The following is a 119,147-nucleotide window of genomic DNA, read 5'->3' as shown; positions in this document are numbered from 1 at the left end:
AAAAAAATGAACCGTTACACTTTCACTTTGAAAACATCAGATCTCAATATAGATCTCAATATCTATGAACGAAAGGATGCCACATCGTTTGATGTAAATGAAAATGAAACCTTCAGGGGCCTGAATTCAAAGACACCCTGATAATCAAAGTGAAAAAATCATGTGTCAGTTTAGTCCATTTTGCTGAAATTTCATTGAAGAAACTCAAAAATTGCATTCAGTAGTTTGGTACCCAAATGCTTGTATGCATGCCTTACAATGAAGAGGTATTTTCCTAATGAGACGACGGATGGCATCATAGGATATCTCCTCCCAGATCACGACCAGGGCATTAACTCCATGGCAGTCTGAGGTGCAACCTGGAGCTGTCAGATAGACTAAAACATAATGTCCCTGAGGTATTTTATTGGATTTAGATCAGGTGAGCACAGGGCCCAGTCAATGGTATAAATTCCTTCATCCTCCAGGAACTGCCCGCATACTCTTACTCTGATGCCGGGAGGAGGAACCCAGGACCTATTGCACCAGCATAAGGTCTGACAATGAGTCCAAGAATTTCATCCATTCAGTGTGTCTTTGTCTAGCCTGTAGAGCTCTGAGCATCCCTCATTGTATATGCCTCCCTAGACTATCACTGACCAACCACTAAACCGGTCATGGGTCTCAGTTAGCTTCTATAGCTCTTCATACTTGGATGTGGAGTTTGTGATGTTTGCTGGATACTGTTTAGGAAGTTTACTGTGGTCTGCTCTTAGGTTCACTTGCCTCTGAGCATTGTCAATTTGTGATGCCTCCTTCTCCCATCCTCTCTTCTAGTATTGCTCCATTTCCAGCTTTGGTTGGTCTGCTCTCTGTTACACTGTCACTGGGAGTACACGTTGGATGGATTGGTGGAAAACATCCTGTTGATTCTCCTAGCTTCTATATCTCTTGTGTGCCTTTTCAAGAAGTTAGCCAATGCTGTGAGTCTTTGCGTGTGGTATGGACATCTTGTTGTACTTCTTATGTACCCCTTTTTTCATCACACCTGCAGTTCTGGAAGCTTGCTGACTTCCCTTCATGCTGCCTTGATCTTGACCTTTAACCTTTTTCTCTATGGCAGATACTGCTTCTTATGGCTGTTGTTCATGTTGTTTATTTTATAGCCAAGCATCTCAAGGGTTGCTGTATATTAGATAATTGGTTTCAGTAATGTCATAAGATCATGGACAGTAATGTCCATGATCTTATCTCTGAGGTCAGCTGTTCTTGTATTTATTTACAAGGGCTTGTTGTTCTTGGAGCTTGTTACCCAATCTCAGAGTGTGAGGATGATTATTTCCCCCCCCCCCCCCCCCCCCCCCCCCCATCTGCAAGATGCAGCTGTTATCACAACTAGAGAGATTGACAAAGTACAACATAAATACTACAGCAAGGGCAACAGGTCAGAAGGGAGTTATCGTTATTCTTACACTCCAAGATTGGGTAAGAAGCCCCAAAAACAACAAGATCTTGTGAGCTAAAGCGACAAGCATATGTATACCAACGTGTATGAAATTAATGGCAACCTTCCCTTAAAGAAAGAAAAATCCACAAAGGTCACTAAAATAACTTGAAAGTGACAAAAGAAATAATATGTCAAATTTACTAAAAATTAACTAATGAAAATCAGACATTGCTTTTGAGTTGTGGTTCAACAGTTTTTTAAAAAACAAACTAATGAAATTGACCTGGACAAAAATGATGGTACCCTTAACTTGATATTTTGTTGCACAACCTTTTGGGACAATCACTGTAAACAAGCGATTACTGTGACTTTCAATGAGACTTCTGCATCTGTCGACAGGTATTTTGGCCTACTCCTCACGAGCAAACTGTGCCAGATCTTTTATATCTTTATTGAGAACAACCATGAAAACCTCATAGTGCTATTGGAAAACGTATGCCAGCAGCTGCTTCCAGTAGTTGAGGATCAGACCTGCACATTGTTCAAGGTGGATTCAAGCACGTTTTTCCTGGCAGAACTCTGTAATATTCTTTGGACATCTCGCGTGTGGCTCTCTTAAAGTCATTCCATAGCATCTCTGTTGGTTTGAGGTCTGGGCTCTGACTTGACCACTCCAAAAAGTAGATTTTGTTTTTCTGAAGCCATTCTGTTGTGGACTTTCTTTGTTTTTTTTGACTCATTGTCCTGTTGCATCACCCAACCTCTTCAGAGTTTCAGACATTCTCACATTATCTTGAAGAAGAAACACATAGGAAGTCATTTTCCCCTCAATCACTGCAAGCTGGCCAAGCCCTGATGCAGCAAAGCAGGCCCAAATCATGATGTTTCATAAGATGATGATATGCAGTGACCTCATTACATCAAATTAAGTACTGTGTGTTCTTTCCAAATAGTTAATTTTTAGTTTCATCAATCCACAAAACATTTTGCCAATACTGCTGTGGGGTATCAATGTACTCTTTTGCAAACTTCAGATGTTCAGGAATGTTCTTTTTAGTAAGCAGTGGCTTCCTTTGCGGTGTCCTGCCATAGACACCCTGTAGACTCATGAGCGCGGATGTGCCAATTCCAATGATGCCTTTGAATCTTAGACTGTCCCTTTGGGTTTCTTTACCTCACTGATGACTGTTTGTTGTGCTCTTGGGATCATTTTAACTGATCTCCCACTTCTTGGTTGTGTAGCAACAGTGCCAAACTGTACACTTTTCAAAATTGATACTCATAATGCTACACACAATCCCTTCTCAAAATTCTTGCTGTTTTTTTTTTTTTTTTTTTTTTTTAAGATGATAACTTGCAGTGTAGCTGGTAGGACTATGTGTTTTATGTTTTGGATTAGCCAGGGTTTGATAATCTTAATATCAATATCATTTAGTGTAACAGAAATGTTTTTTCTTCCTGCTTGCTGAGTGCTTGACTGTATATCATTACATGTTGGCATTTCATATCAATAAGATTAATGGGGATTTGTGATGGGGAGTATAAAGAGTAATATAAGAGAGGAATATAAACCTAATGTTATTGTGGTTAATACTACTGTAACACAGTTTACTCTTACACTGAGTATTAAAGATGGCTTTTAAAAAAAGTCTATATATATAATGTAGTTTTAGAGATGTATTTCTGGTAATATTATTGTGAATCACAGAGTTTAAATATAGCAGACAGGAAGTCTTTAGGGCATCTTCAGTCAGGTGCATATGCGAAACTGAAACTACCAGTGTGTATGTCACATGTGGTTTCATACAGTTGTTATATCTTTCTCAGTGTCAGTCTGCTACCTATTGATTAAGCTTGAGACTGTACAAGCAACTACAGTATTTACTGTTGTGCGTGTGCGTGTGCGTGTGTGTGTGTGTGTGCGTGTGTGTGTGTGTGTGTGTGTGTGTGTGTGTGTGTGTGGATACTCACATACTGTGTGCAGTAGAAATCATTTGTCATGATTTTATATAACACTGGAACCAGTCACAAACTCATTTAATTCATTTAGACAGTAGCAAGAAATAATATTTAAACCTTTTGGAATTTCATGGTTTTCTGCATTAATCTGTCATAAAATGTGATCTGATCTTCATCTAAGTCAAGAGTATAAACAAATATCATGTACCTAAAGTAATAACACAAAAATAATTCTGATCTTTAATGTCTTTATTGAAAACTTTGTGTCTTCTCTCTCCTGTAGTTGTGTTTCCCCCTCTCTGTCTCCCTCTCTCTGTACTTTTCTGCAGGTATCCTCGGCCTGGAGCTGTACATCTCCAGAATCCAGTTCATCTGCCCAGTGTTCTTGATGCTTGTTGTTGTCTTTATTGCCTGCTGTTCTTTTCTCTCTTCTCTTTCCACTCACCCCAACCGGTCGAGGCAGATGGCCGCCCACTATGAGCCTGGTTCTGCTGGAGGTTTCTTCCTCTAAAAGGGAGTTTTTCCTCTCCACTGTTGCCTAAAGCTTGTTAAAATGGGATTGTTGGGTTTTCTCTATAATTTTTTGTATAAATATATTCTGTTAGGTCTTAAACCTTACACTGTAAAGTGCCTTGAGATAACTTCTGTTGTAAATTGGCGCTATACAAATAAAATTGAATTGAATTGAACAATCATAAAACTAACTGTATTAGGGCCTGGTCAGCTTGCAGTGATTTGGGGGGAAGATTAATTCCCAAGTATATAAAAAAAAAATTATTCAGCATAATGTGAGAAAGTCTGTATGTCAGCTAAAACTCTGTAAAAGTTAGGGAATGCAACAGGACAATGACAAAACTAAAGAAAAATCTGGAAAAACTTGGAAAAACAAAATCTGCCTTTTGGAGTGGCCAAGTCAGAGGCATCCACACCACAGGAAGCACCTGGTTGAGGTTATTGCTGCCAAGGGGAGGTTAACCAGTGATTAATGCCAAGGGTTTATATACTTTCATTCATACTTTTCCCACTATCACTATGAGGTTTTATGGTTGATCTCAATAAAGACATGAAAGATGAGAATTACTGTTATTTTTTAGGCACATTATATCTGTTAAAACGCTTGACTTAGATCACAGATCACGTATTATGACAAATTATTGCAGAGAACCATGAAATTACAAAAGGTTTACATACTTTTATGCCATTGTATACTTTTTCATATTTCTTTGTATTTACAAATATTTAGAAATTAAATGTGTGCCTTGTTGTTGCCAGGGTTGGATCAAATGTGATAGCTCTGTTTTTCCACAAGGTGGAGCCACATGGACGCAAGTTTATAGTTGTGTAATTTTCGATCAGTTTTTATTAGTAAAATTGTGATGATATAATGACTTGTTCTGGAATATCAAAAAGGCATATAACATATTCTTTTAGCAAAATTGCAGAGAGGGTTTTAAGAAATGGAAAATTTACTGAGAGAAACCTCAGCATCATCAAGTCCAATCTAAAATCCAAGTATTTATATTAGCTGTAGTTGATGGTCTGAATGAATAACCATAACACTCAACATGGTTTAAGAAAAAAGTGGACCTATAAGCCTTTGAGCACTACATTGCAAGTGAGATAAAAACAGCTAAGGAAGTGAAGACAGTTCACTTCCTTCAGTGGGAAGACGTGAGCATTTTGACATAGTTACAATAAGGTGACAGTACAACGACCACAAAGTGTAAAGTACACATTATATGATTCTTCAGACTTTCCATTCTTCAGTGCATCAACTCCAAACAAACCTGAACTAGCTCACCTTGAAGATGAGCTAAAATTTGCATGTAGCCTATTTGAAATGTCACAGTGTTGCATAATGTCTTTCATGCTGTGTTACAGACAGCCTGGCTCTTCTCCTTCAGTCTTACCAAAGCAAGAATGTCAAAACACTAATATGTAAACTGTTGCAGCATGATGAAGAAATATCAATTATTTGTATGCATTAATTTATGTTGTTTTTTAATTATTTGTTTTTATTGCATAAAATGTCATATTAATGAGACTAAACATGGAGGTGGACTTAGTAAATATCAGGAAAGGTACATTATTTATGTGAATCAGAGTCCTTTTGCTTTGTGTCATTACGAGCTTATTATGGAGTTTGTAGTGAAGGCTACAGTAGCCTATATACAATATCCACTAGGATCAGGGTTGTTGTTTTTATAACGTATTTACTTTACAGTTATCAACAAAAAAGAGAAACATTTACATTTCTTAATTTGATATACAATCATTCAAAATAAACAATCTTTGTAATTCTCATGTTCAATATTTGCACTCTCTTATGATTTTGCCAAATTAATATAATTTTAGTTCAAGTACAGTTTTCAAGGTCAGCAATGATCTTTGTTTCTCAATACAATATATTTTGAAAACATATAATTTATATTTAAATTGGTGCAATTGCTAAAGTCATCAAGGCTAAAGTTATGCTTTAGCGTTAATGCTGCCACATCATTTCCTGCATGCACCACATGTGCTGGTCAGTGTTTAGATAAAAAAAAGGAAGTAGAAAAATTAAATTGTCAAGGAAGTTGTTGAAATGAGGAAGTTTCGGTGCTCCTACACCTCACAGTGTGTCAATGTACAGACTGACGGTTAACCTGCTCTAGTCTGGATCAACTGTAAGTTATTGACTTGTTTTATGTAAGTTGTAGCTGCACATTTTGAGTTTGTGAAGAGCTGGTTTGATTCAAGATGACCTGTTCACATGTTGTTCTGACTTCTGAAGGACTCAAAGAAACAAAGTAGAAGAGGGTCAAACTCTGGAAGGACTTCAACACACGATACAGAGTAAGTGCAGTATTAATGTTTTAATTATTACTGCTGGTGTTAAAGTAGTTCAACTTTTTGTACAAATTTGAAAGGTCACAGTTCCTTTTTTGCTGGGTTTTATGTCTTACCAAGTATTTTTTTCTTTCACTCTGATGACTTGTTTTTAACCAAACAAGCAAAAATAGCCAAAAGTGGTGAGATCATTCCCTTTGTTTCTGGTGAAGTTAATCATATTTCAGGAGTAATTCTTATGTAAAAATGAATGAACTAGACAACAGCATAGAATGTTTCCAAGATATATTAACTGCTCTATTTGATTTATTTACCTCATCTACTGCTTAGAGTTTGTTAATAAAACTAATACTAGATAGTATTTAGTTTAGCACCTTTCTTCTACCTAATACTCTGTACTTTTACTGTACTTTTTACTCCAACATTTAATGAAAACTTCAGATATTTTGCAGATTAAAATGTAACATTAAAAAACATAGGACAGGTATATAAAATTATATGAAGATATACAATGCATTTCTCCTTTTAATGTTCCAGATAATTTCATTTAAACAATAAAACAAGTATAGTATTTCACAAAAATATAAGAAAAAAAAAACTATTTAGAATGTTGCTTCCTTGCAACCACATTAAATATCTCATTACTCTCAAGACTCTTGTTGCGAGCTTTAAAACTGGACCACGTTGAAAACCATTGAATTATAATCTACCTAACTACATGTAGTTCAAATTGCCTCCACTTCAAGCAGCTACAGCGACAGTATGTACATGTGATGTATAACAATATATCAGCAGGACAGCTTTCTGCACAGCTACTTTAACTTTGATACTTGAGGAATGTTTAGCTGTGTACTATACTTATGCTGTTTTTACTTTTGTTTCATCCTTCTAATGGTTTGTATTACCAGTATTGAAACTAATTATAAATTGCTACTTAGGCACTGTAACTGTATTTGTGTGTCAAGATGGGCGGAGACAACCAGTACTGTATTGGTGGAGTCAGGTTAATGTGTTTTTTAAGTATGTCTTCTTTACCACAACCAGACACACAGCCACTTTATAATCTTGATAAACTGGAGACTTTGACAAAGAGAAAAGCAGAGATGAACTCTTTCTGTAGAGCTATCTCTCTCTCTGTAGAGCTTTCAATAACATCAAATAATCTTCTTCAGCAGATGAAGTTATGAGTGTTAATTGTTTGCACTTTTTGTTTAACATCTAACTATTATTTCAGCTATAACAATATGTGGTACCTCTATCATCATCAAAGCTCAAAAATGTAAATACAAAAAAACTAATCAATCTTAGGGGAAAAAGGAGATCACTTAAATGGATGGACGAAGTGAAATGTTCAATATCACCTTTTTAGAGCATGTTATGCAGTCACTGAGTCATGAAGTACGGTAAACACAAGGGGAACAGTTCTGCATCATCAAGCATTTGACAGGAACTTCTTGGTTATTTGGAGGTATACAAAATGAAAGCAGTATCGTCCAATATGATGAAACTGAATTTGGTGTTCAAAATGAGTTAACACCATAAAAAAGAGGAACTGCCTCAACTCTATTTTTTTCTGGTCAACAAGCTATAATGGAGTTCATCCACATATTTCTCACATTGTGAAAGCACTTTAAATTTAATTCAAAGTTTAATATAGGTATTTTAGTCATATTTGCAAAAATACCAGAACAAAAAGGAAATAATACAATTCATTTGTAAGTGTGTCTTGACCTTTTAATTTTACAAGAGCGACCCTTAAATTTAGGAAAACTATGTTTCACAAGTACAAAGCCCCCTTTTGAACTTAAAAAGATAATAATAATATTACAGCATTCAAAACCACACCACTGTGTGTCATTCAACATACTAACTCTGTGTTTTGGATTTTTCACATACAGTTCAAAAAGCATATTGTTGGCAGCAGAGGCAGCCAGATTAACTTACAACCAAGCCATGAAACAAGATGGATGTTTCTCTTGTTTGCAAAACAAATACCTTTCTGAGATTCATACATCCAATATCTTAACTTCTTGTCCTCCTAAGGACGGGACCTATCCCAGCTGTTATTGGGCGAGAGGCAGGGTACACCATGGACAATCTATTATGGGGTCTATATACAGAGACAGACAACTATTCACACTCACATTCATACCCAAATTAGAGTGACCAATTAACAAGTATGTCTTTGGATGGTGGGAGGAAGCAGGAGTATCTGGCAGAAACCTAAGCAGACACAGGGCAGGCTGTGAGGCATAAGTGCTAACAACAGAGCTGGCCATTTTCTGAGATAGTGTATTTATGTTAGTATTGTGTTTGCTGAAACAATCATATGAAGATGACATCATAGCAACATTATAAAATACAATTCATGGAAATCAATGACATGTCAATGTTAGTGCACTGACTCAGTATTTTCCATGTCATAATGTGGCTTTGATTACAACGTGATTGTTATGTTAATTCAACAACACCAAGACTCCAAAATGTCTGGAAGTTGGGTCGTGGCAACTGAACTTTGTTCTTGTTAGGTTTAAATGTTTCACTGCTCATCTATCAGTGATGACCTGGTTATCACAGATGAAGCTACTTGGATCAGTATCTTGTTGTTGTTTTTTTGTTGCCTGCTGTTCTTTTATCTCTCCTCTTTCCACTCACCCCAACCGGTCGAGGCAGATGGCTGCCCACCATGAGCGAGGTTCTGCTGGAGGTCCCTTCCTCTAAAGGGAGTTCTTCCTCTCCACTGTTGCCTAAAGTTTGCTCAAATGGGATTGTTGAGTTTACTATAGATTTTTTTTATACAATCATACTCTGTAAGGCCCTAAACCTTACACTGTAAAGTGCCTTAAGATAACTTCTGTTGTGATTTGGCACAATACAAATAAAATTGAATTGAATTGAGTAGCTTTATCCAGGAAGTCTAGTTTATGTGACTCAACTTCCAGATCACTTCACCTGAATGACTGAGAATCTTCATAGACATAAGACTTCAGAATACATAGATTAGGGTTTAAACAATTAATAGACATAAATAGGAAATTAATGAAGAGAGCCACTGCTATATTTCAGTTTTTCAACTTCAGTAACTACATGCAACATTAGCAGACTCTGGACTGGCTCTGTTAACCCTTTATAGGACTCTGGACCGGCTCTGTTACTGTGAAATAGGATTACTCTGTGTATGACTCTGGACTGGCTTTGTTAACCCTGTGTATGACTCTGGACTGGCTCTGTTTACCATGAGTATGACGCTGGAAGGGCTCTGTTACTCTGTAATATTAGATTGTGGACTTCTGGAATATTGACGGCTCACCACGATTATTGCTCCAAGAGACCTTCATTCCTAACTGCTCAATCTCACCTCTACTAAGCTATCATCTCATTCAGTGCTTGTGTTACGGTTCTCCTGCCGTATGCATTACTGAAAGCACATGTTCCAGTGCATGGGGGCTGCCATCTTGGGGAAGTGACATCACTCACCTCTGACCTTCTTGTTGTTTGTTCCACGGTCATCTTTGTAGTCCAGGTGTCACTCTGCTTATCCTCCACCTATCTGTGAGTACAAGTATTGCTAACCTGAACCCTGAATCGTTCCCCTACTTCTAGCCCACTCACAGAAATCAAACTCCATCTTCAGGACAAGATCATCACCATCCCTGCCTTTATTGATTCTGGAGAAGATGCAGTTGCATTGATTTTCACCTAGCAGATAATCTCCGTTGCCATTTCATGCCGTGCCTGAGTCCGTACAGATTAGAGCACTTGACGACCATATTATTCCCCATTCATTACAGCATTGGGGACCATGAGCTCCTGTCAGTGGCAAGATTCCATTGGTTGAAGGGGGTGAGCAACCCTTTCTAATTTAGACTTACCACAAGAATCTGAAATACCTTAAGACAGCTAAGAGGTTGAAATCTCGCCAAGCCAGGTGGGCCCTGTTTTTTATATGGTTCAATTTCTTTGTCTTACCAGCTTGGTTCTTTGGAATCAGAAGAATAACCAGATTTCATTCTGCCTCCTGCTGTTCATCTTTAGGTCACCCTTTTGAACAATGAGAAGGAGGTACTGAAAGCTCATGCTCACTCTCCTTTATCCTGCCCACCATACAAGTTGTACATTCCAGATCATCTCCAGTCCAAGGTGCTGGATTGGTACTACTCCTCTTGTCTTTTGTGCTATCCTGCATGAAATCAACCCGCGATGTGGCATTTTTGGTGGCCTTTCTCTCCACTGACACAACATTTGTGTCTGCCTGTCCTGTTTGTGTCTGGCCAAAACCTCCCACAGGGCTCCAGCTGGTTTCCTTCAACCTCTCCCTGTTCCCTGTCATCCTTGGTCATACATCTTCTTGGATTTTGTCACTGGTCTCCTACCGTCCAACTGCCACACTACTGTACTCACAGTTGTGGACAGTCATTCCAAGATGGCACATTTCATCTCTTTATCCTACCTTCAGCCAAGGAGACCCCAATTTATGGCTCATTTCTGGATCGAGATCTGTCTCGTGCTTGGTATCGTGGGGGCCTCATCTGGTTTACACTCCTAATACAACAACCAGACAAAGTACTTAATCGGGAACTGGAAACTGGCTTCTGTGCTCCTGTGCTCCTGGGACCCATCATCTTAGTCTAGGAATATGGTTTAAGACGAGTATGCTCACAACTCCCTGCCTTTTTCCACCACGGGGTCGACTTCTTTTCAGGTGGTGTATAGCTGCCAACTGCCGCTGTTTCGAGCTCTGGAACAGGACTCATCAGTTCCGTCAGCGTGAGCCTCCGTTTGCAGGTGTCATCTGGCTTGGAGAACCACAAGTTGGCTCCTTGCTTTATCGTAACCTTTCCTATCGCCAAGGTTGTCAATCCTGTAGCTGTCCGCCTGTGTTCAGAGATCGTGGCTTTGTTAACCCTGTGTAGGACTCTGGACTAGCTCTTTTACTAGCACCTGCACTAGCACACTGGCTGAGCGTGCATGTCACAAACCTAGAATCCGACTCCATTGCCGAGGAGACAGAGTTAGATCGAGTCTGGCTGGATCTTGGGTAATGTTATATAGGAGTACTCACTTAAGTCTTGGTGAGCGGTGGCCGGGAGGAGCGAACCAGATAGGAGACCGAGGAGTTGTAGACTATTGAGTGGTGAACTGTAAGTGGTGGTGGCTTGTAGCGGTACCGGTGGATAAGGTGGAGCTTCCAAGATGGCTGACAGCAGAATGAAGCACATGTAAACTGGACGCAGAGGAGGAATGATATGGTCTGGAGAATAAGCTATGTTGCATAAGCACAATGGGTTAGTGAAAACACACAGTAACAGTTGACAGTTCTCCAGAAATCCCAGGGGCAGAATGAGAAACAATTCCAGGGTCATACACAGCAGTCCAAGCACTTGTGTCCGTAAAGCTGAAGTAGAGGTCTAAACAACAATCCAGGTCAACACAGATAGGCTATACTGAGAACAGAAATCCAAAAGGCTGATAGCAATGTCAGGAGACGGTCCAGGTCATACACAGGGAAATCCAACTCAGGGACAGAACAGGGAAGGAGGCAGAGGGGAGCAGGAACAGGTCAGGCAGAAAACACTTGTGGTACCGAAGGGATGAGCAAAGGCAGGTTCAGATCAGGCAGGTTCAATATCAAGAAGTCAGTCCGAAAGAATGCTGGATAGTATGTCTTCTCAGATTGACGTGAGACAATCTGAGAGGCAAATGGAGCTGCTTAAATAGGAGAGACACAGGTGTGGATAATGAGTAATCAGAATAGTGAGGCAGGGAGGGGAAAAACCAGGAACAGACAGGCAGGAGAAAGCTGGAATCATGACAGTAGAGTAGAGCAGCCATCTACAAAAGCAAGGTTAAATATCAAAGATCATATTTAAATGATCATGCCAACTTGTAAAATGCTTTTGTCAATTCAAAGCACTATGTAAGCTTACCAATTTTACATTACACTTAAATGATATCAAGGTCTAGAGGACTTGGCTCTAAGTAGAACATCATGTTTCTCATGTACATCGCAATTTGTATCTCAAAACATTTATAAGAAACTATTCAACACTGCATATCTTGACATCTTCCTCATTTATTTTGCTTACCCAGTTCCAGGGGAATTTTCTCTTAAATTATAAAACTAAATCTTTTTACTCAAAAGCAGAATGGGGTTTCATTCACAGAAGAGAAAGGAAAGGTAATTGTGAGGTGTTTTTCTCAGATGAATACATTAATACATGTGATGTTAAGTGAGTAATTCAGTAAAATTAAGAACTGGCTAGTAGAAAATATGCTGTCTAAATAGCCAAAACAAACACTATTAAATATTTGGATCAAACCCTAGACTAAACAAGTTACAAGTTTGAGCAGTGCCTAAACCATCTTGTCAGATTACACAAAGAATGATATTGCTCATTGTAAGTGGTTAGAGTTGTTAATTGTTTGCTGAACAGTTGCATTGTGTCACACAAGGCTTTTGTTTCCAGTGGGTCACAGTAAATGAGTGACACTGGTGTCAGAAAAGTCTAGGAAAGTGTTCTAGAAAAGTCTTTACATCAGTTTATGGTATCAGAAAAAAACCTTTAGGTGGGAGAAATGGACCTCAGATTATGAGATGCCAACGTGTGACTAGACCTGCTTTCTAAAAATGCAGTGCTGATTTGTGCAGTGGTTGTGCCTTGAGTTAGCCCTGTGAGTGGGTCTGCTTAGTGATCAGAACAGACCAGCTTACTGTACAGTTGAAGTGAGAGCTTCCAACAAAAAAAAAATTCATTACTCACACAAGTAGCTTCTTCAGTCTATTCAGGCTAAAACACCTTCAAATGCTTGGATTTGAGACAGCAAGCTAATAATGGTTCACAGTGACAGACCTGTCTTGGGGTGTCTTTGGGCCAGAGTGAAAAAATGTTAGTCTCCTGCAGTTAGTCTCATGTCAGTAAGACGTTCACTTGGATTGTGGGTTCTCTGGGTAGTGAGGACTGGCAGCACAGGACACCATGCCAAATAACAGCACAGTGCACAGCAAAGTTAAATTTTTAGTTTTTAGGCTTTTTTGCAAGGCAATATACAGTAATAGTGTATTTTAATGCAGTACAATATAAAACTGTAAAAGAAGTCACATATAGGTATGCACAATTATTTAAGGATTTTTTAAATACACTTAGGTCTATAAATATTTTGAAAATTACACAATTTTCATCAAATTGGTTCTGTTTTATGTGATATTCAATGTGCATAAATTGCACATCTATAAATTCAAAATACTGGACAGCATTGTTTCCTCCCCACACTCAAAGTTGCCAGGCAGATGACGCAGCATCTACAGGAGCTAACGTGAGACAAGTGAAACATTGAACTTTGACAACGACAACGTCCTACACCATACAGTGGCAAGAAAAAGTATGTGAAGATTTTGGAATTTCATGGTTTTATTAAAATATGAATAATGACACAAAAAAATTCTGATCTTTGATGTCTTTAAAAAAAAACAACCAGAAAAACCCCACACTGTCAGTGAAAAAAGTATGTGAACCCTTTAACACTCTGCACAAGAACCCTAACCCCTAACCCCTAACCCTAACCCTAACCCTGTTGGCATAAGTTAAGAAAATTAGTTTGAGGTGTGGACTACAGCTACTTCAACTTACAAAAACACTCTGCACAAAAAAAATATGCTTATGAGAGAGATGCTTCATCAAAAAGAGCTTTCAGAGCATCTATAATCAAGAATTGTTCTTCTACATAAAGCTGGAAAGGGTTACAAAGTTATGTCAAAGACTATAGAAATTCAACCAGTCTAAAGTTAGGCAAACAATCTCCACATAGATACACATTGGGACTGTGGCTTCTCTACCAAGAAGTGGGCGGCCAGTCAAAGTGACCCCCCACAACAAACACTCATTAATGAGGTAATGAAGCAACCCTGAGTGACAGCAAAAGACTTGAAGGCATCATTGGAACTGGCTAACATATGTGTTCATGAGTCTACTGTAGGTAAAACATTGAACAAGCAGGGTAAGCAGCGGCTGCTTACTAAAAAGGTTGCTTTGTTGCAACCGGGATCTGGCCAGCTTGTTGTGATTAGGGGGAAAATGAATTCCCATTCCCAAATGAATTTGTTTTGTAGAAATCAGTCCTGGAATGGTCTATTCAAAGCTTAAAATGACAGATTGTTGAATCTCAGTGACCCAATCCTTGTTCATAGTTTTTCCTTGCTACAGCAGAGTCACAGCAAAACAGTAGCAGCAGAGTGCAAAGCACGGACAGTGCTCACTTGTTGGATGTATGGATGAACACAGATGTCTCTCTTCTTCCTCCCATCCTCTCAGGACCTGAACACAAGGTGAATTTATTTGTTTTTCCCAGAGTGGTCCTCAGATGAGCAAGGAAACCAGTGTATGTGTCTGTGTACATGCAAAGTTTCGACCGTTTGTGGCTAATTGTTTTGTTTGTTTTAGCTAGAGTTTTTTTCTACTTTAGCGGTAAAACAAATATAAGTGTGTGCACTCGCATGTGTGTAAAACTCTGACTGTTTGGATGTCTGGATTAATTTCAGCACTGAAGCTCAGTGATGGATTGATTCTCACCCGAGTATGATACTTGGGCAAAGTTTGAATCTGTAAGTGTTATAGACACTGAGTGTTTTGTCTTGTTTATTTACTGGGTTAGCTCATTACATGTAGCTCCATTGGCAGCACAGTAATGCTAATGGGGCTAACTTGAACTTCTCTCACACTCCAGAGCAGGATAATTTAACCGATTATAACCATGTCTGATGCTACCACATAATATCCTGCTGTGTCTTTGTAAGTCGTAGCACCTCTGCGTTTTTCCAACTTTGTTCACAAATGTCACAGACACATCAACAAAGAGGGGGTTGAGGTGGCAGCACCTTAAAACTGGTTGTTTTTGAGAGGGTCTGTTTGCACACATTTTCAAATTTGCCGCTTACTATGATCCACACGGCTTCCAGCATGAAAATGGACAGGCATAATTTGGGGTCCTCAGGGACCAGTTTTTTGGGCTCAAAAAAACTATATAATATAAAAACAACCATAATATAGTCGACCCACAATGTGCCGGCCCCTTATGCTCCTGTAGGCAGGTGGGTCCACGTTGCTCTTTCGGGTAAGCCCTGCCAGGTCCCTTGAGCGAGGCCTGATTACTCCAGGTGACATAACATAACACCCGTTTAATTGGGAACCACTCTGGCAAATACAAAGTCAATCCAGCAGCCATGAAGGGTTAAAACTTTGCATGCAGACACGCACATATACTGGTTTGCTTGCTTGTCTGAGGACCACTCCCGAAAAAACTATAATAATAATAAATAAAAGTTTGTTCGGATCTTTAAAGGGATTAGAGAAAGAAGAGAGACTTTTGTGTTTATCGATACAGCCAACAAGTGAACACTGTCCATGCTTTTCACACTTCTGTTTGCAGACTGAGTCTGCTGTAGACAAGTGTTGTCAACAAGTGACAAAAAACAATGACAGTGAATTTTCAGTCAAGGTTGTCTTAAGCTGTGTTTGGACCGAGCCTGAGCAGGGACTGGGTCCCTGAGAGTCGACAATTTGTCATTTCAAGTGCAAAGATTAAATGGACCATTCAGGGACTGGTTTCTGCAAAACCAGAAAATATAAAAAAAGGATGGAGTGCACTTCTAGCATACCTAGTGAGTGTCTACATGCACCAGAGAGTAACATATGTTTGCAAATATTAACAGTGGATTTTGCACAATGTGGGCACTTTATCAGTCTAAACAATTCTAATTTGCTTTTACTTGTGTTTTTAGGTCAGATTCCATCCTGCTGGCTGAACTTTGTGAGGGAGCCATTGACCAAAAAGCAACATGGCTGACACAGTTAATACCCTACCATTCTTCTATGGAAACATTGCCAGAGAGGAGGCAGAGGATTACCTGCGGCAGGCAGGCTTGGGCAACGGCTTGTATCTGCTAAGGCAAAGTCGAAATTACCTGGGGGGCTTTGCACTGTCTGTGTCGCATTCAAACCGTTGTTACCACTACACCATTGAAAGACAAGTCAATGAAACATATGCTATTGCTGGTGGTAAGAGCCACAGGAGCCCTGTGGATGTGATTGACTACCACTCTCAGGAGATGGATGGCCTTGTGTGTCTTCTGAAGAAACCCTGTAACAGGCCCAAAAACATGCAACCGAAGGTGGGCCCATTTGAGGACTTAAAGGAAAAACTGATTCGAGAGTATGTAAAACAGACCTGGAACCTGCAGGTAAGTTTCAACTCTATCGTCTAAGTAATAGAATATTTGCTAGTGTCTTCCTGTAAAATAGTTTATATGTCATTTGTGCCAACATGATATGACCAAAAGTAATGTACTGTAGCGAGGTTGGGGGGATAGTTGTGTCATAAAAGCCATGATTTCCCACAGAAGACTGAGGTTGAGTCCTGTGTGAAGTGACTGGTGACTGTTTGCCTCAACATAACCAAACTGTCCTGGTTTAAATTATTGTAACTACGTGTTTACTATTACTGCTTCTGTTATGAGAAAAGAATGGTAGAACTGCCACCATTATGATGCCATTTTAAGAGATACCTGCGGTCATTTGACGAGATTCTCCTTATGGGTTGTATGTGAGGGTAAGGACAGATGACCATTATGGGCATTTAGCTCAGAGGACTGCAACTTGTTTCACACTGATGAATACTTCCTGTATGAGAAAATGCACAATCATGCAGTTTAATAATTAGCAAAATCTAAGCCTCCAAAAATCTCATACATTGCAATTATCGACTAAAATACCTCATTGTAAACTGGCAAAGGTCATGATGATAATATGGTAAACAGAATATTGTGTACTGTGAATATATTTCATTAAACTGATTTAAAATAAATTTGGTATCATATTTAAAGAATATAAAAATATCATAAACACTAGAATTATTAGGTCATAAAAGTGTGTTTTCTCCTGTGACCAAAGGCAGTATCTCTGTTCATGACTTGCATGACATTTCTGGAACTGAATTTAATTTGTACTTGCTGTAAGATAATATTAACTAAACCACATACATGAACCTTAAGATCTATTTCACTGGTCCCTACATCAAAAGTCTGTTTAATAGTCCTTGTTATTCTGTGTCCTGTGAGTTTCCAGTGTTTCATTAAACACCCAACATGTAGCTACTGGTTAATGAGTTTTTACTGAAAGTCCAAAGGCAAAACTACTTTGTGAGTGAGTTCAAAGATATATGTGTAATTGTTCACAAGCATCAGTCACCCCCTCCACTTTTGTGGTTTGTTCAGTATATGCTGCTCTTCTTCACACAGTCCCCACAGTTTGTGTGCTCAGTTGCATGCCCTATATGTAGTTACACATAGTGCATGCAGTATAATTAAATAATCACATATCTGACTTGGCCTATATATTTTAAGTGTGAGCTCATAGATCATGCATGTGTGCAGGGGGCGGCTCTAGAACAGGCCATCATCAGCCAGAGGCCTCAGCTGGAGAAGCTTATTGCCACCACTGCACATGAAAGGATGCCCTGGTTCCATGGACCAATTACGCGAGAAGACTCTGAGCCCAGGCTTCAAAATGGGGCCCGTGTAAATGGGAAATTCCTGTAAGTATTTCTATGTTGGCTGTGTTTACAGTGTGGTGTAAAATTAATTATCAAATTTTGCAAGAATCCTGTAAATTTCTCAAGAGCCCAGATTATCCAGAACATGGCAAAATACCTCCATTTTCCTTATTTAATATAGATTGTCTTTTATGACCCAGGTTGGAAAAAATCCAACATCCAATCCAAAATTCTGTCTTTATATCTAAAACAAGCTCCCAAAAACCTACCTTAAAGGTTCATTTTTAGGCAATCTTCTTGCTTTCAAAGTCATATTCTCAGGCAGGTTCTCCCTCTCCCATCAAATTTTACCAATTCAAATAGTAGGGACTTTTTACCTTAGCTGAACCAACATGAACTATTCCACTTCCCATCCAGAGGGTTGCATGGCTGCTGGAACTGGAGCAGGGAACACTGTGATCCTAGACATGTTAAAATTATGCTAAACAAAATGTATCTGCACCCTGCCAATAGTCTCACAATCCTTGTTATTCTGGCTTCAGTCATAGTGACATTATATGTCCACAGTAATGTACTGTACCAAATTGCTGCCAAGTCTCCAGAACAGCAACTGCTAATGTCAAGGAATTAATAAATTCTATCTTGTCAATGCTGTTAAAAATTAAGAATATACAGTATTTCGCCAGCTATCTATGATCTCACGTTGCCCCTTTATAGTGCAGAAACTTAACATGCACTTGAACCTTCTCATAACTAAACTGAACTTTGAAGAACCTATTGGGGCTTTGATACAGACTCTTCCTGAATTCTTACTGTATAGTACAAACCAAGATATTCAAGATCATTCAAAATTACAAACTCACATTTAGGTCCAAAAATTAATGTAGGAAACAGTCAAAGCAAATTCCACAAAAATGGATGTTAGAATAAGAAACAGCTTTGAGCAAGCATTTGCCTAAAGCTTGCTCAAATGGGATTGTTGGGTTTTCTCTATAATTTTTTGTATAAATATTTTCTGTAAGGTCTTAAACCTTACACTGTAAAGTGCCTTGAGATAACTTCTGTTGTAAATTGGCGCTATACAAATAAAAAAAAACTGAAGGAAAAATTGTACTAGTTTGCTCTTGCTAAGGGGTAGCTGATAGGTTCTCTGCAGTCACACGGTATCACATTATTAATGATACAGTGATTTACTCTAGTGACTCACAGGTGTTTAGACACTGAAGAGGACACTTAGAATTTACATGTGGGCAACATGTGTTTTTGTCTCTCTTGTGAAGTACTTTGTAACATATGTTTAGAAAAGTGCTCTATAAATAAATTATTATTATTATTAATTCAATACAATTTAATTATATTTGTATAGCGCCAAAAACAAAAGTAATCTCAAGGCACTTTACAGTGTAAGGTTTGAGACCTTGACTAGTATAATTGAATAAAAATATTTTTTAAATTTTTTATTACATTTCTATTTTATTTAAGAATTAAAACTATTTCATGTATATTCCCTCTGTGCTTTTTGATTTCATAATTGTGTGGCACAAACGTCATGTGCATCTGCACTGTGATAGTTTGATGTAAAATAATATTAGTACGAATTGAAATGGTATAGTAGAGTCCAACAGAACTACAGCAGTACAGAATTGTTATTATGAGTATATTAAATAAACTTAAATATTAAATATTTAAAAAGATCTTTAGCTTTGTTACACTTAAACGAAGTTAGCGTTAGAGTTAGAGTATTTATAGAAGCTGAGCAACACAAGCACACACACATGCACACAGTGGTTTCCGCTCTGGCAGTTTGCAAAGGACTTCCTGAAGTAGCCAAACAAGAGGAAGAAAGACAGCGGGGCAAAATGTGACTGTTATGTCCCTTTTCTCATGAAATGTCTTGAAGGAACCATTTTTCCACTGAAACAGACTGATGTTAACTTTATAACTTTAAATGACTTTAAACTCATTTTTATGAGAGTATTTTGTTTGGCTTTTTTATGTTTTATGAATATAACCAGGATCAGAGAAAAATAAATAAAAAATTAACACACATGACCAGTTACAGTTCAGTTCCTGTAACTGAGCTTGTCTTTATTACTGCAAAATTATTGCAGACTTGTCCTCATAAGCAAATGTTGGTTATAACGTTAATGTTATAATAGTTTTAGGACCTACAAGTAACAGGTAAAACCCTATGTGGTAATAAATTGCTTTTATATGAGTATGTTAAAAATTTATTATTTTAAGGGCTATAGCCAGAATGAATATGTAGCCAGAAAAGGCAGTCCAAATTTCTCCAGTACAACCCAAACCACAAAAACTAGCAAGAAGCCTTGAGCTTATGTGTATGATTTACATGAATAAATTCACTCCCGCTAAATGAAAAATAACATCACATTTTGATGTTAAATTACTGAGGAGTAATACAAAAACAAAACAGAAAGTCAAGAAAACCAGAAGACAATCACAGAACTAACCAGGAACTGTTACAGTGTATGTATTATTATATGTAATTGTGATTATAAAAAGGGACATTTATTTTCATTTGAGAAAGCTTCTATATAAGTATTTCATTAAAACATAACACAAGAAAAAACTTTTTGAACTAAAGGTACCACTTAAAAGGCTCAAGTATTATTATAAAAGGTGCATCCAACACAAAGGAGTGAACCCATAAACCATGAACATTGATAAGCAATATGTAGACAGTGAAGTAACAAAGACGAGAGAGATATATAATGTTCTTCGAAGAAACACTCCAGACACTTCAAGATAAGTTCAGCTTGTCTTGTAACATCAGTGTATTTCCTGTATGGTTTATTCTTGAACTTTGTAGTAATGAGGGATGTGTTCTTTTATGAAATGTTGTTTACTATATGATATTTGTGTAGCATTTGTTGATGGGATCATGGGGAGATTAAAAAGTATTTAATACCATCTGATGCTGTTGGCAAACAGTTGGTAAACATACTCAAACATATTCAGGAAGTACTTACCTAAAATGTTCCCTACTACAAGTAGAAGTACTACGTCAACTTCTTTTAATCAGTTGAAGAGCTAAGTGCATGATCAAAAATTTGTGGCACTCCTTCAAGAAAGGGGTTTCTCTAAGCATCAATCTGACTGAATTACTATATAACTGTCACGACAGGAAGGGTATGCACTGTATTTTTCCATATCATGTCACTGGTACTACAAATCAGTAGTGAAAAAAAGTACTCAGACCTTCTGGATAGAGTCTTGCTTGTACTTAACTCTAGTGATGTATGAATGTGTAAACACCACTATTTATGCAACTAGTGGAGCTATTTGAACTACTTAATATACAGCCCAGAGGTTAATCTATACATCAACATTTATGAGTCGCATGTACTGGTATTTGTATTAAGAATCTACATTGGCAATGTAATAACTAAAGTTGTCAAGTCAATGTAAATGAATGGAAAGTACAATATTTCACTCTAAAAAGTAAAAGTAATATAAAGTGAAAATACTCAAGCTGAGTTCAGGTACTTCAAAATTGTACCTGAATCCAATACTTGACTGCACGTACTTAGTTACTTTCCATCACTGGTGGAAACTGAAACTGTAAGAGTTGTTCAATGAAAAACATTACTCTTGACAATGATGTTTTACCAGCTTTGCTCCCACAGTTAGGTGTGTATAACTACACTAGATCACCACCCAGGGGCTTTATGTGGTAATGCAATCTTGTATCAAAGAAAACTCTTGGGAGAGCTCCTATCTTAGCCTAAGATGTCCTATCTTGGAGTTTTAGCCTAGGAGTGAAGAGCCTAATTGCCTAAAAGAATCTAAGGGGAAACTTCTAGTGGCACGTCTGAGCTGGGGAAGGGACAAAAACATTGACATTGTTGCTGTGGATGACACATTGTTTTACCAGATGGCCAGATGCTTTTCTGTGTGGAGATTACATGTTCTTCCTATGTCTGTGTGGGTTTTCTTACAGTACTACGGCTCCCTCCCACAGTCCAAAGACATGCAGTTAGGTTAAATGGTGAATGGTTGTCTGTCTTTATATGTCAGTTCTGTGTTAGACTGGAGACGTGCACAGAGTGTACTTGCCTCTTTCCCAGAGTCAGCTGGGATAGGCATTAGTCCTTAAGAGGACAAGAAGTTAGGATAATGGATAGATGGATTAAAATACCATCAGTTACAATGTGGTCAGTAACATTATTATCGGCAAATAACACAGCATGATATGTTGCTGATGGGGATATCAAATAGATTTTTTAATTTAAAGGTCTTTTTATGGTATGATCTGTATCTGCAGTGGAGGAAACACTGAGCCAAGCAAATTCCACTATCTTCTATGTTCCTTCCTCCACTCTACTGACTGACTTTTGTCCCATTTTCTTCTTCTTGTGTGTACAGGATTCGACAGAGAGATATGAGTGGATCCTATGCTTTGTGTTTACTACATGAAGGACAAGTCATGCATTACCGCATTGACAGGGACAGGAATGAAAAGCTCTCTATTCCAGATGGCAAGAAGTTTGACACCCTGTGGCAGGTTAACATAGATTTTCTAATTTCCTCTTGCTTTTTTTTATGTTGCACTTTAACTATGACTCTTTGAAGGTTTTTAATTTTCCTTTAAAGTCATTATATTCTTTTAAAAATAAAATGATTATGTATTTCATGGTTGTTTTAATTATATATACTCTATATCCATCATGGACACTGTCTTTAGTTGTGCTGAGTACTGCATGAATGCGCTCTTTAGGCTGTAACCAGACATTCATAAATACTGAGGTTACGTTCATGTTCTGCCAGACAATCCATTCTAAGTTGGGTTTAACTAGCCACCGTAAAAATCATGCTCTCTTGTCTTAAATCTTTTTTCAAATCTTACTTCTTCACTGCAGGTTTTTTATTTGTATTTTATATATTTATGTTCATTATCCTACATTAGGGTCTAAATGCTGTTTCAAAACTGATGATTAAAATGATTTATTTGTTATTGTTTTAATTATTAGTTACATATTGTTCACTATAGAATAAGCACTGTCAACTTAAAACAAAACATATTTGTATAAGGTGGTTATGGTGCAGAAAACCAAACCAGTGTTTGGTGTCTGCACAGGACCCTGTAACCTCCCTGTGATGACTTGGGGAAGCTGCACACAGTCACTGCACCCAGCTGTTTTTCAGTAACCAAGTGTCCCTAAAACCACAAACTGTAATTTTTACATTTCTGTTTGTGTACAGAATAAAGAAAAGTGAACAAACATGTCTTTAGAGCAGCAGAGGTGGTAATAACTTTGGACAGAAACAGGCTAGCCACGATATTTCCCACTGCACTATTTACTCTAAGCTAGGCTTTCCACAACCTGATTTTAGATATACACTTCACACAGCACTGTGATATGGAAATGAATCTGTGAATAAGAATATATGGACACTGTTAATATACAGATCTGTTAATAATTTCTTATGTTGTATGGAAAGAAATATTAAGACTAAGTTCTGATTTATTTTAGATACTTAATTTAGTTTGTTGTGCTTATCATTAGCAATCAGAAAAGACATAGACATAGATAAGACATTCCTTTTTATATTAACTATTGCAGAAGATTATTTGGAAACAAATTAGCAGTTGCATATTTCCCAAAATGTTGAACAATTTCTTTAAAATCTCCACATTCCCAGAATAAAATTGATGACATAACTTCTATTTATAGCCAACAATAACAATAACATCATCAGAGCCCTTTCCTTTACCCTCAGGAAACACTTAAAACAGCCCTAGATACTCTTGTGTAGATACTGATGCAGGCACCTTAATGATGAGTGTTTATATGTGAACTTTCTCCACAGCTTGTGGCGCACTATTCATACAAACCAGATGGCCTGCTGCGAGTGCTAACTGAGCCCTGTCCAAGACCTGATGGAGAAATTGGTAAAAATATATACATTTACGTTACATTTAATCATTTGGAAGATGCTTTTATCCAAAGCAACTTACAAGTGAGGTACAAGGCATGCAAAATATCTAATCTAAGCTCTAGAAATGCTCTAGATAGAACTGTTTCCGTTTCATGATATGAAAGTGCAAGATTTTTTAAGATTTATATTCAGAGAAACTAGTTGTGTAAGAGTTCTGTTTTCAGCAGGTTTTTGAAAATTGGGAATGAAGCTGTAGAGTATGTTGAGGTGAGGGGACCACAAGATATTGTTTGCTGGCAGAGTGCAGTGGATGTGAGGGATTGTATGCCTGGAGTACAGGTGCTGTTAGTTGATGACTTTGGAAGCAAGGTTCAAGGCTTTGAATCTAATGCAGACAGCCACTGGAAGCCAGTGAAGGGATCTGAAGCGTGGTGTTATGTGGGAACTTTTGTCTGATCCAAAATGAGACAAGCTGCTACATTTTGGATCCTCTGGTGGTGTTTGATAGTAAAGGCTTGTATCCCCGTCAATAAGATCAGTAAGACATTGCAGTAGTCAAGATGAAATCTGACAAGAGCCTGTACAATGTGTTGGCCTGCATAGTCAGAGAGGCAGGGTCTGATCTTCCGATCAAAAGGGCAAATCTGCATGTCTTCAAGACAGACCACAGTAGATGTGGTTTGTAAAGCTCAGTTGATTGATCATTATTGACCACCTACAGGTTTCTGGCAGAAAACATAACTAACTGAAATGTGTCTATGCCAAGTCTGTTATTTAAACAAATGTCCGCTGCATGTTAGTAAAGTGTGGTGATATCTTCAAAACAGTTTTGTCACATGCTGTGTTCATAGGACCAATAGGACGCCCACCGCTCCCACGGGACCATCCTGGATTTAGCTCTGCTTTTGTAAGTTCTATATATGGGTATTGTAATTCTTGCATTGATTTGAATATTTTTAAGGTACACTGGCTATATGTAAAATCAAGAAGTCAGGGTATGCATTCCTTTACATGTCTCATATGTTTGATGAAATAAAATGAGAATTCTTCCTGAATAACTGTATAATAATAACACTGACTCATAAATCCTTTATAAATTGATCTTTTATTTTGAAATATTTGGTAATCCTAACTTTGTTTCTGAAATTGATTTGAATGATAAATTTGAAAAGTTGAAACATTAAACTTAAAGGATTGGTCTACCAAGTTACAAAATCTGAAAAACAAAATGTAATTAAAAACATATCTTTTTCTTTACCTTTAGAATTATTTATTTATGCAAATAGTTTTTCATTGTATTTGTCCATTTTGATCTGTTTCTGAAATACGGACTTTAACCTCAACGTAAATTCATAAATCTATGCCCAAAACAAAACTGCACTCAATCCAGCAGTTAATTTAGAGTCTCCTACCATGGCTTAAATAACAATGAAATGGTATTGTCACAACTGTAAAACTGTATAAAACAGCATTGAAGCTGCAAACTTAATGAATGAATCTCTACATGCACACATGTGCACATCCCCAATAGTACTGGGGATACAGACACATCATGGACACAGTAACAGGCTAACCAGGCAGTTTAACACCCCTTCCCACTCATTGACCCTAATGACACACATAATTAATAATTTTAATTTAATAATAATTTTGTATTTAATTCCTAACAAGCACAATATACAGTACAATGAACATAGAAATGTTATATAAGTTTTATAAGTATAGCTCCACTTCCTGTAGTTTGCAGTTGAATGAGTCAGTAAAACGAACCAATGTATGTGCCAAGAGATAAACCTGAGATACATTTTTCCCTGAATCTATTTCTACAGTGATAATCACATGCATGATCATAACTTTACCAGGTCACAAACTGATAACCTCTCTGACATTTTTGGTTTCTAGCAAAGTGCAGCAGGTGGAATTATCTCCAAAATCAAAACTGTTCCCATACCTGGCATAAAAAAGGTGCACTAACACACATACCGCCTTCTCATAGATGTGTTGATGCTTCAGTGTGGATTGCAACTTACTAACTTAACTCAGTCTTCCTTTTGCTCTTGATCCTTTGCTTTATCTCATTACTCCTCCATCCCAGATCACAGTGTCTAGTATCACAGTAGAGCTGACTGCACACACAAGCCTGTTCAATTAACAGTTTGTGTAACATCAAGATAGTAGGCCTACTCGTGATGACAATCATCAACAAACACCATCCAGAGGTTACTCAATGGAGTTACAATCTGAATCACAACTAGCAATTTGTCCTGTTCAGTAGCTGCCTCTTTCTGTCAAGAAATTCATGAAGAATTGGGTCAACATGCTGTGTTCTATTCCACAGACTCATCGTGAAAATATTTTTTGGAATTAACATGCATATTGGGAACAAATTATAGGAAGAATTAAAACTATAGATACAAAGAAAGCTGTTCACACCCATGCATTTATTTGGGGTTTTTGCTATGCTAGTGATGTGAGTTTAACAGTGAGAATCTCAGTCTGTCAGGGTTAGGGTTAGCCCTAACCCTAACCCAGCCTTGTCAGCCTATTATGACCTATTCAGTCAGAAATATGAAATTGTGGTCTGTGGTCTTTGAAGGAGGCAGCTCCTGAAACAAATTCTTCCTTACATCTTTGACCTTTTATTACTTTGTTACCTTGTTTTTCTATCTTTGAAGCTGTTGCATCCCATACCATCCTTTGTTTGTTAAGTTCAACATTTGCAACTTTTAGAAATGCAATTGCTTGAATAATTTTTCAGCGACACAGTCACAGATGGGTTTTGGGTTTGAACAAATTCAGAGCAGACATAATGTCTGGGTCAAAGTTACTGTAACAGCTCATTGCCTTCAAGCTAAGAATTTCAGCAATAAATTAGTTACTATATTCATTCCATAGCCCTTTTTAGGAATGCATGTGACCAAAGATGAGATCTTACTATTGCATGTATACTCACTGGCCACTTCATTAGGTACTGATGAAGCTCTGCCAGCTCTGCACAAGCTGAGCCGTCAGAACTGCTTTTTGCCAACTGCAGACTTTCTCTCATACTTTGACTCAGAAATTATGTCACTTAACTGCAATACATGCTACTGCACATATTATTGCCTGAGTATTGGATAATTGGATTCAGTGAAACCTCTAAAATATGCTTTACATGTTTTCACTCTGTAAGTTTTCTCACATATTGTCTTCTCTGATAAACTGATAACAGAGACAAGGATCTAGACAAACCACAACACATAAACCCAATGTCTATGGAATCACTGTGCCAAGTAATCAAATAGCCGGCAAAGGTAAGGGTCATAGATGTGTAATCATGTTTTGTATTGTATTGTATGAAAGTTGGGTTTTATGTTGTTCTGTATAGCTTTTACTAATTTGATTCTTTACTTTTCTTTCTTATATCAAATAAATATGTTGCATAACTGAAACAGACTTTATAGGTAGTAACAACTAAACGGAGAATCACAGCTTTTGTGGCGGATAACTAAAATATTAGAAGCTGGAGCTAAAATTCTTCTTCTTTCGGCTTTTCCCATCAGGGGTCGCCACAGCGAATCATCCTTTTCCACCTCACTCTATCATGAGCATCTTCTACCCTAACACTAGCCAACCTCATGTCCTCTGTTAATACATCCATATATCTCCTCTTTGGCCGTCCTCTTGCCCTCCTGCCTGGCAGCTCCATCTCCAACATCCTTCTACCAATATAATCAATATCCCTCCATGTCCAAACCATGTCCAAAACCATCTCAGTCTGGCCTCTCTGACTTTGTCGCTAACTCAGACAACGTGAGCCGTCCTTCTGATGTACTCGTTCCTTATTCTGTCCAACCTGATCACTCCTAAGGAGAACCTCAACATCTTCATCTCAGTCTCTTTCTCACTGCTACCGTCTCAAACCCATAGAGCAGAGCTGGTCTCACCACTGTCTTGTACACTTTTCCTTTGAGTCTTGCTGACGCTCTTCTGTCACACACTCCTGACACTTTCCTCCACCCGCTCCAACCTGCCTGCACTTGCCTCTTCACCTCTTTTCCACACTCCACCTCACACTGAACTGTTGACCCTAAGTACTTAAACTCCTGCACCTTCTTCACCTCAGCCCCCTGTAACCTAACGCTTCTACCTTGATCCCTCTCATTCAGACACATGTATTCTGTCTTACTACGACTGACCTTCATGCCTCTTCTTTCCAGAGCAAACCTCCACCTCTCTAGCTGTTCCTCTACCTGCTCTCTGCTCTCACTGCAAATCACAATGTCATCTGCAAACATCATTGTCCAGGGAGATTCCTGTTTGACCTCATCTGTCAGCCTGTCCATCAGCATAGCAAACAAGAAGGACAAGAAGCACATCTCACCACCGTCATACTTCTCTCATAAATGTCCTGAACTACTCTGACGTACTTCTCTGCCACTCCTAACCCTAACCCTAACCCTAACCCAACCTCATACAGTACCACAGCTCCTCCCTCGGCACCCTGTCATACGCCTTCTCTAAATCTACAAAGACACAATGCAGCTCCTTCTGACCATCTCTGTACTTTTCCATCAACATTCTCAAAGCAAAAATGGCATCAGTGGTGCTCTTACGGGGCATTAATCCGTACTGCTGCTCACAAATCTCCACCTTCTTCCTAAGCCTGGCTTCCACTACTCTTTCCCACAGCTTCATTGTGTGGCTCATCAACTTTATTCCTCTGTAGTTGCTGCAGTTCTGCGTGTCACCCCTTGTTCTTAAAGATCGGAACCAGAACACTTCTCCTCCATTCCTCAGGCATCTTCGCACTTTCTAGAATCCTATTGAACAAACTGGTTAGAAACTCCACTGCTGTCTCTCCTAAGCACTTCCACACCTCCACAGGTACGTCATCCGGACCAACAGCCTTTCCACTCTTCATCCTTTTCAGAGCCTTCCTCACCTCATCCTTTCCAATCTCTACTATTTCCTGCTCCACAACATCCACATCTTCCTCCCTTCTTTCCCTGTCATTTTCCTCATTCATCAGATCCTCAAAATACTCCTTCAATCTTTTCTGCACACTCTCCTGGGTTGTTAGCACCTTTCCATCTCTGTCCTTAATCACCCTTACCTGTTGCACATCCTTCCCATCTCTATCTCTTTGTCTGGCTAGCCTGTACAAGTCCTTCTCTCCTTCTTTTGTGTCTAACCTGTCATACATCTCATCGTAAGCTTTCTGTTTGTCCTTTGCCACCTCCCTCTTCACTCTACGCTGCACTTCCTTGTACTCCTGTCTACTTTCCTCAGTCCTTTCTACATCCCACTTCCTTCTAGCCAACCTCTTCCTCTGGACGCATTCCTGTACTTCCTCATTCCACCACCGAGTGTCTTTACCTTCTTTTCTTTTCGTTTCCAAGTCATCTGGAAGCTCATCCTGACCACCCAGAACCTGTCTCAACTTCTGCCTGAATTGCCTGAAGTTTCTTCATTCTTTAGCTTCCACCACTTGGTCTTCTTTTCTGTCTTCCCTCTCTTCTTCTTCCTTACCTCCAGAGTCATCACCTCTGTTGCCCTCACCAACATGCCCATTAAAGTCTGCTCCAACAACAACTCTCTCTCCTCTGGGGATACTCTCTATGACCTCATCAAACTCACTCCAGAATCACTCCTTCTCTTGTCACTCACAGCCAACTTGTGGAGCTTACCCACTGACTACATTCACCATCACCCCTTCAATTTCTAGCTTTAGGCTCATCACCCTGTCCGAGACTCTTTTCACCTCTAGGACATTGTTCACAAACTCCCCCTTCAGGATCACTCCTACCCCGTTTCTCTTCCTATCCACACCATGGTAAAACAGTTTGTATCCTCCTCCAATGCTACGTGCCTTGCTGCCCTTCCACCTTGTCTCCTGCACACACAGGACATCTACCTTCCTTCTCTCTATCATGTCTGCCAGCTCTTTGCCTTTCCCTGTCATTGTGCCAACGTTAAGAGTCCCTATTCTCAAACGTATGCTCCTGCCTTTTCCCTTCTCTCTCTGACCACGAACCCTTCTGCCTCCCCTCTTTCTTCAACCAACAGTAGTCAAATTTCCACCGGCACCCTGTAGGTTAACAGCATCGGTGGTGGTCATTGTTAACCCGGGCCTCGACCGTTCCGGTATGAAACTCTTATTGATGATTCGCATGGTTATTTTGGCAATTTTTACGCCGGATGCCCCTCCTGAAGCAAACCTCTCTATTTATCCGGGCTTGGGACCGGCACAGAAGTCACTGGCTTGCAACCCCTGTGGCTAGATTAAGCTGGAGCTAAAACTAAAATGTAAAAACTGAGGCCACATTAAAGTGCAGAAGAGCAGTCATTACATTTTTTATTTGTAAAGTGCTGATACACTGCATGTCCAAAAAAAAAGAAAAAAAGTCACCACCTGGATTTAACTAAGCAAGTAAGTAAGAGCCTCAAACTGGATAATTACTCCATGTATTAATATGTTTCAGCTTCCAACAAGTTGTTTAACTCCATTTGATGCAGTGAGTAGCAACAACCATGTCAAGGTCATGGAAAAGATGTTAAAAACTGTCCTGTGGAAGAACGTCATGTACTTAATCTTGTATAACTGTTGCTGTGGAAACAAGTCTCTTCTTTTTTGACCTATTCTAGTATGTTGTATTCAGCATAAGAGGCTGCCCTATGAGTTCAAACCACAAGTAGACTTTATATTTAGGCAATAGTAATAAAATCTCAATTTATGCTCTACTTTGACGCCTGCCTACCTGTATACCATATAAAAGTGCTGTTCTTTACGCATCGGTCTCATGCCACACCGCTCTTCAAATCTTTGCATTGGCTTCCTGTGGCTGCAAGGATCAAGTTCAAAGCTCTGTCTCTTGCCTACAGAGTGGTTAACTCCACAGCTCCATCTTATCTTAGTTCAATCATTCCGGTCTACATCCCCTCCCGTCCACTGCGCTCAACCAGGGAACGTCGTCTGGTGGTAACAGCACCACACAGTCGACACCAAGGAAAACTGTTCAGCTCAGTTAATCCACGATGGTGGAATGAGCTGCTAAACTCTGCACACTCAGCCACCTCACTTTAATATTTAAAAAACTGCTGAAAACAGAACTCTTCTGCAACTTCCCTTACCCTTTGCAAAAACTTTTCTACGCTTTTGTTCTCGCATCTCTTGAAACAGAAACACTTTTTTATAGCACTTTGCTTTGATGTTTTTTCTCCTTGACTTAGATTTTGTTTTGTTTCTAATGTACCTTGTTCATTTCTACATCAGAGGCCATGCCAATGGACACAGAGGTATATGAGAGTCCATACGCAGACCCAGATGAACTGAGGAGTTCTAAAGTGGATCGCTCACAACTCTTTCTGGAGGATGGGGAACTGGGCTCTGGAAACTTTGGTACAGTCATGAAGGGAATCTACAAAATGAGAAAGTACGTTAATTAACGTCACACCAACATACATACAGCAATCCTAGCAACCTAATTTCCTACCTAATATATATATATATATATATATATATATATATATATATATATATATATATATATATATATATATATATATATATATATATTTGTTCAGCATCATCCTCTCCATCAGAGAAGGATGCTTCATTTATCTCTACCTTTGTTTAGTTTGTTGTTGACCCTGGATCTGATTGCTGATGCCCTAATAAACAGCACCAAAGAAGATTTGCTGGCTGCAACAGACTGGTATAAGATTAAAAGATTACAAGCAACATCTTGCTGCAGACATTAAAGAACCCAAGCTTCCTCAAGGAGTACAGTCTGCTCTGTCCCTTCTTGTAAACAGTCTTTGTGTTACATTTCCAGTCCAGTCGGTTGTTCAGGTGCACTTCGGGTATTTTCTACCTCTCCAGTGTTTAAACTGTCTCCAAAACGTACACGATCCGTGAGGTGAGGAAGACTGGTCTGTAATCATTTAGAACAGTTGGAGAACATTTCGGCAGTGGCACGAGACATGATGTCTTTCAAAGCTTCGGCTCATGTTCCTATCTCAGGCAGAGGTTGAAGAGGTGCTGTAGGATCCCACAGGGCTGATCAGCACAGGCCTTCAGGACTCTGGGACTGGCTCCATCAGGTCCTGCAGCCTTATTTTGATTCAGCCTCTCTAGCTGCTTTTTCACCTGGGTGCTAGAAACAGCCAGATGGCCAGTCTTGTACATTCATTGCTGGAGGGGTGTGAGGAGGTGGCTGTTGCCATAGCTTCCCAGTACAACAAATGTTAGAAAAGGAAAAACCTTTAGAGTAATTCACTGCCTATTCTGGTTAGCAAGAATGTGTAAACTAGACAGAAAAGAGTAGAAAGAGCAACAAAAATACAACTAAAACTACAAAAAAATTGATATAACTGGAGCTGCTCCAACCCGAGGCAGCGCCAACTTGCAATCAAAATGGTGAAATGTTGCAAGTAGTTGCTAAAATGTAAGCTGCACGTGAATAACAGCCATAACAACAGCAACGTTGTTTGTGTAACAGCCAAAATATCCAATTTGTTTATTTTTACTGCCTGTAACTTAGTGAGATAGCAGGAAATTTTTACTTGCTCTCAGGTGTAAAGAACTAAAGAATTCTGATGTGATATGAATCTGATTTAAGTACCCCTAAGAAGGTGACCCAGATTTGAGTTGAAAAATGTTTAGTTTGTTGTTTGTTCACATATATGTAAAAAAATCTGATCAGTGTGACATGGTGGAAGACTGGTTTGGGCCAATTCAGGTAATGTGAAAAAGTCACTGCTATAATGGAAATTCAAATCCATGCCTAAATCCATTTCATAGTATTCATGTATTATAGACTCAGTTTGGTACTTTGGTACAACGCAGATTCTTTTTAAGCCCAGTCTTGTGTTCTAATTGTATGTTGGTAACCCTTCATCTTATTAACAATACCCTCCCTGCGTGTTAGGACAGAGAAACCAGTTGCAGTCAAAATTCTCAAGAATGACGATAACAACGCATCAGTTCGTGATGAAATGCTGCGAGAAGCCAATGTCATGCAACAACTGGACAATCCTTACATTGTTCGGATGATCGGCATCTGTGAGGCAGAGAACCTCATGTTGGTCATGGAGCTGGCTGAGCTGGGCCCACTCAACAAGTTCCTACAGAAAAATAAGTATGTAGTCCAACAGCATTCATTATTAATCATTATTAAATAACTAATTCACATAAATATACTGCAGGGACATACTGACACATAAAGCCATACACATTAAACTTTGTGTTTGTAATTATAGCTAAGGTGGTTTGATATTTAAAAAACAGTAACATGTTTGAGAGAGATATAGCTTTTTGAGGCTAAGCTCAGATTGTATATGGTTCTGCATGTTTCTGTTGTTTTGTTGGTCACCATATTTAGGTCATTTAGCTCATAGTAACAAGAACAGAGGTGAGTGTTACAGGTTTCTTCCATTTCAGAAAGCTAATCTTTATGAAACTTTATCTGAGAAGACTTTGCTTGCTTTGATACTTAGAGTAGTTTAATCATCTGCAGGCAAACGACTATAAAGAACCTCACAGAGCTGGTCCACCAGGTGTCAATGGGGATGAAGTACCTGGAGGAGCACAACTTTGTCCACAGGGACCTTGCTGCCAGGAATGTGCTGCTGGTCACGCAGCACTATGCCAAAATCAGTGACTTTGGCCTCTCCAAAGCTGTCGCTGAAGATCAAAACTACTATAAGGTAACTGCTAACGGCAGCTCATCAAACTTTGATGCACACAGGTTTTGTTGTAGAACAATTATGAAACCCAGCCCAGGCCCAAGATACACAGGTACATATTCCATGGCTCACTTCCTGCTCATTACAGAAAAATGTAATGAGCAGTGTGGGGCAAGATGGCTAAAATATTCCAATATTTATACTGACAAAATGTATTTGTGGCACTGCAATATACTGTGTGAAGAGTACTGAAATAAAGCAACATAATGTAAACACTTATGCAGTTTTCACAAAGATTCTGCCATTCTCCAGTATCTGTTACTTAGGATTTGTTCTTAGAACAAAATTTACACACACCGAAGAGCACACACTGAGTGCTGACATGGTTGTGCAAAAATACTGGTCATTGTGTTTTCTTAATTTCTATATTTGGGAATTATATTTTTTAATAATTAGTTCCATGATTTTACTAGTTGTAAAATCAATTTCACTTTTACTCTGTAAATCTATCTTGTTACTTTATATCCATTACTGATGCTAGTAAACATCACTGCTACCTGCTTAATAAGAATAACTATAATCTGAGGCTGCAAGATGGCCAGTATAACACTAAGTTACACTTGTTTTTGTCTCTTCCTTTAGGCCAAGGGTCATGGCAAGTGGCCAGTGAAATGGTATGCTCCTGAGTGCATCAACTACTTTAAATTCTCATCCAAAAGTGATGTGTGGAGTTTTGGGGTGCTGATGTGGGAAGCCTATTCCTATGGCCAGAAACCGTACAAGGTATTAAATCTCACTAACCAACCTGAGACATGATGACACTTATTTCACTTATTTCGCTCACGCACTCTCTTACTATGATATATCGAGTGGTATGGGCTACGGGTTGGTAATCTGTTTGGTCAGTGTCAGACCACCTATGCAGAGTAATGGGAGTAGTAGTTTAGACCTGCAGTTTAAAGAAGCAATAGTTTGTTCTTCTTTTTTTTTTTTGTAGTTGACTGCATTTCTCGAGGAGTGTAAATAAAAACAATGTCACTACTTACATGAAAAAATATATTTTGTTTTATTTCTACCGTTACCATTAGCTTTTGTATTTCACCATTGAACTGAATGTTTTGCTGTTTACAGGGAATGAAAGGAAATGATGTCATGCAAATGCTTGAAAGTGGAAAGCGAATGGATGCCCCAGTAAGCTGTCCACCAGAGATGTATGACCTCATGAGGACCTGCTGGACATACAAGTAGGTGACGAATTGTCAAAATCCCTTAACACTTGGTTTAAAAATGTGACAACTGGACAGAGCTCAGTGGAAACAACTACCAAGATAAATCATGATCTGATCACTCAAACACCTTGAGAAATAGTAGTCTAACACTAGGCTAATGCTGGCGAACCCTCCTTCCCTTTCCCCTGTCCAATGGCCTGCAACCGAAGTGGCAGACTAGAAGCCAGTCTTCAGGCAGTGTCAGTGTAGGTGACAATAATAAATGGCAATAATGAAATCTGAACGAATGGTCTGTTGTACACCTTGGAGATTCATGTATATGGACAATTGTCTGTTCACTTCTGAACCATTCACCTATGATGCATTTTAAAACCAAGTGTAAAAAGGTGCAAGTCATCATCCACAGATTATTTTACACCAGACAGAGATACTAAGGGCAGTATTTGTGAGGAAACCTGTTTTTTAATAACTACTTGCTGTTTTCATGTCTTACAGGGCAGATGAAAGGCCTGGATTTAGTGTTGTTGAGCCAAGACTACGAGAGTATTATTACGACATTGCGCAGTGATTCTTAACATTGATAGGACTATGCAAGCTAATGGTAAATGAGAAAAATACATTTAATCATGTACAAATTAATTAAGATGGTCATGAATAATAATTGCATTTGCTGAATGTAAACATATAAATTGCAATAAACACATATATATCATTCTTTGAACACATTTCTATGTCATGAGTTGAGTTCAATTCAATTGAGTTTATAAATATATATAGCACCAAATCATAAATCATCTTATATCTTACAAAATACTGCTTAAAGTTAAAAGAACAATTTGAAAACAAACAGATCCCAATGGGGAAAAAAACATGGTTGATATTTGATCAATGATCACATGGGTAATGTGTTTGGAATGAAATGATGACACATTGTTTGATGGAAAGGAAAATGATCAACCTACAGAGGGCTAAATTCAAAGGAAAATTGAAGAGGCAGGTTAGTCCATTGACTAACATGGGGGTATGGCCCCCATGTCCGGGGGTATCTCCTCCCAGATGTAGACCAGGGGATCATTGAGCTCCCAGACAATCTGAGGTGCAACCTGATGACACTGAAGGGCTGTTGTGTAACCTGTAGTGGTCTGTGCTTCCCTCCATGGATATGACTCCTAAGACCATCACCGACCACCACCAAAACAATGTTATGAGCAGCATAATATTCTCCATGGCTTCTCCGGACCCTTTCATATCTGACACATGTGCTAAGGTGGACCTGCTCTCGACTGCGAGGGGGCCAGTGGTGGGCCTGCCAATTCTGGAGTTCTGTGGCAAATGCCAATCAGGCTCCTCAGTGCTGGGCTGTGAGCACAGGGCCCACCAGACGATGTTGGGACCTGTTTCTGATTGTTTGGTCAGACACATTCACACCAGTGGCCTGCTGGATTTCATTTTGTAGGACACTGGCAGTGCGTATCCTGTTCCTCCTTGCACAGGGGAGCAGATACCTCTCCATCTCTCGTGGGGTAACTGTCTGTCTCCTGGAATCTCCTTCATGCTCTTGAGACTGTGATGGAAGACAGCAATATAGCTAAATATTGATACAGACTGATACAGATAAGAAGGTTGGAGAAAGTAAAAAAGTATTCAGCTCGAAGTTTGTTCACTTTAGGAACGTTTCTTAGGGACAAACACAAACACAAAGTGTTAAAACAAACATTTCTAAAGGAGAAATGCATTTAGTCTTTTATTTGTGTGATGTTTAACCAGGGAATAGCTCTTTAACAAAGATTTATTTACAGAAAGTTTAACCCTCTGTCTTTTGTTGTCTCAGTGATCTTGATCAACTCCAGGATCTAATTGTACAATTGCTTAAAAGCATTTTTTTTACACTACTAGTAAATAAAATTTCAATCTTGAGATGACAAACAGTCCAAATGTTGGTCATTTGGATACAACCTTGTTAAGCTTATGTTTTGGTGTGTTGTAGTGAACTGCTCTACCAGCAGATGGAGGCAGAACCACAGTGACATTACTCTGGATAAAGAATAATGTCCTGCTACACGCCCCTTGGGAGTAACCCGTGCCTAATGCAAACATATAAAAGGGCAAGATAATCAAAAATCTAAAACTTTATTTAATTTACATAAGAATTCAAACCCAGTCCAAATAGTGGTGAATCCTGTTTGCTTAAATTTTTCTTGACATGAGTCTAAAACTTACCTTGACAAAAACCTGTGTATTTAGCATCACAACCAGCATGCCAGCACAAACCCTAAGCTAAGGATCCCATATGAGGATGGGGTCCCTGTTGAGTCTGGTTCCTCTCAAGGTTTCTACCTGTTGCCTTCTCAGGGAGTTTTTCCTTGCCACCGTCGCCCTTGGCTTGCTCATCAGGGACAATCTGATTTTTCAATTCAATTCAATTCAATTTTATTTGTATAGCGCCAATTTACAACAGAAGTTACCTCAAGGCACTTTACAGTGTTTAAGTTTAAGACCTTACAGAAAATATTTATACAAAAAATTATAGAGAAAACCCAACAATCCCATTTGAGCAAGCTTTAGGCAACAGTGGAGAGGAAAAACTCCCTTTAGAGGAAGAAACCTCCAGCAGAACCAGGCTCATAGTGGGCGGCCATCTGCTTCAACCGGTTGGGGTGAGTGGAAAGAGAAGAGAGAAAAGAACAGCAGGCAATAAAGACAACAACAAGCATCAAGAACATTGGGCAGATGAACTGGATTCTGGAGATGTACAGCTCCAGGCTGAGGATACCTGCAGAAAAGTACAGAGAGAGGGAGACAGAGAGGAGGAAATTTCATGATTCATACACATTCACTGTTCATGTACTGTTCTTTTGTTGTGTAAAGCTGCTTTGTGACAATGTCAATTGTAAAAAGCGCTCTACAAATAAAATTGAATAGAATTGAATTGAATCTAGGGTAAGAATATGACATGTTGTCTCTGAGGTTTTTAGGACAAAACTAAATAACCTCTGTCTTGTCTGAATTTATTAATAGAAAATTCAGGCCTTTATGTCTTTTAAGCATGCTTTAAGTTTGATTAAGGGATTAGTTTCCTCTGGTTTCATAGATAAAAATAGCTGGGTATCATCTGCATAGAAACAGAAACTTATAGCGTGTTTCCTAATAATATTGCCTAAGGGGGACATGTATAGAGTGAAAAGAATTGGTCCAAGCACAGAACCCTGTGGAACTCCATAACTAACTTTTGTGTGCGTGGAAGACTCATCATCAACATGCACAAACTGGAATCCTCAATGACGTGCCAATCTGTGTATTAAAATGTTATAAGCTATAAAACGAGTACAGAGAGAAGTCCACTGTCTGATAGCATAATAATAGAAGATTGTTAGTGACCATATAGAGTGCATCGATGCCGGATGTGGATCAAATTTATTCTCTAATAGTTTAGTTAGTAGAATTTAATTTACAGTGGCAAGAAAAAGTATGTGGACCATTTGAGGTTACGTGGAGTTTTGCATGAATTGGTCATAAAATGTGTTCCTATCTTCATCTAACTCACAACAATACAAAAACACAGTCTGCTGAAAATAGAAAATAGTACACAACATTATATGTTTTAATGTTTTTATTGAACATAACATGTAAACAGTCACAGTGCAGGGTGGAAAAAGTATGTGAACCTTTGAACTTGGAATGCTGTTAGTGAAGTTGGGAACTTTGGAATAACTGGTTTACCCTTCTTTGGCAGCAATAACCTCAACCAAACATTTCCTGTAGTTTCAGATCAGACCTGCACAACGATCTGGAGTAATTTTGGACCACTCTTCTTTACAAAACTGTTTCAGTGTAGTGATATTCTTGGGATGTCTGGTGTGAATGGCTCTCTCTTGCTTGCGGCCACACCACTGTGAGTGCACCCGATCTCGTCTGATCTCGGAAGCTTAGCACGGTCGGACCTGGTTAGTACTTATATGGGAGACCGCCTGGGAATACCAGGTGCTGTAAGCCTGGGGTGGCTGTGGCTCAACAGGTAGAGCACTTGTTTGCCAATCACAGGATTGGTGGTTTGATTCCCAGCTGCCACGTCATATGCCGAAGTGTCCTTGGGCAAGATACTGAACCCCAAGTTGCCCCCGATGAGTCAGGTCAGCTGCAGCTCTGCCATCGGTGTGTGTGTGTGAATGGGTGAATGAGACGCAGTGTAAAGTGCTTTGAGTACCAGCTAGGTAGAAAAGTGCTATATCCATTTACCAGTCTCTCTTAAGGACATGCCACTGCATTTCAATCGTGGAACATCCAGGTGCTCTTTTGCAAAATTCAAACGTGCTGCAATATTTTTTTGGATAGCAATGGCTTCCTCCGTGGTTTCCTCCCATGTACTGCATTCTTGTTTAATTTGTTGTTGAAATGTTTACCTTATTGTACACGTGTCAACCAAAATGTTAGCATGTGCCAGAGATTTCTGTAAGTCTTTAGCTGACACTCTAGGATGCTTCTTTACCTCATTCAGCATTCTGCGCTGTGCTCTTGCAGTCATCTTTACAGGACGACCACGCCAGGGAGAGTAGCAACAGTGCTGCAACAGTAAACCCAAAACTGGTGTGTGTTTTTAAAGGGCAGGGCAGCTTTCAGCAACACATCCAATATCATCACACTGATTGAACTCAAGGTTGGCTCGCTCCTGGCTCCAATTAGCTCTTGGAGATGTCATTAGGCTAGGGGTTCACATACTTTTTCCACCCTGCACTGTGAATGTTTACATGTTATGTTCAATAAAAACATGAAAACATATAATGTTTGTGTACTATTATTTTCAGCAGACTGTGTTTTTGTATTGTTGTGAGTTGGGAGCACTTTTTATGACCAATTCATGCAAAACTCCACGTAACCTCAAAGGGTTCACATACTTTTTCTTGCCACTGTTTCAGTGTTTTCAAGAGCATAGAAGCCTCCATCATTCAAGTCTATATGCTAGACAGGCAAATCTCAGGTACTCAGCAAAAGGGGCGGGGCAGATTGATCAGGATTTAGAAAAGGACAAATACAGTCAAATACAAAGACTAAAGATACAAATAAATACAGATACCAGGAATTCAAATACAGAGTTCACTTTTCAGAATCCCTCACTGAGCCCTTAAGTGACCCAAACAAATTCCAGATTTACTCCTGGTAGTTTGTGGAGACTTATAAGCCACAGCCACAACCTTCATTCCTCTGCTTTCCAAAGCACATCTCCACCTCTCTAGATTTTCATCCACCTGCTACCTGCTCTCGCAACAGATCACATCGTCACAAAATAGTCCATGGAGATTCCTGTTTAACCTAATCTGTCAGCCTGCCCATCACCATAGCAAACAAGAAGGGGCTCAGAGCCGATCCTCAATGCAGACATACCTCCACCTTGAACTCCTCTGTCACACCTACTGCACACACTACCACTGTCTTACACCTCTCATAAATGTCCTGCACAACTCTATCATACTTCTCTGCCACTCCAGGCTTCCTTATACAATATCACAGCACATTTCTGGAACCATATTGCTGTTCAAATATGCAGTACAGGTATCTTGAGGTCTTGCTCACGAATAAGGGAAGGATGGAGTGTGAGATTGATGGACAGATCGGTGCATCGCCAGCAGCAATGCAGTCAATGTATGGGTCTGTCGTAGTGAAGAAGGAGGTGAGCCGAGAGGCGAAGCTCTCGACTTACCAGTCAATGTACGGTCCTACCCTCACCAATGGTCATGAACCCTGGGTCATTACCAAACGGATGAAGTCCCAGAGACAAGCAGCCAAAATGAGTTTCCTCCGCAGGCTGGCTGGGCATTCCCTTAGAGATAAGGGAGCTTGGTCACCTGGGAGGAGCTCGGAGTAGAGTCGCTGCCCCTCCACATAGAGAGAAGTCAGCTGACGTGGCTTGGGCGTCTGTTTTGGATGCCCCCGGATGCCTCCCTTGGGAGGTGATCTGGACATGTCCCTCTGGAAGGAGGCCCCAAGGAAGAAATATTTTCACGTCATGGTGGCAAAAAACACTGCTTTAAGTAATAAAATAAATGATTGCTGCATTCCATGTTTCAATTTCAGTGACCCAGACTGCAGATGCATTGCTAATAACACCTTAGTAGTAGTAGGAGTGCTTTTTCTACTTGTGACAATGTCTGTACAGTGCAAAGCAGTGACAATGAAATGTGTGTTTTTCCTGTGTCGTGCCTGAGGACAAAGCACAACTACACTTGTGACAAAATACATTTGAATTACATGTGTAACAGTGTGCTGCAGTACAGACACTGCTGAAATAACCTTTAGTGGCATCTGAGGCCTAAGCCACCTGCTGAGAATCAGTTAAAACACAAACAGTTCCTGTGCATGACCAGAGAGGAAGAGCTACATGTCGCAGCATGGTGGCAAAGCAGTGACGGTTTGTACAGAGAAATAAACTAAAAGAGAAAAACTAAAAAATGCTGTGAAGGACATGTTAACAGACTTTTAACGTTTCCCATGAATAGCGTCTGGGGTTCAGTGTCATTCTTTACGCAACCTTGGCTTGTGGTCGGATTCCCCCCGGCTTAGTACTGGGACATCTGCCGGAAGGAGGCCAGCCACAGTGGGGATGTGCAGGCTCTGTGCACTAACAGCATGAAGCCACAGTACAGGCCTGCACTCAACCGCTGGTCAGGGCCTCAACAGTCTATACACAGGCTGACACACACCCCCTATACTTACATCCTCATATCTCTGACCCTATCATCAGAACTGCATGTCTAATTTAAAATGACACAGACCTGAATCTATCTGAGCTCTAAATCATTAAAACTGTGTGTAGAGAGTGAAGAAAAACATGGTTGTCTCGAACAGTAAGATGGAGATTAATGCCATCTTACAGCTGCACTGGACTAGGAAGTATTTAGATTTAAATAAATCATTACAAAAAACTGAAAACAGAAACTCATAAGAAAACACAAGTCTTACTCAGACACAAAACAATGAGTGAAGGGATGTTATAGAAGCACCTAAAAGCCAAAGGTTATTTCTTCCACTCCTGATATTTACAATGCCATGAAATTCAAGTGGCCATCATGGACCTCATTAGAGGTAGTCTCGATTCATTTCAACTCAATTTCAGTTCAATTCGGTTTAATTACAATATATAGCGCCAATTCATCTCAAGGCACTTTACAGTGCAAGGTTTAAAATATAACTGTACATATTTATATAGAAAAACCAACAACCCCACAATGAGCAACTAGGCGATAGTGGAGAGGATAAACTCCCTTTACTGGAAGAAACCTCCAGAATAATAAGGCTCAGGGTGGGCGGCCATCTGCATTGACTGGTTGGGCTGATAGGGCCAGTAACTGCATTCTGGAAAAACAGACATGGATGAAATTATTATTGGCACCCTTCCCTTACAGAAAGAAAAGTCCACAAAGGTCACTGATAAAAGTAATAATAAATTAAAATTTTAATTAATTAGTTTAAAAAAACAACAACAAACAAACTAATGAAACAGGCCTGGACAAAAATGATGGTACCCTTAACTTAATATTTTGTTCCACAGCCTTTTGAGGCAATCACTGCTAGCAAGTCTCACTTCTGCACCTGTCGACAGGTATTTTGGTCCACTCCTCACAAGCGAACTGCACAAGCTGTCTCAGGTTTGAAGGGTGCCTTCTCCAGACTGCATGTTTCAGCTGTTTCCACAGATGTTCAATATTGTTTAGATCAGGACTCACAGAAGACCATTTCAGATTAGTCCAATAATTTATTCTTGGGTGTTTTTAGATGTGTTTTAAGTTATTATCCTCTTGGAGGACCATGACCTATTACCAAGCTTTCTGACACTGGGCAGCACATTTTGCTCCAGAATACCTTGATTTCATTGTACAACATAGAGCTGATGTGACTTACCAAAAGAGTCCAGTTTTGTCTCATCTGTCCAAATGATGTTCTCCCAAACCTTAGTTGCTTGTCAATATGCATTTTCTCGATTTTTTAATGATTTGCTCTAAACAGTGTCTCAGTCGTCTTCCATTAAGTCCTCAAACATTGACTGACGGCGTGAACTGATGCTGATGCACCTTGAACTTACATTTTCCCTTTTAATCTTATTGGAAGTTGTTCTAGGCTCCTTCATTGCTATTTCTATTATCTGTGTCTTCAATTATTTATTGACTGTCCTCTTGCAGCCATGTCCAGGGAGGTTGGCTACAGTCACGTGGACCTTAATAACATCAAGCTGCTTGGAGATGATCTTACAGCCTTAACTTTAACGTTTGTCTTTTTTTTCTAATCTCGTGAGACAACTCTCTTTTTAGTTTTCTGCAGTCCATGTTGAGTGTGTTACCATCATTTTTGTCCAGGCCAGTTTCATTAGTTTGTTTTTTAAAAAACATCTGTTGAATCACAACTCAAGATGCCAATAAATTCGTCCACGTCTGTATACAGCTCCAAGGCTGAGATACCTGCAGAAACGTTCAGGGAGAGGGAAACAGAGAGGAGGAAGCAACTAGAGAAGAAAGGAGACACAAAAGACAGAAGACAAACATTTCTCTTTGGACCCAGAGCAGTTTACCTGACACACATCAAATGGCCAGTATCATTGACTAATGTTAAGTATTGACTGACTAGTTTTCTGTTGATTGTTGACACTGACACAGATATACCTCTTTCCTGGAGAGCTGTTCCTAATCTTGACAGCTGCTGTCAAGTGTTTTTTCTGACATAAATGACAGTTGTTTTCCATGGTCTTCCAGACTTTTGATGTCACTCCTAATAATTTAATCTCCACACAAGGCTGATTCAACAGTTTCACAAAAGCAGTTGAGGCTTGTTGAACCTTAAATACAGCTGGTAAAGACGAAAAGGTAACTTGGAGGAAATGAACTGAAATTCATCATGACTGATAATCATTTCCATCCCAAAGAATCTTTCATGTGTTTGAAGGTCACTGGCTACATTGTCAGAAGATCCCAGGTTGAAAAAGCCATAAATCACACAAGCCAATTAGGTATGGTATATGGGAAAATATACTCTTATAAATATTTAGTGTTAAAAGGACAACTAAAGACTTAAATTAAATATTATATTTAATTAAATATTTTAATTTAATTCAAAAAAGACATGTAGAAAAAAGAGATAATTTAACTGAAAGTGCACTTACCATTTTCAGGCTTTTAAACCAAATGTATTTTGACCAAGCATCAATTTCAATAGAATTCTCTAAGTATACACAGATTTTGAGAGCCAGCTGAAACACAATCCAGTGACAAAGGTCTTATATATAATGAAATGCTCTCGAACAAGCCAGTGAACACTAAATCTTTAGCCCAACTAGTTAAACACTGTACTTTTAAAGTGAGTTTACATTTCTGAAAACAGTTTGAAGCATTTGATGCCTGTTACTGATCAGTCTCACCCATCACCATTTAAGGGTGTTCACATACATAGTCCAATTAAAATTCTGTATTAGCACAAGCTTACAAAACAAGCAGACAAAACACACTTATTCACTTTATCAGTGTTTAATGACTCTTTAATTTAAAAGGATGCAGGCTTTTACATTGAACTGTTTGTGGCATCACCCTCATTTCTCGTGCTCATGTGAACAAAATCTCTGCTTGAAATACAATACTGTACAACAGTGGTTGTGATGGAGCACAGAACACACAAACTACGTTGTGTTTCCAGGTAAATGAAATCCTACCCAATTCTGATTTAATTTGTGATTGCAGTGTGTATTATGATCATACCAGCCAAGGAAACCAAAGTCATGAGAGACACATTTAAAATAAAACAAACATGCTCAGAAATAGCGTATGTGGCGATGGGCTGAAGCTGTTTGACACTTGCTCAGTAGTCCTTGAAGTCACTACATGAAGATTCCTTCGATGTCATTATACAATGTTGAAATTATTGTAATGGTATATTTATCAAAAAAGAAGACGGATCAGAAAACTCAGTTCATGTGTATTTTAGGTGGCATGTTTCAGACACCACCAGAGAAACGATCATGTCTTACAAACATTGGCAATATGTGTCAAATGAAAAAAAAACAAACAAACTCCACCCTCTGCAAACCATGCAGAGGTCATCTGATTCCTGATTCATACAGACATCTCTGGTCTTTTCTCTTTGTTGTGAACACAGTATATTTCTCATATTATTCAGATAGCATTCACAGTACCTTATGGATGTTGTTATATTAGTTTATTAGTCAACAAGGTTGCTGTTAGTGACTGTTACCGTTAGCAATTATACTGTAAACTAAACAGTACTGTACATTTTAGATTGCAGACTTGTTAAGTGTTGTGAGCAGTGGCCAGTGGTCAGTTAACTTGCTTGGTTGCTCCAAATGTTTAAGTGTTAACACACCCAGCAAGGGCTTTACTGTACACTTAACACCATTTGATTCACTGACGAAAACACCAACCAGAATCAACCTTAATGTCTTGTGGTGAAGTAGACATCCTCTGGGAACTGGTTTACATGTTTTACCAATAAACATGAGAAGCAGTGGAAATATAGGAAAACCAAGGACAGAGCTCATGATCATTTCTGGAAGATGTGCAGCCTCATTCCCCCTTGTAGTGAGGACTCCTCTTCTCCTTGAATGCAGCCAAACCCTCCAAGCGATCTTTAGTTGGTATGACCTTAGAGATAACAGAAACGTGTCAGTACAGTACGTGTCAGTACTAAAAAAAGATAAAATGATTCTCCCTTAACCACCTTAACCACTTTCCTGATGGAAAACATGCACATATGCATAGTGCATGGAAACAGCAGTAATTAGTTAAATTTATATTGACACGATAATAAAGAAAATTAACATTTTACTATCCTATATAGTATCATATTTTAATGAGAGCCGTCACAGTTAACACATTAACTACAACTTAATTAGCTTGAATGATGCTGTCTCTATGCACTTATTCTACTCCAAAGCATGGACTGTTAATAGTTGAAAGCTTGAAGTAAATTATTATTATTTTTTGGTTGTTTTGTTGTTGTTTTAGTGGTGAAAAAAGATTTTCATTAAAAAGGGTTAGGGTCAAAGGAAAGACTACAGATTGACACATAATAAGAAATGAATACCACGGATGTGTGTGTTATTTCAAATGTAATTTCTCATTTGATTATATTATTAAACTTTGCTTGCTCCAGATTCTTGCAGTTAATGTTTCAATAAAGATTGAGTTTGGCCCGCGACTTCGTCCCAGTTTTTTCTATTTTGGCCCACAGCAAATTTGAGAAGCTACTACGACTCCCCTGCTCCAGTTAATCCAAAATGCTGCAGTCAGTGTTCTGTGTGGAATTAGCAAGAGAGATCATCGTTCTCCTTCATTTCCTTCTCTACACTGGCTCTATGTAAAATCCTGAATGGATTATTTAATATACAATAGAATATTGCACCACAAATGCTGGATGAAGATGAGGGTTTAGACCTTTGAAAATCCACTACTGTCTCCTTGGTTTTAGAGGTGTTCAGTGGAGGCAGATTTTGTGACTCCAGTCACGGAAGGATTTTATCAGCCTCTGTACACCTATTCCTGTCCCTTCCTGATGCATGCAACAATTGCAGCATCATCAGAGTACTTCTGAATGTGGAAACACACAGAATTGTGCTTGAAGTTTGCTGTGCATAGTGTGTACAGGAATAGAGCCAAAACAGTCCCCTGTGGAGCCCCAGTGCTGTTTAGACCAGAAAGGCCACCATTTATCAGGCTGGTGAACTGCACCTGGTAATCAGTAGTCCAGTAAACAAATGCAGGGTCAACCTCCAATGTCACGATTCCTGACTCGTCTCCTCTTCTACCTGGTTCTATTCCGGTTACTATGCTCACCAGCCACTTCCTGCCATGCCCAAATATGGATTTACTGACTCTCCCGTTCCCTCTTCCCTAATTATTCAATCTGTTCCACTTGTGATCATCCTCTCCTTTACTAGCAACCCTCTGCTCTCAGTTCCCTGCCAGATTGCCGCATCATGTCTTGTGTCATGTTTGCACTCTCCAGCTGTTTCCCAGCCTTGTGTCTGCTCCTGCTTCCTGGCATGCTTCCCTGCCCTGTTTGTTTGCCTTTTCAAAGCCTACAAACCGGACTTTGTCCCCTGTATCATGGACTTTAATCCTCTGCTTCTGTGAGTGTTTTCACTTTATAATGGTTTGATACCAAAATGAGCATCTGTAGTTGCAGATAAACTGGGAGATACGTCGTTAACAGGCTGCGCACAGTCCTGCGGACGAGACTCGTTTTCTGGGGGGACAGTCACTTTTTTGGCCAACATGTCACTAATTCCCAATGAAAAAATAAAAATGGAATAAGAGCGCTTGTTATACGTTTTTTCCATTTTTGATTTGAGCACAAAATCTGAAAATGAACTGTTATCTGTTTTTTTTTTTTTATTTTGGTTTTGGAAACAAACATTGAGAAAAAAAAAAAAGGTTTTAAATTGAATAATTAAGACAGTTACAGGACAAATGGTTTCTGTTTCTTTTGTCGAGAAATCTCGAGGGAGTGAGAAACCACTGCGGGAGAAAATAAATGTCACCAAAAAGAAAATTATGTTGATGCGTTCATTGATGTGAAATGATTTGATGGTTTAAAAATATTGATGTGTGTAAAATACACTGCCTGTCCAAAAAAAAGTCACCACCTTGATATAACTAAGCAAATAGGATAATTACTTCATGGATGATTATTTTTAAGTTGGCAAAAGTGTATTCAACCCCAACTGATGCAGTAAGCAGCTTTCTAATTTCTTAAACATGTCGGAAGATGGATCCTGTGGTCAGAAAGATTGTTTCAGAAGAATCTAATTATTGGCATGCATCAAGCAAAGAAAACATCTAGGGAGATTGCACAAACAAACTGGCTTAAAAACTGTCCTGCACAAGGTCATGTGGTCTGATCCAGATTTACCTTATGTGAGAGGAGGATGAAGTGATGCACCTATTATGCCTGGTGCTAGTACTGTGCAACCCTGTTGAGACAGTGCTATGATTTGGTGTTGCTGCAGTTCAGCAATGTTATGTGCCCAAAGAACGAGGTCAGCTGACTTGCTGAAGATACTTGCATGATGACTCTTGTTATTACATTTTTTGACCCTTATTAATTAAAAATTAATAATTGTTTACATTTAGATTAAACCAACTTTGAATGCTCCTCATAACCTTGTTGGAAAAATGTTTCTGATTAAACATGAAAAAAAATCTAGGTCACACTGCAGGAGGATACACTGAGGCCCTGATTTACTAAAAAGTAGGCGTGCAGTAAATCATAGGCAAACTTGATAACACCTGAAAAAAAAAAAAAAAGTATGAGCTGATCTACAGAGTGCATGCTGAGTGTGTGTGCTGACTGTGTCTTTGACATGAGCAAAATGGCGCATTCCGCAGATTTTGCACTTCTGCCTTTATAAATATGCAGAGTGGGGCATTTTTGCCCAACTGAGCAAAATACAGGTAGTAGAAAATGCAAATACACACATAATGTGATTTCTCAAGACTAAAGGCAATTTGTGGTTGCTGGGATTGTGACTGAATTTAAAAACTTTGAAAGGCAGGTGCAATGTGCTTGAAAAAGAAAGAAAGAAAAAAAAACAGTCAATAAATACATCTGTCTGTCCAACGATACAATTTTGGAGTTGTTGGGTAAGTTACATGCTATGGTGTTATAGGGGCTGGGGGCATTAGTGAACAACATCTACCATATTTGGCACATATGTTACAAAACATCACCATGCCTTAACAGTTGGCAAATTCACAGCAAAGTGCAAACGCACAAACCACTACAAAACAATGTCCTAGTTGGCTCAGTAACTAACTGAAAAGGTTGAGTTGAATTCTTTTTTAGATTTTGCCTGCCTCATCTGTAAAACCTAAAAATCAGACTGAAGAAGCTACTTGGGTGAGTAGCGAAATGTTTCAACCTAACATAAGGAAGTCCAGTTGCCAGATAACTTCACCTGGACGACTGAGAATCTTCACCGACTTCTATAAAAGTTAACCATGTGTTATACTTTTCACTCAAAGCAAGAGAGGATTTCAGCATACACAAGTGGTACCCCTCTGTTAAGGAAAGAAACCCCCTCAAAAGTTACTGAAATAACTTAAAAGTGACAAAAGTAATAATAATTATAAAAATGTACTAAAAATGTATGTATAGCTTTTGAGTTGGGGTTCACCAGAAGTTTTTTTTTTTTCAAAACAAAGTAATGAAACTGGCCTGGACAAAAATAATATAAAGAGATGTTAGAAAAGATGTTAAATAATTTGACCATAGAGACACGTTAAACTAAAGTGTGTCCTGAATTAGCTTCAAACGTGTCTTCAAACTTGTAATCAGTCAGTCTGTCTATTTAAACAGTGAAAAGTGGTCACTGTGCTGTTTGGTATCATTGTGTGTACCACACTGAACATGGAAAACAGAAAACTAAGGAGAGAGTTGTCTCAGGAGATTAGAAAAAAAAAGATAAAGGCAAAGTTTATAAGTCCATCTTCAATCAACTTGATGTTCCTGTGACTACAGTTGCACATATTAATCAGACGTTTAAGGTCCATGGGACTGTAGCCAACCTCCCAGGACGTGGCCGCAAGAGGAACGTTGATGACAATTGAAGAGACAGAAAATAAAAATGGTAACTAAAGAGCTCAGAATAACTTCCAAAGAGATTAGAGGTGAAATACCATCAGCACCTGTAAATGTGATAAGTCTTACAAAACAAAACAAAAAATATTTCTAAACTGAACAGTTTAAATTCTCACCTGGGCGTAGCATGCCTCTTCAATTGCCAGACCTGTAGATAAATCCACCTGAAAGAGAATGTGGTATCTCTCACAGTACAGCTCAAAATGTTTCCTAATTAACAATAAGCAAATAAACCCTCTCCAAATGTATTGTAACAGTTAGGCCATTTCCTTTATTTTTGCTGTCAAAACATCTGGGTTTGACAAAAGATAACAATTTAAGCTTTTCCAGATGATTATGTCTGAATCAGATATACAACTTAGAAGACAGAAATGTAGACCTAATTTATTTTTCTGCTGCCATAATTGTGTTGTATCATAAATGGAGATTAATGAGCCTGTCCCCGAAAAAGCCATGCAGCCCAGGCCATGGCAATACCTCCACTGTGTTTCACAGATGAGTTAGTATGTTTTGGAATCATAAGCTGATCCTGTCTTTAGCCCTTCCATCACTTTGGCAAATTTTTGAGGCTCATTTCTGTACTTTTTGGCTAATAAAATTTGAAATGAGCCATCGAGTAGTTAGGACATCTACAGACATCTAAGACTTACCTCTATCCCCTGGTTGATTGCCAATTTTGCCATCCTTATCGCAATAGGACCCTGTAGAGCCAAAAATAAGAGGTTCATAAATTGTTGTCTGATATAACATACACTTGGGAATTGTTTTGTACATTACAAAAATGTATTTTAAGAATAAAATGGGCAAAGGTTGATTTAGTCACTGAGGTAACTAAATCACCTTTTTTCTTTTTTTAACCCTCAGTGTATAACTTGAGTAGATACGTAGGTCTTCTTGTTGTCTGTGGCATTACCTTAGGGTTGATCTCACGGGCAAGCTCCAGAGCTCGCAGGTAGGCAGCATCTCCACTGTTATTTTGCTCTACAGAGTGATTGACGAGACCCAGACGACATGCCTCTGTTCCATCCACCACACGGGAAGCAAAGATGAGTTCCTTAGCAAGAGAGATACCAATCACCCTTGGAAGACGCTGTGTACCACCTGCACAGGAGAAAACAGACACCTGGATAAAACAGGGTTTTGATCAGATTCAGACATTCAATGCCTGACTTTTTCCCCCACTCTGGGATACTTTGTTACTAAATGTTTTTTGTTAATCATCTCACTTGTCATTTTAGTGTTTGTTAACAGAAGGAGCACATGTGTGACTCAGACTTGATCGTTGTCAATCAAGTAAAGACTAACAATACTAGAAAACTGACATTTCATAAAGTTAAACCTTTACATGCATTGTACGGCAACAATCTAAAAAATGAAAAAAATTAAAATATCACACATGGTCACACAATTGCACCATGGTCCAGTTGTATTGCACAGTTTCACAGTTTTAAAAACCAGTTTACGTATATGTTTGAAAACAAACTTGAATAATACAAGGGAAAAGTATAAATCACAATGTTACCATAGCTGACTTATTATTATTGGCCTCCAGTAATACTATAATAAATCTCCAAGTTATCTTTGACCAGGGTATCTCCTTTACTTCATTCATAAAAGAAATCTCTAGAACTGCCTTTTTCCACCTGAGAAACATTGTTAAAATTAGGAGCATCCTGTCCCAAAGTGATGCTGAAAAACTAGTCCATGCATTTGTTACTTCCAGACTGGTCTACTCTAATTCATTATTAATAGTTTGTCCCAATAACTCATTAAAAAGCCTCCAGTTAATCCAAAATGCTGCAGCCAGAGCTCTGACTGGAATTAGCAAGAGAGATCATATTTCTTCTATGTTAGCTTCTCTCCATTGGCTCCCTGTAAAATCCAGAATTGAATTTAAAATTCTTCTCCTCACATATAAATCTCTTAATAATCAGGCTCCATCTTATCTTAAAGAACTCATAGTTCCATATCTTCCAAGCAGAACTCTCCGTTCTCAGACTGCAGGTTTACTTATGGTTCCTAGAGTTTCCAAATGTAGAATGGGAGGCAGAGCCTTTAGCTATCAAGCCCCTCTCCTGTGGAACCAGCTCCCAGTTCAGGTTCTGGAGGCAGACACCGTCTCTACATTTAAGACTAGACTTAAAACTTTCCTTTTTTATAAAGCTTATAGTTAGAGATGGTTCAGGTGACTCTGAACCATCTCTTAGTTCTGCTGATATAGCTTAGTCTGCTGGGGGACCTCTACTGATACACTGAGCTCCTCTGCTCTCTCCTTTCTCCTCCATCCATTCAAATGCCACCATTGCATGTCATTAACTTTGTGTCTTCTCTCTCCTGTAGTTGTGTTTCCTCCTCTCTGTCTCCCTCTCTCTGTACTTTTCTGCAGGTATCCTCGGCCTGGAGCTGTACATCTCCAGAATCCAGTTGACCTGCCCAATGTTCTTGCTGCTTGTTGTTGTTTTTGTTGCCTACTGTTCTTTTCTCTCTCCTCTTTCCACTCACCCCAACCTTGAGATGACTTCTGTTGTGAATTGGCGCTATACAGTGGCAAGAACATGTGAACAGGTCATAAGATTTTTGACACAAGCTGCAAAGGGAGAACTGCGTGTGATGTTGCTCAGAGGGTGCATAGAACATGGCAGAAAAACAAAAGGACTGCAGGTATTAAAAAAGAGAGCATTGTGCAGTGGCCACACAGAGGTTGTAAGCTTGGTCAATTTTATTTCATTCCACACTTTGTGAGGAGATGCAAGGTGATGATTCAGCTGTGCTGAGTCAGTGAGTCAAGGTGGCTCTCCCGAGGCCAGAGGAAGTCCAGTGAAAGTGTTTTCACAAGTCTTTGAGCTCAGAGCAGAGATTTGCATCTTTTTATATGAAGGCTGCAAGCAACTTTGATCATGAACAATTTCTGATGAAACTGGACGATCTCAGTGATTTATTTGGAAAGCTGATTGAAATAAATCTTCAGCTTCAAGGCAGGGACAAGCAACTACCTCACCTGGCAGACAAGATTATCAAATTTGCTTAAAAGGGCTTGTGAACCTTAAGGGAAGAGGTTTGGTCAGGATAATGTATAGAAAGTGCTGCTATTGGTTGTTTAGAAAATTTGTCTGCAAGGACTGACTTCTTCAGATGATTTAGATGCACCTTTGGCTGCAATCACAGCATGGAGTCTGTGTGGGTAGGTATCAATTAGACTTGCACATGTGAACACTGGAATTTTATGCAATTATTCTTAGTTGTCTTGCCGACTGAATAAGGTTGTCCTCCAGGATTATTCTATATTTTGCCGCATTCATCTTACCCTCTACCTTAACACGCCTTCCAGAGCTGGCTGCTGAGAAGCATCCCCACAACATGATGCTGCCACCACCGTGTTTTTTGATTTTTGTTTTTGTCAAAGTCGCCAGCTTTTATTGACCATGACTGATTTATAATCCTTTATAATTTATAAAGGATAAAACTTAAGGTGAATACTTTTTATAGCCACGTTTTGCAAAGAAAACTTGCATAAAATTCCAGTGTCCAGATGTGCAAGTAATACTTGCTCTAATACTGACCTAAAGGGGGTGAATATTAATGCAAACACTGATTTCACTGTACTTGATTAATTAATAATGTCAATAAAAGGATGAAACATCCAAAGGGGTGAAAACCTTTTATAGGCACTGAAATTATTGGCAACCTTCCCTTAAAAAAGGAAAAACCCACAAAGGTGGGTTGATGTTCCTGTGACTACAGTTGCACATATTACTCAGAAATGTATGGTCCATAGGACTGTTGTTGACTGTTGTTCAAATGGGATTGTTGGGTTTTTCTCTGTAATTTTTTGTATAAATATTTTCTGTAAGGTCTTAAACCTTACACTGTAGAGTGTAAAGCTGTAAAGTGTTGTAAATTGGCGCTATACAAATAAAACTGAATTGAATTGAATTGAATTGAATTTTTACATAATACAAAAACCTGGAAAAAAAGACAGGTTAGCTGCTGGCAAGAAGTTTTAAAAACATGAATAAATGATAGACATTTAAACATTTTAATATTTACATATCAAAAGCAGATAAATTCAACCTTACCTGCTCCAGGCATAATTGCAAGCTTAGCCTCAACTAGTCCCATTTTTGCTGTATTGGCTAGACAGACCAAAAAGCAGAATTACTATTTACATATTAATAAAATACACATCCAAACAATACAAGTACTTAATCAGGGGCCTTATTCATTTTATTCACTTTCCTTTCTGTATTAGGAGCAGGGGCAGCAATACTTGCATTACCAGCCATTTCCCTGTATTGTGCCTATAAAAAGTATTCACCCCTTTGGATGTTTCACCCTTTTATAGACATTGGTCTATAAAAGGGTGGATGAAACACTCTCAACTCTAAATCAGTCATGGTCAATAAAAGTTGGCAGCTTTCACAAACAAATGTCAGAAAAATACATTAATGTCAAAGTGAAAACAGGTTTTTACAAAGTAATGTCAATACATAAAAATATGTAAAGTGAAATCAGTGTTTGCATTAATATTCACCCCCTTTAAAATGTTTAATAAATTTGTAATAAGATATAGTAAAACTGGGGATCACCTGAGTGCAGTGAATGTGTCTTAAGTGATTGCAGTATAAACACACTTATGTCTGGAAGGTCCAGTCACTGGTTAATCAGTATTACTTGCTACTATTACACCATGAAGACAAAAGAACGCTTCCCAGCCTCAGAGAACATGTCACTAAAAAAAATAAGTCAGGGGATGGATACAAAAAAATCTCCAAGGCACTGAACCTTCCTCTGAGTTTTGTGAAATCCATCATCAAGAAATGGAAGGAGTATGGCACATGTCTAAATCTGCCTAGAACAGGCCGTCCACACAAACTGAGTGACCGTGCAAGAAGGAGACTAGTGAGAGAGGCCACTAACACACCGATGTCTACTGTGAGGGAGTTACAAGCTTCAGCAACTGAGATAGGACAGACTGTACATACAACAACTGTTGCCCGGATTCTTCACCAGTCAAAGCATTATGGGAGAGTGGTAAGGAGAAAGCTACTGTTGAAGAACACCTTTTAAATCATGACTTGAGTTTGCCAATAGGCATGTGAAAGACTCCAGAAGGGCATAAAATTCCAGTGTCCAGATGTACAAGCCTATTTGAGACCTATCGACACAGACTCCATGCTGCGATTGCAACTAAAGGTGCATCTACTAAATACTGACCTGAAGGAGAGGAATATTAATGCAAACACTTTTTTTATCTTCCATGATTGATTTATAATGTTGATAAAAAGATAAAACATCCAAGGGGATAAATACATTTTAAGGGCACAGTACAACTACAGCCACCTCTTCCAAGTCATACGGTTTCTCTTTGTGAACAGATGCAAAAACACATTCTCTTCTCATTCAAAGTTCTAATTCTTATTACTACACTGTTGTTTGTGACCTAATGCAAATTAATAAACGCAACACACTGAAAAAAAAAAAAGGGGGACAGAGGCTTGTTACTTTTTTTAATCATTTGGGACGTGGACAAGCGCATTTTGTGTCTATGAAGCCATAGTGTTGTAGCCGATGCTGAATGAAGCACTGGCATCCTGAAATATTCACCGACTTCCTGAAAATGGACATTGGCACTTATGCATCCGCACAAAGCTGCTTTTGCAGTCTTTTTCATCTTTTGCACGGAGAACCTAATGTCTGTTTTTCCTGACGAACGAATTTTCACTGTTTTTATAGTCCATCTGGCAAAAGCTCTGGTCTGGAGAACTCTGTCATTTCTGCACAAAATTGAGGTAGGGCTTCTTTTCTTGAATAACACAGTTTTCTGTTAGATTTCTGGATGAAGCAATGGACTGTGTTAATGCAATTCAATTAAATTTAATTTGTATAGCTACAAAACACAACAGAAGTAATCACAAGGCAATGTTAAGTGACAACAGTGTTCCCAAATACTCCTGAACCTACATATAACAGTAGTTTTTGCCCTTGGCCTTTACACACTGACATTTCCCTGAATAATGTTTTTACTGTAGCTCATGGAATATATGATTCCCTGTTATCAAATATCTCTATTTTGGGACAAATTGGTGAAATTCAAACTGTCTTTGCTTGCTAAGACAGAGCCCCCACTGAGGTGAATGCTCATTTTATAGCCCACCATGAGACTCTCATATGTTACTCATGAATCTGATTATTTTGAAATCACCCAGAACAGTTGCTACTTAAATATTTTTAAACCTGTGAGTCTTATTTTGCATCTGTCTCTGACTTTTTTTTATGGTGTTGCAGAATCAAAAGAAAAAAAAAGTTGTTTAGTGAAAAGACTGGAAATGTCTTTGTAATTTTATCAGATAAAAAGAAAAGTTAATTAACAAAGTTAGTTCTGTTTTTACTAAATATTCCAAAAAGGTCCAACTTTTCCTAAAATGGAGTTTGTAGGTGACAGCTGACTATATTAACTGCCTCAAGACATGACAGTCCCATACACTGTGATGCAAGTAGGGATCCACATTTTTATAATCAGGAAATCTCTTTATCATTCTGTAATATGCACAGCATGAAGTTTCATAATTTAAAAAGTGTTGAAGTTAATTATCTGTTATGATTCTACTGATTCAACCTCTGCACTACTAATAATCCTTAACAGTGTTTTATGTATAGAGCAGACAAAGGCTTATCAGAAACTAAAATATAGTCCTCTGAGTCTTACAGGCAATTCTGATGTCACATGCAAGGGCTATTTCCAAGCCTCCACCTAAGGCAACTCCATCAATCGCAGCAATAGTTGGTACTGGCAGGTTACCTGTAAAGTAACAGACAATATGCTCTAAATCAAGACAAATAAAATTTTATACATATCATAACAAATACATCTACTCAACTACAAACGATTATTTGAAAAAAGAAAAAAAGAACGCTCTGCATCCCCTCTATGCTAGTGTTTAGTTAGAAAAGCATAACCTAGAGAACAGGCTAAATCTGGCCTATCTCCTCATTTCATGTGACCAGCAAGAGCTTAGAAAATATTTTATTGTCACACAAATGTCAAACAAACTATGCTGTTATATTTTAACACTGATTCACTGTGTTTGCTCTTTCAGTAATTACTTTTTTATATACTTGCAGCCACATAATCTTTGGTCGAATAAATATTATGTAATACCTTTATTTATGTGATGTCATGAAAACTGGGGATATGAGAGAAACAATGAATAATAATCAAAATTTACTGAAAATTAACCAATGAAAATCAGACATTTGAATTGTGGCTCGACAAAATCATTACAAAAAAAACCAAACTAATTAATGAAACGGGCCTGGACATAAAGTACCCTTAACCTAATATTTTGTTGCACAACCTTTTAAAGCAATCACTGCAATCAAACAATTTCTGTAACTGTCAACGAGACATGTTTCCAAACTGTCAACAGGTATTTTGGCCCATTCTGGAGTAAACTGCTCTAGTTGTCTCAGGTTTGAAGGGTGCCTTCTCCAGATGGCATGTTTCAGCTCCTTCTTGGGTGTTTTTAGCTGTGTGGTTTGTGTCATTATCCTGTTGGAAGCCCTATGATCTGCAACTGCAAGTCTTTTTGTATGCTTAATTTTTGCATCTGTGAACATAGAGCTGATGTCAAAAAGCTCCAGTTTCGTCTCATCTGTCCAAAGGCCATTCTCCGAGAAGCTTTGTGGCCTGTCAACATGCATTGTGGCAAATTCCAGTCTCGCTTTTTTATGATTTGCTTCCAAGAGTGGTGTCCTTCGGCTCAAAAAACAACGGATGGTGTGATCTGACACTAGTGTACTTTGACTTTGGAGCTCATCTTTAATTTCTTTATAGGTTGTTCTGGGCTCTTTGGTAACCGTTCATATCATCAGTCTCTTCAATTTGTCATTAACTTTCCTCTTGTGGCCATGTGTGGGAGGTTGGCTAAAGTCTCATGGACCTTAAACTTTTAAGTAATACGTGCAACTGTAGTCACAGGAACATCAAGCTACATGGAGATGGTCTTACCTTTAACATGCTTGTTTACAATTTTCTTTATAATCTCCTGAGACAACTTTCTGTGGTCCGTGTTAGTGTGGTACACACCATGTCACCAAGCAGCACAGTGTCTACTTATGCAACCCTTTAAATAGGCAGACAGACTGATTACAAGTTCAAGACACCTGTGATGGTAATTAGAGGACAAAACTTCGTTTAATGTGTCTCTATGGTCAAACTGTTTTCCATCTTTTCTAGGGGTACCATCAATTTTGTCCAGGCCTGTTTCATTAGTTAGTTTTTTAAAATGATTCTGTTGAGCCACAATTCAAAAGCAATGTCTGAGGTCTAAGGTTTTTCTTTCATTAACAGAGGGGCACCAACATGGGGATTTGCAAAGAAATACTTAGTGTTTCATTCTTTTTCTAAAAGATCTGTTGAGATGTGAGGACACCAGAATACAGGAAGGTACAGGTGCAGCATGACGTTCCTTGGCTATTTATTTAGGTCCACATTGTGCTGCTCTAAGCATTTACCAATATGTATACGCCTGCACTGCATATAGTCTTACAGATACAATTGGCCCTTTAACAGCAACCATAGTGCTGATGTGGCCTGGAATAATTGAGTTTGACACGCCTGACCTAGAGAACTCAAAAAATTAACCAAGACCCTCTGTAACACTTGTCCGATTAGGGCTTAGCAGTATCACTCAAAATATGCCCTTCATACGAAACTACACAATGTACATTATCAATCCTGGCTAAACACGTGGGAAATAAAACGATTACCAGAAAACAGAAACTAATTACACTGTCCTAACTTATGCCAATTTTTGTTGCTAATGATTTTTTTCACCTTTTTGTGTTAACACTAAAAATCTTACAGTCATAAAGATGTGGGACATGAGTGTCTACTGTGTAAAAAGATTCATGTCAAATCTCTAATTAATAAACTGAATTAAATCATTTTTAAAGGTCTTAACCCAGCTCTGTGATGACTGCTCTTGCTTTGGACACAAATGGCCCAACTTCACTCTGGTGCATCTTGGCCCTCTCCTTCAGGTCTGCACCTGCACACACAGAAAGACACAATGAAAAGAAAGGCAGCTGTGTGCCCCTAAAATGTAAAACGGAGGGGTAAACTTTAATCTCTCACCGACCCATTAAAAACAGTGTAATTTTATTCACGAAAAGTTTTTTTCTTAAATCTCTCTTTCAATAAACCCCAGATTCCCCATGTATCCTCCAGCAGTTTTTTGAAAGTTGCATTGCGTCTTTATCTGGAGTAGTGAATCTAATCCTCAATGTGAATGGGAAAAACCTGCTGTTGCACCACTGAGAATTCAAAATGTTTTCGAACAGTAGGACTCTGTCTACATTTTCTTCTTCCTCAATCAGTATCAAGATTTATGAATGTAGATCTGAAACATTATTTGTTACATATGATGACTGGATTAGCAAAATGTGTACAGTTGAAGAAGAAGATGGAAAGAAAAAATATCCCTCAAAAAGCAATAAATAAGCAGAGCGTACCTGCACAGAAGACCCCAGGAACCAAACTGCAGAAAATGACACTGCGCACTTTGTTATTCTTCTTAATATTCTCTACAGCTTCAAACATCTGAAAAACAAAGAACAGTTTTCCCAGTAAATTGCACTTTATCAAATCTCAATGTCTTGTAATTTCAATAGTATTTTCAACAAAAAACTGCAATACATACCCCTTTGACTAAATTTTTGCTTATAGCATTTTTGGCTTTTGGGCGATTTATCCCAACAACAACAATACCTGAAAGACAGTGTTAAACAGGTTGATTAATAATGTCATACAGATAAAGTAATTAAGATACATCACAATGATTATATACTTTAAAAATCAAATCATGAAAACGGAATGGTTGTGCCCCACTTCAACAGATTCAGTACAGAAGATGTTTGTAGAATATACCAAGTATATTTACATTTACGTTTAGTCATTTAGCAGACGCTTTTATCCAAAGCGACTTACAAGCGAGGAACAAGGCAAGCGAACAAAATCTAAGTCAAGGAGAAAAAACATCAGAGCAAAGTGCTATCAAAAAAGTGTTTCTGTTTCAAGCGATGTGAGTACATCTCGAGTACAGAATTCTTTAAAAAATGAGTATATATAGAATATAGACTCTTTAAGGTAAGAGTTATTAAGCAAAATGTGACACTAAAAAGTTTTAACTCTACACAGAGCCAGTGATATCTCAAAAAAACTAAAACAAGTCAATACATGTTCATTAGGCTTGAGATGAACTGGAAAGTGGATGAAAGTCGGCAGGGGTGGCAGTGGAAAGAAAGAAAAAGCCAAACTTTCAAACAGCATTGGTGCCATTACAGTGAGAGATTTAGAAGGTCACTAGACACTAGACAAGTACTGTTATCTTTCACCAGTTATGTCAGTTATTTTTATTCATTCTAAATGTTATGGACAATGTTTTACAAGAAAATTGATCCTAAAATAAAAATTTCAAAAAAATATTTTTTTCTGTTTTTTTTACTTGGCTTTATCTCCCCAGTGACACATAACACAATAAGGGGAAGATAATAGATGGATGAATTACAGTGCTGTGAAAAAGTATTTTGGCCACCAGACATTATTCTTCAATTATGCAGGTCGTTGTGCTCTTGGAGTAATTTTGATATGCTGGCCACTCCTAGGAAGGTCCACCACTGTTCCAAGTTTCTCCATTTGTGGATAATAGCTCTTACAATGTTGTACTCCCACTGGAGTCCCAAAGCCTTACAAATGGCTTTGTAACCCTTTCCAGACTGATGCAAGTCAATTCATTTGTTGCATATGTGTTTTTTAATTTTTTTTAGATTATGGCATGAAGTGCTCCTTTTTTAGTGTGCCCCACTTTGTCAGGCAGCCTCTATTTAAGGGATTTCTTGTTTCTTTTACACTGCACCTTATTCACCCATTCACACACACACTCTGCTGCTATGCAAGATACTGAACTTAGCGTTCAGTATATTGCCCAATGCCCACTTTGGCATGTGACATGGCAGCCGGGAATTGAACCAATCAACCAATCCTATGGCAGACAACTGCTCTACCTATTGAGACACATTAGTGGGGTGGCTTGTGCTAAATAAAACTGTTTAGTCGATGCTGTGGCGGTAAAATGCATTGCTTACTCAAATATGCTTTATGGGCCAACTAAAGCAAATACAAAGAGATGGAATAATGGGGAATGGATCAACGGGACATTCCCAACTTAGTGTGGTTATTTGTCCTGTCAGTTAAGAATCAATCCACTAATGCTCAAAACATTGAGAAGAACAGTGTGTGTGATTAGTAATGTGACCTAAAACACAAGAAGAAGAATCATGGAAGACATTTGCATTTTTTGGTTTAACAACTAAATACTAATGGGATTTACTATTGAATCAAAACAGTCTACGTGGAGAGTTTTCAATATTAATTCAGTTCAGCTCAGTTTAATTATACAGCTACAACAAAAGTAACCAAGGCACTAGGGTTTAAGAAGAGAATATAACTATGTAACTATACAGTATTACAAAAACAAAAAAAACAAACAAACAAACAAAAGAAAACAAAAACAAAAAAGGAACAACACCAAAATAAACTAACAAATGCCTCTTGAGCATCACTATGTGACAGTTGAGAGAAACAAAAACAGCCTTTAAAAGTGGAAGAAAGCTCAAACATGTTTTTCAAGTAGGATTCGTTGGGTTTTCTATTTTCTGTTCTCTATTCGAATTTAACTTACACAACAATATGTGAAGCACTTTGGAACTGTCTCTATAAATAAATGTATTGCCACTATCGTTGTTACTCCGTGTTGACAGCAGACATACCTAGCCTGACGCTACCTACCGGAGTCCTCTCCGTCCAGGTACCTGACGCGCAGGTCATCTTTGGAGTCAGAGCTGTAGAGTCGGGACACTGCCGGACGGCTCAGGCGAGAACAGGCCGACACGGTACCGGAGAACACGCGCTGTCTCAAACAAGAAACTGTCGCTGCTGATTTGCAAGCGCTGTCCCATTCTGCTACCTGCACGACTTGCGACAGGGCTCTGCGTCCCAGTAGGACCGCCATGCTGAAGACCCGCAATGCTGTTCGACCTGGTTCAACTTTGAACCCAGTCACGTGCCCGCATCACGTGACTTGTCGCCTGTTTTTTTTTTTTTTTTTTTTCATCGTCTGATTTAAATGTTTTTCTTTTATATAAATTAGTTTATAATATAAAACTTTATTATGAAGCTAAAGAACAATTGAAATAGTCATTTATAATTCCACAAAAATATCATTTAACATATGACAGTGTCACCTGGTTGGGTTTGGGAGTGTCATCAAATTATTTTAGGACAAAATAGGTATTTCTGTTTAAATTACAGTATATGCTGATGTGTTGTAAATCTAAGATGTATTACAACTGTTCATTCCAAGATCAGCAAACCATCTCCATGAAGAAAAAAAATTGATCCTACCCAGAAAACCTCACAGCTAACCAAGAAAATCATTGTTGCTTTGATTTTTCTTAAGCAATGTTCTTTTTAACATCATAGGTTTTGACTGTGAACTGTAGGAAAAGCAAATGTAACCTAATACAGCAGGCCTATCAGTGTCTCAGCAGAACCAGCATACAGAATGGAGCTGGACGTTAGAGCTGAACAATTGTTTATTTCATTTTGTAGACAGTTAAAATGCCAGCCTATGATGGGGTTTCCATTCAAATTCCTCTTCCAACCTGATCCTAATCCAAAGGCATTGTGTCCACTGCATCAAACTAAAAACTCAATGGCAACTCATAAACAGCATCTTAACACTAGAGTTATTCCTCACAGTAAGAAATAGTACTTGACTGACTTTAGAATTATACTGCTAATATTAGACATTTTCCCTATTTTATTATGCTATATCAGGTTCTCTGCTCATACCATAGACTCTTAGACTATTATTTTATTTTCTAAGGACAATGAACATTAATCAACACCATTGAAAATGTACCATTACATTGAAAATGTACCAGTAAATATATATATACACATATGTCAAAACAAAAGCATGAAGCAGTAGCTTCTCCAGAACTGTTTTGCAGCTGAAAACAAGGAAATAAGTAAGTTTTACACCATTTATGTGTGTGTTCCCCACACTAAAACCAAAGGAGGCAAGTTGATAATCTGCAATTACCATTTCAGTGGTTGAAAATATATCTAAGCTTTAAACTTGATAATTTAGGTCCAATTTACACTAATGAACCTGAGACCTACATTTGTCTGCTGAGAGATTTGACTGTCTTATGACAAAACTGTCACAGTACAAACCAAAAAAGATTATTACTTCTATTTCTGCAAAAATAAATGTCTTCTCTGAGGACACAATGAACTTGCAACTTAGTTTTGATAGACATTATTTGTATTTTATAAGATCACAGCAAAAAGCAAACATGACAAACGTGACATTTACTGTAAACAAAAACAAAAACTCATAGTTACAATAAAATAAAACAAGAAAAGTGTTATGATACAGATAGCTGAACTTCAGGCTGCCGAGGAAATGGAGATATCACTGCTGTCACAAAATCCTGATACTCTCTTGTCAGGTCCACCAGATGTTAGTCACAGTTCTCCAGCAAGTGTCATAAACATGCCTGGTTAAACTAGTGTAAACTAGTAGAATTAAGCCAAAAAAACTAAACAAAAAAAAAAAAAAAGAACAAGCAAAGCAATGTCTTTTTGGCAAAACAGTGAACCAGCGAATGCAGCAGAGCCTTTTATTACAAGTTACACTAAACTTGTTTTTTTCCAACTACAGTTGAGACGTGTGGAGTCTGCAAAGATGTTTCAACTCCCTGCTGGAATGCACTGTAACATGTACAAGAATACAATACTGTTTACCTAAGTTGTGAAGATAAACATTAACCTTGTCAACCAGGACGAAAGAGAACAGAAAGGCTACATTTTATGGATCTGTAACTTGTAACATTTGTATTTTGACACCAATTATAGCAAAAACAATAATGTCCTTGGGGAAAAAAAACATTTCAACTTCAATGTAGATATTCATTATTTATTAATTAAGGAAAGTGTTGTTATGTTATCTGTTTGATTATATTTTGAGTGTAGACAAATTCCATATTTTTGCATGTTCTGCTTATGTGCTACACAATAAAGAATCTCTAGATTAAATAAGTCATTTAAATTCAATTATTTGAAAATGTACCAATTTACCATTTCTCTTTGCAAATATACCTGACAAATTACATTGATAGTACTTTCTAGGAAATATCTTAAAATGATTGGGACATTATTCAGAAATTACAAACCTGTAAAACACAGCACTATCATATCTCCAACCACTGTCAATCTGTCATTTCACCAACCTACAAATGGAGACTATTAATCTCATAACCAAATTACATGAATTCAAACATTATGGATTTCTGCTACCTCCATGTACCCACTGAAAGATCAAGCTATTGGGAATGAAATTCAGTACTTCCAGCTGATACAAAAAAAAAAGCACAAACTTAACATTATTGAAAAAAGGAGAAGGGACTAAAATTCACAAGTGAATGTAAAGAGCATTTGACTTATAGAAGGGAAACTGAAAAGCTGAGTAGTTTTTTTGACACGACTCTGTTGATATTACTGGTGCAATGAATGTACTATAGAACGTTACACAAAATTTACCATGTCAATTATGGCAGTACAGATAATTTCAGGTCTCCTCAGACGTGTTGATAGAAAATTGATAGTAATTGTAACATTATTTAACCCTGTATTAACCACATATTACAGCAAATAAAGTGGAAAACACACAGGTCTTTCAGGAGAAGATCATTTTCATAACTAATGTTGATCAATGGCAGTTTTGGTCGACTATCACAGAGCCTTGCTCTGTTGTAATCAGTCTTTTTAAAGAAGCCACTTTTGCAGACAGGGTAACAAGATCCTGTTTAACAAACAAATCCTCAGCGTCCGACTGTGCATAGAAAGGTTCTTTGACATCCACTGCCATTTTTTTCGGGATGAGACTTGGGGTTAGCCTGCTACTGTTGGAGCCAAACTGCAGTGTTTCAGTGCTGCTTTTATTCCACTGCTCAGACTGGTGGGCCCAGTCTTGAATGTTGGTGACTTGTACTGACAATGGGCACAAGGGGGACTGTGTGTACTCTAAAGATTCCTGTGTGGTGTGGTAGCATACTTCCCCTGCAACACTGACAGGAGAGGAAGACTTTCCAGAGAACTCGTATTCAGGGTCAACTGCCTCCACTTTGATTTGGAGGGTTCTAGCTTTGATCCTCAGTTTATGGGGCAAAGCTGAAGAACTGGCATCGGGCACTTTGTGTGAGGAAACAATGACACTTTTTGGGTCACCTACAGAATGTATTAACCCTTTTGGGACCTGCTGCTCATCTTCACAATCTGATGACTTGCTTACAGCACCATCATCTGAGCTCCTCGGGGAGTTACTCGATGACCTTGTGATTTGCAGAAATGAAGCAGGCTGGGCACAGGCTCCTGATAAAGGGCTGGTCATTTCGTTTTTATAAAGTTCATAAGGACTGTTCCTCTCCGGTGCATAGCTGCTATTCTCTGCTGGTTCTTGCTTGACCTCTGCAGTCCTGCAGATATTGTAGCCACCCTGAGTTGCAGGGCATGATTCTGGCATATGAGGTGAATGCTTAATGACAGATATACAGCTGCTGCGCAGATGAAGAGACTTCAGGTCCCTGCTGAAAGAACCTTGGTCAGCATTGGATGGAACAAACTCCTGGTAGATGTTGGTAGTAGATAACTTCTGGGCTTCTTGGGCATATGCTGTTGAACTCACCAGGCCAAATTTTAGTTTCAATGACAGCAACTCAGCCTTGAGGGAGGCATTTTCCTCTCCAAGAGCCATCAGCTTGTTCTCAAGCACAATGTCATTAATGCGCCTCTTCTCTCGTGACCGCTTTGCTGCCTCGTTGTTTTTGCGACGCCTCTCCCAGTAAATAGTGTCTTTCTTCTCATCTGGGATAAATTCCCTTTTCCTACGACAGGTAGTTTTAGCTTTGAATGGAATTGCAGAGATTTTGTGGCCTAGCAGATCTTGGTTAGACCCTTGTAAGGCCACAGCCAGGACCAGGGCATCTTCTCCACAGTAGGACTCATTGGAGTCCACCTCTTGCTTTATTGATTGCATATTGTCACTGTTTGCTGGTGTCAGTAAGGTCATTTAAGGTAACATGTCCTTACATGTACATCATAATGCTTGTATGCATTAATAATAGCTGCCACATTTGATGAATCCACTTGAGTCAAAGAAATCTGTAGAACAGAAAATAATGAGAGATGTTTTAGATGTCAGTGTCAAATGAAAATAAAGTTATGGAGTTAATCATGCACCACTCCTGATACAAGTGTCAGGATAACACTGTGCTCATGTATTTTGAGGCTGAGACAAAGCAGCTCCTCTTCCAGTGGTTTCTGTCCAGGATAGATTGTGTCCTCATCAGAAGGGAGGGGAGAGGCTTTAAAAATATTCATTTTTGAATAGATATACAAACTGTAATTTGGTGCAGACACATTAAATGAACATTGTTTAGTCAGGGTCATATCAACACGTATAGTAAGATGCACATAACTATTATTATTGCTTTACTTGGTGTCACTTAAAGGATGTAATGTTAATATAGGGTCACTACCTTGATCACTATATGCACTGATAATATTAATTATTTTTGGATTATGTTGGATTATCCTGTTTCAATGTCTGCACAAAACTCAGAGAGGCATGTGATTGATATGTCAATCATTGATAGAAGTGTTATATGTGATATCAGACCCAAAGTTACTTGATAATTGATCGATTGCTATGTTTTTAGACACTAACCATTCATTCTTTTGTCAAACAATTCTTCAACAACACTGAACCTCTTTACTGTGTGTACTTTGAGTAGCCTTGTATTACATTTTAAGGCAACAGTTAAGCACTGATGTAAGTAGATAAAGTATTTATAAAGTAGTAATACATTTTTACAACCCATAATGAACAAAGGACTCCAGGCAGTTGTTACTACATGGCCTGGCAGAAGCTTAAGTCCAGCTTGTAATCAGAGGCCTTCATTACACACAACATCCCTTCACACTTATCACTCCTAAACATTTCTGTGAATTTCTCCTCTGACTTTATTTCCTCACCTCTATGTTGTTTTGTAGGAAGCACAATAAACATGATATATTCATGACAAGCAGAGTAAAACAAGCCCACTTAAACAATGTGACTTCGTTTAACATGATCCCGAATGAGCCCTGTGTTATTTTCTGGCAGTATGGGCCCACTAGCAATTTGTGACTCTGTGACACCGTTTATATTTGATTGTATCGTGACTAGTCGAAGGAGAATAATCCACGATCACCGGGGAAACACGTAGAGATGCTGAGATTGGACGCACTTGATAATCGGGAGTGATCTTTCCCTTTTGTCTTCTCTAACGATGCAACATATGACATCAAGACTAAATTTGGACGGCACGTGATGAGAACAGACGATAATGTTACTGGTGGCTGGTTCAGCCTCGACTTGTCGGGTGATGTACGGAGCTCGTCCTGAAGGAGCCTGGCTGCAGCGGCCCCCTCACATCCTACTGTCCCATAATCCCTCATTGTGTCCTGATTACAGTAGAAACTCCCCGCGACCTCTGTCTGCCAGTCATTTCTATTGTGGCTGATATTATGCAACATTGGCCTGTTTTGTGATACATATTTACCACTGATCACATATACTGAGAGTGAGTGTGAGAGCTTTTGTAAACGCATCCATCTGTGTTAGACATAACGCTCCGTCATGAGGACACGCTCTACGGAGACAATGTGGACATTCTGTTACATGACATCATTGCTTACTCATGACACGGGCAGCTGTGGCGTGGGGCCATCTACGCCCTAAAAACACAGCGACTAGACCGAGGCTGAGCTCCAGCAGCTCCAGCAGCTCCACTCTGTAACACGTCGCCTTGTTTCCGTCACGGTTCATAAATGTCACCGTGTTAGTACAACACCGAGCAGCAAGCCGTCAACTCCCGTCACTGACAGGCCTACGTGCACGAACAAAACCCGACCATCATCCTACCTGCTAACGTTACATCTACTAACTGACTAATAGCAGTCAAGTACCTGGAACGAGCGGTTCCACCTTTTAATGAGAGCACTGAGTTACTGTCCTTGACTATTGTTCGTTTAACGGGTCTTTACTGACAGGAACCACATCCCAAAGCCGAGCTCGGCTTCACGTTAACGCTCAACTTTACCTTTTACTTTTACCACCAGCTCAGAGGGTTTGGCCTGGTTTTCCACCACTTAGCAAGCACAGTGAAGAAGCGCAGGTTTTCCATCAGGAAATGACTGTGGACATAATCCCACAAGTTGTGAACTACCTAGTTCTCCTGGTTCTCCTGGTTCTCCTGGTTCTCCTGGTTCTCCTCCCTGGGCTCTTTCCTTTCAAGGTGGCTACTGACTCACAGAACTGTGTTAGTAGGTCAGAGCTCGAACGTATTGGCAGCCTGACATTAAATGACAGCCGCTCCAGCCAATCGGAATGCAGCATTTCCGATTCTTTTAACCAATGGCTTAAAACATACAAGTATGTCGTCATCCACAGCGCTGGAGTCGCTTCACCTCTCAGCCTAGATTTACTCCGTTCATTCATTCAGTCAGTTCATGTGTCAAACCTATTAGAAATTAATTTGTTTAGTGGTAAAATTCAATAAACATTCTTAGACTTTACGACATTTTTCAAGAATTTCCCCCCTAAAGTTAAAACTAAATCCTAAATAAAAATTATTCATTCAATCTTATTCAAAGCAAAAAGCTCCTAATGTGAAAAAACACTGTTAAGAGTACAGAGGAGGACGTTTAAGAAGCTTAAAGGTTTTTTAAGTCGACAAAAGGGTGAGAGGACAAAGAAATTATCCAAACTATTAAATTATGTTAAAAACACACTGAATGGGGGCCACTAAATACTACAGGAACCTCCATCATGGTGGCCAACTAACCTCTAAATTTGTTCTTAATCACACATACTGACCCCAAAGTCGACGTCAACCAGTCAAAATACAGTCTCAACACTAATTGAACAACTTGAACCTACAATTTAACCAGGAGCCAGGAGTTCTCACTATTATGTCTATTACATTTTTAATCAGCAATTCTGTAATGATACATGTGATCTATTTAAGAATGCCATGAACAAGCAAGCACACAAGCACAATGCAAGGTTGCACAGTAAGTATCTACAGTAATCTGTTTATCTATGTAAATTAGTCCGAATGAGTTCCAACTATGTGGTCATTCAGATTTAGTTATTAAATCATGTTAATCTAATACACCAACTAAACTAAATTATGGTGGAGCACTTCAAATCAGTATGTCAAATGTAACAACATAATGAACAAATAGTTGTAATTATACTCATACAGCAACAACAACAATGATAATAATAATAATAACATTGTTTCTAATGAGGCAATACAAAAAACTCAAAACATGCAAGTGGAAAAACAACAGAACTGAACAGAAAATGAGAATTACTGCAAATAAAAAATATTGAAGGGCATACAAGTAACAAAATATAGGCTAATAACTTTACTCAGATTCACTGCAATATACAGTACTTAGTTATATACTATGCAACCCAGATTGCAACCTAGACCAAAGAGCCTGGTCTTCAGCTCCTGTGTTGCATAATCATACTGCTTGAAACCTCTAGGGGTGGCTGTTGGATAGCAGGAGTACATTTGAATGCCGCTTGTGGCTGGAGGTTTACCGTTACATTAAAATGGCTGCTGAAGTTAAGTCCCTTGGTCAATCTTAATCATGCATATTTTCTGAAGTATTTAGCTACATTTAAGTACAGATGTGTACTTGTACTTGTGTGTTTAAACAAAACAGCATCTACATGGACATGTGTGACTATTATTTATTTTATTTTTTCAAATGTTTTCTGGAAGCAGCTGCTGTCAGAAGTGAAAAATAAATATGATGCACTAAATTAACTGTTACTATAATTCCAGATGTAATTAGTTTGTTATTCTATAAGGAAAATCAATCCACAGCTATCTTCAGCTATCTCGCTGAAGTCATTTCTTAGGCAGAAATACCAGGTATTTCATGGTTTTAGCCTCTCAAATATGAGGATTGTCTCAGGTTTGAAGGGTGCCTACTCCAGACTGCATTTTTCAGCTCCTTCCACAGCTGCACAATATACAATTTTAATAATGTGTTGTTCTTGGCCATTCATGGGTGTTTTTAGCTGTGTGTTTTGGGTTATTATCCTGGAGGACCCATGACCTGTGACTGAGACCAAGCTTTGTGACACTGAGCGGCATGTTTTGCTCCAGAATACCTTGATAGTCTTGAGATTTACATTTACATTTAGTTATTTTGCAGATACTTTTATCCAAAGCGACTTACATGTGAGCTACAAAGCAAGCAAAATGTCTTATTTAGGGAGAAGAACTCAAGTGCCCCAAGAAGAGATGTTTAAGTTTCATAAGTATAAGTAAGTGCATAGTGCAAGATGTTTTAAGGTTTTAAGTGCATAGAAAGGTTTGGAAGACTTCTGTTTTCAGCAAGTTTTTGAAAACTGAGAGTGAGGCAGCTGAGCACGCAGAGATGGGCAGACCCTGGATGAGGGAGTTTAGTTAGGCTGGTGTTGTTGATCAAGGCTTTAAACCTAATGCGGGCAGCTACAGGAAGCTAGTGCATAACCAAGCCTCCTCCATGATTCACAGTAGGTACAGGGTTCTTTTGTTTGTTTGCTTAATTTTTGCATCTGTGATCATAGAGCTGATGACTGGTGACTTGCCAAAAAGTTCCAGTTTTGTCTTTGTCCAAGGGTCATTCTCCCAGAGGCTTTTTGGCTTGTCAATCCGCAATTTGGCAAATTCCAGTCTTGCTTTTTTATAATTTGCTTTTAACATTGGAATCTTGACAATCAGCTTCCATCTTCCGGTCCACTTTGGCTCAAACAGCAAAAGTATGGTGCAATCTAACACCGATAATCCTTGACTTCGGAGTTCACCTCTAATCTCAGTTGTTCTGGGCTCTTTGGTTACCCTTCATATTATCAGATTTTTCAATTCAATCAATTGTCCTCCTGCAACCATGTCCAAGGAAGTTGGCTACCAAACAGGAATTAAGGACCAGTGTAACGACCTTAAACTTCTGAATATGTGCAACTGTAGTCACAGGAACATCAAGCTGCTTGGAGATGGTCTTATAGCCTTTACCTTTAACACATTAACATTGTCTGTAATGTTCTTTCTAATCACCTGAGACAACGCTCTCTTCACCTTTCTTTGTTCAGTGGTACACACCATGATACCAAACAACACAGTACTTTTCATCTTTTTAACAGGCAAGTTTAAGACACCTGTGATGCTACAATCATTTTTATCCAGGGCAGTTTCAGTATTTAGATTTTTTTAATGCTTCTTTTGAACTACAATTGTGATGTCTGATTTTCTGATTTTCTGTCACCATCCATAGTCTCTCACTCACCTGGCCACGAGCCTGCTGCTCAGCTCATTTAATATTCATCCACACCCACTTGCTACTACTCGACTTCCTGTATGTCCATATTTGGTTACCTGACACTCACAGTCTCTCTCTCTCTCTCTCTCCTGGACTTCCGCTACTTTCCAGGTGTTTGTTCTCTTGATTTCACCTGAAACTTGACCCTTATCGGACCTTCGGACTCTGTATTAAGCCAGAACCCTTTTGCTCTGGTTGTGTTTGTGTTTCAGTTTATGACCTGTTTTACCCGTTTTAAGTTTGGATATTCCTATCGTAACCTGAATTCCCCAGAAGCGGTCTCCAGAACCCTCCCGTCGTTACACTGATCCTGAATTTTTATTAGTTTATATGATTCTCTGAATTATATTTACATTCTTGACTTTGACTCTTAGAATCCTCAGCTCCCTGACCCTGCAATTGTCTGTTCTAATCCTCACCTGCTCCACTACAACTCCCAGAATCCTTAGTCTCCTGGCTCTGTACTTACCCGTGTGACTGGGTTTCCCAGAATCCTCTGCTCACACTAACTCCCGTTTCCTGTTTACCTTTTCTCACCTCTTATAATAAATCTTTTATCCAGTCGTAGTATTGCCGTGTCCTCCTTATCAACTGGTCGAGGAGAGAACCCTCACATTTTCACAGTTATTTTTAATCTTTTTTAATTTACTTTACTCAGTTTCACGCTATTTCAGTAGCCACTGTGAGTTTTCTTTCTTTAACAAAAGGGTACCAGCAGTTTTGTCCATGTCTGTTTGTGCATCACTACCAACAGCTGAACAGACCAGGATGAATTGGGGAATATGTCTGTATATATGTGTGTATATGAGTGTTGGCGTTTTTCTGACATACACATTGATTCCAAATGTGGACCATCCACACTCAGGGTCCCCTGGGATGAAATGTGTTTTCTAAATTGTTCTTGATGGTATTGATATTGTCAGGGTGTAGAGAGAAGCACACTGGAACCAGAGAGCAAATAGCAAATTTGTATTTTTGTTCTTTATTTCGAGTTCATACAGCTTTCCATTTTTAATGTCAGCAAATTATCATATTTAGTTTGAGTTTTTCAAAATTTCTGATCATAATTTCCTGCTGCCTTTTCTGTTTTTTTACTACACTATGTTCTGTTTTGTTTTATTCTATTATTGCCATATATAAATGTATATTTACATACAATACACTACATTACATACATGGCCTGCTAATAAACCATATTGTGATGTTGATTCTGATGTTTAAGCCCCTTTTGTCATAAAACAACAAAAAGGCTTAACTGTTAACAGTTATGTGGCTCCATGACCAATTTTTGCAGAAAACTAGGAAATTCCAAATAGTGTAGTTAACTTTTCTTGGCACTGTATATATGTATATTATATAATGGAGAATCACAACATCACAAGATAATAGACTCCTGATCTCGAGAAAACAAAGCTCTTGTGATAACAAGTTAACTTACCTCATTATCTTGAGAAAACAAAGTTTCCTCATGACAATCAGATTATTTAATAATATATATTAATATCATGTCTTAAACAACCATGTCAGAAGACACATTCTGTGGTTGTGGAAAAGGTGTTAATCTGTTTCAGAAGGGTCAAATTATTGGCTTGCATCAGGAAAAGAAAACATCTAAGGAGACTGCTGGAACTACTAAAATTAGGTTAAGAACTGTCAAACGCATTATTAAAAACTAAAAGGATAGTGGGTAACTATCATCTTAGAGGAAGAAATCTTGAATGATTGTGAAATGTTTGTGAAATCAAATCGTATAAACAACAGTAGAGCTCATGGCTATGTTTAAAAGTAAAAGTAAGAGCATTTCCACCATGTGAAGGGAACTCAAGACAAGGACTAAACAGTTGTGTAGCCTTAAGAAAACCACTCAAAAGTGACGATATGATTATCCAGAAAAAAATACTTTAATTTCCATGGGAAAATTAAAGACATTGAACCAGATTTACCCTCTTCCACAGTGATGTGCACATCAAGATAAGAAGAGAGGCGGATGAAGTGATGCACCCATCATGCCTAGTGCCGACCATACAAACCCTTGGGGCAGTGCTATAATCTGGGGTTCCTGCAGTTGGTCAGGTCCAGGTTCAGTAATGTTATGTGCCCAAAGAGGTCAGCTGACTGCCTGAAAATACTGAATGATCAAGTTATTCCATCAATAAATGTTTTGTTCCCTGATGGCACCGGCATATTCCAAGATGACCATGCAAGGATTCATCGGGCTCAAATTGTGAAAGAGTGGTTCAGGGAGCATGACACATCATTTTTAGTCCAGACCTTAACCCTATGAGAATCTTTGGGGTGTGCTGGAGTAGACTTTGCACAGCAGTCCGACTCTTCCATCATCAATACGAGATCTTGGTGAAACATTAATGCAACTCTGGATGGAAATAAATGTTGTGACATTGCAGAAGCTTATCAAAACGATGTACCTGCGAATGCGTGCTATAATGGAAAGCTAAAGTCAGCCTAACAAAATGTGAGTAGTTTTTGTCCCAACGCTACTTGATTGTGCAGTTTACCATTTATTGAAATTATGATGACAAAACATCATCATCAGGTGAAGCACAGAGAGTGGGCACATAAACAAATTTATTCATATGACTTTATTGGATAAGAAAAAACTGCTTAAACACAGCAAATTGTAGTGAAAAAGACACTTTAACTTCAGGCTTATAATTTTTCACCAATAAAACAAAACAACAAATGAATAAAAGTTCAAAATAAAGTACATGAACTAAATCTGTACAACTTTTATTAAGGTTGATGTTATACGTATCAACTTCACATAGAATCAAACATTTATAATTTGCATAAAAAAGCAGATTCAGCTGGATCCTTTGTTTTATTAGATAAGGGTTAAGTTCCAAATGCATTTTTTATTTATCATACATTCTTTTGTTCGATGATTGAATATCACAAGCCACTGAATAATAACCCAAAAAAATTAAATAAAGTTTGTACAACTTGTTTACAAGCAAAACACTTGTCTCCTACTGCAGAAACCTGGACTAGTAAACACAACTGGTGGGTGGAGAGAGTATGATGGTCATCACACTTTTTGCTGACTTAGCAATTCTTGCGGATAGACCAAGGTGACTATACAGAAAGGTGAGGTTTCTGAGATGGCAAAGCAATATTTGAAGTGTTCATGGATAAGAAAATACTTTGGCAAATATATAACATAATATGAACAAAATCTGTACAGTCTGCTAAATGTTTGACACTGGGGTTTTAAGAGGAACCAGCATGAGACACACATATATATGTATATATATCTCTATCTGTGTGTGTGTATAACCTCAGAAAAAGAATTCAGTCACAGTTGTGTAAAATTGTTCTCTTCACTTTATGCTGCTCAGGATATTTTTGGCAAGCAAATACAGCTCTACTGTCCTTCAAGCAGCACTAAACTTGGAATTGTGTCTGACAAGTGGACTGCTAACTCATCAGTCTCTGGAGGATCACTGTCACCTAGCAATTGTGTCTCAGACACCAACAAGTCATGGTTTTGGTTGAGCTCTTCCTGAAATGCCCTGTCAGCCAAAGCCTCATCATTGGTGTTGGAATCCTCATTTAGTAAAGCTGCTTTTTCTGTGACAGAAGTGTTGGAAGGAGCAGTGGTGACATAGCCTGTAGATGTGGAACCACTGCCACTGTGGTGAGAACCAGCTTTGGTATGTATTTGTGGAGGGTGGTGGATCTGCTGGTGCGGCATGGCCATGGGTATTTGCATAGGGTAAAAGTTCTGCATGTATGGGTAAGCTGACATGGGGTGATATCCATTAACAGAGATGTAGAGCTGTGGAGGAACCATTGGCCGATGCATTTGACTTTTCATAGGCATGAACTGGGGCTGATGGAATGGGGAGCTCTTTTTAGGACTGGTGTAGCGTGATGCATTTGCTGTGCTAATGCTGACGTTACTAACAGGGCTGGTACTGAGAGAGCTGGTCTGGGTTGTGTTGCTGGTGCCAGAAGTCTGAGCAGAGCTGGTATGGTTGGAAAGATTCTCCCAAGAGCGCAGACGGGTGTGGATGTCTTTAAATCGAGGCCTTCTTGCTGGGAATTCACTCCAACACTCCAGCATAAGGGTGTAAATCCAAGCTGGACATTCATCTGGGCAGGACAGTAACTGGTGGCTGCGGACCATCTCGATCACATCCTGGTTGGAATAGCCACAATATGGCTGTAGACCATAACTGAAAGTCTCCCACAGCAACACACCATAAGACCAAATGTCAGAGTCGGTGGAGAACTTGCCATACATAATAGCTTCTGGGGACATCCAACGAATGGGAAACAAGCTTGTCCCCATAAGATTGTAGTAATCAGCAGAGTAGACATCTCTGAAAAGGCCCAGATCCAGGATCTTGATGCTAAGTTTGTCAAAGACCAGAATGTTTCGTGCAGCAAGGTCTTTGTGGACTATTTGCTGACTGGAAAGGTACTCCATTCCTGCAGCAATCTGGGTGATAACATGAAGAAAGTCAGCTTGCTCCACTGTGGATTTCACTGTCTTGTCGTCATCTGTGCTGCCAACATCTGAGTTGGGGGAACGCATCACCAGATACTCATGAAGGTCACCAAGGCTGGAGTAGGTAAATATCATGCTCACAGGCTGCTCTTTGGTGACAACACCAAGCAAACAAACAATATTTTGGTGTTGTATGTGAAAGCGGAGCATGGCTTCATGGCGAAATTCCTCACAGAGTGTGGCATCCACCTTGTCTTTTAATGTCTTGATGGCCACCACCTGTGACTGTTCACCAGGTGAGGCATATAAGTGGCCCTTATAAACCTTTCCAAACCGATCCTCACCAAGCTCCTCCACAAACCGCACTGCTGACATGCTAATCTCCCGCAGCTTGGCCTGCAGCCACAAAGCAAAAAATAAAAATATGTGTCATCAAAGTGCAGTAAACCAACAATAAAACCTAGCATAGTACCTCAACACAAGAATATAACAGGTTTTCATTCAGTCGTTCTTACTACTAGGTGTTCAAACTAAAATCAGCATATTCAACATATCTTTTATTTACATGGTATAAAATGATCAATACATTTCTGCTTAATGATTTAGCTGAATGTAATTGAAATTGAAGTAGGACCTTCACCAATGAGCCTCTCTACTGTTTGTGTGTGTGTGTGTTACCTGTTTTTTTTGCTGGTTGAGGAGAGAGAGCTCCATCTCCTGGCTGGGTGAACTTCCAAGCTGGCAGCGCGGTGGTGTGTCAGTTGAAGCCTTTTGCTTATTGCGACACATACAAACCAGAAAGAAGAGGCAAGCAATGACCAAAGGGATGGAAATTGCAGGGATTAGAATGAAGAGGACCTCATTCCTGGGGATCACTCGAGGCTCTGGAGAGAGTAAGATATTATACATCACAGTGAACAACAAAAAGTACACGTGAAAACAGCTTAAAGATGTCAGAACAACTAACAGAAGCTAAAACTGTTTACAGATGTGAGGAATTTCTACACTCCTTAATCATCAAATGTTTTTTCAAAATTTGTGTATTAATTAGAGTATTGAAAAAAAAAACACTGAACCTGTTTATAGCTTATGGATAAGTAAGTAACACTAAACTCTGCTGCTAAGCACATGTTAACAAAAGATCCTCATTTGCTGTGGTGCAATGCATTTGCATTTGCAGTGTCATGGGGTTGTGAGCATCCTCAGACATAATGTGTTTAGTGTTACAAACGGGGCAAAAACGGGGGTAAGTACAAAAAAAGGGTTTATTAAATAATCTGTCCAAAAACAGGGGACACGAGGAATCAACAAGAAAATGTTATCTCACTCACACTAGCAAATACTACAGTCTGTTGACATACAGTGTGTTTACATGCACAGGCTTTCTCAAGTAAGCTGATTCCTTAACTGTCATGTAAATGAGAATCCTGGTTATTGTAATCTGGGTTGGGCATTAGAGAAAACCTGATTTCCCCATGTAGATTTCTACCAGAGAACTCTGCCACATAACCAGGTTTCTAATTGGCTTTTTAAAAGAGCGCATGTGCAGGACAAAGGCGGATGACCCTTGTCTTTCTACTATTATCAGCCAAGTTTTGAACCCTAGTCTCCCACATGGATGGTAGCAATCTTACCACTACACTATCCACTATCAATAACCTGGACATTACTACTATTACTACTACTAACTACTTCTACGAGTAGTAAATATTAAGCATACACTCATTTCCATAGAGTACTTACTGCAGGGGGGGATATCACACAGGTCCACTCTGACCTGAGGGTTCAAGGTGAAGCACCAAGGTGCCTGCATCTGACCTCCAGGGTTACGGCAGAAGTTGTGGCTTCCAAAGAGCTCGGGTTCCTGTGACAGGTGGTGGCTGTGAGGGTACTGCGCGCTCCATGGCTGACAGTGGTGACCTGATTTGGTGATGCTGACTGTGCCCTTATAGTCAGCTCCACTTCCATTGTAGCAGGTGTGGTCTAAGGGGGAATCTGGGAGCCACATGAAAATGTTACTTTTATTTGTCATGCACTTCATCAGCAGGGTGTTTCAATTATTTCACCTACTTGGACCCAGCTTCTCTGGTGGAACACCTATCCTCATACAGGACGCAGCATCAGGGGTGCCTGATCGTGGCAGCAAGTGGCATGTGGGAAGCTCCAGCTGCATAAGGATCATGGGATTGGATCGGGCGATAGCGTACTCATGGCGACACAGGTTGTTTTCCAGGGCCTCACACTCATCTCGACAGAGCTGACGCCGCAGAGGGCCCCGAGAACCCTCATCACACAGAGGGAATACATAGTAGCAGAAGGATGGGATGGCAAACCTGGAACACTGATCCGATAGGTGGGTGGAGGTGCCAATCATGGTGAAAGCCGCTTAAAGAGAAAAAATATAAACACATACTTTTTTCTACATGTGTAAGTAATCTCATACATCTTTAGTAAAAATTACTGTATACACATATTTGATGGTACATGTTTAAAGGCCAGTTGATTTATTATTATTTTGTTTTTACCTGTGATACGGTTTTCACTCTCCCCCTGCGTCTGCAACGACTCAACATAGATGCTCTGGTTGCCTATAAAACGAGCACAGGCAATCCCTCTGTATGGCTGGCAGAAACCTTGTTCACGTGACCTTAAAACCAAAAGTAAAAAACAAATTACCTACAAAATTACCTGCATTTTCCCAACATCACATCCATTCAAAAGGTCTTCTTCGTCCTCCTCATCTTCTTCTATGAAGAGAGGTAGAGCCTCCTCTTAAAATCATATACAAAAAACTTTTACTACCTTAAGATGATTGCTTGCACACTTAAGACAGCACCCACAATGTGAAAAGGAACAAAAACACACCCCAAAATAATTGAGCTAAGTTTGGCTAATTTAAGGTCAAGCAAGAACTCAAGGAAAAGGTATTTTTTGTGGTACAACAGGACAGGGGTGTCACTGTGTGTATCACTGAAGTTCATCTTGTCAGTCAGTCAGCTCTCTAACCAGACAACTATGGATGTGCTGAGTGAGCTGGATTCTCATTCCATATAACATAGGTATGTAAGAGACTCCTATCATGTTTTATAGTACATGTATAGGGAATATGTCTGTGTGTGCACGTTTCATACACTCAGTAGCTCGTCTGTCTCCATCTAAATATTTGCCTTGCTCACATACACAGTTGATAAATTGCAGTCTGATAGTGGAGGAAATTACATTCTGTAGAAAACACGAGCTGGTAGGAAACTTTCCTGGGGTTTTGAACAATAACACTTGGCATAGGTCCCCTATTAAAAAAAATATCACCAAAAGACATCAATGTACCGCTTAAAGATACACTAAACACTGGAACTCTACATGGTGTATACTGAAAAGTAATACATTGGAATAAAGCATCACTATTGACCTTCAACAACTTCAACTATTACATTTAGATTTATAGTGTGAAAACAACTTAAATCATTTTGTCAACATTAGTAATTGAGACCAGTATAATGATGATAATAATGACACACTTTATCGATGCCCTTGGGGAAATTGTTGTTTGGACAGCTGCAGTATATGACAGCACCACTGTGGGGTTTCAGTGTCTTGTCCAAGGACATTTTGACACATATCCACCTGCCTCTCACCCAGTTGGGATAGGCTCCAGCACTTCCACAACCCTTAAGAGGACAAGCAGTTTGGATAATAGATGGTAAGAGATGAGACTTAAAGTCAGTTCACTCTGATCATCAGTGGGTCTGGGTCACAGGAGGCTTCGACAACACCTTTCAATGTTATGATATGTATATTTCTACTAAAAACTATTTCAACTCAGTGTGTGGAGTTTGCATGTTCTCCCTGTGTCTGTGCAGGTTCTCTCCCGGTTCTCTGGATGTAACCCCCCTCCAAACACATGCATTTTAGATTAATTGGAGACTGTAAATTGCCTATCAGTGTGAGTTTGAATGTTTGTCTGTCTCGATATGTCTGCTCTGCAATGGATTGGCAACCTGCCCAGGGTGTACCCCGCCCCTAAGAAAATGGACAGATGTTTTATTTATTTTGACTTCTTCTTTTAAAACAAACAAGTCTAGAAAGCTTCAGTGACTAAATAGCTTGATATCTGGGCATGTGAAAATACTGTATAGTCCAGTGCATGTAGGTTTGAAGGATATAGTATAAAGTGTTCCAGGATCTACTTTATCTTTCGTTATGACAATTGCAAAGTAAACATTTAATATAAGACATTCACATTTAAAAGTGTCACCAACAAATGTGCTCTATATCCATTTCTAATCTGCCAATTAATTTGTTTTAGATACAGTATATAAATTATACACATAAATGTATGTCTACTGCAACACAGAAAAGCAACAGTTATTCTATCATTGCGACTCCCAGCCATAGACTGAACATCTGTTGCTGCCTGCTGACATGGGCTTTCTGAGGGAAATTCAATTCATTGGACATTTGGAAAGGCATATGAAGGCAATGAATTCCAAAGAATTGTCTGTAGACCTCCGTCACAGAATTGTATTAAGTTAGTGATGGGTACAGAAATATTTCTGCAGCATTGAAGGTCCCAATGAGCACAGTGGCCTCTATCATCAGTAAATGGAAGAAGCTTTGAACCACCAGGACTCTTCCTAGAGTGGGCTGCGTGGCCAAACTGAGCAATCAAGAGAGAAGAGCCTTAGTCAGAGAGGTGACCAAGAACCCGATGGAAAGAGCGCTCTGTCTCAACTATCTCCACAGCACTCCACGAATAAGGCCTCTATGGCAGAGTGGCCGAAACCATTCCTCAGTAAAAGATGCATGAAACCCTGCCTGGAGTTTGCCAAAAGGAACGTGAAAGACTCTCAGATCATGAAAAACTAACTTCTTCTGTTTTCTTCTGCAAAGAAGAATGGGGAAACTACCTAAAAATAGGTGTGCCAAGATTGTAGCATCATACTCAAAAAGACTGGCTGTAAATGGTGCTGAAGGTGATTCAGCAAAGTATTGAGCAAAGATTGTGAATACTTATGTACATGTGATATTTTTTTCATTTATTATTTTTAATACATTTGCAAATATTTAAAAATAAAACTTCTTTCACTTTGACATAAGGTATTTTTTGTAGAATTCTGATGAATGTAATGAATTTAATCCATTTTAGATAAGGCTGTAACATAACAAAATGCAGAAAAAGGTAAACGCTGGGACTACATTATGGATGCACTGTATTCAGAATTAGTTGGTTATGACTCAGGACATAAATAAGCATTCTTTCCAGTTCAGTGCAGGCCTGTCCAAACCAAAAGCTAGTGTCTGTTAGCTGAGGAATCTATTCTGAGTTCCGTTCCAGTGCGTCAAACCCACAAGACACTGAGAAAACATCTGCCTGGCCTGTTACCCTCATCGTTTGGTTGTATTAGTCACGCTGCAGCATAGCACAGGGTCATGAGCATTTCTAATAGTCATTTCTAAGCAGTAAAGGTATGAGTGTTACCATGTCTTTGCATGCCTATTTTAGCTTTAGACAGGCACTAGTTAAATGAAAAGCAGAAGTATTTGTTTCTACATACCTGAACATAAGTAAGCAAGTAATTCCGTCTACAAACTACTCAGTTTTGGTATTTCTAAAATCTAATCTAGACTCAAAATAAATGTCATTCCTGACCACAGGACAACTGTAAAACCTAAACATAATCCCAAAACAAACAGTATTTCAGATAATTTCCAGACTTAAAAGTAGGTAACTGTACAGTATAACCCACCCGATGTTTTGACAGATGATAACATCATCAATACATAATAACCTGACACAAAAACAACTACTCATAAAACAACCCACACAGATGGGCTGACTGGTCCTACCAATCAACAGTACCAATGATTGTTCATAAAGCAGCTTTTGTGGGTATTTTCTTTTTAGAGAAAAAATCAGAACAATGTTTTTGCACAGGCCATGTTCTACAGTATAAATTAGTAAAATCCTGTTGCCTTTTAGTTAAATTAGTTTAAGAAATAAATCAAATCCTATGCATGTGAGACCTTGCTCACAGATCTTATCATGACAGTTTTTTTTATCATAATCATGATCCACAATCTAAATCTCGATTTTGAAATGTACTATAGAGTGCTGCCATATTTGCAATAGAGTGAAGTTATTCACCATAGCCATATATTGAGGTGACTGCAGAGGTGACAGGGGTGACAAGATTGTTCTTGCTTAAAAATGAAAAAATAAGCAGTACACAACAGAAGGCTTCTTAAAACACTATTAGATGCTGCTAAGGTACAAAGCAAATTAATAACGTATGGAGTAAAGCTTACAACTTACAAAAATACTTAAAAATGGCTCTTATTCTAATTTATTTTCTAAAAGTTACTTTGTTGTTAAAATGATTTGAAATCTAAAGGTAGTTCTGGATTATTAACATAATAATAACACACTTTCACTGGGAGGTTCTGATGTCAAAACTGATGTAAGATCACCTAATGCTTTAACTAAACAAGATGAAGGAGAAGCTTCAAAATGCAGATGTAATGTTTGTATTATTGTGACTTCACAGGGTGAATATTGCCACTGTAATATTTTGCTATTATAATTACTTTTTAAAGTAAATGTTGTGTTGCATTTAAAAACAGCAGACAGAGTTTTAAAAGGAATTTGTTGCCATTAAATTACATCCATTGCAAGCGCACCAAATGTTTGTCTTTGAGAATGTCTTAACTCAGCAACTTATAATTTTTTTAACACATAATTAATGCAATATAATTGAAAAAATATAACATTCATAGTTATATTGCTATTAACTGTTTATTCACACATGCTTTAATATTAACAGATGGTGTTCACTTACGATTCGCTGGGGCCATGTGTGGGCATCTGTCCTGTGAATCCAAAAACAAAAATATAAGTAAACAATGGTTACAAGAACATAATTTATACTGATTACAATCAGTGTACACAGATGAGTACATAGTCACATCGCTCCTTTTTACAGTACTGTCTGAATTTTAAAAATACAAATTGAAGAGTGACTTATTGAGATGTCTATGGGGCACTTTGTGCTGGTTTCAGTTTTAGCTTGACCTGAGTTTAAAAATGAGACTATGTGTAATGATCTCTCATATAATTTAACTGCACATCTCAGCTGAGTGGTAGAGTGGCAAGTGTCTGCAGTCTTTGTCTTGTACATGTGCTCCTGTAAAAAGCTGATTAAAAACCCAGTTACATGTATACATGGCAGAGTAATTGAAGTCCTGATGAGCCATGATGTGAACCATACCTAGTTTGACGTATAGGACACCTGTGGCAGAGATGACCTTGAGTGAGTTTGAGGCGACACACTGATAATAGCCTGTGTCTGTCGTGTCCAAGTCTTGTATGCGGAGCTTGGATCCTGCCTCTGTCTTGCGGATAGTTATGCGCCCATGTTCCTGGACCAAAGGGGCATCATTCTTCAGCCAGCGGATGGACGGTCGTGGATTTCCTGCCACCTTGCAGTGCAACGTGGCTGTCTGGCCCTGGAAGTGGGTGATATTGTTGACTGGCTCTTGGAACTCCAGGAAATAACCTTGAGGAGATGAAAAATATGGTGGTTTAAATATAGAAGGAGGAATAGCGGAAGTGTGGTCAAGAAACCTGATATAATAGAGCATAGTGTCATAGCTCTGACATCGGCTATCTCATTCATACATCAAAGTCACGGGATCATCAATCAGATAATGTCCATTTATGTTCATGATACATGACACAATACAGTCATTTCAGTACATCATAGCCATTTCACACTTGCTGATCCACTCATGCAGCCGCCTTCACGCTCTCAATCTCCTGCTTATGTGTTACATGGTATTGGCACTGACAAAGATTTAGAGTTTTCACTTAATTCAAATCCTCAAACAAATGCTAAGAAAATTTTAAGCAGTTTTCCTCTGTTGAAACTCAACTTTTGTGTCTGCCACTTGAAAAAAAATTAGAGTTAGATGTATTTTTGGGACAATTGCCACAACTCAGCCTGGGTGACATCAAGGAGGTTACTCAGACATAGATATTTTGAGTTACGTTTGATGTTTTGTTTCGCATATGGGGTGGCCCAAGCTTGTTTAAATGTGGTCCACAAAGTTCTGTTGTAAGTGATGTCAGTGAGTGACACTGATTCTCAATATAATTAAACTGAAAAAGCAAATAGTAATAAACAAGGACTGATTATCCAAGGCTGAGAACAGTATTTATCTTTGGCTGACAAGGATATGTAGATTACACAAAACAAACATTCATGATGAGAAATGTTTTCCTCTCGTTGAGTCTGTCATAATCCCAGATTTTGTGTGCTTTGTAAAAACTAAAGGATGTTTGTAAAAGTGTTGCAGTTCTTCTCTTTTGTATCAGTGTTCCGATAGGCCAATAAGAGTGTCTACTAAACAGTAAATTGTGCTTGAGTAATTTCTTAATTAGGCTGTTTCTGAAGACTGGTCCCTGCAACAGACTCAAAACAAAACTAACTTCTTCTACCACCAACAAAAGAATGACATCTGTACAGAGAGAGACACAAATGTACAGTGATCAAAACGAATTCCACACTCAGACAGCACACTATATACAGTGGTAAGTTAGTTAAAAGTTAACTGGAGTCAGGTACTAGCATACCTGGAGTCTAATACATAGTAGTAGCAGTACTAAGGTACTACCAGTAGCACTATGAGGTTTTTATGGTTGTTCTCAATAAAGACATGAAAGATCAGATTTTGTTTGTGCTCATGTTTCATATTTTATCAGATTTGGTAATATTCTTGAGTTAGATGAAGGTCAAATCACATTTTATGATAAATTAATACAGAAAACCACAAAATTCAAAAGGTTCACACACCATATAACAGAGACAGCTCACCATATAACAGGGAAAACACACCATATAGAAGAGACAGCTCACCATATAGCAGGGAAAACACACCATATAGAAGAGACAGTAACCATTTTGTGGCCTAGTTCTGATGTCACTAAGAGTGTTATTTTTCTCCACAACAGACTCAAAACTAAACTTTTACTACCAACAAAATGACATCTGTAAGGAGAGAGCCACAAATGCACAGCTGAGTGCTCAAAACAAATCCCAGACTCAGACAGCAAACCATATGGCAGAGACAACACACTTAAAAGATAATAGAACTTAATGATAGGCTATAACTGGGTAGAATCGGACCGTCACACCATTTCTTTATTATATTGCAAATAACAATATTGGCCATGATAACCATAACTTTTTAACCATATTGCTCTAGTAACCCTAGGGTAGGGGGTGTGTGTGGAAATAACAATAGAGCTGAACCCAAATCTAACCTTGTCTCTATAAAAAAACACTAAGCGCCACCCAGCAGGAAGTGGGTAATGACAATAATAACTTCCTTCTTTGATAGTTACAATAAACAAATAAAAAACTTCAGAGGTAATCAAACATAATCACAGTAACGGTTGTACTTATCACACCTTAAGTAGGAATAGAAAAAGGAAGTAATTTTCTTCACACATTTCCTCTTAGCAAAGTAGTCACAAAAACCTAATGCTGGCCCCAGCTCTTCTTCCAAGAACTTAGAGAGCAAAAAGAACTTGAGCAGGATTTAAGTGTGGCTGACAGCAGATTATACAGAGGCAGACTAATGTAGACCCCAGAATTGTTTGAGTCAACAGTTGGTGGCAATCCAGCAACCTTTTAGCAGAGGAAACAGTTCTGGAGTAATTTTCCAACTGTATTGTGAAGCTCTGTGCTGACAGTATAGAGGCCAGCTGGTATTTTTGTTTGTGTTGTTTTACTATTGCTTTTTTTCTCTGTCTTTTTCTCTCTTCATCTGAGTGGTCTCAGATGAAGTCTTCAGTCAGTCAGAGTAACAGTGCTGATTTAAGTGTCTTGATGGGACCTCAGCACTGCAAAGCTGACATAGGAATGTTTTTACAGTCGCTGTGCACAGACAATGATAAACACACACACACACACACATAAGTTCCCTGCCTATTAGTACAACTAGCTGCTTTTTGAGTGGCTGCCAGGCTCTGGAGTTGACACAATGGAAAAACAGGGATGTGCCCAGCCTCCCAACCTAGCTACAGCAGAGTCCTCTGCAGAGCAGGCTAGAGCTGAGTGATGTCACCACGCAGCCCTTTAATTATAGCATCCTCATCTTTCATTAAAGGATGTAATGCATTTGTCAAAATCAAAAACATTAACAAACCTCGCCAGTGTGGGCAGTGAGCCATTTATATTCCTCAATAATCTCCCATGTTAACAATCTATAATAATATATAAGATAAAATAGACTTTATTACTCTCTAAAGGGAAATTCACATAGAAGTCATGCAACGCAGTGAGCTGAGCTGTCCACTCCAGGTACTTCTGGTAGGGGATGGTTGGTATATTATAGGTTTTTTATCTTTTTCTGTTTGCGTTTTGCCACCACAGCCTCTAGTGAGTCCAACCTCATTCCATTCACTGAACAAGCTTTTTGCACCTGTTTGTCCAGACGCCTTGCATTGTTTTGTTTTATGCTGCCTTCTAAGCAAATTGCAGAGCAAAACCAGGTGTACACCTAGATATTTGTAGGCTGGCACCACTTCAGTGTTTACTGGATGAGGAGGGGGTTTAGACATTTGAAATCCACCACCATCTCTTTGTTTTTTAAATGTCCAGTACGAGGCAGTAAGAGGCAGTTTTTGTGACTCAAGTAGCTGAAGAAGTTTATCAGTCCTATGTACTCCTCTTCCTGTCCATTCCTGATGCATGCAATATGCATCAATTGCAGTTTCATCAGAGTACTTCTGAATGTGGCAATGCTCCGAATTTTACTTGAAGTCTCCTGTGTAGAGTAAATTAAGTCAAGTCCTGTGCAGCCCCAGTGCTACTTAGAACTTTACCAGAGATGCAGTTCCCCAGCCTGACCAACTGTGGCCTTTCTGTCAGGTAATCATAGTCCTTAAGCGGCCTAGAACATACACCATCTAGGGTTGATGCCTTCCCACAGCACAGTCCTTGTAACTGCAGTCTGATCCGTTACCGTGACACATGGTGGAGCATGCTCAGGTGATATAGGGGGCATAGCTGCAGGGGTGGAGTTGTACACAGGGGTAGGAAAAGGAGTTGGAGTATATGGAGGAGGAGTTGGAGTAGAGGGAGGAGGAGACAGCAACTTTCAGATCTCTCCAGATATGTTAAATAGGATTAAATCTGGGCTCTGGCTGGGCTCTGGCTGTGTGCTTAGGGTCGTTGTCCTATTGAAAGATGAACTGTCGCCCCAGTCTGAGGTCCAGAGCACTCAAGGATGCCTTTATATATTGCTGTATTCATCTTTACCTTAATCCTGACAAGTCTCCCAGTTCCTACCGCTGATAAACATCCCCACAGCATGATGCTGCCACCACCATGGTTCGCTGTAGGGATGGCCTGATGGCCAGATACTGAATTTCCCACAGATGGACTCCAATAAAGTTGTTAAAACATCTCAAGGATGATGAGTGAAAACAGGATGCACCAAAGCTCAATTTTGAGTGTCATTGCAAAGACTGTGAATACTATCTGAATGCACGTGTGTTTATTTAAAATAAACATTTTTCACTTTGACATTATGGGGTATTTTTTGTAGATTTTTAAGGAAAGTAATGAATTTAATTTATTTTGGAATAAGGTTGTAACATAAATAAATGTAAAAAAAAAAAAAAAAAAGCACTTTGAATACTTTCTGGATGCACTGTACCTTCTCTGGTGGGACAAAATGGAGAAAAATCCAGTCATGTATGAGGTGTGAGTCACATGGTTAAAATCTCCTAATATTATAATGAGGACCTCAGAATGTTGAGTTTGTATACTGGCAACAGTCTGACTTCACATGCAACATTAGCATTTGCTCTTGGTTGAATGAGTTAAGAGTAGTAGTATTGCGATGAATGAATGTATTGTGAGACTAAATGCCAAAAGCTCAATGTCCTGACAAAATATCCTCTGACAGTAAAATGACCAGGGTTATACCTGATCATCTCTGTCTGCTTGAACATCGTAAAATTAGGCACATACATCTAAGACTTTCGTTTTTTTTGATTCAGCCAGGTCTCATTGAAACACGTCAGACTACACTTACAAAATTCTCTCTGGGTCCTAAACAGTTCCTCCAGCTTCTCTATTTTGTATAGTATTGAGATGACACTTTCCATGATAATAGATGATAGGAAAGGTTTGTATCTGCATCTCCTAGCCTTTAGTTTAGCACCAGCTCAACATCCACAAAGAGACCTCCTCAGCTTAGCTGGAATTGGGTGATATACTCCAGGCCTGCACCATTGTAATTAAAGGAGATCATCGCTTGTGTATATTCTAGACTTTGCTGCCAACTGTGAATTGCCAACCATTCTGAAAAGTAGTGCATTATAGTGTCATGATTTTTTTACTTCCTGGCCCATGTTTTTATTTTGAATTTCATTTCCTGTCCTAGCACTGTCCTCGCATGTCAAGCTTTCCTTTTTGCTTTTCCTCATTGTTTTCCAGTTTGTCATGTTATCTTCCCTTTACAGGCAAGTTCCTCATCCAGTACTGACTTGCCAGATTGTCAGTGTTAATGCTGCTTTCCAGCCATCCTAGCTTCATCACCTTACCTTGACTCTTGCCCTGTATTTCTGGACCTTGCCCTTTGTCAAGGCAACCTGCCTCGTTTTTTAGACCTTTGCTCTTATTTGGATTAACCCCTGGATTACGGACTTTGTACCTTTGCCATTGTACATTTTTGCCTGCTCTTTTGCAGTGCTTTTATGTTTTTACTTTTCCCAGTCTTTACCACAGCTGTTGTTTCCTTCTGTTTTTGTATTTCAAGTTTTGGTTTTTGATTTGTGCCACGCTGTGTGTCTGGTTGTTTTTTGTTGTCACTTTGTTTTTGTGCACACTGATCTGTGCCTTGTGCCTAATTGTTACTTGTTACTTGTTACCTGTTTTCTATTAGGGGTGGCTGTGGCTCAATAGGTAGAGCAGTTGGCTGCCAATCGCAGGATTGGTGGTTCGATTCCCGGCTGCCACGTCACATGCCAAAGTGTCCTTGGGCAAGATACTGAGCCCCTAGTTGCCCCCGGTGAGTCAGGTCAGCTGCATAGCAGCCATCGGTGTGTGAATGTGTGCGTGCTTGTGTGTGTGAATGGGTGAATGAGAAGCAGTGTAAAGCGCTTCGAGTACCAGCTAGGTAGAAAAGCGCTATATAAGTGCAGTGCAGACCATTTATTACCTTTGTTCCCTTGCCTAGTTATAATTTCCTCCTAGTTATTTCTGACAATAATTTATTTTTGTATTTTACTTGAGTCTGGCATTTTGACCTGGTTCATTACAACCTCACCCTTACATATAATGTATTAAGGACAATAACAAACTAGTTGACAACAGCAACAATCAACTCTAGGACTAATCTTAATCACTGCCTCTAGAAAAACTGCAAACACCTGGTCTGAACATTCTGTGTTTATTGCAGTTCCACCACTTTTAGAGGGGACTGTATGCACAGCATTTGCATGGATACATGTTTCTACATGATCTGAGCCAGGTCGGGATAAAAAATGTCAAAAATAGATTAGGGTTTCTAAAATCTGAAAGTGTTATAAGCACACTTTAAAACAGTCTCCCTTGTATTTATTCTGGTCTGGTGTGACAAGACTTAATCCAGGGTGGTCTGCATGGGATTTAATTATCCTCCATCATTTCTCCATCATTGATTTTTAAACTTCCTAGGCTGGCAAGTTGTTGTCAAGTAAATCACTGAAACACCACAGCCATGATGCTTGACAATTACACAATGGCACAATGTTTTACTTACTCTTACTGCTACTTTAGTATACTAGAAAAAATTATCTAATAAATTTCAGGCTGTGTGGGAACCCTGTACCAAGCAGTGGAAGTAGTCATCAAATGTTTGGTCAAAAATGTTACCTAAAGGCACCAGCAGTACCAGTGTACCAAAAATTAGGAATTACCATGTTGTTCATGAAACGACAAAATAAACTGTGTTACCATCAAAGGGTTTTAAAATGATCAGTTTTCAGTTAATACACTTGCATTAGCAAACGTACTATTGTGCTATTGGAAGATAGTACTAATGTTTGCCGATGCCTCTGTACGTTTCTGTAAATATTAATTTAGCTGTTTTCGGCTACAATAGTCAGTACAATATTTACAGTATTGATAATGTCTACAATGTATTTCTGAATCTGATTTTTATTCACACACTGTAATTTCTATGTGTGTTCAAACATTTGAATAGTAGTGTACTTAGTCTTTTATAAAACTGAACTAACTACTAGGTTTGACATTTCGGAACTGTCCTCATATGGTAACAGCTGGCCCATAAACACACAATGGTTACAATTTACGTGTTACAATGTAAGTGTTCTGAGTCAAAGCAGTCTTACTCATCAGCAGAGGTGACAAACTTCAAGTTGTTGATAGAACCACAGTATAGAGATCTAAGGTGACTTATTGGTGGATGTTATTCACGTAAAAAAAAAACCATGATAAGACGTGTATAGCCAGAGTGCTGCAATGTTTGCAAGAAATGTTAAGTTATGGACATTTAGACCCATATAAATGCAATGCTCAGATTGAAGCTAGTGGTTGTATTAGATCAGAATTTTTCTGGTGACATAGCCTAGAATGCATCAAGTCCTTGTGTGGATAATGTTTGGGACCTAAAACATAAACACAGACCTACTCTGTCCTTTAATGTGTTTAATTTTAACACAGACAAATCTGTAAAATGTTCATTTGGTAAGTTACCCATTAAATGTAACAATTTGTAACACTAAACTCTAGTGGGCTATGAGCACTTTCAAAAGAGAGATGAGATGTACTGTGCCTGAATGCCTCACAACACAGATGACCTACAGTCTGTGTTTTCCCTGAATGCCTCACCAGAGCTGAAGCTAACTGAGAGCTCATGCTACACCTTCTATAAAGACACAGTACTACTTTCTTAACATACAGCCCACAGACAAGCAAGATGAAGGTGATCATGCTACAAGAAATATTACATTTCAATGAGCGCTGTGGTTCTGTGTTCACAGCCATTACGCAACTTGTACATCTTCTGAGGAGAATCGTCTGAGTTTTTGATTTTTATATTGATCAAAATAAATACTGTACAGCAAATTACTAAATAGTGAGTTTCACAGGTAATAACTCGAACAGTTCTTTATTCTCACCTTCAGCTGTAGGTGCAGCACCACTCTGGGCTTCAGCCAAACTATCTGTATCCTCCGAAAGACTGGGATCAGCTGCAGGAACAGCAAGACAAACAGTAAGTCTCAAAGGAACTATACCATCAGCCATGTTGTGCCAAATAAGAACAACTCAACCAAAACCATTACCATTCATGTTACTGAATGTAATTTTGCAAACATTTTGTACATAAGCAAATCCCTACCCTCAGTGGATTAACATGATTCATGATCAGCAACAACTGTGATATGTGAATCCCCAAACTGGGAAAGTATTTTGCATATTTTAATATCGAGAACCTGTATAAGTTACCTTCATTATTTATACAAATGTCCAGACATGGCAATTACTGTTCAGTGTTTTTTCTACACACAAGTGTAACAAACTTCAACAGTGAAATTGTTGAGAAAAACAGTGATGAGCAGTGAAATAATTTGGAATAAAGCAGGCATCCTGCATCTTCATCAAAGGCTCCAGTTTTGTGCCATGCCAGTGGAATAATAAAAAACAAAACATTTTATATACCGGTATATATATTTTATATCATTTAATACTGTGCAAAATAAATCCCCCAAAATTATAAATGCATTCGTGTGCATGAAGGTTTACCATGAAGGAATGTTATTGTTGTATAACTCATAAAGTCAAGTCAGACAAAATGAAGACATTTTCTGTTATAAGAAGCATAATTACTGTGACATATGTTAATATTTAGGATGTAGGATTCTGGTTATAGTGAGCTGCTTTACCCATATACACAGTTTCTGTAGGCGTCCTAACTGACAGAGAAACACAAAAAGAACATACAAGTAATAATGCAGCAACAGAAATTAAAAGCAAATAAATGCATGCCAGCTAATTGAGGCATTAGCAATGTGCAAAGCATTTAGGTGAGCAGATTCCTTACTTCTGCTTAGTTTTATTTTTGAATCTATTATATATAAAGAAGATTTAATTATTTTAAACCTTTCAATAATAAATACAAATAGATTCAGTATCATCTCAGGACATTTTTTCTCATTTTTGACAAATTCCTCCAAAGACAAACACATTAAATATATTTATGATAACTAATAGCAAACATTTTATAAACAGGAAGAGAAATGAACAAAATCTAAACACTGTGTGATTGTTTGACTAATATTGCACAAACAGCAGAGTTAGCATGATGTGTTACCATGGTAATATGTTTGTCAGGAGAGTAACTATCATCTTGAAGCCAGTTAGAGGCTGAAACTTTACTAAAGAGGGAGATGTCCCACTGCGGTCAAGGCTAGAGTGAGGTCAGCTCAATTAGCTCTGAGCCACAAGTGAGCCCCTCCCTGAATGAAATGACACTGAAACAACACACAGCTGCCTGCAAAAATAAGACTCTTATAATAGATAATGTCCTTTAATACTCATGTACTGTGAGGTGTAATGAACCGAGCAGTCTCTAGGTGACTCTAGTGGGGCTTTAGTCTTGTTAAGTAGCTGCTGCCAGATGCCATGGCTTTTAACATGCATGTGGGGTGCATCACCACTCTACAAGAAAACAAAACAAAGAACGTAGCTGAGCTTCCTTAAGCCTGTTCTCAGGGAGTGGCAGTGATTGATTACATGTAGCCATAACCTTGGAAAATGAGGCACTGCAAGTAATAAGATGCTTTTCCATCCAGAGGTGAAAGAGATTGCTGGCTGCTGCATTCCAACAGCCTCCCGCCTCCACCATGAAAGGGCCCTTTCAGCACTGAGAAACCAGGGCATAGCTCCATCTACCGGGGTTTTGACTGAGGGCCTTCTGGCACATCTAAACTTTTCTTTCCATCTTCTGTGTGACTGTGTTTGTGATGTGTCTGCTTGTCTCTTTGAGTTTCTCAGTCCCATAACTTTTGTCTCTATTAATCCCCATTCTCCAGTTGTCTACTTCTAGTCTTAATTTCCTTAAGTTTTTTGGCCAAGTTTAAGTTAACAGTTCACGGAGAGCAGACTAGAGTTACTGCAACATTTCTTGTAGGCTGAGCTGCTTTGGAGACAAAAATGATGTTGCTGGCTGAGTGAAACCTCAGTGGATGGAAGCAAAGAACCACAAGTGTAAACGGAAGAAAATATGACTGAAAACTCAACCGCTGCTTTTCTTCTCTTACATTTTTCCGTGTCCACGAATGTGAGTGGTTAATCGAGTGTTTTTAAGTTTCAAGCAGCCATGATGTTTTTAATCAATATTTTTGTATGGACTGTGTGGTTAAGTAACAAGTAAATCACATACATCTTGCTGAACTGCTGACAGTAGTGAATTAGCCTCTATCATGCCATCTGTCCCAGTTGACAGTGTTAACAGTGTTGGATAAGTGTAAGACTTATGACCTGAGTGTAAGTATGACCTGGATATTACCATAAACTGAACGTGAAGGGCAAAACTGGTGCTTGTGTGTTGCTGTTCCACTGCTTTGCCACTTCTCCAGCTTCTTTATATATGAGACGCTGATCACGTCCCTGAGTAAGAATGCATGTACTTTTTTCAGACTTTTTTGTTATACTCATAATTGAGACAATTTATTTAATATATCCTCTTAGGTGGTGTAGAAATGTAGCTCTCAAAACATGTCTCCAACAGCGGCAAAGAACAGAAGTAAGATAAGATAGACTTATAAGATAGACTTTATTTATCCCACGATGGGGAAATTCTTAATTCAGTTATTAATGGTTGATAAGTTCTGCCATTGAATCTGACCCTTTCGCTCAACCAATGTGCTTTTTTTGCCCTGCAGACAAGACTAATTAAAACATTCTTACTCCATATGGCCACTAGTGTGTGATGTCACACACATTTCATTACCTGCCAAGTCCATGAGGTTTCGGTTGCTTAAGCCTGAAATCCTTGCAAATCAATGTGTTCTGTGTGGCCACTTAAAATCTTTCCACAGACAGACTGATGTCAGGTCTACAGACCACTGATTTTTCTCTTAATTCATTATGATTTGCCTCACCTATATATAAGCATACAGTTAGTTAGTGTTTGCTTTAGCTATATGTAGAGTCAGTGTGTTTTGTATCTAACTGTCTGTACCACACTTTGATGTTTACAAAGTTGCAGGCATTATAATTATCAGCCCAATCCTCTACAAGACCAGCCTGTGTTGTGTGTGATGCTGACTTAATTGATTTTAAAGTGCTTTTACTTCTCTTGCTTCTATCTGTTAATCGGGTACTTGACCTTCTGCAGTTAAGACTCAGAATACATTGCTATGGTCTAAGTTCTTCTGGAGGGGCACACATTGTGTGGCCAGTCAAAGCCAGTCAATTCCTAGTCAACCTCCCACATCTAGATATCCAATTCAGAACAAACTGTGTACCTCCTCTGTCTCTCTCACTTAGTCAGACTCTCAGTTTTCTGTCATGGGAGTTATTCAGTGTCTACTCATTTACAGAGGTAAGTGCTATCTTAAAGAAAGAAATCCCACACTAATGTTTGAGGTCTTATATCAGTAGGATCATTGCTTGAAGACATCCCTAGAGTGTTCGCAAACAGCACACAACATAACCACTGCATGTTTATCACTTCACACATTGATTTTGTATATTGCATTTTATGGTACATTTACAGCTCATTAATTATTTATGCAATTTGATATAGTATGTAAATTTAGTTTAGTTAATGGGAATGAGCCAGCAGTACTATTACTATCCTTTACAGGATAAAGAACCAAACCTTCAAAATCTCTGTTTTCACTCTTACCTGGTGATGTCTGCAGCTGGAGCAGAACTGTTGTGAAATTAGATCAAGAAAAATGTGGGAGGAGAATATCTCAGTGCTGCCAGTTTAAACAGGAATGGCCAATGCTGGACCAGCAGAAGAACCCTTCAAACTAAAAAAAGTGACCATTTCTGAAGCACCACAAGCAATGCCCTGTCTGCTGTGGAATAGAAAGTGTGAATGTACTGTGTTTAAATGTACTGGCATTTAAAAAAAACTTAACTTGTATATAAAGACCTTCTCTTCACTGTGAAAGATGAGACAGAAGGCACCCTGAAATTACAACCCCTCATAAAAGCTATCGGTCTAGCAGTGCATCTGATGAAAGCAGCTGATCTGAGAAGAAGCCACACTGCCCTGAAGCTACATACCATGCAGCCTCCAAAGTTGTTTGTTTTGTGACCCAACAGAAAACAGGTAAAGAAACACATTAACAAAATGCAGCTTGTAACGAAACATGTGTAAAAACTAACAAACAGAGTAGCCCTTTAATTACTAGAATAATAATTTATTATTAAAAGCTAATTTGCCTTTTCTTCTTAGTAACACTGTGTGTTTCTGATTTATTTGAAATAATAATGGATAAACCACTGTGTGTTGTTTTTGTTCATATTGAGTGCATCATTCAATACTCGCAGAGAAGGCAAAATGGTGTCAACCCTTTGGATAGTAACTTAGCAGATCATGCACCCAGCCACTGGAAAACTTTTCACAATGTATATATTGTAAAGTCACACAAAGTGTATGCACTCAGTCAAAAAACAAGAGAATATACAATATTCCAGAGGCAGTGCAAAGGTTGGGTTTTCTTTTTCTTTCCCCGTCATTTATTCGCTTCAATTTTGAGCTAAATTAATGAAAAATACACAGGTAACTCACATGAACTCCAGGTAAACATAGTGTGTATGGTGCCAACATGCAGCACAGTGTGATACAACTTCACATTCTCTATAAAAGTATATTTCAGCTCATGGCAGTAGATTTCATGGTCACCACTTTAATTTTAGGTTTAAATTTAAAAAATTCACTAAGAACTTGCTATTTTACATATATATATACAAATGCTGCAGTTCTGCTCAAACACAAATCCTGTTCAGATGAGAAACGTTTGTCACACAGGCTCCATCACTCTTATCTAGACATAAGCACACATGTACACAAGCACTACTACTACTAATATTATTATTATTAATAATAATAATAATCAAACAATATGTATTTTTCCAGCGCTTTTAAAGACATTCACCAACTGTATTATGGCACTGTCTGCATTTCAGATTGTATCACTTCCCTGCAATGGAATTTCCCCTTTACTGGCTCTGATGCTATCTTCACACCCAGCCAGCCCTCATCACCAAGGCAGCTTACACAGGGTAACTTCATCCGTATGACTGAGTTAAAACAACAATAGCCATCTCATAAAAACGCAGGCACTTCCGTTCAAATATTTGGCCATTTGGAGGCTCAAAGACAAGACAATGACTGGGCTGCTTGTGACGGGGGACACGCTGAGTAATTAGCATTTTACTGGCTCTGAGATAAGAGTGTGTATACTGAGCTAAGTCTGTGGTGGACTGGGGTAAGCTGTAAAAAAAATATTTTTTGATGCATATAAAACAAAGCTCTAGTGTCAATTGTTTATCTTTCTACAAACCAGCTCTTAGTCATTCTTTCCTTTACATAAACAGCCTAAGGGAAGAGTGAGACTGTGGAACTAAAAGGTACCACACAGCAGAATATTACAGAAATCTGACTATAAACAAGAAAGAAAACTCTGCTCCTCTGTCTTTAGAACTCTTCCTCTTTGGCCTCTGTCTCTGAACTATGATTAACAAAGCATGTGCTGGTGGAGGGCGGCAGGTTATTATTTTGACAAGCCTGCTTTCAACCTATTTTCACAGACCTACAGCAGACTACTACAACTTACCAAAAGCTTTCAGAATGTTTACTGATCTGTCTCCATTAATGATAAATATATTATTACAATAATCTACCATCACAGACTCTTGATGCATCAATTATGTATCTCACTGTTTTTCTATACTTCTTCAGTTTCTCTCATCTTGCAGCCCTACTTAAGTCTAAAGCCTATCAGCCCTTCAAATGACATACATATCCTTCTTTCCAATATGTACAAAACACTGCTGAATTCTTTTTGTGCCTATTTTTTTATGTTTTACAGATATTTCTGATGGAGACAGTCCCATAGGTTTTATGTGCTAGTAGCTTATTATGACCTATAGTTATGTTTAACTGTATAGTAACATCCAGTGATTACCCAGGGAATGTGTGTGTTAGATAGATGTGGGGGCAGATGGATGGGTCAGTAAACGCTGGGACCACAGTTTATTTCCCATTTTAAACAGATAGTCTACATTGTTTCTTTTACAATGACTGTTCCATAGCTTTTACTTTGGATTTATTATTATTAACTATGAGGTGGTCCCCTAACTCAAAAGAAGTATTTATTTTAATCCAAACTACGAGCTTTCCCTAAACATTACTAAATTGTTTGAATGCCTACCATATCATCTCAAACAGATTATCTATGGTATGTATATATTTTACATTTTCTGCTGTTGCTGTGTATTTTATAATTTCTTGTAAGGAAAATTGGTTATGCTATGTTCAAACTATGAACAACAAATTGCTGGCACAGCAACAGCAGGCAATCATTGTAAATGGAAACTAGGCATAGTGATTCAGTCCACCCCACTGTGTAAGAGCCACAGTAACCCCAGACAGGAAGAAACTCAACCTTATGCAAATATGCTGTGACAGAGTTCAGCTGAGAGCCAATCTGGATCATCTATATTCCTGTTAAAAGTGAATTAGAGTCAGTGTCACTGACAAGCAGTGGAAAAGCAGATCGGGCCTTCTCAGTTTCCTTATTATTTACTACCAGTGTTTAACTTAACACGACAGTACAGTAAAATGAACTACTTGTAAAAACTGCACTGGCATTTCTGATGTGTCTGTTGTTGGTGGAAACAATCATCCAATCACAGCATAGCATATAAATAAATGTGCTTCACACATCCCTAGAACTACAGCTCTGCAAAAGCCCAGCAAATTGTTATTGAAAGTCTGAATGTAGCAGCAGAGTTGTGACACACCAACAGGGCATCAAAGAACTAGAGGCAACTGTTGCATCCCCTTTGTTGGGGCCTAAAAGTGGCACTTGGAAATAAGTCTTTATGCCAGCAAGTGGCAGTGGTCTGTATTTGTCATTAAAAAAGGCGAAGCAGACGAAGACCTGGAACTGCAGCTATACAAACCACAAACAGTTTGCTTACTACAGTATTTCCACACCACTCTCGCTCACCACAGATGGTTTATAGCTACTTCTAAGGCTAGGGATATACTTCTTGTTTGCCGACATGTATCTGTAGGTAATGACAGAGACATTGGCATCATTGACTTATCGTGCCTCGCATGTTTTTTTGACCATACCCTTATTTTTGTGGCATTGCTGTTGCTTACTTTTTCTCATATTGGCTAACTGATTTAATGTGTGATTGGATCATGCCCATGTGTAGCGTTAATTTCTGATGACATGCACAAACCAAACCAGCAAAATATGGGACTACGTAGTTAACAGCAGGTACATGTCCAGCCACAATTTGTTACTACAACTACAACAAACATCAACATGCTGAATTTCTCTTGAGACATTGAGAGAAATCCATAGTGTTCGTGGTGTGACTCACTACAGTAGGTTTTGATTTTATTTGTTCTCCATTTGTTCTCACCACTTGTATAGAAGGGTGTTGGAGGAGATTTACTTTCTGTATCACCAGTATCATGTTATGACATAAATTGTTTTGCTTATAAACCTTGTTTCTAAATGTTTTAATGAAAAAAATGGATCATTACCAAGCTCAACAAACAGCTGTTTTTTTTGTTTCATTGAATTAACCAGGCTTCACGACAAATTGTGCAGAGGGCCCCCTGTTTCCATTAGGTGATTTAGGAGGAATATATGAGGGATTCAGAAACAAATAAAAATACAAAAAAAGCCCTTCTGAGATAGTTGCACAAGTAGAGAAGTATGTTCCATAAAACAGGAGAACACATCCTTTCAACAGGATAATTATAAACAGACTGGACAATGCTGCCTTTGGCTCCAAATATCTTGTAATCTGAACAGATGATGTTCTGCCACACATGTTGGAATTAAACAGGATTAAAAAACATCAATAAAACATTTTTCTCTAGCAAAAAAAATCTTGATTGATAATTGTTATGACAAAAGTATACAAAGGCTAGGAAACGTGTTTTAGGTGGTCATTAAACTCTGAGCATGTGTAGGGGTTGGACTTTTAGTTACTTCACAGACCATACAGTTTATGTAAATTGAATTCATGAGGTGATCCTCAATAAACAACTGATAAAACCTCCCCAACATGAAGATCCCCAAGATAGCGTAGGGTGAGTGTTCTATTATGTTGCAGACTACATTGACAAACTAATTCACAAATATTTGTTTAAATGTTCCTGTACTCTATAAATTTGCCTTATCTGCAAAATAAGTTTATTTAGTCAGCAGGGATACTGGTCAAAAAAACACTCAAACACATCATACACAGACAGTAACAAATTTACCTCCTAGTTAAAAGTTGATAACTCCATCCATCCAGAGAGCACCAGTCACAGCTGTCTAGCCTCACCAACTGCACCCCCACCAGGAGTGAAGACCTTCTTATACTCAAAAGAAGTCATGGTAGAGGACCCCCATATCAGCCTGAAAGGCACCCTCTTCTCTGAGTATTTGCTGACTATTTACTATTTACAGTATTAGTCATGTCCTGCACCAATCAGTCCAGTAAGCACAGGTATAAGACTACACAGTTATACGACAAATACACTGTGAACTTGATAGACAACCAATAGCCAAGAAATCTGAATAATCTTCTCTTGTTTTTATTTTAGTTAGGGTTAGGGTTAAAATATAAACATAGAAACATAACTGACTGTATCGAAGCTTAGTTCATGATTTCACATGTGCCATGTGTATCAGTTATCACAAAGAACCGGGAGTCAAACCGGGTCGTCCCTTGTGCATTGGCCACATCTAAATGGATGTCTTATCTTTATCTCTCACTGTTCACCATGTTGGCCCCTGTCTAACTCCATGTTCTCATTTGCTGAATAATAAATTTCATAATATTTCTTTTTACCTGCCAGTGGTATGCAATCATGCATTAAAGGTATCTGTAGCATTAATAAAAATTGATACCTTATTAACCCCCTGGCAAAATTTGTTGTGAACAGGGAGCTGCATTTCAGTTTTGACGTTCAGTGTCACTTCAACATGTGGGTTGGCTAGGCATCAAGGAGGAACCGGGAGTCAAACCAACAACCCTGGGGTTCATAGGCCACTGCCCTACAAAGTAGTCCAAAAACGCCCTAAATAGCATTTGGAAAAGAGAACACCTCTAGCATTAGAAAAGACAAGACCTCAAAACGTTGTAGGTCTAATGTTTGAAAATGAAAATATTAAAACAGTCTATTTAAATAATAGTAATACAATTGATGTAAAGTAACTTCAGAGGATTTGTTGTGATTTGGTGCTATATAAATAAACTAAATTGACTTGAAATGAAATAGAAATAGACAGTTTGGAATCCGTTTTTATTACATTGGCTGCATACATGGACATGTTCACATGTACTGTCTATTTATGTTTCAAAAACATAATTTTTATCTTATGGACCTATTCAATTATTTAGGATAAAAAGTTGCTTTTCTACATGAAGTTGTGTGTCTGCCTCTTTAAAGTAGCAGGACTGAAACAATTCTATTAAAACCTAGTGTAGGTGATAATATACAATTATTTAAACAACTGTTCACCAAGAAAACAGCAGTATGGCACAGAGTCCCTCTTGTCTACAAGTCAATCCGAACTAAGCTCTGTCCATGACAATGTCTTGCAACACTAACTCATACCAGATTCTGAATTATAATTAGTACCAGGCCCAAGACATACCAACATGCAGCAGTAAGCCTTCTGACAGTCATTGTGCTCAGTGTGCTCACTTCACATCAACAAACAGAGGAAGGAAAAAGCTCTCCAATATTGTGCCCACTTTATGCGTCTTGTGTTAAGTGGTGCAAAATCCTGGGCCTGGTGAGCCTCTATGTTGTGCTAATGTAAGTTTCCCATAGTCAACTCGACTCATTGGTCAAAGGTCTTTCCACTCACCCCAACTGGTCACAGCAGATGGCCACCCACCCTGAGCCTGGTTCTGCTGGAGGTTTGTTCCTCTAAAGGGATCTTTTCCTCTTCACTGTTGCCTAATACAATTATACGTTGTAAGGTCTAAAACCCTACACTGTAAAGTGCCTTGAGATGACTTCTGATGTGAAGTGTGGCGCTATACAAATAACAATTTATTGAATTGAAGAGACCAACTTAATCGCTTCCCTTTGCACCTCCTTTCAGTATGTACTAATAATAATTCAACCAACCTATTTATAAAGACAAAAACTACACACAAGTAAGTAGGACACAGATCCATTGTATTCAAACTTTCCTGCTTTTTTCTACTAGTTCTAGTGGCAACATGACTGGCTTATTTAGATTGACCACAAATACTGCAAAGCTTGACCCACGTTATATTTCATAATGTTAAGGCTGAAATTTCATCCTAGTGCCTGGGTGATTGGGAGTTCTAATTTTCCAGTCTGTGATGTGTAATTTACATCTGCCTGTATCAAAGTGCACCTGTAGAACGTTTTTGGAGCTCAGTCTGTATGTTATAGTCAAGCTCTGTGTGTATCAATACAACAGCACCTTGCAACCTTCCTTAAGCAGTTTCAGACTGCTCTGAGTGCCTATCACCAGCTAGCAATTACACGCAACCCAGAACAAAGCCACCACTGTTGCACAGTGGATGACTAGGTGCTAGCAGTGATAGGAGAAGGTCAGCTATGATAAACTGTGATGAGACAGCTGAAAAGTTCATAATACAAGTAGCCCAGATAAATATAGGAGAAAAATTAAACACAATCAATAAAACCACAATCTCAGGCTTCTGCTGGGAAGGTGAGGCAGTGAACAGTTAATATACTCTACTACTCTAACAGACAGATCAAGGAAATAAACACAATTGTCAGGCAGTTTGTTCTGTCTAAATAAAGACAGAAAAAGGTTGTACTTAGTTTGTTATAGAATTCAATTGTGTGCCAAACACCGACTTATGATATACTGAGACATCAATTATGAGTATAAGCAAGTTTTTTTTTAAAATGGCAATTATGCACTGATTTCACTTTTTCAGTTGTGGGAATTAAATGCTCTTCTAAGTCACTTTTTAACTGTAGTATGGAGAAAACTAATTATTTTACTATGAAAAGCTGAGTTTTACAAAATTGTTACAGGCAGTTTTCAGATTTTTTAATTCATAATCAAGGTTATTTGATTATTTAAAATCAGTGAATTAATAAGGTTTTTAAGTAGTACTGAAAATAATCATTTGTTACAAACCTCACATCTTAAAGCTACCTAAACCTCTATATTAGCTAAGTACAAATTGTACCTTTGAAGTGATTTCATATAACGTTTGCAGAGCATCCCTTCTTTAAGACTCAACATTCTCTTCATCATGATGACTTTTCAGCAGCCAATACTAAAAGGACCATCTAATTTATTTTAGGTCCTACTGTGACATGTACAGGTCTTCTAGTTCTTACAGGGCTCACAGAGCAACTGTCAAGACCCACTCTATGTGACTCCCCAGAGAACACTGTGGAACATGACTTTACTATAATCATGTTATAAATGCTACCTGTAATCAAACATTCACACATCTCTTATGTCGCTTCTCATGTTTTATACAGAACCTGATGCAGAGCTCATTCACCTTGGTATCTACCATTTGTGGCAGATTAAAAGATGGTCAACTATGACCCCCTTGAATAGACAGTGTAAAATAAGCTAGAAACTACATGTACAGTAATTCCTGTATCAGATTTTCTGTTTTGGGAACAGGAAACATACAGTTCCACCAAATAACTGTAAGGATCCTAGTGGAGAAAGATCAGGTACATGACTCTAACCAATATCTTCTCAATAACAGAATTACAATTTCCTTGCTCTAACAATTTAGAGGAATAGCGGGGCCCTTCCCAACATCTCAACAAACTCCAGATTAATGGACTGACCTCTGGCTAACTCCTCTGGCTTGTCCACCAGTGCTATGCATTGCCTCACTTCACAGCTAGACAGGGGAAGGTGACACAGACAGGGTGTAAACCAAGGGGCAATAAAATGTTGGGAAAAGCTTGTACTGCGTGTGCAGTGCAACAGTTAATCATCAGTGCCTGGCCTTTAGAATAACAATGCCATTATACAGTACATTATACCAGCTTGTGTCCTGGAGTAACAGATATATTTGTTAAACTGCAACGTGTATGGTGGGGCACCTGATTACAGCAGCATAGACAGTTTAAATACAGTTCATGGTTTCCCTTAACTAACAATGAAACTCACCATTTATCATTCTGCCCTGCTGTTTTATGTCTGCTTTCTAAAATGGTTTCATGAAAGGTGCAACAGTTTTAGGAAAAGTATAACACTGATTGTGATGGTTTTGCTTAGAATGAAGCCAATGGTAGCATTATTAAAGGAAAACTATGGTTTTTTCACAACTTGTAATAAAATTATACTTAAAGGGTAACTTCTGAATGCAACTATGCAAATAAAGGTTGATTCAATGAGGCCACAAACATGGTTGTAAACAGGCTAACACATAGATGGACCATATTTGAAGATTAAACTGAAAGCACAGAATAATCCATTGCAAAGGAAAACTATGCTGATACAAATACATTAAACATACAGCAAGAGGTTAAAGTTGAGGCACACAGTGGTCTTGTTATCTATCCGACCCCTGTGGTCATCAAGGTTTTTGAAAAATGCACTCTGTCCCACCTAAAAGCCATCACAGACCCACTAATGGACCCCATGCAGTTTGCATACCAGGCTAAGGGGTCTACGGACTACAAAGTCATTCTCTAGCATCTGGACCTCTGAGGAGCCTTCACCAGCATCCTGTTTAGCTCAGCATTTAACACCACTGTGCCAGAGCTCCCTCACACCAAGCTCTCCCAGATAAGATAATTGGAAAAGCTATTGGAAAGCAATGTTTAATTCAGTGATAGTGAGTTAGACATATTGTCAAGCTCCAGGATTTTAGGACTTTAAGAAACTGCAAACAACTCTAAATTTTTAAAACGTCTGTTTTTGAAGCACATGAGTCTATACTGCTTTTTTAGGACTCAGTGATATTATAATATAAAGAAATGCTGCTTGCTAATTACTTGGCCTGCTGCGCCCCACCCCCCATGATCCTTTCACTTCATACCAAATGGTAAAGTCCAGATGAGACAGAGCCAGGGCTGAAAAAGGGGGGTCAGTCATTAGCATGACTGAAAAAGAGGCGAGATCACCTGGAGCTATGCATTCAATTAACATGACAAGGACACAGTGGTCGTTTGAGTATGACACAAGAAGCTTTTTTATGAATACTAGGAGCTGAGGAACACATGTCAACAAGCTGAGAGAGGACAAAGAGTGTTTAAGTGGCCACAGAAACTTAATGATGGTGGTGGGTGTGGGGTGGGATTTACTCCCCAACTCACTTCCCTCTTAAAACAATCAGAAATAGCTAAATGTGATTGACACAAAAAAAAAAAAAAAAGTTTAACTGGGCAAAAAGCACAACTACAAAATGCAAACGCCTGTTGTTAATTAAAGCTCAGTCTGGATTACAGGACTGGTTTCTCTCTCCAAGTGTGTGACTAAGATGTTTTCGCAGTGGTGAGGCAGAAAGCAAGCATCAGCCCTTTTCTGCAAAAGGGATGTGAACATTTAAACTTCGACCAGGGCAGTGGATCAGATCTAATGTTTTATTGAGGCTACAACAGAAAACACTTTGTGTATTTCGTAAGATCCTCTCGACTCCTGGAGAAAACCCAGGGGCAGCAAACGCTCTGTTCCAACTTTTCTAGATAACCGTGAGGAAACGTGACGCAAAAGTGCAGTGAGTTGACTTTAAAACGGGGAAACGCTGTCTTTCATAGGTATGAAAACAGACTTACCGTCACATCTCAGATTCAGAAACAAAAACAGCCCCCAGAGCAAACTGCTGTGGAGCAGCAGGGTGGCCATCGCGTCACGTTCACTCGAAAAAGTGTTGAGGAGAAGCACAGCGACGAGTCAAAGGATGGTTTTGTCCGGCTCCTTCTTCTAGATCTCCTCTTCTGGTCGGTCAAGTTAGTGGTCGTGTCCGGAGACTGAGTCGCACATGTACGTGCGGGACAGATACAGGTTCAAACCAGAGCTGCGTTCAACTGACGAGGACGTAGAGAGCCGCGCGGCTCCTTCTGAGCTCGAGGTCCACACTGGCCCCTGTCCTCGCGCTCCGAGGGAAAGAAGCGGAGGCAAGCGCGCGCGCGCGCTCGCACGCACGCGCGCACCGAAAACGCTTTCAGTGTCGGGCCCCATCTGGAGTTAAAGAGGAGACACACGGCACAGGGCTACATACAGGAAGACCAGGCTGTTAGCCACTAGAGATGAGGGGCATTTTAAAGAACTATAAGAAATATCAAGGGCCTTTTCGATAGGAGCAGACAGTGGCAGAGCGAATGTTAGAAATTAAATTAAACAGGAAATGAAAATACTGCATAAGACAGAAAATGCATTGATAAAAACTGGAGAAACTTCTCATACTTTGCTTCTCTCCATTGGCTCCCTATAAAATCAAGAATAGAGTTCAAAACACTTCTCAATACATATAAATCCCTTAATAATCAGGCTCCATCTTATCTTAAAGAACTCATAGTTCCTTATCTTCCAAGCAGAACTCTACGTTCTCAGACTGCAGGTTTACTTGTGGTTCCTAGAGTTTCCAAATGTAGAATGGGAGGCAGAGCCTTTAGCTACCAAGCTCCTCTGCTGTGGAACCAGCTCCCAGTTCAGGTTCTGAGGCAGACACCCTCTCTACATTTAAGACTAGACTTAAAACTTTCCTTTTTCATAAAGCTTATAGTTAGAGATGGATCAGGTGACTCTGAACCATCTCTTAGTTATGCTGCTATATGTTAGTCTGCTGGGGGACCTCTACTGATACACTGAGCTCCTCTCCTCTCCTCTCCTATCTTCTCGTCTGTCCATTCTAATGCTACCATTGCATGTCATTAACTTTGCTTTTCTCTGCAGGTATCCTCGGCCTCAGAGCCGTTTATCTCCAGAGTGCTGTTACTGCCCTATGCCAACCTGCCCAGTGTCTTTGCTGCTTGTTGTTCTTGTCTGGTTCTGCTGGAGGTTTCTTCGTCTAAAGGGAGTTTTCCTCTCCACTGTCGCCAAGTGATTGCTCAAGTGGGGTTGTTGGGTTTTCTAAGTAATTATGTATATAGTTATATCTTGTAAGATCTTAAACCTTACAATGTAAAGTGCCTTGAGAGGACTGTTGGGATTTGGCGCTATACAAATAAAATTGAACTGGACAACGAAACTGTTAAATCTAGCCCTGAGTCAGTTCATGTTTACACAAATTAATGTTGATGTAAATGATATGGTTTCATGTGCGGCCTGGGGATAGCCAGAAAACTGAGGTCTTTGAAATAAGAATGTGCTTTTAATGATGAGTGTACACTTATGTCAAGAATTATTACAATTTTATGTGATTATAATTCTTATAGAATCTGTACAGATTGCTGGTCAGTCTATTTTAGTAGCAATGTTTATAAATATATATATAGTCCTCATTGAAATGTGTTATTGTCTTAGAATTAAAGATGTTAGACTAAAATATCTTCATTTTCGGATGGTGTGATGGTGTATTTTTGTGTCCCATCAATTATTTCAAGAGCATTGGAGAAGTTTTATTAGTGGGCCAAACAATTTTTATTAGTAATTGTCAGCTGATGACAAGCATCTCCTGACTCTGCCAAAGGGAAGCTGTAAAAGGGAATAAAGTAAAAGTCCTTCCAGACAGTCTTTTCCACATTATGAAAGGTAGTTGACAGTCAAGGTAAATTCTGAATGTCAAGCAAAATGTCATCATAAAAAGCAACAACTTTATTGTCAATGTCTACTGGGTATAAAGGCTTTCCATACAAAGTTCTGTCTTTGGTAGAACAGTGCTATATAAATTAATTTTGAATTTATCTCAAAACAACAACACATACTGAACACACCCACGTTTGTGTTTTGTGAGACCCTCATTGAGAATTTCTATTAACGGTCACGTTTCACAAATCTCTAACTTTACCCTAAACCAAATCTTAACCTTTAAGACAGTTCCTCAAAGATGTGACATAGCTTCCAAAATGTTGTTACAATGGTATTAATATAGATTTGTACACAAGATGAAACATACTATGCATGCGCACGCACACACACGTTTGAAATTGGTATATTTACCTTTCATTAAAGTAGTCAAAATAAATATAATATCAATGCAATATATAAATAATAACATTGATTGAAAAACAAAGAACACAAAAATACATTTCTGTATCTGGGGTAAAATGACCAGTGACAAGAGAAACCAACCTTCAACACATCATGCACACTTCAAGTAGAAGTAAACTGTGGACATCAAAAGCAATGTCTCCTCTGTGTTCGGTGTGTATAAAACAACAGATTCATTTGGTCAGTTGGTCTTTATTAGTGGCATTAGCACTCAGAAGAAAAACAACTGCTGACAATTCTGTGAAACTTACATTCATAGCAACATACAACATGTAGAACATATGGTATGATTTTATGATAAATAATAAGAACAAAAACCAGTTGAACTAATATTCAAAACAAATAATAATGAGAATCACAAGTGAAGTTACTTTAAGTAAAAAAGTAAAAAGTCATTTTTGGAGTAACTGGATTTCAAATAATAAGAAAAACGGCAAATAATTGACAGCAAGATTAGGAGACAAATGTATGTGACAAGTGTGCAGAGCTCTCAGTCTGTGGATGAGCAGGGAGTAATCCTCTTACTTGTCTTGCTCAGTCCACTGAGTGAATGAGTACTCAAGCTCCAGTGATATCTGCTAATTCTCAGTGGCGACAAATGATACACTGTCATTTGAGAATGGCTGAAGCTGCCTCTTGGATATAGGACAGAGCCTTCTGGACGTCCTCCTCCGTGTGTTCAATGGTAACCACCACTCTGATACTGAAGACAAACAGGTGGAGCAGTTAATTTCTTTCTACTTCAAAATCCTCAGTGAAATAAAGAGGCTGAAAAAGATCACTGAACCTTCCGTGTTCCACATTAACAAAGGATTTTAAAGCCTTCAATTTATTTATTTATTTATTTACAAAGTGATCTCAATTTATACCTTTGTAAAAAGTGGCAAACATGTTTTCATTATAGATCACTAAGTGTAGACTAAAAACAAAACATATATAAGTTAAGAAAATTAAGTGAGGACTAAAGCTACTCTGACTTATAAAAAACACAGTACAAGAAGAATACGTTCTACATAGAGGATCTATGATCAAAAACTGTTGATTTACAAAAAGCTGGAAAGGGTTACAAATTGATGTCAAAGACTAGAAGTAATCCACCAGTCTACAGTTGGGCAAACAATCTACAAATGGACACACTTTGGAACTGTGGCTACACTACCAAGAAGTGGGAAGCCAGTTAAAATGACCCCAAGAGCACAACACTGATCAGGTAAAGGAACCATAACATCTGTTTCACAAAGACATTTTAAATATATATATATTTTTTCTTTTTTTGATTATATTTGTTAATACTCTTGACTTAGATGAAGATCAGATCACATTTTATGACAAACTAATGCAGAAAACCATGACATTTTTTATCCCACAGTGCATGTTTGATCACCCAGTGCAGCAGTGTGGTTCACTGATTGACAACTGAGCTCTATGCTCTGGGATTAACTTAAACATACAGTAATTATAAGGAGGTTACTAGAAATGTTAGGAGTAGATCTTTAGTTCCAGTGGTTTATTGCAACAGTCTAATAAGGACCAAAATTTCAGCTTTCATCTTGAGGAGCACTGGTGGAGCAGACTATAACCTCTGTATTATCAGCAAACAATGATGACATCAGATAGGGTTTTCTACTAGAATCAGAGAAATATAATTTAATTTGTAGAAATTTAGAAAGTTTAATATTATTGATACGCATCTGGTCCACAAATTAGAACTAGAATCAAGAAGCAATCTGAAATTCTATAAACTTTACTTTTACTTTGGGGTCTCTGCTTCTCTTGCTGCATTTTACAGTCATATAGAGCTGTTATGGTCATTTTAGCAAACTACTGAGAAGAAACTGTAAACAAAATTTTACACAACTGCTTAGCCTAATTTGCAATCCATATGAAAATCTGTGAAGATTTTCGAGTCTGAACTGACTCAGTGCCTTGAAAATGTATTTGTATCCATCCCGTGACACTTTTCAATAACCTGTTCTCCGTGTTGCTGGGAGTGTTCTTTTGTCTACTAGCACCAAATAACTGGACTTCTGTTGGATTAGGTCAGACATTTTAAAGGGGGTGAATATTAATTTAAACACCGATTTTACTTTCTTACAGTTTTCACTTTCACATTAATGAGGTATTTTTCTGATTTCACCAAAGTCACCAAGTTTTATTGACCATGACTGATTTATAATGTTAATAAAAGGATGAAACATCCAAGTGGGTGAATACCTTTTATAGGCACTGTATATGTGAAACACTGTAAACTGCATAGTAAGGTTGAGTCCTTTACCTGGGTGGGGGAGGGAAGCGCTCCTCTTTTTCCAGGTAACGAGCAAGGGTAAGAGCCACACCTCTTTCCAAACACTGAAACAGCAGACATGAAAACTATGATCAGACACTCTGGTTATCTGTTAAATTTAATGTCACCATTTAATGTTCAGTAGAAACACATGTTATTTATGGTATTATAACATGAATCATAAAACAATCATAATCAAAATATTATGACTTACATAGTCTACAATTGTGCGGAGCAGCTGCATGTCACAGTCTCTGGAACCTGAACTTCTCTGCAGCTGTAAGTGAAGAGCTGGGGCAAATGGAATTCCCACCAACTTCAGACCTGGAATTCTGTCATACAGTGGCAAGAAAAAGTATGTAAGCCTTTCCTCACCAAATAGAGCTTTCAGAGGATTTACAATCAAGGATTGTTGATTTACATAAAGCTAGAAAGCGTTACAAAGTGATTTCAAAGACTTTAGAAAACTCACCACGTCACGTCTACAGTTAGGCAAACAATCTACAAATAGACATTTTGGGACTGTGACTACACTACTGGGCAGCTAGTCATAATGACCTTAAGAGTACAACAAACTCACTCATCAATAAGATAAAGAAACAACCCTGAGTGACAGCCAAAGACTTGAAGGCATCATTGGAACTGGCTAACATTAGTGTTTATGCATCTATAGAACACAAAACATTAAACATGCAGGGTGTCTATGGCAGGACACCAAAAAGGAAGCTGCTGCTTATTCAAAAAAAGAACATTGCTGCACACCAGAGGTTTACCAAAGAGCACACTGACACTCCACAGCAGCTGATGAAACTAAACTGAACTATTTGGTACACCCAACACTACGTCTGATCTAGTGAAAAAGGGCATTGCATATCATCATGAAAACATCATCCCAATAGTAAAGTATGGTGGAGGAAATATAATGATTTGAGCATGCTTTGATCCATCAGGGCCTGGGCAGCTTTCACTGACTGAGGGGAAGATGAATTCAAAAAATTCTTTAGAATAATGTGACAATGTATGTACATCAGCTGAAACTCAGCAGAAGTTGAGTTATGCAACAGGACAATGACCTAAAACAAATACACCTTTTGGAGTGGCCAAGTCCTGATCAATGATGTTGTAACTTAATCTCCAAAAGTATACTTTTACATAGTGATACATTCTGATATGTGCTTTGATAATGACTGTATGAATAAAGAAATAAAGTGATCCGTTTCTGGGACTGAAAACCCACAGTACTACACTAGCTACTACTTTCTGGAAAATGCCCGGCAACAGTCAAATTTAAACTCTGTGAAATATTCAAACATAGGAATGGGTCTTTAGTCAACCCACAGTGACAGATTAGGAGGAGGAACCATATTAGAGTTTATGAACTTACCCTTGTAGAGCCTTGTAAACATGTTTGCACTTTTCCTTTAGGACAGCAAAAATATCTGCAAAACAGATAAAGTTGGTCGATACTGATCTGAAGAAAGGTCCTTGCTAATTAAATATACTGTACTTTTAATCATTGATGCTCCCAAAATGAAAAGATACCCAGAGGAAGAAACAGTTAAGTACCTGGATCCTCCTCCATGATGTTAAGGGCCTCAATGGCAGCAGCAGCCAACATTGGAGGCAGAGAAGCAGAGAAACAGTAGCCTTGACCCGACAGACGCTACAAAACACACACAAGAATCCTATTTGTTTATACTCAATTTTTACAATCAACTGGACCTGTGTGATACTGCCCACAGTGCATTTGACCAGTAAGACGGGTGGAATCATGGGGTGCCAGAGGTAAAACCACTTAACAGATTTTAAGATGAACATCGGAGTTTATTTTTAAACTGCATTTATTTTAAATTTTTAAACTACCTGGTGGTCAATGACAAATGAGCGTCCACAGCAGAAACCTCCAATGGAGGCCAGAGCGTTCTCCATGTTAGCACTGATCAGATCAATGTCATCTATCTGCAACAAAAAAACAAAAACAAAACACCAATATTAACTAGTTCTATTGCATTCTAACATTATTATTGTGTCTAACTATAATTGAATCCAATACATTATTATTTCTTTGTTTGTTTGTTTGCACTCACATTGATCCCAAAGTGCTCTGTGACCCCTCGGCCATGTTCTCCCAGCACACCAAAAGACATACTCTCCTCCAGAAAGATCCGCACCTTGTACTTGTACTTCAGCTGCACCTGGAGGTTACACAAACAAATTGGCAACAGTCCCACAGTAATCATTTCATGTTAGACAGATTTCAGTTGTGGTTGTGTAGGTACATGCGTCATCTACCAATCATGGGGCCAGTCATTTGATTCCCGGGTCCTCCTATTAAACTGTATGTCTCTGGGCCTGAACCACTATTGGCCTACTACTGAGGTAGTGACAGAACATCTATACTGCTCAATGCACATAGCTTCATATTTATGATTTTAGACCACTTTTTAATATAAATATGTTTAACATCAAGTCAATTAAACTTCTGTTAATGATCTGGTCAGTTAAGTAGCAGAGGGGGCTAAGCTTCAGCTATATGGTGATTATGAAGTTTAAGAACAGGTGCACTAGAGGGGAATGGTTTTACAGATTAACCCCAGGCCACTGAAGCTGACCCATGGTCAGACCCTAGGCTGGTGCAGTGGATCCTGGGTTCCTCCTGGTGCACAACAATGCTCGGCCTTATGTGAGTATGGACATTATGTTTTGGTGCACCCCAAGCCGCCATGTTGCACCTCAGACTGTCTGGTAGCTCAGTGATGCCTAGATCAGTGAGGAGATACCCCAGGACAACATCTGTCATCATTACGAGCATTTCCCAATACTGTCAGGCATGCATACAAGCACATGGCTGACATACAAACTACTGAGTACCATCTTCAGTTGCTGCAATGTAATTAATTAATTATCCAACTGCCGGTTTCTTCTTGAGTAAGACCATTTGTGACTGAAATGAAGTCATGTCATATGTGCAGACTGTTACATGACATATGCACATATTTAATCCATAAATCACAAATTCACAGTACATAGATTTTACATTTGCTTTATGCCACACCAGTTCATGAATTAAAAACTTAAGGTTTATTGCAGATTATAACTAGTAATCTTTTTCCCATTGTTTTTTTACCAGCTCAGGGAGAGGACAGACATCTGCAGTGTTGATGTACAGACCCTCCACTACAATGAACTTCCTGGTCACTCGAGCTTTACGTGGATTCTGCAAAAGAAACAAAGAATGCTCATTCATGAGATAGCGATATAAAAGAACTAATAGGACGCATTTTTACACTGACCCTCAGTAATTCTTTCTCAAACTAAACAACTTTTGTACTAGCCTTCTGGTCCTCTAGTTCCTGCTCCTTGAGGAGCCTTTCCAGATCCTCCATGTCGTTGTGTTTGAAGTATTTGATAAGGCTGCGTGAAGCTTGAAGACCCTTCTGGATGGAGAAGCAGGCTGCTTCATCCCTGAAGTAAACAATTATTGTAAACACAAACCCCAAGATTCACTGTAAATGAGATTTACATGTATAGAGTGTTCTCTGTTTAGCACTGAATCCTAGTTTAATATTGTTTTTTTTTTTCAGAGAAACTACTTACACAAAAATAATGTCCCCTCTCTTTGAGTAGGCAGGGATAGCACTAGCAATGGTTGCAAATCCATATGAATAGATGATGGCCTCCTCTGTTTTCATGAATTTGGCCAGACGACTCTCAAGCTCCAGGTGAACATCTGGGGGAAGGAAACAATAAGATTAGCTTTTATTTAAAATGTTCATCTGCATTTGTGACGGAAAGGATTCAGACAATGCACAACTATTACAGTGCATCCAGAAAGCATTTACAGCACTACAGAACCTTTTCCACATTTTGTAATGTTACAGCCTTATTTCATAATTGATTTTAATAATTATTTTTCTCAAAATTATACAAACAATACACTATAATGACAGTGTGAAAGACGTTTGTATGAAATCTTCGCAAATGTATTAAAAATAAAAAACAAAAAACAAATCACATGTAAATAGATATTCACAGCCTTTACTCAATACCTTGTGGTAGCACATTTAGCACCAATTATGGCCTAAAGTCTTCTTGAGTATGATGCTCCAAGCCTAGCACACCTGTTTTTGGGCAGTTTCTCCAATTCTTCTTTGCAGTACCTCTCAAGCTCCATCAGGTTGGATGGGGAGCACTGGTGCACAGCAATTTCCAGATCTCTCCAGGGATGTTCAATCTGGTTGAAATCTGGGCTCTGGCTGGGCCAAGGACGTCTCTGTACATTGGTACATTCATCTTTCCTCCATCCTGACTAGTTTCCCAGTTCCTGCCACTGGAAAACATCCCCACAGCATGATGCTGCCACTATCATGCTTCACTCTAGGGAAGGTATTGGCCAACTCGTGAGCAGTGCCTGGTTTCCCCCATACATGATGCTTGGCATTCAGTCCAAAGAGTTTAATCTTTGTTTCATAAGAAACAGGGTCTGAAAGTCCTTCAGGTGCTTTTTGGCAAACTCCAGGAGGGCTGTCATGTGCCTTTTGCTAAGTAATGGTTTCGGTCTAATTGGTAGAGTGCTGCAGAGATGGTTGTTCTTCTGGAACATTCGCCTCTCTTCACAGAGAAACACTGGAGCTCTTTCAGAATGACCATCAGATTCTTGGTCAACTCCCTGACTAAGGCCCTTCTCACTCTCTCTCTCTCCCTTTCTCAATTGCTCAGTTTGTCCCCACATCTATGCCTCAATATAATCCTCTCTCAGGGGTCTACACACAATTTCTCAGACTTCATGTCTTGATTTGTGCTTTTCACCACAACCGGTTGAGGCAGATGGTCGCTCACCACGAGCCTGGTTCTACTGGAGGTTTCTTCCACTAAAGGGAGTTCCTCACCACTGTCGCCTAAAGCTTGCTCAAATGGAATTGTTTTTTATACAATTATGTTCTGTAAGGTCTTAAATCTTACACTGTAAAGTGCCTTTAGATGACTTCTGTTGTGATTTGGCCCTATACAAATAAAACTGAATTGAATTGAATTGCTCTGACATGCAATGTTAACTGTGGACCTTATATAGACAGGTCTATGCCTTTCCAAATCATGTCTAAGCAACTGAATTTCCCACAGGTGAACTCCAAATATCTTAAGGATAACAAATAGAAAGAGAATGCACCAGATCAGTGTCCAAAGCTGTGAATACTTGTGTTTATGTGATTTTTTTCGTTTTTATTTTTAATACATTTGCAAAGATTTCAAACAAACTTCTTTCACTTTGTCATTATGGGGTACTGTTTGCAGAATTTTGAGGAAATTAGTATTTAGTATTTAATCCATTTTGGAATAAGGCTGTAACATTACAAAATGTGGAAAAAGTTAAGTGCTGTAAACACTTTCTGGATGCACTGACTGACGGTACATGGAAGTGTTTGAAAGTACTTTGACTTACATTTTTTACATTATTAATTATTACATTATTAATCTCTTGCACCCATTCTATAATTGCTGTGTCACCACATACACCACTCTGTGTAAGGACAGGACAAGACTTATGTCTGTGTGCTGAACTACTGAGAAGTGTCTCAGCTGTTTGTTCCTACTAATCTCTATCCAGGCTCCACCACTTTTACAGATAATGGAGCCATCATATCCACGTGAGAAAAAAAAAATCACTCTAGAAACACACACAAACTATTTGTGTTTTCTAGAGTTTACTGAATGAATAAGTATTAAAAAAAAAAAAAACACAGATTCTTTGCCTCACCAAAAGTTCCATAGAAGCCTCTTGGACCACATGTGCCTACACCATACTTCTTTAGTGACGCCAAAGCCTTTTGCTGTAATGAGAAGAAGCAAAGGAAAAAGACTCAAAGTTCCAGTTATACTGTGATAATAAAAATAACAAAGACAGCAACTAAAGAAAAATACTGTCTTAAACAACCAATACTAACCTTAACCCGTTCATTGTCGAGGAGACCCAGGAAATTAAATGATGCAAAGTTAACGCACTTTTTTCCATTGATTGTAATTTGGTAACTGGGAGGTCTGAAATGTAAAACAGTGTGTTTAAATGCATGGCTTAGCCCACTAAAAGACACATCAAAAAACTGTTAAATCATTTATATATAAAGGGCCAGAATGCTGCAGTGCATTTGTAGTTCAATTACATAAGTTTATAATGTTTCTAACCACATTGCTCAGTGCAATTTTCACTCCTTTTTCCTACTTCCCTGACAGACTGAATTCAGTTTAGTGCTCTTAACGTAAACTTGCTGGAACATTCCATCTGCAAAAGTTGGACAATCCATTAAATTACTTGATCGATTGCACAATCAAGTAATTTGTTTCAAATAGTACAAAGAAATTGCATGACAGCTGAATTACAAACTAACATGAAGAACAAATCAAATGAGAAACCAGGCTCTGCCTCCCATTTTATCAAATGTAGAATAGGAGGCAGAGCCAGAGCTCATAGTTAGAGATGGCTCAGGTTACTCTGAACCATCTCTTAGTTATGCTGCTATAGATTAGTCTGATGGGGGACCTCTACTGATACACTGAGCTCCTCTTCTCTCCTCTCCTCATTCTAATGCCACCATTGCACGTTATTAAGTTTGTGTCTTCTCTCTTCCATAGTTGTGCTACTTCCTTTCTGTACTTTTTTGCAGGTATCCCCGGCCTCGGAGCTGCCCAGTGTTTTTCCTGCTTATTTTTGTTGTTGTTTTTTGTTCCCTGCTGTTCTTTCCTCTCTCCTCATTCCACTCACTCCAAATGGTTGAGGCAGATGGTTTCCCACTGTCGCCTAGTGCTTGCTCAAGTGGGGTTGTAAGGTTTTCTATATAATTCTGTGTATAGTTACATTTTTCAAGTTCAGAAAACTAAATGAAACTGAATTGTAAACAATTCAGTTTCACCCCCTCTGCTGCAACATAATAATAACAATAAGAATCATAATGATAATGATAACAAATTCTTTACTAATCCAATATCTGCAGTACCCGATACCTCAGATAGGTTTATCTGGTGAGAACAGTTCTATAATGCAGATGGTGGATATGAGCAGTGAGTCGTCAGGAATGAGATGAATTTAACAGCTGAAAAGAAGCTGTTTGAGACAAACAAAAGAGGCTTATGGAGTTTAGCGATTTTATAACATTTAGTTTGTGACTCAGATACAGTATGTAGGCAGCAGGACATTTTACTCTGATGGACAAACTCTATCTCTCTAAACTCTCTCACTGTTATTAATCAAACAGACAGTGGCAAGAAAAAGTATGTGAACCTTTTGGAATTTAATGTTTTCTGCCACATGTCTCATCAAAAAGGAGCTTTCAGAGGATTTAGAATTAAGAATTGCTGATATACATAAAGCCAGAAAGCAAAGCGATTTTAAAGACTTTCGAAATTCACCAGTCTACAGTTAAGCAAACGATCTACAAATAGAGACATTTTGGGAATGTAGCTATTCTACCAAGAAGTAGCGAGCCAGTCGAAATGACCCCAAGAGCACAACAAACACTCATCAACGAGATAAACAGTCCTGAGTAACTTCCAAAGATTTGAAGTCAACATTGGAACTGGCTAACATATATGTTTATGAGTCCACAGTACATAAAACATTGAACAAGCAGAGTGTATCTGGCAGGACACCAAGAAGGAAGCCGCTGCCTACTAAAAAGAACATTGCTACATGCCTGATGTTTGCCAAATAGCACATTGACACTCTATAGCAGTATTAGCAAAATGTTTTGTGGACTGATGAAAATGAGACTTTGGAAAGAACACACAACACTACATCTATATCAGACTGCATTTCATCCCCTTCCAGTCAAAGTGTGATGACACAACATTACTGTCGCTGTCTAGGAGCACGCTTGCACTTAAGTTAGGCAGATAACTTCTGTTTTTTACCCTGTAACAACATCATAGTTGAGGAAGGGAGGGTCTTTGGAAACAACAGGAACTAGAGGCTCCGGCTGCCACTCTTCAATCAGGTCCTCCTTCTCCTGTAACATGGAAACACATGACTGTTTAATGACACAGGCATACAAACACAGCCGTTTGCTTTTCACTACACGCTTTCCTTCGCTTACCTTCTCTGTCAGTTTATAGGTTTCATGAAGTTTGTAGGTCTTAGAGAACAGAAGTCTGATGATCCACAGGATGAGGATCCCCTCCAGAATCAGGTGATAAGCAGGGGCCTGAGGAACACGGGAACATAGACATCATTTTGGTGAAAGATTGGTGGATAAGTGTAGGCTCACAGTATCTATGATTACACTCACAGAATAACTGCACAGACACAGACCACGTAGCAAAGAGGCTCTTCAGAAAGACTCATTTATTTAACATGCAGGACACTGGATTTAGTTTAGCAATAATTCAGCAGGCTCCCATAAAGTGTGCATGCTCATGAAAGAGTACAGCAGTACAATATATAAATAAAAATATATTCGATTTTATTATATATGAATAAGACTTGTTCCATTTTGGTTGAATTGGATCAAACATTGTTTATGAAAAGTTGAAAACACACAGCTATTTTCTCAGACTGAATTAAGTGTTCATGAACAGATGACACACGAATCAGACTGATCGCTCAGACTGATTTTTATCTATGCTTAAGTTTAGGATTCATTTCCAGTTTTTCCGCTCCTGTTTTTTAATATTTGCTAATGTCAGGCATTAAATTCCTGTGTGTCTTGATAAATGGTAACTGGACTTCTGGTTCTGTTTATATAGCGCCAAACCACAACAGAAGTCATCTCAAGGCACTTTACAGTGTAAGGTTTAAGACCTTATAAAATATAACTGAATACAGAATTATAAAAACCCAACAACCTCACTTGAGCAAGCAGTAGGAGACAGTGCAGAGGAAAAACCTGACAGTCTGACAGTCCAACACCCACAAACACACGATCATCAGGAGAGATCTGACGCTCTTTGACCCCAATGTAACACTGTAGTGTCTCACACTGTGACTCTGTGTACATATACTCAATGATACTTTTGTTCCAGAGTAAATGCTGTTATTCATTTTTATTACATTCACTGTAATATACTGTACAGTGACAGTATAATAAGTGAAGCTCAGGATTCAAGGATAACCCCACTTCCTTGTTACTTCGATCGAGCTGCTTCTGAACACGGAGCAGCTCCACACAGCTGCCGGGCGGTCTGCCTTCCAACTCCTTCCCCAGGCCACTTCCTGGATGGGAAGTTTACAATGACCAGCCTCGGGGACAGATACAAACACCAGCGTGTGTCTGACAACGCGGGGAATCGTGTTGTACGCGTCAGGAAACTCTACGCTACAGAGTAGAAGGGACGAGAAACTGACCTCATAAAACGCCTGGACCATCTCCACCAACACCCATTGCTGTCCGGACGCCATGTTTATCTTTCTCACGTAACGTCATCAGTAACGATGCGTTTAAGTTCCACCAAGAAAAACCGTAAATCTGCAATGTAGGCGGCTCCAGAACACGCAGCTACCACTGCTTCTTCTTCTTCTACTTCTTCTTCTTCTACTCCTTCTTCTTCTACTTCCTGCTCTCTTAGGGTTCAAGGCAGCCGGCATCCAAAAAATGTTGCTGCCATCTGTTGGTATTATTTCTCATTGCATCATTTTTTCAAATTCTCTTCATTGCTCCAGCTCTTCTTAAAAAGGTATATATACTTCCTTCTATTCATTTTAATATTTCAAATATGCTTTAATTCATTTCCATTTTAACCTATCTTCCTGCTATACTTCCTACATCTTAACATTACATGCTCTACTGTTACCAGCTCCTCACAGTCTCTGCACATCTCATTTCCATGTTTCCCCATTAAAAGTAATGTATTGATCAAATAATTGTGTCCTAATCTTAATCTGGTTAAAAAAAACAAAACACTTCTTCGCATCTGTTTGTACCCCACCTTCTGTCTTATGCCACTGTGTGTTTATGAGCATGGATCCACACAAATCTAATTTGTATTCCCTGATTTATTGCTTCTGAATACACTGTCAACACTTTTAATATCAAGTCCTGACTGTTCTTGGAAGAACTAAACATAATGCTGTACAGAACAGCAGCCGAGTCACTACATATTAGAACCAGATCTGGCTTGATTTGGTTTATCTACTCTAATACTAATACAATTGCATATAATTCCACTGTATATACACTCATATCATTCAATGTTCTTTTAAATATGTGCGTTTTATGACTTGGCACTGTAACTGCAG

At 38.7% G+C, this 119,147-nt stretch overlaps 5 protein-coding genes and 1 non-coding gene across 11 annotated transcripts; 2 read left to right on the top strand and 4 right to left on the bottom strand.

Annotated features, from left to right (window-relative positions):
- The first annotated feature begins 5,956 nt into the window (after positions 1-5,956).
- Positions 5,957-35,285, top strand: syk (spleen tyrosine kinase). 5 transcript variants are annotated; one of them, XM_026339623.1, is made up of 16 exons: positions 5,957-6,051; positions 6,159-6,220; positions 14,419-14,537; positions 15,990-16,448; positions 17,640-17,800; positions 22,148-22,286; positions 23,594-23,675; positions 24,514-24,569; positions 25,565-25,627; positions 26,874-26,955; positions 30,918-31,077; positions 32,575-32,784; positions 33,163-33,352; positions 33,974-34,114; positions 34,463-34,575; positions 35,056-35,285. In XM_026339623.1, the coding sequence occupies exons 4-16, from the start codon at positions 16,047-16,049 to the stop codon at positions 35,126-35,128; spliced, it is 1,872 nt and encodes a 623-aa protein (XP_026195408.1). In that variant the 5' UTR covers positions 5,957-6,051; positions 6,159-6,220; positions 14,419-14,537; positions 15,990-16,046; the 3' UTR covers positions 35,129-35,285. The 5 variants fall into 5 exon arrangements, with proteins under 5 accessions (XP_026195408.1, XP_026195407.1, XP_026195406.1 ...); XM_026339622.1 differs by having other exon boundaries at positions 14,416-14,537; XM_026339625.1 differs by having other exon boundaries at positions 5,980-6,073; positions 14,416-14,537.
- Positions 35,286-38,434: 3,149 nt separating this feature from the next.
- LOC113148842 lies at positions 38,435-38,553 on the top strand. Its single transcript, XR_003297515.1, has one exon. It is a non-coding gene; the product is annotated as a 5S ribosomal RNA (ribosomal RNA).
- Positions 38,554-44,746: 6,193 nt separating this feature from the next.
- auh (AU RNA binding protein/enoyl-CoA hydratase) lies at positions 44,747-61,296 on the bottom strand. Its single transcript, XM_026339938.1, has 9 exons — positions 61,040-61,296; positions 58,893-58,960; positions 58,705-58,792; positions 58,155-58,241; positions 55,898-55,990; positions 50,105-50,292; positions 49,842-49,892; positions 49,308-49,355; positions 44,747-45,194 (listed from the first exon to the last, which is right to left on the bottom strand). The coding sequence occupies exons 1-9, from the start codon at positions 61,260-61,262 to the stop codon at positions 45,117-45,119; spliced, it is 924 nt and encodes a 307-aa protein (XP_026195723.1). The 5' UTR covers positions 61,263-61,296; the 3' UTR covers positions 44,747-45,116.
- A 1,202-nt stretch (positions 61,297-62,498) lies between these two features.
- Positions 62,499-67,671, bottom strand: nfil3 (nuclear factor, interleukin 3 regulated). 2 transcript variants are annotated; one of them, XM_026339878.1, is made up of 2 exons: positions 67,462-67,671; positions 62,499-65,479 (listed from the first exon to the last, which is right to left on the bottom strand). In XM_026339878.1, the coding sequence occupies exon 2, from the start codon at positions 65,385-65,387 to the stop codon at positions 64,029-64,031; it is 1,359 nt and encodes a 452-aa protein (XP_026195663.1). In that variant the 5' UTR covers positions 65,388-65,479; positions 67,462-67,671; the 3' UTR covers positions 62,499-64,028. The 2 variants fall into 2 exon arrangements, with proteins under 2 accessions (XP_026195663.1, XP_026195664.1); XM_026339879.2 differs by having other exon boundaries at positions 67,588-67,671.
- Positions 67,672-73,353: 5,682 nt separating this feature from the next.
- On the bottom strand, positions 73,354-104,578 carry ror2 (receptor tyrosine kinase-like orphan receptor 2). The gene is made up of 9 exons (XM_026339877.1): positions 104,265-104,578; positions 90,409-90,480; positions 82,481-82,768; positions 82,052-82,082; positions 77,741-77,862; positions 77,286-77,600; positions 76,959-77,210; positions 75,894-76,099; positions 73,354-75,611 (listed from the first exon to the last, which is right to left on the bottom strand). The coding sequence occupies exons 1-9, from the start codon at positions 104,332-104,334 to the stop codon at positions 74,127-74,129; spliced, it is 2,841 nt and encodes a 946-aa protein (XP_026195662.1). The 5' UTR covers positions 104,335-104,578; the 3' UTR covers positions 73,354-74,126.
- A 1,919-nt stretch (positions 104,579-106,497) lies between these two features.
- On the bottom strand, positions 106,498-118,416 carry sptlc1 (serine palmitoyltransferase, long chain base subunit 1). The gene is made up of 15 exons (XM_026340270.1): positions 118,257-118,416; positions 117,010-117,117; positions 116,828-116,922; positions 114,868-114,961; positions 114,681-114,753; positions 112,523-112,655; positions 112,261-112,390; positions 112,053-112,142; positions 111,013-111,120; positions 110,789-110,884; positions 110,492-110,588; positions 110,310-110,364; positions 109,140-109,257; positions 108,917-108,990; positions 106,498-107,344 (listed from the first exon to the last, which is right to left on the bottom strand). Exons 1-15 carry the CDS (start codon positions 118,308-118,310, stop codon positions 107,251-107,253), a joined length of 1,419 nt encoding a protein of 472 aa, XP_026196055.1. The 5' UTR covers positions 118,311-118,416; the 3' UTR covers positions 106,498-107,250.
- Positions 118,417-119,147: the final 731 nt, after the last annotated feature.

This window comes from Anabas testudineus, chromosome 22 (assembly GCF_900324465.2).
Source record: "Anabas testudineus chromosome 22, fAnaTes1.2, whole genome shotgun sequence".
Taxonomy (NCBI): Eukaryota; Metazoa; Chordata; class Actinopteri; order Anabantiformes; family Anabantidae; genus Anabas; species Anabas testudineus.
This window is presented reverse-complemented; position numbering and strand designations above follow the sequence as displayed.

What these genes read in the sequence shown, in the direction of transcription:
- sptlc1 (XM_026340270.1), bottom strand. Translation starts at nt 118,310, where the DNA reads ATGGCGTCCGGACAGCAATGGGTGTTGGTGGAGATGGTCCAGGCGTTT. An exon ending in TGGTCCAGGCGTTTTATGAG is followed by an intron (nt 117,118 to 118,256) that starts GTCAGTTTCTCG and finishes CGTGTTCCTCAG; the next exon opens with GCCCCTGCTTATCACCTGAT. An exon ending in CAGAGCACTTTGGGATCAAT is followed by an intron (nt 110,885 to 111,012) that starts GTGAGTGCAAAC and finishes TTTTTGTTGCAG; the next exon opens with ATAGATGACATTGATCTGAT.
- nfil3 (XM_026339878.1), bottom strand. Translation starts at nt 65,387, where the DNA reads ATGACCTTACTGACACCAGCAAACAGTGACAATATGCAATCAATAAAG.
- ror2 (XM_026339877.1), bottom strand. Translation starts at nt 104,334, where the DNA reads ATGGCCACCCTGCTGCTCCACAGCAGTTTGCTCTGGGGGCTGTTTTTG. An exon ending in TCTGAATCTGAGATGTGACG is followed by an intron (nt 90,481 to 104,264) that starts GTAAGTCTGTTT and finishes CTGTTCCTGCAG; the next exon opens with CTGATCCCAGTCTTTCGGAG. An exon ending in TCAACCAGCAAAAAAAACAG is followed by an intron (nt 75,612 to 75,893) that starts GTAACACACACA and finishes TTGTGGCTGCAG; the next exon opens with GCCAAGCTGCGGGAGATTAG.
- auh (XM_026339938.1), bottom strand. Translation starts at nt 61,262, where the DNA reads ATGGCGGTCCTACTGGGACGCAGAGCCCTGTCGCAAGTCGTGCAGGTA. An exon ending in TCCTGGGGTCTTCTGTGCAG is followed by an intron (nt 58,242 to 58,704) that starts GTACGCTCTGCT and finishes CTGTGTGTGCAG; the next exon opens with GTGCAGACCTGAAGGAGAGG. An exon ending in AGCAGTCATCACAGAGCTGG is followed by an intron (nt 55,991 to 58,154) that starts GTTAAGACCTTT and finishes GTTACTTTACAG; the next exon opens with GTAACCTGCCAGTACCAACT.
- syk (XM_026339621.1), top strand. Translation starts at nt 16,047, where the DNA reads ATGGCTGACACAGTTAATACCCTACCATTCTTCTATGGAAACATTGCC. An exon ending in AAGTTCCTACAGAAAAATAA is followed by an intron (nt 32,785 to 33,162) that starts GTATGTAGTCCA and finishes AATCATCTGCAG; the next exon opens with GCAAACGACTATAAAGAACC. An exon ending in ATGGCCAGAAACCGTACAAG is followed by an intron (nt 34,115 to 34,462) that starts GTATTAAATCTC and finishes TGCTGTTTACAG; the next exon opens with GGAATGAAAGGAAATGATGT.